Source organism: Tauraco erythrolophus, chromosome W (assembly GCF_009769465.1).
Source record: "Tauraco erythrolophus isolate bTauEry1 chromosome W, bTauEry1.pri, whole genome shotgun sequence".
Classification (NCBI taxonomy): Eukaryota; Metazoa; Chordata; class Aves; order Musophagiformes; family Musophagidae; genus Tauraco; species Tauraco erythrolophus.
In genome coordinates this window covers 28,861,594-29,005,772 of record NC_141497.1, presented here as the reverse complement: position 1 = coordinate 29,005,772, position 144,179 = coordinate 28,861,594, and the positions used below count along the sequence as shown (strand labels likewise).

Below are 144,179 nucleotides of genomic sequence, written 5' to 3'. Positions count from 1 at the left end.
GCACCCCACTCCCAGGGTGCCCACTGGGCTGAGTTCACCTGGAGAGGACTGAGATCTGAGAGAAACAGCTGCATCGACAGCAGGTCAGTGAGGATGGAGCGGGAGGAGGTGTGCTGGAGCCGAGTTTCCCCTGCGGCTGATGGTGAGATAGCAGGCTGCCCCCCTGCAACCAGGACGGCCTCGGTGGAGCAGCGACCCACTCGCAGCCCGTGGGGAGAAGATGCCTGAGCCCGAGGATGGTCGTGTTGGGGGCACGGCAAGGCAGAAAGGCATCTGGAGTCTTCGTGACGACCCACGCCGGAGCGAGTGGCTGCAGCTCCCTAAGTACCCGAGACTGTGGTATAGCCCACACCGGAGCAATCTGTGGGGAAGGATTGTTTCCAGTGGGCTGGACTCACGTTGGAGAAGTTTGTGGATTTTTCCTCGTGGGTAGGGGATCCATTGGAGCAGGGGAAAAGGGTGTAAGGACTCCTTCTCCTTTAAGAAAGAAGCAGCAGTAACAGCACGGAATGAACTGACCTGCACTCCCCCAGTCCCTGCCCCCTGTGCTGCTGGGGGGAGGAGGTAGAGCCGGGAGGAAAAGGAAGGTGGGGGGGGGAGAAGGTGTCGGTTTTAAGATCTGGTTTTGTTTCTTTCTGTCCTCTCAAGTAATCGGTTTTTATTTCCCTTTGTCCTTCTAAGTAATCATTAATAAACTGTTTTGCTTTGAGAAAAGCGCTGCCTGTTTTGCCCAGGACCATGGTTGGTGGGTGCTCCCTCTGTTCTTGCCTCAACCCTCAGTCCTTTTGGTTTTTTTTTTCCCTCTCCTCTCTACTTTATTGGAGAAGGAGAGACTGTGTGAGTTTTAGTTGCTGGATCAGCCTAAAACCACGACAGTCCTTTTGGCGCCCAACGTGGGGCTCGAGGAATTTGAGATAAGAATAGTGACTGGGAGAGGTAACGGGCAAAACATGGACTTCACAGTGCTGAAAAACAGAAGGACCTTGGGAAACTTTGATTGTTGTGACTGGTGAAGGGACAAGGGGTGGATTGTTTGTAAAATGTGTGTTGTTCTTCTTCTTCGATGTAGTTGTTGATACTGTGTTCTTTTTCTGTAACTCTGTGTTCTCTTTCTGTAACTAAGGTTGTGCCTAAATATGGAATTCGCAGAGGCGAGGGGTGGAATGTCATGGTTTGATGTGGAGGGGGGGGTGGTTCTGGTGGCAGGAGAGGGATTTTGCTCCCTGCGACCTCCCCGGTTTTGGATCCGGGTTAGGCTTAGTTCTGGCCACCGGATCAGACTGCCATCCCCCTCGGGGTTGAGCCAATAGGGCGCCTCTGCGAATTGCCCTATTTAAGTCGGGACAAAGGGACCGGAAAAGGTGCTTCGCCCAGGATCGACCAGAGAAGGGAGGAGGGCACTGCCCCCGCTCCCTGGCTCCCGGCCGGGCGGCTGCCTGCGTCGGGCCGGCGCTGCCCACGGAGGATGGCGGTGGCGGAGCCAGCTGGGGAACTCGGGGGCACCCCACTCCCAGGGTGCCCACTGGGCTGAGTTCACCTGGAGAGGACTGAGATCTGAGAGAAACAGCTGCATCGACAGCAGGTCAGTGAGGATGGAGCGGGAGGAGGTGTGCTGGAGCCGAGTTTCCCCTGCGGCTGATGGTGAGATAGCAGGCTGCCCCCCTGCAACCAGGACGGCCTCGGTGGAGCAGCGACCCACTCGCAGCCCGTGGGGAGAAGATGCCTGAGCCCGAGGATGGTCGTGTTGGGGGCACGGCAAGGCAGAAAGGCATCTGGAGTCTTCGTGACGACCCACGCCGGAGCGAGTGGCTGCAGCTCCCTAAGTACCCGAGACTGTGGTATAGCCCACACCGGAGCAATCTGTGGGGAAGGATTGTTTCCAGTGGGCTGGACTCACGTTGGAGAAGTTTGTGGATTTTTCCTCGTGGGTAGGGGATCCATTGGAGCAGGGGAAAAGGGTGTAAGGACTCCTTCTCCTTTAAGAAAGAAGCAGCAGTAACAGCACGGAATGAACTGACCTGCACTCCCCCAGTCCCTGCCCCCTGTGCTGCTGGGGGGAGGAGGTAGAGCCGGGAGGAAAAGGAAGGTGGGGGGGGGAGAAGGTGTCGGTTTTAAGATCTGGTTTTGTTTCTTTCTGTCCTCTCAAGTAATCGGTTTTTATTTCCCTTTGTCCTTCTAAGTAATCATTAATAAACTGTTTTGCTTTGAGAAAAGCGCTGCCTGTTTTGCCCAGGACCATGGTTGGTGGGTGCTCCCTCTGTTCTTGCCTCAACCCTCAGTCCTTTTGGTTTTTTTTTTCCCTCTCCTCTCTACTTTATTGGAGAAGGAGAGACTGTGTGAGTTTTAGTTGCTGGATCAGCCTAAAACCACGACAACTAAAAAAACTGCTCCCTGACTTTTTGAACTTTTAGCTCAAATTATTATGAAAACTAGAGCTCGCTGTGTAGAATTGTTGGCAAGAGATCCTGAGAACATTGTGATACCAGTAAAAAGCGAATATTTTGAATGGTGCCTTGCCAACAGTTCATCACTTCAAGCAGCAATGACAAATTATACAGGTCAAATTAGTTATCACCCGCCCTCACATCCATTAATAAAAATGGGTGGCCAGATTCGATTTGCACAAAAACAATTAAGTAAATCTGACCCTGTGCCTGGTCCCACGGTGTTCACTGACGGTTCAGGAAAAACAGGGAAGGCTGCTATTGCCTGGTATGATGGACATCAATGGCAGAACAGAGTGGAACACCAGGAAGGCTCTCCTCAGATTGTTGAATTGAGGGCCATGACTATGGTATTTCAGCCATCTTCTTGTCCTGTTAATGTTGTTACTGATTCGGCCTATGTGGCTGGGTTAGTGCAACGGTTAGACAAGGCTGTCCTTAGCCATGTTACTCAAGAAAAACTTTTTGGAACTTTAAAACTATTATGGACTGAAATTCAAAAGCGACATTCTCCTTATTATGTATTACATATTAAGAGTCATACGAACCCCCCTGTTTTTTTTTGGTGGAAGGAAATGCAAGAGCAGATGCACTAGTATCAGGCGTAGCAATGGGACCTACTCCAAACATTAAACAACAAGCTATTGTTTCTCATCAATTTTTTCATCAGGGTTATCGAGCCCTGAGACGACAATTTCGCTTGTCCGATGCTGAGGCTCGTGCTATTGTTGCTGCATGCCCTGACTGTCAAGGCCAACATGTCCCTCACTACTATGGGACCAACCCTAGAGGGTTACGGGCCCTCCAGATCTGGCAAACAGATTTTACTCATATTGTTGAATTTGGCAGATTAAAATTTGTCCATGTATCTATTGACACGTTTTCTTCGGTCATCATTGCTACTGCTCATGCGGGAGAAACTGCCAAAGATGTCATTCGCCATTGGCAACGGGCTTTTTCTATTGCTGGAGTCCCGCATCAGATAAAAACGGATAATGGTCCAGCTTATGTATCTCAAAAGGTTAATTCATTTTTACAGCTGTGGGGTGTGACTCATGTTACTGGTATCCCTCATTCTCCCACTGGACAAGGTATTGTCGAACGTGCTCATGGCACATTAAAACGGCTTCTGCAAAAACAAAAAGGGGGAATGGCAGGGGATCCTCCAGAGGCTCGATTGAACAAAGCTATGTATGTCCTGAATTTTTTACAGGTCTCTGATGATTCTCAGGAACCCCCGATAATACATCACTTTGGCTCACTAACCACCACCTGTGGGATGTCCCCAGGAGCCAAAGTTAGGGTTCGGGATCTACAGACAGGTCAGTGGTCTGATCCCTGTGATCTGATAACCTGGGGTCGAGGGTATGCTTGTGTCTCGACAGATGGTGGTCCCCGGTGGGTTCCTGCTTGATGTGTCCGGCCTGTGGTGGAAAGCTTATCTCATTGAAGGATGGACGTTGGCTGAATAAGCAAGCCAATGCTACGTCAATAGTATTGAGTGATTTATTAACTGATGCTGATAGTGTTAGACATGCTACACTGCAAAATAGAGCTGCAATTGTTTGTCTTTTATTGTTAGTGCAAGGAGATAGATGTGAAGATTTTGAGGGAATGTGGTTTTGTATGGGACTGGCTGAATAAATTGCTCAGAGGATGGGGATTGCCCAGCTGGTTGTTATCATTGCTAAAAACAAGGTTGCTGATTCTGATCGTTGTTGTAGTTGTGTTATTAATATTGCCCTGTCTGGACAGTTTGCTGCAAAGGGCCCTGCAGCAAGCTGTCAGAGCAATTTCTTTTAGCACAAATACAAAAAGGGGGAATTGTGGGAACTACGGCTGGTCCGTGGATCCCAGGACAGAAGATGAAGAAACTGGCCTTGGAGAAATTGCTGTGTACCCCTGCAGATCTGAAAACTCCCTGAACAGAAGAAGTGGAAAACAACTTGCAGGTGCCTGGGAGAGCCAGGGAACCGTAAGGTAAGGAGGAACTGTATGATAAGAGACTGGACTGTGTTTTTGCACTAATTGTGTGATGTAATGAATTTGGCTTAAGTTATGTAGAGCGCGTGATCACCAATCATGTATTAGGCTAAGGCGCGTGAACAGCTGTAGTTAACCAACCACCTAATTGCTTATGTCGTGTGCACTGTTAGAAGTAGTATAAAGGCGTGCTGGAACTTGCAAGGATGAGATTAATTAATTATATAATAAATCAATACTGCTTGAACCTGTGTATGTCGTGTCCGTCTCAACAGCGACATACAGCAACAGACTAACATAATACTTCTGCAGAAACTTGTCAGAGTTTCCAGGATAAAGACTTGTCTGGAAAATAATATGTTTAAATGCAAAGTGCTTGAGGCTATTAGGCAGTTCAGAGTGAACAACAGTTCAAAATTTTAATTTGTTTTTGCTGTCTCAAAAAGGGTGAAAAAAAGTTCTGAAACTTGGCATACCAGTTTAAAATGTCATGTAATGGTTTGATCCAATATAGCACTCACTACCCATAGAGGAAGCTATTCCACTCTCTTCTCCCACCAGTCCTAGCTGTTTGCAATCTTCTCCTTTCTGCTGGCTCATGTGGCATTTTCCTGACCCTGCACTGATCTGATTCAACACACTAAAGCAGCACTAATCTTATTCCCCTGCCAATTCTGCCAGATAAGAGTTGAATTGGACCACTGAAGGGTCAGATAAGTGCCAAACTGCAGGAGCAGCCAGGAGCGTGGGAAGGGTGAAGGAAACTTCTCCTTTCAACAGTGCAAGCTGTTACTTCAGTTCAGAAATAACATGCAGCCTTTACCCTTAAAAAAGAATGAAGACATCTATTAATAAACTGCTCGTTATCTTCTTGGTAATCCCCATTTCTCTTACCTCTGATTGGGGGGACGCACGAATGGACAGCTAGGAAATATTCTGAAGTAAAGATCAAAGAATTCAGCTGTCAGATTAGCATACATAAGTTTTTCAGTTTTATGGTCTACTGGTATGCTTTCAAAATAAAACCTCATTACTTTGCAGACAAATTTTATTCTCCTTCCTATGCAGCTTATGCAGTTTATTGGGGAAGATATGAAAGTATATCCCTGGGGAAGTATGGCTGACAGTCTCTGAGATTATCAATTTTCTTTGCCCAAGACACAACAAATAACTTCCCCAAAGCCATCTGAGATAGTCCACATTGAAGAATATAGTATAAACTATATTTGTATTCTGAAGCTAAGTCTTGCTTGAAATAATATTCCAGTCATGTCAGGAAATCCTGGCATCTCTGACAAAGAGTTTTGAGAATTATCTTTAAGCTTTCACAAGGGGAAATATTCTGATAGAGAATTGCACATGAAAAATATAAATAGTTTAGTCCCCTTTTCAAATCTGCAATATTTAATCAGAAGAGCTTTCACAGAAATTGAGCAATAATTTGACTATGGCACAATTATGTAACTTCCAGAGAAAAACTAAAATAAATGTACATTTAAAATGATGAACTAATTAGAATTTGTGGGGAGGTCAGGTTTCCAGTTTTCACAACAAGAGGACAAAGCTGTAAGTCAGTCTGAAATCAGCTTTATGAATATATTTTCAGTGTAAACTGATTTTCAAGTACAAGTTTGATATATACTGGAAACGGTAAGGACAACTAAAGGTCTACATACAAATCACAAAATTTCTACCAAAATCTAGAGAAATAAAGGCAGTGTATCTCAGAAGAACAGCAAAATAAGTCTTGGGTTCCTTAGATCCTTGCTTTTTCTCCTTTTGCCTTGACATAAATAATGTACTGTCACCTGCTTTGGTGACTTCATAAAAATAAAATCAAGGAAGAAGAGTAAATCTTTAGCAGCATAAACCAAAAATGGCTATCATTAATCTTAGGCATCATTAACAAAATCCAAGAACCAAATATATTACAGACATTTTCCATTTTTCTGGTTTTGTATTTCCACCATCCATTCTTATAGTTAAGCTTAGAACATAACTTTATATCCTAATCACTAACATAAATCAAACATCATGGATGTCCTTAAATATTCAAAAAGGCTCTTAATGGGTACTAAGCATTTTAGATATAGAATCAGAGAAATGTAGGTCTGGAAGGGATTTCAAAAGGTCACCTAAACCCTTCTCTCTGCATATAGGCAATATGAATTATACTAAAGTCCATCCCTGAGAGAAGTATAATAAACCTCTTCTTAAAACTTCTATAATGAAAATTTAACAACTCCTATGGGAAGCATATTGTAGTGTTTTGCTGCCCTTAATAGTTGGAAAGTTTATCTTACCTATCTTCACTACAAATATAGGCTAGTTATGAGTGATAGGGGGATAGGTATAGGAGTAGGTATAAGACTACATAAGACTATATTAGCTATTATTTCTATGGATTGGTATAAGAATAGGCATAAGGCTACATAAGACTCTGGGAAATACATAGCTCTGTGAAATGTTAGAAGTTATCAAATACTAATCCCTGCTTTGAAACACTAACTACCCGAAAAGAAGGCCAGTAAGAGAGACAAAATAAATGCTAGCAAGGTTGTAACTCGTGACCAGTAGGGAGAAAGAAAAGACAAAGAGGAGAGATAAGGACTAACAAGAACTAACATTTGTCTTTAAACAATAACAAGTAGGAGACAACCAGATGTCCACTCAAGGACAGGACAGGCCAGGCTGGGAACCGGTTTGGCTCTGCAAGCTCAGCCAAAACAGGAATTCTAGGGAAGAAGTGAAAAATACACAGTGAGGAAGACCTACGGCCTTCATCCTGAAGACCCCTGCCCATGACCACCAGGAGGCGTGTTGAGGAGGAGCCTGAGGTGGGGGCTATGGAGATGATCTCCTGGGAGAGACTGCCCTTTTGAGGAGGGGGTTATGAGTATGTCTGTAAAAATACAAGAAAAACTGCTACGGTGGGTGTGCACGTTTGTGGTGGAGCGATCCCCTGTGCACCCAGCGCTGCAATAAACACCTACTTTACAACTTTCCAAGTTGTGGAGTCTATTTCCACACATCATGAGGATATTAAGACAAACTACCCGATTACGATGATCATGAAGTACCTCCAAGACTACCTAGAGAAGCCATTATAATTTTCAAAGACATTCTGATGTTTGATAGACATACAATTATTTAGTTATAAAACTGAAATCAGAATTTCTTTATATGGATTCAATTTAACTTTTAACTCTTAAATCAACAGGTTGTAGATGTAAAGCTGATGTCAACTGACAATCTTGGATTATGTGGTATACCTTCAAATTAATGGTTAAAAACCCAGCACAAAAAAAATCACATCATTTATAAAAAATATTTTCTTGCATTTTAAACATGGGGATGCTGTTCTGTGTTCTACTCCAATGCAGTCTTGACTTTGAACAAATCGCATAATCTCTCTCTGTTTCTATTTCATCTTTAAAAGGACAATAACATTCATATCAAAGGTTTTGTGAGGACCACTATACAGAAAATATTTTAAATACTATTTGTTTACAGATTCACCAGATGACACAGAAGTGTGGCACGTCTATAAGCAAATTTGATGGGAGACAAAGAACAAAAGACCAAATAATATATTACTTCTTCCAAAAAGATATTTTGGTATTGGCTTTTAAACTAATCTAAATTGATTTTTGCCTGCCGATGGTATCTCATTTCTGTTCATAAACAGTGCATGGCATATGCTGAATTTAAGATAAAAATACATTAATTTCAATATCAGATGAAGTACAATAGCCACAGATGCGATAAAGTCTGCAACTGTTTTAAAGATACCATAAAGTTAAATCACTCTATTTCCGTGCTGTTGGAGAAGTTCTCTGGCTGCTGCGCAGGCTAAATGAAAAGCACCTGTGGCTCGTTCACAGGTGCTGTGAGTTACCCTGGGAAGCCAGAAGCCATGTAACCTGTGGCTGGTTAAAGGTGGGGCATTTCCCTCTGGGATATTGGAGAGGTTAGAGCAGTGGCTGAAGCTCTCTCGTAATATCAAAAAGCTTTCTGACTGAGGTATGTCGTGATAGCAATGACCCTTTGTTGCGATACAGTGCAATGAGATACCTTCAGTTCGTGACATCTGGTGGCCCTGACGTGATTTGTTGGGGCATGAACTGTCTGGACCGCAGGGTGAAGTGCGGTATAGAAGAAGCCCAGCATAGCTTGAGAGTGGTGAAGAAGCTCCGACTTCAACTAGTACCAGAAGGTGTGTGCGCTCACGTGGGGCTCAAGGGACAGAATTTGGATTGAAAAAAAAAATGGGACAGAGCTTTGTAAAGGAAAGCCAGACTTTTGCCACCCTTAAGTCTGTGATAATGGCTGCAGGAGCCAATATAAGTGATGAGGATCTCTATAAATTACTGGATTGGGCATCAGAGCAGGAAGGCCTAGCGAATCTTAGCATAGCCTTTAGCCTTGAGCTCTGGAAAAAGCTGGGGGACAAGTTACTCCTGGAGACTGTATTTGAACATAAGGGCCTAACCGATCTGCTGTGTACATGGGGGGTCCTGGATGACATAATACAAAAAGGGGTGGCAGAAGAAAATGAACTATCAAACTATGAATCTGCGGGTGAAGGTTTTGAAGGAGATAATGAGCTATCTGAAAGAGATAGCGTGGACAGTGTATCTGTCCTATCCTCGCTGTGCTCAGAAATTGAGAAAGTCGCGGGGACTGTGCAGGGACTCTGCCCCTCCCTGCAGGAAGCGTTGAAGCGTCCCCCACCCTTTGCCCCAACAGCTCCCCCTTCCTCCATCTTGCCTACGGCTCCGCCACTCGAGCAAACATTCCCGGCAACTTCGTATTCTGCAGTGTCCGGCTATCCAGCACAGGTGCAAACAGTGCAGTCAATAATGTTATGGCAGGTTATGACGATATTACAAGGAGTGTCCCAGCCACTGGAAGTAGTAATGTAAATATTGCAGCAGGCTATAACCCCTTCTGCAGTAAGAGAGGTTATGGGAGAGACCTCTAAAGTGAGTGATGGCTTAGCTGGGAAGTTACAGCCTGTGCCCAAGCCAAGAAAAAGGTTGCAGAAATCTGCCTGTTTAATAGAGCAGGACTCCCTGAGAGCGTATGTACCCCCCACAGCGCAGCTAAAAGCGGCAGAAAAATTTACTCCACCTACGGTTCAGCCGTGTAATCCAGTATGTTTTTGGGACGAGGTTAGGATGAAGGCAATGGAGGCCAGGGACTGGAACTTGGCTGAAGCTCTGGGGACACCGGTCAATAAAGATCCATCTATAACAGAAATGGGGGGAGGGCCGAGTGCATTTCCAGTGGTACTAGCCCTCCTGGGTTCCTTGCGTGTTAAGAAGTGGAAGTGTTATAGATGTGGAAACCTGGGACATATAAAATCAGAATGCCCAGGACGGAAAGGCCAAAGGTGGACAATAAATGCCGGAAAAGTTAATGGCCCAGTTACTCGCCATAAATGTGGAAAACAGAGATGTTACAAATGTGGAAAAATAGGTCACGTTGCTAAACAATGCAGGTCAAAGTTTATGCTAACGACCCTTTGTTGCGATACAGTGCGACGAGATACCTTCAGTTCATGACACAGTGCTTCCAGAAATCAGGGCACTTTTAATCTTGATTACCCATTATTTAGAATGCTAACTTTAGAATAATCAAGTTAAGATAAAGCAAAATTGAGATATAGAACCATAGAATCATAGAATGGTTAGAGTTGGAAGGGACCTCAAATATCATCTAGTTCCAACCTCCTCCCATGGGCAGGGACACCCTCCACTACACCAGGTTGCTCAAAGCCTCATCCAACTTCGCCTTGAACACTTCCAGGGATGGGGCATCTACAACTTCTCTGGGCAACCTGTTCCAGTGCCTCACCACCCTCAATGTAAAGAATTTCTTCCTTATATCTAATCTAAATCTCCCCTCTTTCAGTTTAAAGCCATTGCCCCTTATACTATCACTACACATCCTTGTAAAAAGTCCATCTTTCCTGTAGGCCCCCTTCAGATACTGGAAGACTGCAATAAGAGCACTTCAGAACCTTCCCTTCTCCAGACTGAACAACCTCAACTCTCTCAGCCTGTCTTTGTAGGAGACGTGCTACAGCCCTCAGATCATCTTTGTGGCCCTCCTCTGGACTTGCTCCAACAGCTCCATGTCCTTCTTGTGTTGGGGACCCCAGAGTTGAATGTAGTACTTCAGGTGAGGTCTCATGAGAGTAGAGTAGAGAGGCAGAATCACTTCCCTTGACCTGCTGGCCATGCTTCTTTTGATGCAGCCCAGGATACAGTTGGCTTTCTGGGCTGCAAGTGCACATTGCCAGCTCATGTTGAGCTTCTCATCCACCAGCACCCCCAAGTCCTTTTCCTCAGGCTGCTCTCAATCCATTCTCCGCCCAGCCTGTACTTGTGATTGCCCCGACCCACATGCAGGACCTTACAAATATATTACAGAAGACTTAGGACCTGATCCTGCAATGATTATACGCGTCCTACAATAGCCATTTGTCAGTGATAAAGAAGAGTGAATATTGGAGGTGCAAGATTCTGCTGGATCAGGCCTTAAGTGTAAGTGCATTATATAACATATTATAAGGTGACATCTCAAATAAAATAGTGTGGTTTTATGTAATGCAGAAGTAACATACAATTTACATAATAATTTATTCTGAAATGTTCGTTTTAGTCTCTGTTGAGACATCTCCTATGTCTCATTAATAGAAGAGCAGCCACCTCACCTCAAGTACCAGAATATATAACAAGTTACAGTATAGCAAAAAAATTCTACTTACTTTAAGATGAAAATCTAGTTCAGGTAAAATAATTTTGTTCAAGGTTTTACAGTTACACAGTTGTTCATTTTTTTTTGTGGAGCACAAAGAAAGTGCAAATTGTTACACCATAACTATCTGTGATGATTTGATGGGGGAGGGGTTCTGGTGGCAGGAGAGGGAATTTGCTCCACCAGATCGGATTCCCATCCCCCCTCAGGATTGAGCCAATCAGGCTGCCACCTGCTCAGGATGGCGACGGCAGAGCCGCTTGGGGAACTCGGGGAGCACCCCACTCCTGGGGTGCCCGCTGGGCCGAGTTCACCCAGAGAGGACTAAGATCTGAGAGAAACAGCCACACAGACACCAGGTCAGTGAAGATGGAGTGGGATGAGGTGTGCTGAAGCTGAGTTTCCCCTGCAACCGTGGTGAGACGGCAGGCGGCCCCCCTGCAGCCAGGATGGACTCGGCGGAGCAGAGGCCCACTCGCGGCCCGTGGAGAAGCCCACATCGGGGAAGAGATGCCTGAGCCTGAGAGAGATCGTGGAGCATGGGATGCATGACGAGTAACTGTTAATAATGGAGCATGGGATGCATGACAAGGTAGTGAGGCATCTAGAGTCCGTGGGACGGCCCACGCTGGAGCGAGTGGCAACAACTCCCTAAGAATCTGAGACTGTGGGAAAGCCCGCACTGGAGCAATCCGATGGGGAAGGATTGCGTCCTGCGGATAGGACTCACATTGGAGAAGCTTGTGGATTTTCCTCGTGAGTAGGGGATCCACTGGAGCAAGGGTAAATGGTGTAAGGACTCCTTCTCCTTTAAGAAAGGAGCGGCAGTAACAGCATGGATGAACTGACCTGCACTCCCCCATTCCCTGTCCCCCTGTGCCGCTGAGGGGAGGAGGTAGAGCCGGGAACAAAAGGAAAGGGAGGTGGGGAGGTGTTGTTTTTAAGATCTGGCCTTGTTTTCTCTTTATCCTCTCAAGTAACCGGTTTTGTTTTTCCTTTGTCCTTTTTAAGCAACTGTTAATAAATTCTTTTGTTTTAAGAAGGCCGAGTCTGTTTTACCCGGGACCATGGTTGGTGGGTGCTCCCTCTCTGTTCTTGTCTCGACCCTCAGTCCTTTTATTATATATTTCTCTTCTCCATTTCACTGGAGAAGGAGTGAGAGAGCGGTCGTGTGGAGTTTAGTTGCCAGATCGGCCTAAACCATGACACTATGCACATTATGTGACCACAGAAGTGTTAATCATTAATTCAGAAAATGAACCATCAGTTCTATTCATGCAGAAAAGCAGGCTGGGAAAGTTTTTTCAGCAGAAAACATAGTACTGTGAATTTCACAGACACATGATTAATTATTGTGTTAGGACTCACTAAAACTGAGTTACTTTTTTGCATAAATAATACCAATTCTTTACTGATGTAGTTTAGTCAGTCTGTAATCCATAAACAATTGATAAAGCAATATGACTATCATCTCTATCTGTAACGCTCATGATTTCAAGATAAGCAATGTTTAAAGGATTATGGGATGGGATGCTAATTAAATATGATAAACATATTGTAAAAATATAGTTGCATTAGCAATTTTATTCTGAGCTGTCGATTAGGCATTCCTCCAAAGTATTACCGGTGAAGGCAAAGTATGCTATCAAATATGACTTGTAGAACAAGGACCCTCGAACAAGAATCAAACCTATTTACAAAAGATAAAAACAACAAATAAACCCAACACCCAGTCTTTTAAAGTTTCATTTGAAACAAAATTTCTAAATAGGTGCTGTATATAGTACATCAATTGCATTTATTTTTTTATGTACTTAAACAGAAGTCACCAGGTAAGAGCCAGAATGGTGTTTAGGACTCTGAGTTCCACTGGAGTCTGTATTTTCAGTCTTTGAGCCACGTTTCTTTGTGCTGTTATTTATTGGCGTTGGTATTTGTGATGGCCGAGCAGAACTGTTGCCCACACTACTCTTCCTGGGACTTGGACTGTAGTTGAAAGGAGTCACTCTTGCTGCAACAGTACCACTGGAGGAGTTATGTTTGCTTGAGCTACTGGAACTGAATGGTGTATGCTCACTAACAGTACTTTCATTATTTTCTGGTGCAGGAACAGGATTATTCTGTATAGGTTTTGCTTTAATTTCTTTCTTGTCTGGACTGTCTATCTGAAAGAAAGAGTTTGGATAATTTTCTAAACAAATGGTACAAACAGGAATATTTCCATTCCCTGGATTTTGTTTTTCATTAATCTCTTTAGAGTCTTTATCATTCACACTCCCTTTCTCTGAAACACTGTCAATAACAGGGAGAGTATTTCCAGTTGGAGATCTTCCAGATCTAGGATTATTAATAGGGCAGTCTCTATTCTCACCCACACATCCTCTGTCTTAGAAACAGCTGGTGCCATCTGATAAATTAGAGTTTTGGAATCAGAGTCATTTGTTGCACCTGAGGAAGAATACTGAGGGTCATTCATTATTTGAGGAATTCCATTTTCTTTTACTTTTCTCCAAGTACCTTTAGCTGGTGCTTGACTTACTTTACTTTGTTTGTGTCTAGAAACAAAATTTCCGTGTTGTTTTTCATCTTCACTTTTTGCCTTTTCACTAGATTCTGAAGAAGCCGACAAAATTGACGAAGAACTTCCAGTTCTTCGCCAAATGCTTACACGAGGAAGTGATGAGGAATGCTTACTATGTTCACGCTTCCATGTTCCTGATCTATTGATTGGCAATCTAGATGGACTCTCAGAATGAGAACGAGCTATGTCATGATGTTTTGCTGGTCTCTCATCATATTCTACAGAAGGACTCATTAGGGGGTAAATTTTGCCAACCACTAGTCTGGGCAGTTAAATGAGTGGATAAAGACATATCAGGAAGAGATGGACTTAAAACTGGAGTCTGTATTTGGGATCTAGTGGGAGAGCCTGGCCTGTAAGGTGACAGAGATTCGAATGAAGCAGACTCTTCTAATTTCTGTCTTAGAGTTGGACTTGAAGCTTCTTTAATAAAAGTTGACTGACGAACCAGAACAGGTCTTAGATCTATCACATTCACTTCCACTAGATTTTGTGTATGACATTCTGGATAGTTCAGCCTTTTTGTTTGATCCACCACTATTGAGAATTTGGTTTAATCCTTTTGAACCAGACTCACTTCTGGGAATGCCACTGGTACTCTTAAGTGAGGCAGTTTGCTTTGTAAGGTTTTGCTGGCTCATCTGCCTGCCTGGTGCTGTATATAACATTCTTCCTGAACTTGAAGATTTAGTTGAAGCTTTACTAGGAGATGATGTCCTTGGCAACTGAGACAGTTTATTGGGAGGACTTATACCATTTCTTCCTGGGGAAATTGAGTTTCGACCTGGAGGTTGCAGAGGCCTGCTTAATGGCTGTTGTTGATGTCTAGAAGGAGTGGAGTTTCTAGATCCTGATCTAGAAGGTCCTTTACTTGATCCACTCTGTTGAGATGGTTGCCTAGTTACAGGAGCTGACTCAGGTTTCACTGATGACTTGACTCCTCTTGGAGAACTAACAGAACTGTGGCCTTCACTGAGACTCTTGGAGTTTGTATTTTTTAGTGGGGGACCTTTTTTGGAAACAGGACTAGTACTTGAGGAACTATTTTGAACTCCTGGAATATGAATCATTGTCCTACCACATGAAATTGAAGTCATACTTGTTTGCTGTGATTGCTTTAACTGGCTTGAAACTTCTGAATTGGAGTGAGCTTTTCCTGTAATTATACTTTTATATACTTTTTTTCCTCCTTTGATTCTCTTATTTTCAGATTCTACTTCTTTAGACTCCAATGTACTCTTCTCCCCTGGCTTAAGAATTCTTGGGCCTTTATTACTAGTAAAAGGCTTTTCTTCGTTGTCTGGGGTAAGATGAAATGGTGACCCTAGAGAAATATCAGATTTTAATGAAAGGATAGAGTCAGAGTCTGATGAAGCTTGTCTAGTCAGTGATGCAGCAGCTGCAGCTTGATGCAAGCTACTAACTATAGAATTTGCACCTTCTTGTATAGCTTTCCAATCAAAGTTCTCTGAATCAGGTGAGAAATCATGTTCTGAATCCAGCCTCTGAATCTCTCTCAAATCCAGTGTTAAATCTTCTGCCAATATATCATCCATATTTCTGGAATTATTTTTTTCACTTTCACTCTTTACTTCTGAGTTTTTTTTCTTTTTAGGCATAGCAGAACTAATGCATTCCTGCAACAGATCATCTTCTGAATCAATACTAAGAGAACTCAGAGAGCTGTTTCTAGAGAAACATACAGGAGTATCTTCAACATGAAATGATTTAGGTGCGTAACCAGAAGCCTGTGGTCTATTTGATTCTATCCGTGAATCAGGAGCCTCAGTTTGTTTTGCAGGTTCACTTTCTTTGTAGTTTTCTTGATCAATATCACTGAGGGAACTAAGAGATGAATTGCGAGAAAAACATACAGGTGTGTTTTCGATAGTAAAATTCTGCATTTTCTCATCTGTAGCTGCTCCTCTGTCTGGAATATCTTTAGTTGACTGAGAGAAAGTTTTAGGTTGGCTTCTGCCTGTTGGACATTTTTGACAGACTTGTGTCCTATTACTTGGTTGCTGATTTGAAGACTGTTCTGTATTAGTGCAGTCTTCAGTTTCTGTTTCCTTTGCTTTTTCTTTTTGCAATTCTGCCTTCTCCCTTGAAACGTCATCATCATCATCAAAATCTAAAGAACTTAGGGAATCATTCCGTGAAAAACAATAAGGAGTTCCCTCAATAGGTGAGTAATGATGAGTGGAATCAAATGCAAAGCTTCCTTTTCCACACTCTTCATTATTTGGAAGTTTGTCATTAAAATATCTTGAATTATTTTTAAGATTCTGTTTCTTTGTGTCTCTGTTCTCTGAATATCTTGTTTCATTATTAATATAGCTTTTAGGCTCTGTGGTTTTTCTTACACGTGCTCTATATTCATTATTTTGGGGAATGGGCTTTACTGGTGATATTGGCTTCTTTTTATCACATTCTGACTGATTTTTGTTACTTACAGATAAAGATACTTGTTGAATTTGATCCATTATCTTCTTCACTCTGAAAGGTTTGTTATTTTTTCCTTTTGGCATAGCTGAGTTAATACATTCGGCCAGAATATCACCCTCTTCTGTTTTGTCATCATCCAGTCCTGGGGCAGTCCTAGTTGAGCTTTTTGCCTTCTGAGAGTCATCTGTACTTATACCTTCTGTAGGAATAGTGTCTCTCTTTTCAAACTCCCCTGACTCTGCCCTTGTACCCACATTCTCTACATTGACCAACTCGTTCGGTAGTGATTCTATTGTGAGGTCACTCAAAGATGTAGCTGTTGAAAAAAATATTGGTGTATCCTCAACAAAATATACTCCTGATATATCATCTCCAGGTGTAAAACTCACACGCTTTTGGGATTGCAATCCAGTTTGTGAAGGCAAAAGTTTGTAATCTGGCAGTTGGCTTGGCTTTCTGGTTATAGGAGGAGGTATTTTTGAAGCAGATGCTTGAGAAGGCTTTTTGGCTTTACGTGAATATTTTGTTGGCATTGCAGAAATAATACATTCTTCCAATATTTCAATATCATCGTCATGGGAATAATCCATAATGTTTTTTTCTGCTTCAGTAGGCTTCTCCACTTTCTTCTCTTGGTTATCCTTTGTATCATCTGGCTGTTCAGGTTTTGCTTCATTTCCATGTTCATTTTCATGTACGGGAGGCATTATTCTTAACTCTACATCTTTTTGTATAAACGGTTCATCAAGACTCAGACCACTTAGGCTAGAAGAGCAAGAAAATCCATCTGGTGTACTTTCTGTGGCAAAATGTAATAACGTATCAGCATCTGACAATACTCTTTGAACAGCTTCATTTATAGCTACCTGTCTAGGACCAGACTCTCTCTTTTCTGCATTAGATACTTTGCCTTTAGCTACTTCCCTCTTTACTTGAGCTCCTTGAGCAGGAGGTGGAGTTTTACTTTTGCTTGGAGGCATTGTTTGTCCAGGGCTGTCTGGAAGATCACTGGGACTTATAATATCACTTACCATTCCACTGCAAGGCTCACTTTGAACTGAACTAGCAATTGAACGACTTTCAAAACTATCCAGGGAACTTATAGAAGTACATCTGCTAAACATGAGTGGAGTCTCCTGCACATAATGTTCTGGTGGACTTTTAGGAGTGTGTGCACCACTCTTTGAGGGAGATTTAGCACCTGAAGAAAATTCAACAGCTTTATGTCTAGAAGAGTCAGAAGGACATAAACTAGGAGTCTGAAATCTACTAGATTTTGTTCTGATGTGCTGAGATGCTGATGCAACTTCACTTACTGCACCTTCTGTAGTCAGAATCCCATTGTTTTCCTTTAGTTCTGCTATCTGTAATGTGTTATTAGCATCTGTCACGTGTGGATTGATCACGTCCTATTTCATCTTCGGCTGATGACAAAGATGACAAAGAGCTACACCTTGAAAAGCATATTGGTGTATCTTCCACGCAGTAAGTTTGTATAGTTTCCTGATTAATAGAGGAAGTCTTACAGGAGGCAGTCTTTTGAGCATGACTGCTTCTACTCTGTGCAGAACTTGGGTGAAGCTGATTCTGTCTCTCTGAACTACCTAAAGGGGTTATGTTCCCACAGCTTGAGGAAATATGGTCAGTTTTAGTACTTTGCACTGATAAACTGTTTGAAAAAGTAAAAGATGGCTTCTGAGATGAGGGAGGAACTTCTGTTGAATATTTTAGACTATAATCAATAGGCTGATCAACATGATGTTCCTCTTCACTGTACTTTATGCTATAATTGGTTGTTCTGTCTTCTTCCTCTTTGTGTTGTTCCTCCTCAGAGTAACATTCACTATAGTTGATTGGCTTATCATTGTCATAATCATCAACCTGGCACAAGGATTGGTTTACTTTCTGATTCATTCCAAGAGTTGAGCCTACTCTGTTCTGTTCTGAACCATTGGATCCTCTTGATCTAAAAGAAGAAACACACTCTTGCTGTCCAAAAGGTGACTGATATTTCATGCACTTATCTCCACTTTTGGTGTACATGGAATAAGTTGCATTTTGACTCCTTAACTGCCTTTGTTCATTTTGTTTTATTTCATCATCTATTATATGCTTAGGTCTTGCCCATTTTTCATTCTGAGAGGAACTTTGCCTTCCAGAATTTAATTGTTCATCCGAATATGTAAGACTATAATTAATCGAAGTGTCTAGCTCTTCATCATTGTCATCCATATGATTCGCACTATGTATCTTATGTGCCAAGTCAGGTGGGTATTGACCATAACTACGAAATTTACTTTCATCATCTTCTGAGTAAGATTCAATGGAAGGTTTAATTTGACCTCTTTTACCATAGCCATCACTGCTGCTGACACTATTTAAACTATCATTTGAAGCTCTCTTGTATTCCATTTTTGTATAAAGCATAGGACATGTCCTGTTCGAATTCTCAGATTTAGGAAAGTATGTATTTGAGTGAGTATGGGCAGCAGTTGTTTTTCTTGGGACATTTCTGTCTTCTGTCAAACAGTGCATTTCAGAAGTGGAACAAGAATTTCTGTCTTCTTGTGGAACATGCATGCTTGTTACTTCTTCCATAACTTTGGCAATCTGAGCTGCAGCAGTAATCTGCATTTCTATTCTCTTAGAGGGGTTCCCAGTATTCTCTGTAGCTGGATGATAGCTATTTAAACCTACTGCTCCATCTCTATCAAGACTTTTGTCTTTCTCAAATTGAGAGTTTTCTGTTTCCTCTACTAGAGGAAGAGGAGCCAGACAATACTGTAGCATTTAAATATGGTGAAAGTATAGTCATATGGCCAGTATTAAAACTCTCTGATTTGCAAATACCATCATCATGTCGAATGGAATCCAAAACATACTCATTGTATATATTTTGCTTATGTCTCTGCTTATTATGGTGAGATGCTTTTGGGCTTAAATTATCTATGTTGTCAAAAGTCTCTGATAAATGCTGAGCATCTAATTCTGCTTCCAGTGCCTTTTGTTTTCTAACATGAAGACATGGTAAGCTTGATCCTGGAGATATAATGTTGGCATCTTTATATTTTGCTGGCCTATTTGCCATCAGGTTTCTTAGAGCTGCAGCACTGCCCATTGCTATCATTTTGTGTTTTGAGTGAATTAGATTTTTGAGCATGCTCACTGCTCCCATGTCCCACAGTGCCTCCTGATCTTTTGCATTTCGTGCAGAAAGATTCCACAGGGTCCCACATGCATTACTGACTATTGTCAAACTGTGTGATTTCAAATGCTGTAACAAGGTTTTTAAGCAGCTATTCTCTCGCAAGATTTGCCTGGTGTTGAGTGATCGAAAACAAAAATCAGTAATTGGCATTTCAAAAGGATAAGATACAAAGCAAAACAAAAACCTATTATTCTATAGGCAAGTTTGACCCATAGTAAGGATAATTATTAATTCTTCAGTGCAAATTTATCTTATTTTTTCCTCAAATTTCCATCTGAATGTTAACCAAATCCTATACAAATATGAACAGTTTCCTTCCACACTATCCTCTCCATATAAACCATTCCAGGTGGTTTCCTATGGCTGGTAACAACATGAATTTCCTCTCTCTTTCTAGGAAAAGCTTTTAGTACAATTCATCATTTAACGAGCAGCAAATATGTCATTCCTTTTGTATATTTCTGTTATCTAAATTAAATACTTGCCTTATCAAATTCATTAAAAAATAAATGTTTAATTAATATACTTAAAACATGCATTCATATTAAGACTTGGTCATACAAACTTTTGGTACCACTACTGATTCTCAGAAAAATAAAAAGTATATTCACCTGTGGTCCTCATTAGTAGCAATTAAGCTAGAAATATTTCTTAATATTCCTCCTCCACTTTCTATGATGGCTAAAGTGTTTGTTTGGCTCCGGTATGTCAGTGTACCAACTAGAAATGCAAGAGCACCATCAACAGCACATATATCACCTTTGTTCTCAGTACAGTGTGCTGACAAATTCCATAAGGCGCTCAAATTGCTTTTTAGGGTGGATTCCTAGGAGAATAATAAAACGACAGAATTAGAGAGTTTTCAACTATTGGTCATAAGCCCTCAGAAGTATGTAAGTTAGCTTCAAGGAGATAGTGACAAACTTGTTTTCTAGCTCTTGTGGATGCAAAGATAGCTTTGAAAATGTGAACCAAGAATAACCTAAATAAATAATTCCTGCTGAACCTGCACACAGTCTAAAAATACAGCTCAGAGACACAAACTGCCTCACTTATAGGCAAGCAGCAGTACTTTTGTTTCTCTCTCCTTCCCTCAGCTACAGATTTGCTATTGCTTGCCAGAAAGTTTCAGAAGTATGCACCACAATACTTGTCAGCTGCCATAACAGTAAAAAGTTTGTAGATTAGCTGACAGGGGACACTGGGATGGAATATAATCCTGTTGGGATATCAAGTAGACATCTCTAGAATGACAAATTCACAAAATCAGAAGATGGTTTTATTAAAACTGCAAAATTATAAAAAAGGCTATTGGAACAGCACAGCTCATGAAACTGAAGAGTGAAAGTTATCAACCCTTGTAAAAACAATTACAGAAACATTAGTAGTTCTCAGATGTCATTGCTACATTGTGATCTGTTGCCCAGTTAACTCAAAACAATTATCTTCAAAGGAAAGTACCTGAAACACCGCGAATATTTGACTGCTTGTGTCAAAAAAGGATAATATTTGTATTTTGTTTAAAATTAATGCAATCTCTCAGAAATTTATCTCATAATCATTTATATATGATACCTTCTTAACTTCTAAAGCACATTCCATCAATGCTTTCACACTTCCAACTTCACGTAGAGTCTTTTTACTGTTTATATCTGCTCGCCAGGACAAGTTCCTCAAAACGCTTGCAATGACCTGCAAAACATGAGAGAAAAATAACATATCTCAAAATAGCTACTCCTTTAGTAGGTTATCAACGTTTCCTCCTGGATTTCTGGAACATTATAAATTTCATTAACAGTGGCAATGTTCAGCTGCTGAACTAGCTTTTTTGGTGAAATTCACTTTTTGTTCTATTGCCAGCTAGTCTGTCCTAAGATTTCAGTATGATTTTTGATCAAAGGTATTGGCTTTTGTGTATAAAATAAGTAAAAATTTGAAAGCAGGTTCCTTGCTTTCCACAGTGGCTGAAAAATTGGACCAAAACCTCAGATTTGTGCTCTACTCTGATGTCTGCTGTAGACTTATTATGCAGTCTCAGGAGAGAGATTTATATAATCTTTTTTTCTCAGCTTTTCCACTTGTAAAGTAGGACAATCATACTAACCTGTCCCTCAGAGGTATGGTATGATTACCTTTATTAATATTTATCAAACTCTTTGAATACACTGTGTCTTTTATAATCAGAATAGTTATCTGTCGAAGATGGGCAGCCATTCAGCCTAGGTTCTTCTGCTTGGCAGTAGCTAGACTGAGATGCTTCAAAGTAAAGTGCAACTGTCAAGACAGTGGACAGTCATTAAATATTTAACTCCATCCATTTATGGGTAGCTGTAAGCATGTATATCCCTCATAAAAATATATTTGATAGAATACTGATATCTACGAATGTTCTCATTGTCACAAAAGTGTATAACCTTGATGATAGGTTATGTGATAAAACTCATCTGCACACACACAAAGGAGCTCAGAGAAGCAATGGCAGGTGGAGAACCCAAAGAATGCCCTGCCCCAGCTCCTCCCAGGCCCACCACAGGAGTCAGCAGCCCAGTACAGGCCCATCTCCAGAAGCCCAGAGGAGCACAGGGATGCACAATGGCAGGCAGAAACTCAAATTAAGGACTCAAAGGAAGGGACTCCATGTCCAGGACACTCCCAAGGCTGTCCCAGGAGAGCCATCAGCCCTGTTATCCAAGTGTGAAACCCATCAAGCACTCTCTGAAACACCTTTCAGACTGAGAGGAGTTACTGCCCTGGGGTAAAGGACACATTATGGGATGCAAGGGAAGAGCATTTCAGGATTGCACAGGACTTATTATGGGATGTTTAGAGGAGGAACCAAAGGAGGAGAAAAGGAGACATCTAGGTGATCTGGGGAGAAACAAGTGTAGGAAAAGAGAGAAATTATCGGATAAGAGGGGCTAGTTGCATATAAATAGTTTGCTGGTTGTATGCTTGTCTGGCTACATCCTGCACTTGATCTGTCTTATACATCTTCTTCTTCCTGCATCTGTCCTATCTTATTAAATCCTTTCTAACTCTAACTTTCTAACTGCCTGGGTGAGGGTTATAGGGGCCCATGTGTCTGTGGTGACAGTAACAGGAGCAAGTGCAGGTGTGCAAATGAGTGTGTGAGCACTAACAAATATCAAGTTGGACTAGCTAGTGAATAGGTGAAGTGGCCTGGGAGCAAGGGGATGAGTGGATCTCTAAGGGCCAGCTCTGTGTGTGAGAGCACCTGTGTGTCTCTAAGGGCAAGAGCACAGGGAGGGTCAGCTATTTGGACTTGAAAAGTCCTGGACAGCTGTGTGTGCGTATGCGCACACGAGACACTGTCTGTACCAGCAACTGGAGTATGGCTGTGGTCTCTGGGGCTCCTATGTCCAGGTGTCAGCAACTGAGGAGACTGGGATCCAGAAGCCAGCTACTAGGCATGTTACTGATACTTAAAATTTTTGGTAATTAACGTTTGATCAATAGTTTTAATTACAAACTAGTTAGTAGTTGATTTTAATAATATAGAATTATAAGAAATCTTCTAATGAAAAGTGTGCTCGTATAGTAAACACATGCTGCTATGAAACTGCTGCTATGGAACTCTTGTATAGCCCTGTACCAGGACCAAAGGGATCGGTTAGAATCATCTAGTAAGAACATGTAGTAACATGTAGTACAAAGCACAAGTTGATTTGTAAATTGATTTATGATACCTATATAGAACTAGAGGAATGCATGTAGCTATCAAGGTCTAGATTAATGAAAATGGGGAAAGCCAACCATAACGGTTTCATAATGGTTTATGGGTACCTGCCAGGAACTGTGAACTTAAGCAAAAGGTAATTCCGGCAGGGGGAGATCGCGACCACCGAATCACAGACCACCTACCTATATTGCACCCCAGACTCATTCCTAGATGATTCTAACTTTGATGGCACAGAATCAGAAATGGGAGGAGAATATGCTAATGATTTTCGTGAATTTATATGTTTATGTATGATTTCCTAATGGATTTGCATATGTCAGCTCTATATAAGAAGTTTGACTTCGGTGCAAGCGGCGCACGCTAGGAGGAGATATCCCCCGTGCACCCGGCGCCGTAATAAAGAAGTGTCTGCTTATCTACATCCCATTGGTGTTGATAAGTTTCTTATTCCGGATTTTCGGTAACAGTTTTGGCGACCCAGATGGGACCTCGCTGAAGGAGACCGGAGGAGTCGGGGACCTGATCGGTTCCAGCCGGCACCGAGGATTTCTCGGGGACACCCATCGATCCCCGATCCATAAGGTTCTTCGCGACGTCCCCTGGATTTTGGGTAAGACACTTGTTTCTTTTGTTTCAAACGAGTGGGTTTGAGTCCCACCATTGTGAGTGGGTTTGAGTCCCACTACATAGAGGGGGTTCGAGTCCCGCCTCTGGAAAGTGGGTTCGAGTCCCCCTGCGAGTGGGTTCGAGTCCCCTCGCTGTAGCCTGCCTGTCAGTCGTGGCGAAAGCTGCGCAGGGTTGGGCAGAGGATCCTCGTGGAGTGGAAGCCTGGGCGTCTGCCCGTAAGCCATAAGCGAAAGCTATTGCAGGGTTGGACATAGCGGAGACTTGGAACCTATATGCTGGCTATAGTGTTCTATAAGTTGTGCCTCTAACGTAAGTTAGAAGTTTTCTTGTGTGCTATACTGTGGAACCGTTTATCTTGACCGAGTACTAAGGTGCTGAGTTTTGTGTTTATTGTGTTACATACTTGTGCTCAAGGTAATAAATTACAGAACTGTGTGAGTGTGACCGTGAGAGAGAGACATGCAGTTAAGCAAGAAGTGAGTGCGGGGTCCGGATTTGTGGCTCTGCTATCCCGTAAGGGGTGCAGTTGAAGAAAAACAGTGTGACAGATTTGAGTGATTATATATTGTATTAACAGTTATATCATGGCATCTAAGTTAACTCATTTGTTTAAAAGTAAAAGTATGAGTAATTTAGCTGCAAATGACAAAATTCCGAAAACTTCTCCGTTAGGATGCTTATTAGCACATTGGGGAGATATAGGAGATGATTTGTGAAAGAACAAAATGATTGAATATTGTAATCAGTGGTGGCCGTTGTATACGTTAGAAGATCAAGAAGTATGGCCTGTGAATGGTACTTTGAATTATAATACTATTTTTCAGTTAATGCTGTTTTGTAGAAGGGAAGAGAAATGGGATGAATTACCTTATGTAGATTTGTTTTTCTATTTGAGACAAAGAAAAGATTGGCAGAAAGAGTGTAAACTAGCGGATGGAAATGGTTTGATAATGGCTGTTGCTACAGGGAATAAAAAGGAGAAAAAGTGTTGTACAGTGTGTGAAATTGGGAAGGATTGTTTGAAAAAGAGGATAACTTCTGAAGTTGATGAGGGACCAGAATTAGACATATCTCCTCCTAGGAGAGAAAGAAATCGGGGTCGAGAATATCAGGAACAGATGCAAGAACCAGAAAGCAGTGGTATTGAGGATCCCGAGGAGGGTCCCTCTGAGATTGTAATTCATACTCCTGTTTCTCGGAGAACTCGACAGCAAACACACACAATAGCTCCCCTGCGGCAGGGAGTTGGCAGCAATGGGCCGGTGTATGTAAAGGTGCCTTTTTCAGTTACTGATTTGATGGCTTGGAAACAGGCAGCCGGACTTTATAGAGAGGATCCTGAAAGAGTAGGAAGAGTGGTGGATACTATAATTAGAACACAGGACCCAGACTGGAGTGATTTGCAGGTGGTCTTAGATAATTTATTGGATGATACAGAAAAGCAAATGGTATTGAAAGCAGGTAGAGCACAGGCTGAAGCGGCAGTTCTGAATGAAAATATGACTGGAACTTTAGAACAGAATTTTCCATCTGGGGATCCGCAGTGGGATCCAAATAATGTGGAGCACAGACAGAGATTGAGACGGTATCAAAAATGGATTTTGTATGGAATTAAACATGCCATGTCTAAGTCTTTGAATTGGTCTAAATTATATGAAGTAAGGCAGGACAAAAATGAATCTCCCTCAGTGTTTTTTCAGAAAGACTGAAGGAAGCTGCCAGAAAATATACTGATTTAAAGGTGGAAACTGAGGCAGCACAAATACAATTGGCTTTGATTTTTATGGGACTATCAGCACCAGACATAAGGAAGAAACTTCAGAAATTAGAGGGAGAAGACTCTAGGAGTTTGAATAAGATGATGGAAGTAGCCTGGAAGGTGTATAACAATAGAGAACAGGAGGAAAGAAAGTCTCGGGAAAGCAGGCTGCTAGCAGTCATGACAGGAACAGTGAATAGAGGACGAGGTAGAGGAAGAGGTTCAAGATTCGGTGGAAGAGGAGGATTTGTGAATGGTGGTGGCAAGAATTTTAACAATCCCCTAGGAATGAATCAGTGTGCTTTGTGCAAGGAAGAGGGACATTGGAAAAGAGACTGCCCTAGGAGGGGAAGTGCTCAGCAAGAAATAGCTAAAATCATGATGCTAGATGATTGAAGGGGACCGGAGGGGAACCCAGCTGAGCCTCTGGTTGTAATTAAGCTGGGAGAAAAAGAAGTTAAATTTTTAGTGGACACTGGAGCAACGTTTTTGGTATTAAACACCTGTAAAGGAAAAATTGGAACAAAAACGGCAAATATTATAGGGGCCACTGGGAGAGAGGAAAGCAGACCATTCCTAAAACCCCTGGATTTAAAATTTGGGAAAAAGGTAATCACTCATGAATTTTTGTATGTACCCGAATGTCCGGTACCCTTATTGGGAAGAGATTTATTGTCTAAATTAAATGCTCAGATCAGTTTTGAAGAAGGAGAGATTCTCTTAAAAATACCAGAATCAAAAACAAGTGAAATTCTGATGATCCAAGAAACAACTGAGGGACAAGAAATTCCTTCAGATGTAGATTTGGCCGTGATTCCCACAGTATGGGAAACGGATATCCCTGGCAAATCAAAACTGGCAGAGCCTGTTAAAGTAGAATTAAAAGAAGGAGCAAAACCAGTCAAATTGAAACAATATCCAATTAAACCAGAAATCAGACAGGAATTGAAGAAATTAATTGACAAATTCTTAAAGTATAAGATTTTAGAGGAATGTGAATCCGAATACAATACTCCTATCTTGCCAGTCAGAAAACCATCCGGAGAATACCGGCTGGTACAGGATTTAAGAGCAGTGAATCAAATAGTCAAAGATATTTACCCAGTAGTAGCAAACCCGTATACATTACTGACCTCGTTAAGAGAGACCTATCAGTGGTTTACAGTGCTTGATTTAAAAGATGCTTTCTTTTGTATACCCTTGGAAAAGGAAAGTAGAAAACTGTTTGCTTTTGAGTGGGAAAATCCACAGACTGGACGAAAAATGCAGTTAACGTGGACAAGACTACCCCAAGGATTCAAAAACAGTCCAACGATCTTCGGGAATCAGTTGGCGAGAGAACTCGAGATATGGAAACAAGAGAAACCAAGACCTGGACATCTACTGCTACAATATGTGGATGATATACTGATTGCTACAGAGGAAAAGTCGACCTGTATCCAGGTAACAATAGACCTTTTGAACTTTCTGGGACTAAATGGGTACAAAGTATCTAAGAAAAAGGCCCAAATAGCTTGCCAGACTGTAATAAATCTGGGCTTTGAAATTTCTAAAGGGCAGTGACCATTGGGAAAAGGTCGAAAAGAAGCTATTTGCAATATACCTGAACCAGAAAATATTCATGAACTCTGAGCATTTTTGGGAATGGCCGGGTGGTGTCGTCTTTGGATTATGAATTACGGGCTGATTGCTAAACCTTTGTACGAAGCCCAGAAGATTTCTCCTTTTGTGTGGGGACCAGATCAACGAAAAGCTTTTATTGAATTAAAACGTGCTTTGATGTCAGCACCTGCTTTAGGACTTCCAGACTTAACTAAGAACTTTCAGTTGTTTGTCCATGAGAGGCAACACCTTGCATTGGGAGTGTTGACCCAGAAGATGGGCAGCTGGAAGCGACCTGTCGGATACTTCTCCAAACAACTGGACACAGTGAGTAAAGGATGGCCAAGTTGCCTGCGAGCGGTGGCAGCAACAGTGCTGCTGATACAGGAAGCTCGCAAATTGACTTTGGGAAAGACAATAACGGTCTATGTCCCACACATGGTGATAACTGTTTTAGAACAAAAGGGGGGTCATTGGTTATCCCCAAGCCGGATGATAAAATACCAAGTGGTACTAACTGAACAGGATGATGTGATTCTAAAAACAACTAACCTGGTAAATCCTGCAGTGTTTTTAAGCTCCGCACAGGAAGAAGGACAACTGGAACATGATTGCTTGGCTACTATCGAGTATGTTTATTCCAGTCGTGAAGATTTGAAAGATGTACCACTGGAGCAACCAGACTGCGAATTGTATACAGATGGCAGCAGCTTTATGGAGCAAGGAGTCCGATACGCTGGATATGCGGTAACAACAGCCACCACAGTTGTAGAAGCCAGAGCATTGGCAAGCACCACATCTGCCCAAAAGGCAGAACTTATTGCCTTAATTCGAGCCCTAGAATTAAGTGAAAAGAAGAAAGTGAATATTTGGACTGATTCCAAGTATGCCTTTGGAGTAGTGCATGTCCATGGGGTTCTGTGGAAAGAAAGAGGATTATTGTCCTCTCAAGGATCAAACATTAAGCACCAAAATGAAATTTTACAATTGCTGCAAGCAGTTCAGAAACCAGAACAAGTAGCAATCATGCACTGTAAAGCACACCAAATTGGAAACACAAAAGAAATTGTTGGAAATAATTTAGCTGATAGAACAGCAAAGAAAGTAGAAAAGAACCAAGCGTTCCAAATGGCATTAATTCCCTCCAAAACAGTAACCCTCCCTAGGGAAAAGCCAAAGTATTCAGAAGAAGATGATAAATTAAGCCAGTTATTAAATGCTAAGAAAAACTTAGCTGGATGGTGGGTAACCCCTAGTGGACAAGTAGTGGTCCCACCCATTCTGATGAGAGAAATAATTCAAACAAAACATCAGGAATGTCACTGGGGAGTAGAAGCTTTGGTAACTTCCTTACAGAAACAAGTAGTATCAGTTAAAATGCTAGGATTAGCTAAAATGATAACTGCAAAATGTGAAATATGTTTGAAAAATAATCCAGTAATCAAGAAAAAAGTCCAAATGGGTAAATTAAAATCTGGCACAGAACCTGGAGATTATTGGCAAGTAGATTTCTCAGAATTACCTAGACAGAATGGGTACCGGTACATCCTGGTGGGGGTTGATACTTTTACAGGATGGCCTGAAGCTCTTCCCTGTCGCACCACACAAGCAAAAGAAGTAGTAAAATGGTTACTACAAGAAATAATTCCAAGATTTGGAGTTCCAATTGGAATTTCATCTGACAGAGGTCCACACTTTGTTGCTGAAGTAGTCCAAAGCATTAGCAAAGTATTAGGCATTGCCTGGGATTTACATGCATCTTGGAGGCCACAATCCAGTGGAAAAGTAGAATGAATGAATCAGACTCTAAAAAGACAAATAAGTAAAATTTGCCAAGAAACAAATTTAAAATGACCTCAAGCATTACCTTTGGCATTACTTTGAGTCAGAGTACAGCCAAAGAGTGGAACCTCTATCAGTCCTTATGAATTGTTGTATGGAAAACCTTATGAGTCCCCGGAACCAAATCCAAATATGCATGTAAAAGGAAAACAAGATGTATATAACTATTTGCTTTCTCTAGGGAAAACCTTAGCTGCAATTCGGAGTGCTGTGATTTGGAATCGACCTTTATCTTTAGACCCTCCAGTGCATGATTTCCAACCAGGAGATTATGTCTACGTAAAGACGTGGACTTCTGAACCTCTGCAAGAGCGCTGGAAGGGACCTTTCCAGATACTGTTGACAACTTTCACAGCAGTCAAGATTGCAGAATCTACAGCCTGGATACATTACACCCGAGTGAAGAAAGCACCAGCACCCTGGAAAATTGTGAATCGTGATCCAGAGACTTTGGAACTGACTCTGAGACATGTCTAATTTCTCATATCTGTTCTTAATTGTTCTTTGGATTTTATGCTGGAGGATGGTACTGGTAAAACCATGGACTGACTTGGTGAGTAGGAACAAAAGACAATTAGAAACAGAACAAGTGATTGAAATTCCCAAACAAACCTCTGAGGAAAATTTGATGTTAGGATTAATCAAAGGATTTGCCAATTTGCAGAATGTTACACAAATTACTGCTTGTTTACCAATACCAAGAGCAGTAGGTGAATCCATTCCATGGGGAATCTTAACTATGAATTTGACAAATCAGGAACATAAAAATGAGACCACTCATTGTAAACAACAGCCAGTGACACAATGGTATGAACAAGTGAAATATATTAGAAAGCAATGGAAGTCCCCGGGAAGTAAAGATGAATGTACAAAATTACTGAATTCAAACTTCGTAGACATCAGTGGAGGTTAGACAGGACTAGATACAGGATATGGTTATGGATGGTGTTCTTATGATGAACCAATAAAGAAAAATGTGAGCCGTATGATAATGGAATGGAAATGCAAAGAAAGCGTTCAAACTTCACAAAAAGAACAACTTACTTGGAAATCAATTTGGTCCATGAATATATTCTCCCAATTTCAATACATGGCAAAAACCTCTTGGTGTTTTGCGTGGGTAGGGTCAGTTTCTGGATATTGGCCAACAATAACAGATAGAGGAACTACGTCATTAGAAGAGGAAAGTTCAGTATCTTGGTGGAAATGTGACAAAGTTTACAATTGTAGTACAAGTAAAATAATACAAAAAATTCCCCCTTTAGCAGCTGCAGTGAGATATGGGTGTTTCTGTCGAGGACTCAAAAACGATCTTCAAGTAACTGGAGATTATCAAATTAAAAGGGGAACATTTATAAGCTGTAAGAAAAGTACAATCCAGAGTCCTGGACACCTGGTCTGGGCACTAAGTGATGGAACCTGGACAACACACTTACCATTAGATGGTAAAGTTAAACAAATTACCTTAGGCATGCCAACATTGTGTCCAATTTGGAAAAAGTCACCATTTAAAGGACCCCTAGAAAGTCTAAATTTAAAACTAACTAAAAAGTCTGAGACAGATGATATTTGGAACGAACCATCGACAGGACTGAAAATCAGCTGGGCTCTTGAGTCTCTTTTAAATCCTATAGCCTCATATAGAAACAGAGAATGGCTGTATCATTTAACAAGTCAAGTAGAAAAGTTAGCAAATGTTACAAAGAAAGGATTCAAAGAATTAAACATGCAATGGCAGGTAACATCTCGAATGGTACTTCAAAATAGAATGGCTTTAGACACGCTTTTACTCAAAGAACATGGAGTATGTGGATATCTCAAAGATAAACTAGACCACTGTTGTATACACATCCCAAACGTTACACAGGATGTGGAGCATGATTTGGATTTGCTAGAAAAGGTTGAGAAAGAAACAGAATCAATCCGAGAGGACATGTCAGAAGATTGGATAGGGAAAATTTTCAAAGGACTAGGCTGGAATCTAAGCTCTTGGATCCAATCTTTGATTAAAACTCTGTTTCTGTTGCTAATTGTCTTCCTCATGATCATGCTAATATACAATTGTTTAAAGAAACAGTTTGCTAATAAACTTGCGATTAATCGCAGAATCATGAGAGAGTTACCTACTATTCCACTAGACCACGGTTTATCGCCAAGGTATGCTGAAACGAATCTTAGCTTTGAACATGATGATAAGTGAGTATCAAACAATAAAAGTGGTGAAAGTATTGAAATAGCAATTTCAACATTTTCAAAGGGGGGAAATGTTACTGATACTTAGAATTTTTGGTAATTAAAGTTTAATCAATAGGTTTTTTTTAATTATAAACTAGTTAGTAGTTGATTTTAATAATATAGAATTATAAGAAATCGTTTAATGAAAAGTATGCTCGTATAGTAAACACATGCTGCTATGAAACTGCTGCTATGAAACTCCTATAGCCCTGTACCAGGACCAAAGGGATCGGTCAGAATCATCCAGTAAGAACATGTAGTACAAAGCACAAGTTGATTTGTAAACTGATTTATGATACCTACATAGAACTAGAAGAATGCATGTAGCTATCAAGGTCTAGATTAATGAAAATGAAGAAAGCCAACCGTAACGGTTTCGTAATGGTCTATGGGTACCTGCCAGAAACCGTGAACTTAAGCAAAAGGTAATTCCGGCAGGGGGAGATCGCGACCACCGATTCACAGACCACCTACCTATATTGCACCCCAGACTCATTTCTCGATGATTCTAACTTTGATGGCACAGAATCAGAAATGGGAGGAGAATATGCTAATGATTTTCGGGAATTTGTATGTTTATGTATGATTTCCTAATGGATTTGCATATGTCAGCTCTATATAAGAAGTTTGACTTTGGTGCAAGGGGCGCACGCTAGGAGGAGATATCCCCCGTGCACCCAGCGCCGTAATAAAGAAGTGTCTGCTTATCTACATCCCATTAGTGTTGATAAGTTTCTTATTCCGGATTTTCGGTAACACGGGGGCAACTGATAGCATTGTAGTCTGAGTAGCTATAGTGCTTGTCATGGGAGTCGAGATGGCAAGCACAATAACCCGAGAAATAAATTGATATACACCCCTAAATGGCCAATTGACTTTAAATATATAGATAATTAAACATATATTCAGGAGACCTTGCAGGACAATCAAACCCGTTAAATTATTCCAATGATGTTCGGCATTATCAAAATCAACGTAAGCTTTTGTAAATGAAAAGTCACTGGTATAATTGGCGATGACATCCACCAGGTGACGCTCAAAATTAATAAACAAGCTCCACATCACCATCCCCCTCTGCACTGCCGAATACAAAGACTGGGCCGGTCCCAGCACCGATGATCTTATCAGTGTTACACTGTACAGTATAGCAAAACCCTTAATTACCGATAACATACTTTTCATGCCGGTCCAACACCCAGAGCCAGAAAACCACATACACATTCCGCCTAACATCATATAAGGTAAATAAGGCAATAAATTATAAATGTCCGGTAACATGTACGCGAGCATAACAAACAGCATTCCAGCCAGCAACATCGTTATCTCAACCCCTTCGGGCCCCACGTTGGGCGCCAATTAAGACTGTTGTGGGTTAGGCCGCTCCGGCAACACAACCGCTCCCCCTCAAGTCGTTGACTCACCCTCCCCCAGCCCCAGGGATGAGGGAGAGAATTAAAGGAGAAACAGGAAACCCGTGGGTTGAGATAAGAGCAATTTAATACAGATGATTTAATACATAGTGTAGATGCTCACCACCCCCTCGTATGCGAAGCCCGTCTCGTCCCGAAGCTGCAAATCCCGGACGAACGTGAGGCCTCGAAATAGAGAGGGGTGGAGAGAGATAGTACTCCGAGAGTGGGAGTACTGGGAGAGAGAGAGACAAAAAAAAAAGCGCAATAGAGCAAAAGCGCAGCAAGAGCGAAAGAGCAGAAGCGGCAAAAGAGCCAAAGCGCAAAAGCCCTTCTTTCCGCCTGTCCCTCACTTTTATACTGGGCATGACGCTGTATGATATGGAATACTAATTGGCCAGTTTGGCCCTCAATCTTAAGTTCCACCACAAATCACAAGGCAAATCGTGTCCCCCTTGTCCCAACTATGCTCCCCCCCTTATCCCGCCGTGCTTCTGCACTCTGGCACACTGAAAAGTCCTTGGAGTCTCACGTCCAACCACAAACATCAACTTGCTATCAGCATTCTTCTCTGAGCAAGCCTCTGAGTAAAACCAAAACACGGAGCTCTTCTAGCTGCTAAAAAGAAGAGCTAACTGTCCCAGCTAAAACCAGGACAAAGAGGTAAGAAGCACATCCATCTTTTAATTCCACTCAGTCAAAAGAACATTTGACTGATGAACTCACACCAATTACATAAAAGGTACTACTACACCTGAGCTACTTCAACTGATCCACCTGTTGATTGTTTTGATGTTCCTCAGTGGCCCAACTGTTGGTTACATGAGCATCTACGTGATGTACTTTTACAGTTAGATTATCTATCCAGACAGCAATATCTTGCTACAAATGGGGCAGCCCAGATGGGTTTACCTCTGCATTGCCAGTTACTCTGCTTCCGTTGCTGTAACCATCCCCACAAGGCATTTGCCACCATCCATGAGGCAGTATAGAGACAGCACTGGCCACTTTTCCAATTCAGCAATATCTAAAGCCAGTTGGATGGCTTTCACATCTGCAAACTGACTTGATTCACTTTACCCTTCAGTAGCTTCTGCAACTATTCTGCAAAAATTTCTTCTCATTGTCTTATAGTTCATTATATGGTGGTGTCCTAGTTTTAGCTGGGACAGAGTTTTTTAACAGCCAGAAGAGCTCCGTGTTTTGGTTTTACTCAGAGGCTCACTCTGAGAAGAATGTTGATAGCAAGCTGATGTTTGTGGTTGGAAGTGAAACTCCAAGGACTTTTCAGTGTGCCGGAGTGCAGGAACACAGTGGGACAAGGGGGACACGATTCCCCTTGTGATTTGTGGTGGAACTTAAGATTGAGGGCCAAACTGGCCAATTAGTATTCCATATCATGCAGCGTCATGCCCAGTATAAAAGCAAGGGTCAGCCAGGAAGAAGGGCTTTTGCGCTTTGGCTCTTTTGCTCTTTTGCGCTTGCTGCGCTGTTGCTCTGCTGTTTTTCTTTCTCTCTCTCTCTCTCTCTCTCTGCCCCTCTCTACTTCGGGGCCTCGCGTTCGTCCGGGATTGCAGCTTCGGGACGAGACGGGCTTCGCATACGAGGGGGTGGTGAGCATCTACACTGTATTAAATCATCTGTATTAAATCATTCTTATCTCAACCCACAGGTTTCCCGTTTATCCTTTAATTCTCTCCCTCATTCCTGGGGCTGGGGGAGGGGGAGTGACCGCCTGTGTTGGGGGGGAAGTTCAACCTATCCCACGACATGTGGGTCCTCTTCAGCATGTGTCATCTCATCCTCTTCTGGTGACATTCCAAAATCTTTACCTTCAGGCCAGTTAGTGATCACTTTCAAAATTCCTGGGTGATTGGGGTTTCCTATCCGAGCTCTTTGTATGATCAATGCGATCCACTTACTCCATGTGGCATCAGTTGCATGGTGTGTAGACGGGACGCTCCCTTTGAACATCCAGCCGAGCACTGGCAATCGGGGTGCCAGGAGCAACTGTGCTTCAGTACCAGTCACTTCAGAAGCAGCTCGGACTCCTTCATATGTTGCTAACATCTCTTTTTCAGTTGGAATATAGCAGGCTTCGGATCCTTTGTATCCCCGACTCCAAAACCCAAGGGGTCAACCTCGAGTCTCCCCTGGTGCTTTCTGCCAGAGACTCCAGGTAGGACCATTCTCCCCAGCTGCAGTGTAGAGCACGTTTTTGACATCTCGTCCTGTCCGGACTGGTCCCAGGGCTACTGCAAGAACTATTTCTTGTTTAATTTGTTCAAAGGCTTGTTTTTGCTCTGGGCTGTTGCAGGATCCCTTCTGAGGACGGCCCAGAGTCATGAACATACACCAATATGGTTAGAAAATCATGCTCCGTTTATTACAAACAACACACAGGTTATATAGCGGAATGTGGCGTGACACGACTACATTCTACAATTGGCTTGCTTAGCGTAAACACACTCTCGTGGGCTATAGTGATAGGGCAGCGCTAGCAGACCACAGGTAATAAGCTCATCCCTTTAGTCTCCTCATTGCGGTCATCGGAGAGGCATCCAGGAGGCGTGCATCTTGGCAGGCTATCAGTCTACATTTCCTTTTAAGGCCATTGAGATAACTTGAAGGACAAAAGTAATCTAGTTGGTAACCTTGTGCTCTGGGGCCCAAACAGGGATTGTCCATACCCGAGAGAATATTATGGCCAGTCTCGGAAAGGAATTCCTCCACACTTCCCCCTTTCTGTTTTTGGACAATCCATAGTCCTGGCATTGCTTTAAGGAGGACCCGAGAGGCGCACTTCAGGACACACCCTGCTAAGAGAATCATAAACAGCAATGCAACTAATATCGTTATGCCTTGTATGATTAATCCTTTTATCCAACCTGGTATGTTCCAACTACCGAACCAGTTTGAGAACCGGTCATCTTGTGTCGTGATATGATGCATGTTACTTTGGAGGTTTGCAAGCTGCTTATGAATGCTTTGAGAGTGGTCAGATAGGTCCATACAGCACATGCCTTCAAAGTCAGTACAACCATGGCCTTGAGCTAACAATAAAAAATCAATAGCAGTGCAATTTTGCAATACAGCATGCTGGATATCATCTACATCAAGCAATAGAGAAGTGAGAATATTAGAGGTAAGATTAAATTGTTTCAATGCCCAACAAGCAAGCTTAGCCAACTGACTATTAGCATTGCCGTCAGAGGCTCCTAGAAGGAAGACAGATAGTGCTGCTATTTCAGCTGGATTCAGCAGCTGCACGTTGTCATTACAAGTGCCGTCAAATTCTTTTAGGCTCCTCTTACCCCGACTTGTTCGGGTTGTTCGTTCAGCTAGAAAATCATGAATGCTAGGGGCAAAGAGAGTTAGGCAACCCAAATAGCCAGGACCACCGATAGCTCCTTGTGGAATTCCGGTCCAGGCACGATCTTCACAGATCAGAAAAATTCAGGGGGGCAGGAGCGTATCGTGTGTAAATACTTTCCCAATGAGTGCTCCAGTTTTTACATCTCCCCACATCGATGTGCCGGACACATTGAAACGCGGTTTGTCTTGGAAGAAAAAGCTGCGTCCTAATTTAGCCTGATAGGCTTGCTTCAGCGTTTGGAACCAAACCACTCCAGAGCCAGTTACAAGTTGCATGGGAGGGCGAATGATTTTACATATGGCGTCATGACTCATTAACTGGTTCCATAAACCAGAAACATTTTTCCATGTTCCTGGTAACAGGCTACCTAAGAGATCAAGTTCTTGCAGTCCTGCGGGGAATGGTCACATTGAGTGATCTAATCAAGGCGGCTTGGACTTCCGATCCTACATCGAAAGGCCAATCCCACCCACTGCAGATCCGTCTCATGCCACTGGGTTGTTGGTATGAGAGGGCAGAGGTATTGACGAATCTTTGAAACTCTGTAATGTTAGTGCTATTATTTGGCCAAAGTATTGGCACACCAATAAGGCACGTGCGAAATGGGTCAGAGGCACTTTGCATAGATAAACAGAATTGTGAGACGTTGGTTTTGTTAGCCCAAGTGACCCAACTTATTCAGTGTAGTTAACGTCTGTGCCACTTCAACTCCTGGTGCAAATATTGAAGCTGCAATGATTTTAGCTGGTTTCCCAAATTCTGCTCTGGAATTGCACTAGCTATCATAAGCATGCGTGCTTTGCCTATTCCGGGTGTGTCTATGACTTAGGATCATGGTGGTATGAGGTAAATACATTCCTAAAAGTCCCTATAGTACATAGATCTCCCCTTATATACGAAGGAATACCTTACTAAGCTCTACTATAGCTCTGCAGAAGCAGTTACTGGCATATTGTTTTGGTACAGCCTTGCAGAAGCAGTTACTAGCATATTGTTTCCCTTTCTGGGAGCCTTACTATTTCGACTATGCCCAAGATTCCGCTGAGCAGGAGGGTAACAATCAGCAGGGTCATCGTGGAGAAGGGAGGCAGGCACAGCACCTTCAGGGCGTCCCCTGTTTATCCACACAGTGTGCTCTGCAGCCTCCTTCAGCTCCGCTCTGAGCCATCCCTTTTACACCCTCAACAGAGTCTATGACAAAGGTACTGACACGGCGTTGCCGCACGCGTGGCCAGTGCGTGCAACAAGGCTGCCCAGTATGTGCTCTGCTGGCTAACAGCGGTTTTTTGCGAATCGCAACATGTTGTTCAATAACAATCCTCCTAGCTTCCTTTTTCAAAGTTACGCGCTCACAACTAAGTCCAGTTAGTAATTCTTTGTCATTAATTTGGTACCAGTCAATTCTTTTCCTTCCAGTAGCTACGGGTGGAATCCATACACCTTCCGATCGGAGAAAACACACAAAGCATATATACAAGCAACTTTCACACACATAATATACCTAACAATGAGAAACATAAGAACAGTTGATAAATTAACATGAAATCTTCTATTACGAGTCTGTCCATTTGAACCATTCTCCTCATTCGGTGTTTCTGCGATCTCTGCTTGCTCTGCTAATTCTTGGATCTCCCTTTCTCTATTTGTAGTTTCAAAAGTCCTGGCTGGCTTTACGTTTCTTGCTGGTAACCAGTATGGACCTGTGGGAAAGAGAACACGAGCATACCCTCTTCCCCATGCAAGCAGAGACATAGGACCATCCCATGAGTTGAGTCCAGTTTCTTATAACATGCTGTTGATTTTTCTGCAAAAATGGCACTGGGTTTAAAATTGTGATCCACAGCCGTAGTATGTTGCCTAGAAGCAGACAAATTAAGAAAATTTAAAACATATGTGGCTTTGTCCAAGGATTCTTGCTGGGAAATATACGGAAGACTCCCCCTTTTTTGTTTATCAAGCATTTGTTTTAACATTAAATGAGTTCGTTCAATAACAGCTTGTCCCGTAGGCAAATGAGGGATACCGGTAGTGTGAGTCACTCCCCAGTCCTGTAAAAAGGCACCATACTGGATCACTGTCTGTCCCGATTTTCTTTGGTACTCCCATGGTTTTCTCCAGTGTGAGCAGTAGCAACAACAAAGGCAGAAAATATATCAACAGGTATATGTACATATTTAGATCGAAGAAACGATTGAATATAAGTAATATCAGTTTGCCATAATTCATTGACACATAAACCTTTTGGATTTATTTCTGCTGGAGTATTTGAAGGCACAATACGCTGACGGTCAGGGCAGGCGTGTACAATCTGCTGAGCTTGATCTGCTGTCTGACCTGATGGGAAGTATCATCAACCACCAATTGACAAACTGTAGGACTAATCATCATTCCTTGAGGCAGTACAATCCAATGATATTGTTGCGTGGGTCATTCATTGTTAAGCACTGGAACTGAAAAGGCAAATCTAGGACAATCGTTAGGGTGTAAATAAATAAAAAAGTAAGAAAGTAAAAAAAAAACAGTCTTTTAAATCAATCACCATCAAATGCTAACATTCTGGAATCATAGTAGGATTTGATACACCCGGTTGTAATGCACCCATTGGTGAAATGATTGCATTAATAACTCTTAAAACTTTTAACGTAAATCTCCATTTTCCTGATTTCTTTGGGTTAGCAAATATTGGAGTAATCCATAGGGTAGTGGAGGGAATTATATGTCCTAATTTGAGCTGTTCATCGCCTAATTTTTGAGCCCACATTCTGACACCCTTTATTAAATCTGCAATTGTTTTTGCCCGATTTCTGATAGGATCAAGAGCTCGCCTGTGCAAAAAGTATTCATTTGATTCATGTCAATATGGGACAATGGATGTGCAAATAGGTTGCGAGGAGTAGGGTGTGCTATTCAAGATAAGTGATTGTCTTAGCTTAAGATCTCTGTGAAATGCAAAAAACGTAAACCTGCGAAATGCCTCATGATGCTGCTAACCACCAGAGTGATACACAGAATGCTCTGTCACTACAGAGCAGAGAACTCTGGTGACAGTTCATCATGATGCAAAACGAAATAAAAGGAAATTGCAAAAAGTAGAAAAGGATGGAGAGCATAGATGCTGGGAAACACTCCTTAGATGGTCACCTTCTGCTTCAGGATTTTTCAGCCATTTAAAACATCCTGTTATAACACTGTCAACAGCTACAGCTGATTTAATATTGTTACTAACACTGCTGTACATATGGGTTTGGCACATGTTTAAGAGGATATCTTCAATGCACAAAATGTTATATCAATCAGGAAACTTATGCAAGTAAAGGAATTTACTTGATCCAATAAAAAGGGGGGACTGATGGAGGGAATATAGGAATAGACATCTGTGAAATGTTAGAAGTTTTGAAATACTTAACTACCCAAGGAGGAGGCTGGGGTGGATTCTGAGGCGGGGACCATGCAAATGATTTCCTGGGAGAGATTGACCTTCTGAGGGGGGTTATGAGTATGTCTATATAAATACAAGAAAAACTGCCACAGCGGGTGTGCGTCTTGGTGGAGCAGAGACTCCCGGCACACCTAGCACTGTTTGCTTGCTTTTATTCACCTAATAAATTGTAAACTTTAATTGGGGTTCTGTTTGGGACTCACTCATTTATCACACCGGCAGTCTGCATTAGCATCTTCAATTACTAACTGGAATAGCAAGACATCTGCAGCAGCTGGATTTTCTGTTTGTCTCTGAACTGCTGTTTGCAGCCGATCAAGGAAATGTTCATAAGGTTCCTGTGCTCCCTGCCGAATGGAAGCAAAGGAAGCCTCCCCTGTCCCAAAAATCAGGGACACGTCTTAATGCTCTCATAGCCAATTCAGTCAGTTGTTGGAAAGCCACTTGCTGTAACCCTGCCTGTGCCTGATTTTGACATGTGTGACATTTTATTCATCCCAAAATGTTTAGCTCTCGATTTAAGAAATTTAACACCTATAACACTTTAGCTATTGTTTCATTGGGAGATTTCCCTGTCATTCCCCCTTCTTGTTTTAAAAGCATATTCTCCAAAGTACCATGTGCGTGTTCTATGATCGGTTGCTCAGTAGGATTGTAAGGAATACCAGTAACATGCTCAATACCTCATGATGACAAAAATACATATGTCTGATAAGAAGTGTATGCCAAAGTTCCTGCAAGCGTAAACCACGAGGATTAACACCATTCATTGGTGGCATGATCATATTTTAACAGCTAGTACACAATTGTACAATTGAGCGGGCTTGTTGTCGTGTTAAACCAAATTGTCACCTAATAGCGTCAGCATTCTGATGGTAGAAGTCATGCAAGATTTTGCCTGTATTAACGAGTTTGGAACGAGAGCTGCACTCGTGAGAGGCTCAGCTCGCCTGTTCCCTTCTGCTATAGGCCTTGGAAGCGTGGTGTGCGCTCGCAGATGTACCATGGAATATGCATGTTTACGGTTTTGCAACACTGATATTAACTGTTGAAATTGCTGGAACAAAGGAGGATTAGTTATTTCCCGCGATGTCGATCGAGACGATCTAAGTTAAGATGTGCTGTCTCGTGGTAAAACCTGGGCCACGGGCAGCGGCGACGCGGCCGCTCTCCAGGCGCGGCCTGCGGGGGGGGAGGGGCTGGCAGCGGCGGCGGGGGGCCAGCCCTGCCTCGCCTCAGCCGGGCGGGGGGGCGGGGGGGCGGGGTGGGGACGACGACCCAGCCGCCCTGTGCCGGCCGCCCCGCTTGTTGTTGCTGTTGCTGTCGTTGTTGTCGTTGTCGCGGCTCCGGCCGCTCGCGCTCCGTAACTGCTGCCGACCCCTCCCGCCGAGGACCATCAGCTGCAAAAGAACTGGCACGCCAGAGGAGGGCAAAGCAGGGTTAAGTTTTGGGTGGCAGGACGCTCTTCCTTGGCCCGACGACAGCGATGACGAAGCCGTACAGTCACCACCCCCCGAGTTCCCTTGGGCTGGCACTTCCGCTTTGTGCCCAGTTGGCGCTGGAGGGGCGGCGGGCACTTCCTCTGTTGTCCCTGAGCAAGCTGGGGGCCCCGTAGGCTCTTTAGACTCAGTTTTTTGTTCTGACACAGTTTCTCCCAGCCCCTCGGCTTGTTTCCACACCTCAGTGATAGTAGAACAGGTGGGAGCTCGCATGCCTTTTGTTGGGTGTAAATGTCCGACCCCAAAGAACTGCGCAATACGGGAGGGTGGCGGCGGCGGCTCGTGCAGCTCGCCAGAGGTGTTATCCGGCTGCAGGGCTTCTATGGCCGCAGCAGCAACTTTTCGCTCAGCTTTCATCTCCCGCAAGGTGTTAATTACGACACGCCACGTCCGTCCCACTTCTTTTGCTGTTTTTTCCTCTTTTCCTCCCGCTAAGGTGGTCTCCCAGAGATGTTCCCCCACTTCACGCCATTCGTCAACATTAAAGAGTAGCGGACAGGTTTTACAATGTCCATTTGCTTTCGCCCACTTAATGAGGCTTTCTATCTCCTTAGGGTTAACCGTTTCTCCTCTCTTAGAGAGTATAATGGTTAACGACTTGATTGCCGCATCCGTATCCGTTTCCATCGCGGTCTTACCTTGCAGGGGTTCGCTCGGCCGCTGCGAAACTTCCAGGCTCCGGCGATTCTCTTCGTCCCGTGCCCTTCCCTGCTGCACGTCCACAGGCTCCCAATACCGTATTCACGATGCTATGGAGACTTCCGCATTTAAGCGAGTTTATCCGCATTTAAGCACTTTTTCCGCATTTAAGCGACTTTTTCCGCATTTAAGCGATTTCAGGGTCCCTGCTCATGCGCCACTTGTTGCAGGAGCCCTTCTGTGGACGGCCCAGAGTCATGACCATACACCAATATGGTTAGAAAATCATGCTCCGTTTATTACAAACAACACACAGGTTATATAGCGGAATGTGGCGTGACACGACTACATTCTACAATTGGCTTGCTTAGCGTAAACACACTCTCGTGGGCTATAGTGATAGGGCAGCGCTAGCAGACCACAGGTAATAAGCTCATCCCTTTAGTCTCCTCATTGCGGTCATCGGAGAGGCATCCAGGAGGCGTGCATCTTGGCAGGCTATCAGTCTACATTTCCTTTTAAGGCCATTGAGATAACTTGAAGGACAAAAGTAATCTAGTTGGTAACCTTGTGCTCTGGGGCCCAAACAGGGATTGTCCATACCCGAGAGAATATTATGGCCAGTCTCAGAAAGGAATTCCTCCACACTGGGCCCCATTCAAAATTATTCTTCTTTCGGGTCACTTGATTGAGAGGGCTTACAACCTGGCTGTAATCTGGGATATGCATTCTCCAGAAACCCACAATGCCTAAGAAAGCTTCTGTTTCTCTTTTTTTAGGTGGTACAGACATAGCCGTTCGTTTATTAATCACATCCATTGGGATCTGATGACACCCGTCTTGCCGTTTGATTCCTAAAAACTGAATCTCCCATGTAGGTCCCTTGACCTTACTTTGTTTTATGGAAAAGCCTGCTTTCAGAAGGATTTGGATTATCTTTTCACCTTTCTCAAAAACTTCTTCTGCTGTGTTGCCCCATACAATGATGTCATCAATGTATTGCATGTGTTCTGGGGCTTCACCCTGTTCCAGTGTAGTCTGGATCAGTCCATGGTAAATTATAGGGCTGTATTTCCTCCACTGGGGCAGTCGATGCCAGGTTTACTGGATGCCCCTCCAAGTGAAAGCAAACTGTGGTCTGCATTCTGCTGCCAAAGGAATTTAGAAAAATGTATTAGCAATATCAATTGCGGCATACCACTAGCTGCCTTTGACTCCAGTTCATACTGAAGTTCCAGCATATCTGGCACGGCAGCACTCAATGGTGGTGTAACTTCATTCAAGCCACGATAGTCTACTGTCAGCCTCCACTCTTCATTACACTTACGCACAGGCCATATGGGGCTGTTAAAAGGTGAGTGCATCTTGTTGATCACTCTTTGGCTCTACAGTTGACGAATCAACTTATGGATAGGAATCACAGAGTTTCAGTTGGTGTGTTATTGCCGTTGGTGCACTGTTGCAATAGCAATCAGCACTTATTGTTCTTCGACCCTCAGTAATCCCACAGCAGAAGGGTCCATTGAGAGACCAGGCAAAGTATACAACTGCTTGACCTCCTCTGTCTCTAATGCAGCTATGCCAAAAGCCCACCGATACCTATGCCAAGGATGCATGGCGCTTCTGGGCCAGTCACAATGGGGTGTTTTTGCCACTCCTTACCAGTTAGGCTCACTTCAGCCTCTAACACAGTCAGCTGTTGGGATCCCCCTGTCATTCCAGAAATGTAGATGGGTTCTGCCCCTCTGAATTTTGATGGCATCAGTGTGCATTGGGCACCAGTGTCCACTAAAGCCTTATACTTTTGGGGGTGTGATGTGCCAGGCCAACAAATCCACACAGTCCAGTAAACTCGATTGTCCCTTTCCTCCACCTGGCTGGAGGCAGGGACCCTCTAATATTTGTTATCATGTCTGTAATTCACTCCTTGTGCAGGAGGATCAGCAGGATTAGGATCAAGGAAATAATTGTTAGAAGGATTAGCCCTCCCACTCGGTCTAGGGAACTGCTCACTGTAGACTAGAGCTACAGCTTTCCTGGAGGAATTGGAAAAATTCCTGTTTCTGTCATCCTTCCAACTGGCGTACTATTGCCTCTAGGGCTGAGGTAGGTTTTCCATCCCACCTTCTTATGTCTTCTCCATGATCACGCAGGTAAAACCATAGCTCACCCCATGATCTATACCATCTCTCTTGAGAAGGGTAACACCTGGTCCTAACAGCTGAAATTCTGGAACGTACAGGTGGGGAGTAGGACATTTCCTCTTTAAATTGTCGGAACTCCTTGAACAGATTCTCCACAGCCGTGACGCAGGTCTGTTCAGAAGTATTATCTTCATATTGTCAGAGTTGAGTGACCACATCACCCACAGGTGGTGCGTCGTCTCTGAGATCCATTACTGCCTGTGAGGTAGAGTATGATGGTGGCACGCTGTGTAGAATCTTCTGCCCCATGGGTCATACGCACTGGACGTCATCTGGATCTTTGGATAACCGCATTTCTCAGGTCATAATAAATCACCTCTCGCACAGCTAGTTCCCTCAGGTGCTGAATACCTCTCTCTATGTTGACCCACTTGCCTTGATTACATGGAACCTCTTCCTTGAAGGGATACCTTTCCCTTACACCTGCCAGGAGCCATCTCCAGAGGCTGCGGACTTGTGTCTCTTTTCCAATCACTTGATCAATGTCTCCATCCATAGAAAGGGCTCCTAGCTGCCTGGCTTCTCTACCATCTAACTCCAGACTACCGACCCCCATGTCCCAGCATCTGAGCAGCCAGGTGACAATGGGCTCACCTTTATGACGGCCGTAATCTTTTTGAATGTCTCGCAGCTCACTCATGTTTAGAGATCAAGTGGTTATTGTCTCATCTATGAGATCATCATCTCTCCTCCGCCAAGTTCTTCCTTGGGGAGAAATAGAACGTTCCCTCTTTCTCTCTTGTTGTGATGACGATGCTTTAGAGTCGCCTACCCACTCTTCCTTTAGTTGTTGTAACAGCCATCCTTTAGAGTGACTTGCCTTCTTTCCCTCTTCTGAGTAAGCGGAAAGTTCTTCCTCTCTCTCTCATTGTCGTGATGGCCCTGGTTACTCTTCTTCCAATCGTCGTGATGGCCCTGGTTCCTCTTCTAGTTGTCATGATGGCCCTGGTTCCTCTTCATCATCATCCTTTACTCTACGTTCTGACTTTCATATACATTTCCTCTTAGTTACGGGGGAAACTGATAATTTTGTAGTTTGAGTAGATGCAGTGCTTGTTACAGCGGTTTGAGCACAGCATTTGCTTTTGCGCCGAGTACCAGAAGTCAGGGTTTCAGTAGCCACAGTGCTTGTCACAGGGGTTGAGATAGCAAGCACAATAACACGAGTAATCAATTGGTACAAATTCCTAAATGGTCGATTAACCCTAAATATGTATATAATTAGACATACATTCAGGAGACCTGGCAACAGGTTCATACTGTTTAGACTATTTCAATGATATTCAGTATTCTCAAAATTCACATAAGCTTTTGTAATGCAACCAGGACAGCTCCTCATCTACTAACACCCCCAAGTCCTTCTCCTCAGGGCTGCTCTCAATCCATTCTCCGCCCCGTCTGTACTTGTGCTTGGGATTGCCTTGACCCACGTGCAGGACCTTGCACTTGGCCTTGTTGAACTTCATGAGGTTTGCACAGGCCCACCTCTCAAGCCTGTCAAGGTCCCTCTGGATGGCATCTCTTCCCTCCAGCGTGTCAACCACACCACACAGCTTGGTGTCATCAGCAAACATGGATTTGCCCTTAGGGAAGCCATGTTGGCTGTCATCAATCACCCCCTTATTTTCCATATGGCTTAGCATAGTCGCCAGGAGGATCTGCTCCATGATCTTGTCAGACACAGAGGTGAGACTGACTGGCCTGTAGTTCCCCGGGTCTTCTTTTTTTCCCTTTTTAAAGATGAGGGCTATATTTCCCCTTTTCCAGTCAGTGGGAACTTCACCTGACTGCCATGACTTCTCAAATATAATGGATAGCGGCTTAGCAACTTCATCCACAAGTTCCCGCAGGACCCAAGGATGCACCTCATCAGGTCCCATGGACTTGTCCACCTTAAGGTTCTTTAGATGGTCTCGGACCTGATCTCCTGCAGTGGGTGGTTCTTCATTCTCCCAGTCCCTGTCTTTGCCTTCTGTGACTTGGGCAGTGCAGCTGGAGCTCTTGCCAGTGAAGATTGAGGCTAAGAAGTCATTGAGAACCTCAGCCTTCTCCATATCCCGGGTATAATATAATTTAATTCTCCAAAATGTTTAGTGATTTTTAAAAGCAGCAATCAAGGGCATGAATCAAACAAAAGTGCAGCTCGACTTGCTAACATGTAAAAAGACTAGATAACTTTAATTATACACATTACTGTCAGCTTAACTTATAATACCAGATTTTTCCCCAAAAACTGGAATTGTGAAATAATTTATTTTCTACAGTGGGAAAATCTTGTCCTGGTTTTGACTGGGACAGAGTGAATTTTTCTTTTTAGCAGCTAGAAGAGATCTGTCTCCTTCCCTTTTCCCCTTTAATTCTCTTCCCCATTCCCTGGGGGTAGGGGAGGGTGAGTGAGCGGCTGTGTGGCCTTTAGTTGCCCGCTGGGCTAAACCACAATATTCCTTTATGGCACCCAACGTGGGGCACCAAGGCTTGAGATAATGATGGATTTGACCAGACTGCGTTAAAACAAATTTGCTATAATTGTTCATTATATTTCCTTGGATGATGCTAGCTGGAATGTTGTTTTATGGGCTCTCAGAGTTGTTTTTTGAATTGTATTATTAAGCACCTTATCTGCTGTATATGCTGCTTGTCGATCTTTATACGTCGTTTACTATCTCCGAGTGTCAGATTGGGGTGAAAGGCATTATTTTGCTAATTAAGAGTATCGCTGTGCTGTGCTGTGTGGTGCTGATAAAATCATGGGTGTTGGGATCAGTTCTGTACCTGTATTCAGTGGTGCGGGGGGGTTGTCAATGTGGACTTCATTTATGAATTTTAAGCATCACCTGGCCAGTATTGTTGCCAATTACATGGATTGCTCTTTCCCTCTGGAAAGCTGATTCATGAGAGGGATGTTTCCCTTCATTTTCCCCTCCCCCTCCAGACCATTTACAAAAGCTTTTGAGAATTCTGAGAATATCATTAGAATGGTCAAACTAGCATAATTCTGTTGCAAGGTCTCCTGAATGTATGTCTAATCATGTATATGATTAGGATTAATTGACCATTTCAAAATTTCTACCAATTCATTACTGATGTTACTTTACTTGCTATCTCAACCCCCACAACAAGCATGGCAGCTACTCAGACCCTGACACCTGCTACATCTACTCAAACCTCAAGCATGAGTACTGCAGCTACTCAGACCACAATGGGAGACATCGCATGGTCTGTGCCATTATCAGTTGCCCCCATACAGAAAATAAAATGTACATGAAAGTCAGTATGTTTGCAAAAGGATGAAGAAGAGGAAAAAGAGAAAGCAGGGCCATCACGACAACTGGAAGAAGAAGAGAAAACAACAGGAGGAAAAGGAAGAACTTTCCGCTTCGTCTTGAGCAGGAACTCAATGGAAGAGAGCAGAGACAGAACTCAAGACAGAAGAAGAAGAGGAGGAAGGCTATTCTAAAGCAGGGCAGGCTACTCTAAAGCAGGGTTGTCAAGACAACAGGAGTGAGGGGGCGAACATCGCACTTCCCCCTGAGGAAGAACTCAGCAGAGGAGAGAGGAAGATCTCCTAGACGAGACGATAACCACATGATCACTATCCCTGAATGAGCTGCGAGACATTTGAAAATATTACAGTTGTCATCAAGGTGAGCACATTGTCACCTGGCTGCTCAGATGCTGGGACAACAGGGCCAGTAGCCTGGATTTAGACAGTAGAGAAGCCAGGCAGCTGGGAGCCCTCAATAGGGATGGAGGCATTGATAAAGCAATTGGAAAAGGGACACAAGTTCGCAGCCTCTGGAGATGGCTGCTGGCAGGTGTAAGGGAAAGATATCCTTTCAAGGAAGAGGTTCCATGTACTCCCGGCAAGTGGGTCAACATAGAGAGAGGTATCCAGTACCTGAGGGAACTAGCTGTGCGAGAGGTGATTTATTATGACCTGAGAATCACAGAGTTACTCAAAGATCTGGATGAAGTCCAGTGCACGCGACCCACTTGGTGGAAGGTTCTACACCCGTGGGTGATGTGGTTACTTGACACCGTCAATATGAAGAGAGTACTTCCCTATGGGCTTACATCTCGGCTGTGGTGAAACTGTCTGAGGAGTTCCGACAGTTTAAAGAACAAATGTCCCACTCCCCACCTGTATTGTTGGAGTGTAGATCTTTGAAGAGACTGCACGAAGAAAACCCTGTGTAAATAAAGACTGGAGCTTGAAAGTTAGGCCTCAAGGGCAGAATGCCCTTGAAGTAAAGAATAAGAAAACTATGCTGTATGATAAGGGAGTAGTGTTTGCTTAGAGCAGAGCTTCGCTAGGCGGGTGTTTGTTTGAAATAGGCTGTTAAACATGACAAGCATATGTATCATCCAATAATGGTGTAGAAAAGGTGTGGTCTCAGGATGACTGGCAAAAACTGTCTATATAAGCAATAAGAACTGTGCAATAAACGAGACTTCCTGCAGCTAACTCATATTGAGTCGTCTCAGGAACATCTCCAAATCCCTTCTCCGCAATTTGGCGCCCGAACAGGGACCCGAAGAATGAGCTGGACTCACGATCGGGACATGTATTACTTGTCTTGAACGAGTGTTATTTTCGCGGAGAAGGGACGGCGACCACAGGCGGCCCATAGGGGAAAGCCGGGCGGATCTACAGGCGGCCTATAGAGGAAAGCCGGATGATCCGCAGGATCTACAGGAGGCCTATAGAGGAAAGCCGGACGATCCACTGTCGTGGTAAGACGATGGAACGTGACGTTGCATTGTCGTTGTTAGAAAGCTTCTTAAAGGAGCATGGATTAAAACTTGGGAAAAAGATATTAGCCTCCCTAATTGCAGTGGGATATGCAAAAAGACATTATCGGGAAACACGAAGAATCAGGAACCAAAGTAAAGAAGAAGTAAGAATCTAAAGACAGAAAAAAAAATAAGCGACAACTGCCTCAACAGGAGGACGTAAGCGACTGGGAACGATGGGAAGCACGGCTTTAACAGAACATAAGTCTGTAGTTAAGGTGTTGACAAAGTGCTAGAGAAACAGAACAGCACTATTAACAGTACTGACTTGATAAAACTCCTGGTACTCCTGGTTTGGGTATCAGCCCATGTACCGGAGGCAAACTCTTCAAATATATACATGACAAGGACTTGGGACACTATAGACGTTAAACTTTGGCGTGCAGCCACCTGTGCGGAGCTGCCGGCCTGGAAAAGTCATCATCGAATCCTTCTGATCCAGGGCCCCGAACGAAAGACAGACTTATTTCTTTCCCCCTCTTCCAATGAAGTCGGTACACCGGCACCCCCGCGCCGCGCCGCCCACCGCGCCCGGCGGCGCCCCGGGAACGCCGCTGCTGCTGCCGGCCGGGGCCGCGGGCGCGGCGTTTGCCTCGGCGCTGCCGCTCGTGTGCGGGGCGAGCCGCGGCTGGAGGGGACGGAGACGCGCTGCGGGCCCCGCTGCGCCGGTTCGTTTGCAGCTGATGGTCCCCTCGGCGGGAGGGGTCGGCGGCGGTTACGGAGCACGAGCGGCCGGAGCCGCGGCGGCAACAACAACAACAGCAACAACAACAACAAGGGGGGCGGCCGGCACAGGGCTGCTGGGTCGTCGTCCCCACCCCGCCCCCCCGCCCGGCTGAGGCGAGGCAGGGCTGGCCCCCCGTCGCCGCCGCTGCCGCCCCTCCCCCCCCGCAGGCCGCGCCTGGAGAGCGGCCGCTTGGCCGCTGCCCGTGGCCCAGGTTTTACCAAGAGACAGCACATCTTAACTTAGATCATCTCGATCAACATTGCGGGAAATAACTAATCCTCTTCTGTTCCAGCAATTCCAACAGTTAATATCAGTGTTGCAAAACCGTAAACATGCATATTCCATGGTACATCTGTGAGCGCACACCACGCTTCCAGGGCCTATAGCAGAAGGCAACAGGCAAGCTGAGCCTCTCACGAGTGCAGCTCTTGTACCAAACTCGCTCATGCAGGCAAAATCTTGCATGACTGCTACCATCAGAATGCTGATGCTATTAGGTGACAATTTGGTTTAACATGAGAGCAAGCCCGCTCAATCGTACAATTGTGTACTAGCTGTTAAAATATGATCATGCCACCAATGAATGGTGTTAATCCCCGTGGTTTACGCTTGCAGGAACTTTGGCATATATGTATTTTTGTCATCATGAGGTATTGAGCATGTTACTGGTATTCTTTACAGTCCTACTGAGTACCGATCATAGAACATGCACATGGTACTTTGGAAAACATGCTTTTAAAACAAAAAGGGGGAATGCAGGATGAGCCCCCGCAAAACAGGCTTAACAAAGCTATATACACCTTGAATTACCTAAATTTGCATGATCGTGATGCAGATCCTCCTATTGTAAGACATTTTCATTCTCTCCCAAACAAAGGGAAAGAAGGTAAATGAGCAAAAGTATGGGTAAAATCATTATTAACACAGAGATGGGAGGGACCATTTGAGTTATTAACCTGGGGTCGAGGATATGCTTGTGTATATGCTCCACAGCTGGAGCTGTATGGGTCTCAGTTTCACAGAGAGGGAACGTATGGGTGACAATGGCTAATGCCATAGGTCAGGACACTATCTGTTTGTCAATATCCTCTGCAGGTAACCCTTTCCGCACTTGCCTGATCGGATTACCTACAGATAAGGTAAAGTCGTTATGTATCAACACCATGCCAGGCGGCTTAAGCGACAAGTTATGTTCTTCATGGCACAATAACTGGGATAAATGGGTTAAACACCTGCCCTTACATGGATCAGAGCCGCAAGAGCTAGAGCTTCTAGGATCGGTAAAAATGGATTATTGTCTGTACTTTGACTACTCAGGACCAGATCAAGCAGGAGTAGTTAGTGTAAATGCCACCACAGATGTGTATCGGAGTGCAGCTGCATGGTGCAATATTACCAGTCGCACTATCTCCAAATCTGCTAATGCACCATTACGCCTGCTACAAGGATTGTTCTTGATATGTGAGGATAGAGCTTGACAAGGTATTCCTTTGCATATAAGGGGAGGTCCATGTACTATGGGAACTTTAGGAATGTATTTGCCTAATACCACCATGATCCTAAATCATAGACACATCTGAAATAAGCGAGGTATACATGCTTTCAGTAGCCAGTGCAATTCTGAAGCTGAATTTTGGAATCCAGCAAAAATCATTGCAGCCTCAATACTTGCACCAGGAGTTGGAGTGGCACAGGTGTTGACTACACTGAATAAATTAGGTTGTTGGCTTGCGAAACAAACTAATGCTACAGCTTCTGCTTTAGACATGCTCTTAACTGATGTGAGTTCTATCAGACACGTTACACTGCAAAATAGAGCCGCCATAGATTTCTTATTGCTAATGCAGGGGCATGGTTGTGAAGAATTTGAAGGCATGTGTTGTTTTAATCTAAGTGACCATAGTGAGTCCATCCACAAACAATTGCAATGGCTTAAGGAACATTCAAGGAAAATTGTGGTAGAGGATAGTTGGTTCAACTCCTGGTTAAAAGGCTTGTTTGGCAACCTGTCACCATGGCTGTTAAGCCTAGTAAAAGAAGGCTTGCGATGGCTCATCATAATACTCTTATTATTACTTGGCTTAGGAATTCTATGGAAACTTATTCAGCGAGCTATTTCCAGTCTCGTGCATAGGGCTTTCTTCGTGCAAGAAAAGAAAAGGGGAATTGTTGGAGCTTGGCTTATAGCCAATGGACATAGATCATTGGAGAGACTGCACGAAGAAAGCCATGTGTAAATGTGCAAAATTCCAGCGAAGTGAGATAGAGAAAAATGTGTAAATGTGTAAATTGTGTAAATGTGTAAAACTCCAGCGAAGTGAGATAGAGAAAAAGGGATCCAAGATTTGACAGATCAAACAGATGACAGAGATGCAGAATGAGAAAAATAGTTCAAAAGAATTGTAATAGAAGATTGCATACTGATATGTAAACTGTCTTTATGTTTCTTATGATTTAGTATATTACGTGTGTGAAAGTTGCTTGTATATATTGCTTGTATATATGCTTTGTGTGTTTTTTCCAATCAGAAGGGAGCTACTGGAAGGAGAAGAATTAACTGGTACCAAATTAATGACAAAGAATTACTAACTGGACTTAGTTGTGAGCACGTAACTTTGAAAAAGGAAGCTAGGAGAAATGTTATTAAACAATATGTTACAACTTAAAAAATCCACTGTTAGCCAGCAGAGCACATACTGGGCAGCCTTGTTGCACGCACTGGCCACGCGTGCGGCAACGCCCAGTCAGTATCTTTTTCATAGACTCTGTTGAGGGTGTAAAAGGGATGGCTCAGAGTGGAGCGGAAGGAGGCTGCAGAACACACTTTGTGGATAAACAGGGGACGCCCTGAAGGTGCCGTGCCTGCCTCCCTTCTCCGCGACGACCCTGCTGATTGACACCCTCCTGCTCAGCGGAATCTTGGATATAGTGGAAATAGTAAAGCCCTCGGAAAGGGAAGTAGTATGCTAGAAACTGCTTTTGCAAGGCTGTACCAAAACAATATGCTAGTAACTGGGGTTGCCAGCCTCATGCGCAGGGTTTTCTTCATGCAAGAAAAGAAAGGGGGAATTGTTGGAGTGTAGATCTTTGAAGAGACTGCACGAAGAAAACCCTGCATAAATAAAGACTGGAGCTTGAAAGTTAGGCCTCAAGGACAGAATGCCCTTGAAGTTAAGGATAAGAAAACTATGCTGTATGATAAGGGAGTAGCGTTTGCTTAGAGCAGAGCTTCGCTAGGCGGGTGTGTGTTTGAAATAGGCTGTTAAATATGACAAGCATATGTATCATCCAATAATGGTGTAGAAAAGGTGTGGTCTCAGGATTACTGGCAAAAACTGTCTATATAAGCAATAAGAACTGCGCAATAAACGAGACTTCCTGCAGCTAACTCATATTGAGTCGTCTCAGAACTTCTCCAAATCCCTTCTCCGCACTGTATGTTCCAGAATTTCAGCTATTAGGACCAAGTGTTCCCCTACTCAAGAGAGACAGCATACACCATGGGGCAGGATGTGGTTTCACCTGTGTGATCATGGAGAAGACATGAGAAGGTGGGATGGAAAACCTACCTTGGTCCTAGAGGCACAGGTATGCCACTTGCAAGGAAAAATAACCAGAAATAGGGATTTTTCTGGTTCTTCTAGGAAAGCTCCAGTGAGCTTTCCAGTCTCCAGTGAGCAGTTTCCTAGACTGAGTGGAAGAGTTCATCCTACCCTTAATCCTTTCCTTACTCTAGTCTCCAGTGAGCAGTTCAGACCAAGTAGGAGAGCTAATCCTTCTCACAAACCTTTCCTTGATTCTAATCCTGTTGATCCTCCTGCATAAGAAGTGGGTGATGGATATGGTAATCAATATTAGAGGGGCCCTGCCTCCAGCCAGGTAGAGGAAAGGGACAATTGAGTTTACTGGACTGTGTGGATTTGCTGGCCTGGCACATCAGACCCCCACAAGTATAAGGCTTTAGTGGACACTGGTGCCCAATGCACCCTGATGCCAATGAACTTTAGAGGGGCAGAACCCAACTAAATTTCAGAAGTGACAGGGAGGTCCCAACAGCTGACTGTGTTGGAAGTAGAAGTCAGTCTAACAGGGAAGGAGTGAAAAAAGCAACCCATTGTGATTGTCCCAGAGGCTCCATACATCCTTGGCATAGATTATCTTGAGAGGGTATTTCAAGAACCCAAAAGGGTATCAGAAGACTTTTAGCATAGCTGCCTTGGAGACAGAGGAAATCAAGCATCTATTTACTTTGCCTGGTCTCTGAGAGGACCCTTCTGTTGTGGGATTGATGAGGGTCAAAGAACAACAGGTGCCGACTCTACTACAAGAGTGCACCAGTGAAAATATCACACCAACTAAGACTCTCTAATTCCTATCCATAAGTTGATTCTCCACCTGGAGAGCCAAGGAGTGATCAGCAAGACCCGCTCACCTTTTAACAGCCCCATGTGGCCTGTGCAAAAGTCCAATGGAGAGCGAAGACTGACAGTAGACCTGGAGATCGTAGATAGTAGATCAAGGCCTGAAGGAATTTACACCGCCCCACCACTGAGTGCTGTCGTGCCAGACATGCTAGAATTTCAATACAAACTGGAGACAAAGGCAGCTAAGTGGCATGCCACAACTGATATCAATAATGCATTTTTCTCAATTCCTTTGGCAGCAGAATGCAGGACACAGTTTGCTTTCACTCAGAGGGGCGTCCAGTATACCAGGGATTGACTGCCCCGGAGGAGGAAACGCAGCCCTGTCTTTTAACATGGACTGATCCAGACTGCACTGGAACAGGGTGAAGCTCCAGAACACCTGCAATACATTAATGACATAATTGTATGGGGCAATACAGCAGAAGAAGTTTTTGAGAAAGGTGAGAAAATAATCCAAATCCTTCTGAAATCCTGTTTTACCATAAAACAAAGTAAGGTCAAGGGATCTGCACCCGAGATTGAGTTTTTAGGCATAAAATGGCAAGTATTGCCAGATTCTGATGAATCTGCAAGTGAAGTTTCTGAAGGGGATGATGAATTATCTGAAAGGGGACTGACCATGGGTAGTGCACCAGTTGTGCCCCCGCTGTCCTCAGATATGGAGAAAGTTGTGGGGACTGCACAGAAGCTTTACCCCTCCCTGCGAGATTATGTCCAACCCAAGTGTCCTCCTCGTGATTTTTTGCAGGAATGCTCCTCCGGACAAGACAAAGCATCGAAGCATCCCCCACCCTTCGCCCCAACAGCCTCCCCTTCTTCTGCATCTCAACCGGCTACTTCAGCCATTACAGCAGAATGTGTTCTTCCTACTGCTCCGCCATTGGCCCCTCAACCAGACCAGGCACCACAAGGACAGTTCCCGGGCATGGCACCCTGGTTTACCGCAACTTCATGTCCTGCGGCATCACCCATAGCGCCCGGCTATCTGCCACGGGCACAAATGGAGCAACCCCGAACAAGGCATTTCATAATACACCAGGTTATGGCAGGTTTGCAAGGAATGTCGCAACAACTAACGGCATTGATGGAAATGTTGCGGCAGGTTACTGCTGCCGAATCTGTACCGGGACAACCTGGGCTGGCCGTGCCAACCGGCCCAGCAACAACCCCGGAAGTGGCGCCAAGCATGCCACTGACAACAGCAGTGGCACCTTCACAGACAGTGGTGCCGACACAAGTTTCCGCAACCCAGACTGCATCTCAGTGGACTGTTCCACAATCGGCCACATCCTCCGCCTTTACATGACCCGTTGGCCCAGCGTCTGCAGCCTGTCAGAAGCCATTGGACACACCCCTGCCTGATGATGTTTCATCACTGCAGGAAGCCGTGGCGACAGTCAGACAACAACAAACATGGCCAGCCCACAACCGTCCCTGGACACTTCCTGAATGCAAGGTGACTGTGCGTCCAAAAAATTCAAAACGGTTCTGGGAAGAAGTCAAGAGGCGGGCTCTGGAGGCTGGCGACTGGGATCTAATAGAAAAAGTTGGATTGCCTGAAAAGGGGTCTGAGCAGATTGTTCAGGGAAGTAATGAACGAACAGAGGATCTTATCCAAGCCTTCCCAGTACAAAAGGCGCTTCCTAACTCAGGCCAAATTGACAAACACGAAACCATCGCCTGGAAGGTAGTCCAAGACCTGCAAACCAAGGTAGCACAATACGGGTTAGACTCTCCTCAGGTCATGCAGATCATCAGGATATTAAATACTGACCTACTCTCCCCATTCGACACTAAACATCTAGGTCAGGTATTATTTCAACCAGTACAATATACGGTCTTTGAGGCCAATTGGAGAAGAATGGCTGAGAGAGCTGCAGCCGGAAATATGCAATTACCCCCAACTGACCCCAGATACGGAGCTCCAGCAGATGCTCTACTGGGAGCCAATGCTTTCGCTGACCCCGATTTTCAAGCTACATGGCACCCCCAAGTTCTTGAGCAAGTCCAAAAGATCGGCGTGGGAGCTCTCTTAAAGGGCATAGATATGGCTGCCCCAAAAACACGGTACGTGAAGATTTATCAGGGGCAGAAAGAACACTTTTTATCTTTCGTAGAGAAAGTTGCTGCAGCCCTTGAAAAACAGGTCGAAGATGAAAACCTGAGACAACTACTATGTAAGCAGCTGGCAAAAGACAATGCCAATGAAGAATGTAGAAAAATCATAAATTCCATGCCAGGGGAGCCTACACTAACAGAAATGATGGAAGCATGCTCTAAGCTAGAATCTGAAAGCTATAAGTCTGCTCTGGCAACAATTCTACAGCCTATTCAACCCAAAAATGCTGACCCGGAACTGAAAAGACAACCTAAGAGGGACAATAGACAAAGACAGACAAGACAAAGAAGAAACAAGGATAACAGGAGACCTGCTCGCCGCATAAGATGCGATAAGCCAGGCCATTCTGCGAGATATTGTGAATCCTTGTATCATGCCGATGGCCGACCCCTGACACGTTCGGGAAACTTCCCCAGGAGCGCAGTGGGGATGTGCGCTCAGACAGAAATGTTTCCCCAGGGCATGATACCAACCCAGGCTTACTCAGCCAGCTTTCAGCCAGCACAAAGGGATCAGCCGGGGTGGATGTATGCACCGCAACAACAGTCGTCTTAGAATCCTGTCGGGTCTATAAGGTTCCCTTGGATGCGTTTGGGCCTCTAGGACATGGGCTAAGTGCATTATTGGTGGGCACATCTAGTACCACCATTCAAGGGATCTTTGTTCATCCAGGAGTTATTGACACTGACTTCACAGGACAAATTTGTGCGATGATTTCCACGCCCACCCCCCCTGTCACAATACCGGAAAAGACTCGGATCGCTCAACTTGTACCCTTCAAATCAAGTGTCCCTAAGGCAAAATGACAGAGTCGTAAAAGTGGTGGCTTTGGTTCCACAGGACTTCTGCAAGTTTACTGGACTGCGGATATCTCCAGCCAAAAGCCACAGATGACTTGCACCTTAATATTGCCAGATGCCCAGCCGTCCAGGATTCAGCTCCGAGGTTTGATTGACACAGGGGCTGATGTGACAATTGTCTCCTTCTCCGCATGGCCTCCTACATGGCCTTTAGCCCCCGCAGGGTCAGCCATTGCAGGACTGGGAGGAACCGCACAGACTTATCGAAGTGAACGACCTGTGGTGGTAAAGAACGCAAAGGGTCAAACAGCTACAATTCGGCCCTATGTCACTACAGCTCCACTCAACCTCTGGGGACGGGATGTCTTGGCGGCCTGGGGAGTACGTATCGGGACAAATTTTTGATGGGGGCCACTGTACTGAAGGGCGCACAGTATCCTACGTTGCCTTTGTGATGGTTAGCAAACAAACCCATCTGGCAACCCCAGTGGCCCCTACCAAAAGAAAAATTAGTCGCCCTTCATCAACTAGTTAAGGAACAATTACAACAGGGACACCTTGAACCTTCTACCAGTCCCTGGAATACGCCTGTCTTCGTAATTAAGAAGAAATCAGGTAAATGGAGATTGCTACAAGATCTCCGAAAAATCAATGCAGTAATGGAAAGCATGGGGGCATTGCAGCCTGGTATGCCCTCACCCACCATGATTCCAGCAGGGTGGGAGATCTTGATCATTGATTTGAAGGACTGTTTTTTCACGATCCCCTTACATCCTAATGACAAACCAAAATGTGCCTTTACTGTACCTGCAGTTAACAACGCTGAACCTGCAAAGAGATATCAATGGAAGGTCCTACCTCAGGGCATGAAGAACAGCCTGACTATCTGTCAATGGTACGTTGCTCAAGCTTTGTCCGGAATCCGTAAGCAGTTCCCTGAAGCATACTGCTACCATTACATGGATGATATCCTGGTAGCAGCATCCACCCAGGACGAGCTGCTGAAGATACAGCCTCGGCTACTCACTGCTCTGCATTCCTATGGATTGCAAGTGGCTCCGGAGAAAGTTCAACAGCATCCTCCTTGGAGATATTTAGGAGTCAAAATTTTGGACCAAACTATACAACACCAAGAGGTGCAATTCTCGAGTTCTATTAAGACCTTGAATGACGCTCAGAAACTGTTGGGCGTCATCAATTGGTTACATCCCTATCTAGGGCTAACCACGGCACAACTTGCGCCGCTCTTTAATATTTTAAAGGGGGACCCTGAGTTGAATTCACCTCGAAAATTGACTCCTGAAGCGCGACGGGCACTAGAGGAGGTCCAACAGGCCATTTCTGCTCGTCAGGTTTACCGAATAGATCCCTCCATTGATATTACCGTTTTTATTACCACTCCAGATTCTCATCCTACAGGTATCATTGGCCAATGGAACAAACAGTGGTCTGACACCTTACATATTCTGGAATGGGTCTTTTTGCCACACCAACCAAAAAAGACAGCATCTATGTTATTTGAATTAATTGCTTGTCTGATAATCAAATGCCGTCAGCGCTGTCTACAATTGATGGCAGCAGATCCTGCAATAATTGTTCTGCCAGTACAGCAGGAATACTTTGAGTGGAGCCTTACTAACAGTGCTCCTCTCCAAAGTGCGCTGGAAAATTTCTCAGGACAAATTGCATACCATCTGCCTAGCCATAAATTGCTGCAATTGGCAAGATCGACAAGCTTTACCTTGCGGCCAAAAAATAGCCGAGTGCCAGTACAAGGACCCACCGTCTTCACTGATGGGTCTGGGAAAACTGGGAAAGCTATTGTTACCTGGAAGGAGGAATCTGAGTGGCAGGTGCTGGAAGGTCATGAGTCAGGCTCAGCCCAGTTGGTTGAACTAAGGGCTGTTGCCATGGCCTTTCAACGGTTCTCGCAGGTACCTTTGAATTTGGTCACAGATTCTGCTTATGTGGCAGATATAACGCAACGCTTAGATTGTTCACTTCTGAAAGAAGTGAATAATGCAGCTCTGTTTTCTCTGCTAAAAACCTTATGGTGTGCAATTCAAGATCGAGTTGACCCATATTACATCCTGCATATCCATAGTCATACTATTTTGCCAGGCTTTATAACGGAAGGCAAGGCCAGGGCTGACATGCTAGCTAACCCCGCATGGGTAGCACCTCAGCCCGATAAAATCGCACAAGCCAAGGCATCGCATAATTTCTTCCATCAAAGTGCACATACCCTGCAGAAACAGTTCCACTTAACACCCACTGAGGCTCGGGACATTGTCAGTGCTTGCGCTGACTGCCACGGACTTGCGGCACCTCTGCCATCGGGGGTAAACCCCAGAGGCCTAAAGGCCCTGCAGCTTTGGCAGACGGATGTAACGCATGTTCCTGAATTTGGCAGGTTTAAGTATGTGCACGTGTCTATTGACACTTTCTCCTCAGCTATGTGGGCAACTGCTCATACTGGGGAGAAAAGTCGCGATGCCATTGCCCATTGGAAACTCGCTTTTGCGGTCTTGGGCGTGCCTTTTTCTGTGAAAACCGATAATGGCCCAGCCTATGTCTCACAGAAGACGCGGCAGTTTTTACAACTATGGGGTGTAAATCATACTTTGGGTATTCCACATTCTCCTACTGGCCAAGCCATTGTTGAACGCACTCATGGCACCTTGAAGCGTGTTTTAGAAAAACAAAAAGGGGGAATGCATGGAGAAACCCCACAGAGTCGCCTAGAAAAAGCGTTATACACAATTAACCATCTTACGGTGCCATCAAATTCAAATAATCCCATTATTCTGAATCACTTTCTTTCATTGCAGTCTTCAGGTGAGATGCACCTGCCCCGAGCAAAAGTCTGGATACGGGACCTACTAAGACGTGGGAAGGCCCGTATGAGCTTATTGCTTGGGGTTGTGGGTATGCTTGTGTTTCCACAGATACTGGGATACGATGGCTACCCGCAAGATGCGTCTGCCCTGACCTGCAACATCAGAAACAGAACAGGCAACGTCCGAACGATGGCCAGAACGGAGATCATCCATCAAATGACCCTTCTAATGGAAATAATGACATCGGCCATGAACCTGTTCCTTCCACGAGTAGAGACTAAATTTCAAGTCTCTGTTGGAGTCAGAATGTTAGAATTAATAACTAAATGTATGACTAGTTTGCTAGATGTATCTCCCATGGTATTGCTGAAAAATCTCCCTGCTTGATTTAAACTAATCTTAAAACAAAAAGGGGGAATTGTGGAGAAATCTTTTGGCTGCTGCAGCATACTGTGAAAGTTCTTTCCCTATGCAGGCTAACTAAGAAACACCTGTAGCTTGATACACTGGGAAAGTTACCTTGAAACAGGTGCTGTAGCATTCAGCCAATCACTCTGGGAGATGGATGGTCAAGTGACCAATAGCCTTGACCCATCTAGCAAACCATGTGACTCCTGACTATTTAAGGCAGGGTGTTTACTCCTAAGGGTGAGGCATTTCCTCCTGAGCTTTGGAGGAGTGTGGGCCTTCCTTGGAGTAGAGCCTAAAGCCTTTGCATTAGAACATTGGTCTTCTTGGAGCCACCTGAAGCCTTCCAGCTGCGACATACTCCAACTGAAAAAGAGATATTGGCAGCATATGAAGGAGTCTAAGCTGCTTCAGAAGTGATTGGTACTGAAGCGTGTTGCAGCTGGAAGGCATACCAGGCTGCAATGCCCCCATGCTTTCCATTACTGCATTGATTTTTTGGAGACCTTGCAGCAATCTCCATTTTCCTGATTTCTTCTTAATTACAAAGACAGGCGTATTCCAGAAACTTCAGAAACGTCCCCTTCAGAAACTTCACTTGCAGATTCATCAGAATCTGGCAATACTTTGTCCTTCCTTTCTACCATCCATTTCTGCATTACATCATATACAGTTCCCCAAATACGTAGCAGACCGGTCAGGTTCTTTCGTCCAAATACTGTTTCATAGATTAGCTTATCCCCTAGCTGCTTCCACGCTTCTGAGCTAAAGGGGGTGTTGAGGTCGGTCAGGCATTCATGCTCTGCCGCCCAATCTAACAGCTCACAGAGAGCTTCATCACTTATTTTAGCACCTGCAATTGTCATTGCAGGTTTGAGAATGGAAAACATCATGCTTTCTTTTGTGGCGCTTTGTCCCATCATTCTAATTTGCAGTTCGTCCCTTGGAGCCCCGTGTACGGAAGCACATACCTTCAGATCTTAGTTGTAGCTGGATCATGTCGGGGTCACCAGTTGTCGCAGCTGGAAGGCTTCAGGTGGCTCCAGGTAGACCAATGCTCTAATGCAAAGGCTTTAGACTCTACTCTAAGGAAGGCCCACACTCCTCCAAGGCTCAGGAGGAAGTGCCTCACCCTTAGGAGTAAACGCCCTGCCTTAAATAGTCAGGAGTCACATGGTTTGCTAGATGGGTCAAGGCTATTGGTCACTTGACCATCCATCTCCCAGAGTGATTGGCTGAATGCTACAGCACCTGTTTCAAGGTAACTTTCCCAGTGTAACGAGCTACAGGTGTTTCTTAGTTAGCCTGCATAGGGAAAGAACTTTCACAGGATGCTGCAGCAGCCAAAAGGTTTCTCCACAGAAGCGCAGCTTGTCCTGGCACCCCAACTGCTGGTGCTGGGCTGGATGTTCAAAGGGAGTGTCCCCTCTACACATCATGCAACTGATGCTACATGGAGTAAGTGGATCGCACTGATCACACAAAGGGCTCAAATAGGAAATCCCAATTGCCCAGGAATTTTGAAAGTGATCACTAACTGGACTGAAGGTAAAGATTTTGAAATGTCATCAGAGGAGGAGGAGATGGTGATGTGTGCTGAAGAGGCCCCACTTTATAATAAACTACCCGATAATGAGAAGCAATATGCCGTGTTCACTGATGGATCCTGTCGCCTTGTAGGAAAACATTGAAGACAGAAAGCTGCAGTATGGAATTCCTACATGACAAATCGCAGAAGTTAATGAAGGGGAAGGTGAATTGAGTCAGTTTTCAGAATTGAGAGCCATCCAACTGGCTTTAGATATTGCTGAACGCCCTGATGAATCACAGAGGCAAACTCATCTGGGCTGCCCCATTGTGGCAAGATATTGCTGCCTGGGTTGAGAAGCTAGTTGTAAAAGTACGTCATGTAGATGCTCGTGTACCCAAGAGTCGGGCCACTGAGGAACATCAAAACAATCAATAGGTGGATCAGGCTGCTAAGATTAAAGCGGCTCAGGTAGATCTGGACTGGCAACATTAAGGCGAAAAATTTTTAGCTCATTCGGCCCATGACACCTCAGGCCATCAAGGAAGAGATGCCACATCCAGATGGACTCGTGATCGAGGGGTGGACTTTATGGATACCATGGCACAGGTTATCCATGAAGGTGAAACATGTGCTGCGATCAAGCAAGCCAAGCGTTTAAAATCTCTTTGCTATGAAGGACATTGGTTAAAATACAAATATGGAGAAGCCTGGCAGATTGATTATATCACACTTCCATAAACCTGCCAAGGCAAGAGCTACATGCTCACAATGGTGGGAGCAACCACCGGATGGTTGGAAACCCATGCCGTGCTTCATGCCACCACCTGAAACAGTATTTCGGGCCTTGAAAAGCAAGTCTTGTGGTGGCATGGCATCCCAGAAAGAACTGAGTCAGACAACGGAACTCCTTTCCGTAACAATCTTATCGATACTTGGGCCAAAGAGCATGGCATCGAGTGGGTCTATCACATCTCCTATCCTATGCACCAGCTTCTGGGAAGATCGAACAATATAATGGGCTGCCAAAAACCACAATGAAAGCAATGGGTGGTGGAACTTTCAAACATTGGGATACACATTTAGCAAAAGCCACCTGGTTAGTCAATACTAGAGGATCTGCCAATCGAGCTGGCCCTGCTCACTCAGAACTTTTACGTACTGTAGAAGGGGTTAAAGTCCCTGTAGTGCACGTTTTAGGAATCTGCTGGGGAAGACAGTCTGGATTAGTCCTGCCTCGGGTAAAGGTAAACCCATTCGTGAGATTCCTTTTGCCCAAGGACCTGGGTGTACTTGGTGGGTGATGCAGAAGCACAGGGAAGTTCAACGTTTACCTCAAGGTGATTTGATGTTGAGTGAAAATAGCCAATGATATGAATTATATGATGTTAACTGCTGAATAACCCTGTCACTGCATACCATCATTGCTATCATTGTCATATATTATACTAACAGCACTCTATTAACAATCATCCAGGTTAATGAAGAATGAACTTGGACAGAACTAGAACTGATTCCAACAACTGACACTCAGCAACTTCCTCGATGACATCTTTGACCTGCAGACCATGGACATGGACTTTGCCAGATACACCAACTACGAGCTATGGATGCCGTATGAAACATTCTACCGACTGAGCAAACTCCGCATCATCTCTCCTGCCCTGAAAGACTGCCATAACAGATGTTATGGACTAAATGAATTCAACAGACATTTTGGAGGGATGACCCACAGACTAAGGGAATGGTATCTATGAACATATGTGAGACTTGAGCATGACGTGCATGGTATGGAATAAGGGGTGGATATTGTCTTGGTTTCAGCTGGGACGGAGTTAGTTTCTCTTTTTAGCAGCTAGAAGAGCTTTGTGGTTTGGATTTAGTCTGGGATGTGTTATGAAAAGAATGTTGATAGCACACTGATGTTTATAGTTGGCACTGAGACATCAAGGACCTTTTAGCTTGCTGTATTTTTGCCAGTGTGCAGGAGCACAACAGGCTTGGGGGGGAATATAGCCAGGACAAAGGGCCCACAACTCCCCTTATGATTTGAACTTAGACTTAGGATTGAGGACTAAATTGGCCAATGAAGTATTCCATATCATTTAATGTCATGCCCAGTATATAGATGAGGGCTGAGCATGAAGAAGTGCTTTTGCACTTTCAGGAACTCTCTCCTGAGGGCTCTCTCAGAGTCCTCTCTGTCTCTCGTTCTCTTTTAGGGCCTCTCGCTCATCTGGAATTGCAGTGTTGGGACTTATATGTTTCAGAATCGTTTGGTGGGACGGGACAGGTATTGGTCACTGGATAGTGAGCAATTATACTGTGCATCACTTGTTTCTATATATTATCATAATTATACCTATATATATGTCATGGTTTTAGACCGATCCGGCAACTAAACTCCACACAGCCGCTCTCTCACTCCAGTAAAGTGGAGAAGAGAAAAATATAATAAAAGGACTGAGGGTCGAGACAAGAACAGAGAGGGAGCACTCACCAACCATGGTCCCGGGCAAAACAGACTCGGCTTTCTTAAAGCAAAACAATTAATTAACAGTTACTTAAAAGAATAAAGACAAGCAAAACCAGTTACTTGAGAGGATAAAAAGAAAACAAGGCCAGATCTTAAAAACAACACCTCTCCATCCCCCTTTCCTTTTCTTCCCAGCTCTACCTCCTCCCCCCAGTGGCGCAGGGGGACAGGGAATGGGGGAGTGCAGGTCAGTTCATCCCATGTTGTTACTGCCGCTCCTCTCTTAAAGGAGAAGGAGTCCTTACACCATTTTCCCTTGCTCCAGTGGATCCCCTACTCACGAGGAAAATCCACAAACTTCTCCAGCGTGATTCCTACCCTCAGGATGCAATCCTTCCCCATTGGATTGCTCCGGTGCAGGCTTTACCACAGTCTCGGATTCTTAGGGAGTTGTGGCCACTTGCTCCGGCGTGGATCGTCATATAGACTCTAAATGCGTCTCTATACAGACTCTAAATGTGTCTCTACCTGTGCCCATGCTTCACGACTGTCCTCAGGCTCAGGCATCTCCTCTAAACACCTCCCCACCAACGGGGGTCGTCCCACGGACTCTAGATGCGTACCATCCTCAGGCCCAGGCATCTCTTCTCTGACGTGGGTTCTCCACGGACTGCGAGTGGGTCTCTGCTCCACCAAAGACCGTCCTGGCTGCAGGGGGGCTGCCTGCCGTCTCACCAACGGTTGCAGGGGAAAACTCAGCTCCAGCACACCTCGTCCCGTTCCATCTTTACTGACCTGGTGTCTGTGTAGCCATTTCTCTCAGATCTCAGTCCTCTCTGGGTGAACTCGGCCCGGTGGGCACCCTGGGAGTGGGACTCTCCCCGAGTTCCCCAAGTGGCTCCACCACGGCCATCCTCAGTGGGTGGCACCGGCCCGGCACGGGCCGCTGCCCGGCTGGGAGCCAGGGAGCGGGGCAGCGCCCCCCTCCCCTCTCCTCGCTCCTGGGCAAAGGCACACCTTTCCGGTTCCTTTGTCCCAACTTAAATAGGGCAATTCGCAGAGGCGCTGATTGGCTCAAACCCTGAGGGGGATGGGAATCTGATCTGGTGGCCAGCTCCTGCCACCAGAACCTCCCCCCTCATCAAACCATCACAATATATTCATATATTGTTATTATTAAATTGTTCTTATCTCAACCCACAAGTCTTCTTCCCTTTTCCCCTTTATTTGTCTTCCCCATTCTCCGAGGGTGTGGGAGAGTGAGCGAGTGGCTCTGTGGTGTTTAGTTGCCCGCTGGGCTAAACCACAACAATCTTTATCCCTTAAGAATTCAAAATTTGCCCTGAACTTTCACAGTAGTTATTTTGGGCAAAGACAAACAATAAAATATTCAGTTCCAACATACGATTTATAGTTAATTTACACATATGAGAAAGAGTTGAGTTTATAAATTAATTTCCACTATGAGTGCAGTTTTTGTTAATGACTGTGGGAAAATGACTGAAATTGGAGGGGAATTGTTCCCTAGAATTCAGCTAATATTAGAGCAGCTCCGACATAAAGCACAGCTGCTGCTCCCAGGAACAAACAAGGCCTCAATATCCTTGAAATGGGGAGTAGAGTGATACGAAGGTATCATGGCTCATCCCTGTTATCGGGGACAAGAAATAACGAACAAGGCCTACGCAATACCCTTGAAATGGGGAGTAGAGTGATACGGAGGTATTACAGCTCATCCCTGTTATCAGGGATGAGAGGCGCCTGGTAAAGATAACCATAAAAATGCCATCAAGGGAAGTGAATCACAACCGCTGCCTCAGCAGTGATGGCGAAATTGTGTCCTTCAGCTACTAAATCATACCTCCACCCGCCTCTGAGCTGCGACCACCCCTCAAACGAGCAATTTACACCAATTCTAATTTGTGAACACCCCTCACGAGAGAAATTTACACCAATCCTAATAAAAGTTATGTATGACTAGAGTCACTCGAGCTCCACCTAAAAGATATGAAAAAAGTATAAAATGGCAGCAAACAAAGGGGATGTTAGGGAGAAGTCCCCCCATCGGAATGTCTGGGATCAGTAGACGGGCTGAACCTCTCTTCTCCCCCCCATAGGGACGCCTATTGGGTAAGAGCTCTGTGTTATGTGCACTTAATTACTTACTAACATCTTGCTAGCTATTTAATATTATCACTGATCAGTAATAGTCTTATATTATCACTGCAGTATTTCAATTAAAGTTGTTTTTGTAGTCAGTCACTATCACCGGCTATCCTCGAACCTGTATTCTGTCACAAATAAAATATATATGTATGTTTCCGGAAACTTTTGAATTATTATAAGGAGTTGGCCCATAGTACTACTAGTGACGATCCCTAATAAGTGGGTGAATCACCCTCTGATTCACTGAGCTGCCAAGGGAAGGCAGGGGGAATCGGACCCAAGGGTCTCGCCTGACTTGGGAGCTGGTATACTGGCCAAATTGCCTCCTGTTCGTCTATTAGTGACGGATCCCATGATAAGCCAGACGAACAACCCTCCGATTCACTGGGCTGCCAAGGGAAGGCAGGGGGAGTCAGACACAAGGGTCTCGCCTGACTTGGGACACTGATAGACTGGTCTTTTGACCTCAAAACATGACAATGACAATTACTATTATGGACTTTGCCATTTACAGGAAACATTATCTTGTACTTCTTAATATAGAACCCATTACTTAAACACTAAAAACATGCAAGGCTTCTCTAATGAAGTCTGACAGAAACTGTATTCGCCCTTTTTTTCTTGTCTCAAAAGATAAGCAGACCATGAAACTGTTTATCAGATTCATATTGAGAAAGACATGCAAAACTGTTATAATTATTTGCTAAAACCAGCGCTCAGCCTTTATAATGCATTGCACTTTGACCTTTTTATTGAAATTGCTAGTTATAATTTTAACTGATATGTATTTATTGATTAAAATTCAACAGTAGCATAAAGAATATTCCAAGTTTTCCACTCTCAGTTCATTCCTAACAGAGCAAGTAACACGCTACCAAATTTTATTCCCAAGGCAGCTACAGCCTATGAATGTTAACTAATTTATGACCCATTACATCACTTGCTGATACAAATAATGCTGCCTACCAATATATTTGTTTAAGTAGATTTGCTTTTTAAAAAAGATACACATTCTAATCAAAAAAGGCAAGAAATTGCTTACCAACCTCTGCTTCAGCTGCTTGTGATTGCAGTTGTCATATACAAAGAATGTCCTTCTCTATTTGTTGAATCCTCATCACCCTCACCTGAAATGCGTGTATTTTCATGTTTGAGTTTTTTAAAAAATTCCTTATACTTACTGTATAAAATGACAATGAGAAGAGTTCATTGCAAATATAGATGACTGCAAAACAGTTTATGTGGAAAATCCACAAATGTTCTTGACAATAAAAAAACAGGCATGATTGCAAAAATTCAAAATATAATAGAATTTTTTTTTGCATGATGAATAGCTTAAAAATGAATGCATAGTTTAAAAAAAAATCCTGATCATTTTACCTGAATAACATTTACAGTGCTATACTAAAAGAGGAAAGGCTTTGTGAATCTAGCAGATACTGCAAGGATCAGCATTATAACCAGCCTTAATTTAACATTTTTATAATCTGAAAATGGAAATAAGATAAACTTTAAAAAAAGCTGCAAATGCCAAAGAATTCACTTGTAAACTGTAACAGAAACACAATATAACCTAGAAATTTTAGAAACACAGAAAAAATATAATTGCAAAGAACAGAATGAATTTTTAAAACATGCAGGATAATAAGTCGAGTCTGTTTTGCCCTTGACGGTAATTGCTGAGTGATCTTGTTTTCCTACACGTTATTGTCTGTGATTTCTGAAAGTAACATCTATTTTACTGTGTTAGATCTAAAGGACGCCTTCTTTTGCATACCTGTGAAGACAGAAAGTCAACAGTTGTTTGCTTTTGAATGGGAAAGCCCATCCACCAAGTGGAAAACGCAGCCTTGTTGGACAGTGCTATCGCAAGGATTCCAGAATAGTCCTACCTTGTTCGGTAATGTATTGGCTAAAGAACTAGAACATTGGCAAGGTAAGAATTCTGCTATTACTCTTTTACAATATGTGGATGATATACTTCTGGGAACAGATACAGAACCACAGTGTAAAGAAGCAACTACCAGTTTACTAAATTTTCTGAGATTGGCAGGGTACCAGCTGTCTAAGAAAAAGGCACAGGTGATACAAAAGACTGTTACATATCTAGGATTTGAAATTTCCCAAGGAGAAAAGCAGACAACTGAACTAAAGGAGGCGATATGTCATACTGCCATCCCCCCTAGTCGAAGAGAGAATTAAGGAGATTTTGGGGAATGGCAGGATGGTGCAGACTGTGGATACCAATTTTGGACTGATGGCCAAATCTTTGTATGAGGCCATAAAAGGGCCAGGAGAAGCCCTGGAGTGGACGCCAGAGTGCCAGAAAGGCTCTGATGATATCAAAAGACTTTAATGAAAGCTCCTGCCTTAAGACTGCCAAATTTGACCAAATCTTTTACATTATATTTACGTGAAAGATTACAAGTGGCTTTGGAAATTTTGACCCAGACATTGGGGGATTGAAAAAGACCTGTAGCATATTTCTCAAAACAATTGGATGAAGCAAGCAAGGCATGGCCTGCGTGCCTTCGAGCAGTTGCTGCCACAGTATTATTGATCCAAGAAGCTTGAAAATTAACTATGGGACAAAAGATCACTGTATTTGTTCCACATGCAGTACTGGCAGTCCTGGAACAAAAAGGACATCATTGGCTATCCTCAAGTAGAATGGTTCAGTATCAGGCTGTGTTAGTTGAACAAGATGACGTAACACTAAAAATATCTTCTACTTTCAATCCAGCAACCTTGTTACCTACCAGATTTGAAAGATGTTCCCTTGAAGGATCCAGATTGGACTCTGTTTATGGACAGTAGTAGCTTTGTTTCAGGAGGAGAACAAAAAGATGGATATGCAGTAGTAACTTTGGGAGAAGAGATGGCGGTACACCCTCTTCCGATAAATACTTCTGCGCAGAAAGCAAAATTGATTGTTCTCACAAGAGCTCTGGAATTGTCACAAGGAAAACTGATAAATATCTACACTGATTCTAAGTATGCCTTTGGAGTTATACATGCTCACAGAGCCATATGGAAGGAACAAGGACTGCTATCCTCTTAAGGAACTCCTGTAAAACATGGAGTGGAAATTTTGAAACTATTCACAGCAGGTTCTTTACCCAAGGAAGTGGCTGTGATATATTGCAAAGCTCATCAGTCTGGACAGACCGACGTGATTAAAGAAAACTGAAGCGCCGATGAAGCGGCAAAAAGAGTATCCTTTAGTAAAATAGTTGGTGATCTAATTCCAGAGGTAAAAATAGAATCAAAAGCTCCTAGATACAATAAAAAAGAAAATGAACTAGCTAAACTTTTGAATTGTGATAAGAAAAATTAATGGTGGGTCACACCCAATGGACAATGTATAGTTACAGCTCCAATTATGAGGGAATTGTTGCATCGAACTCATAAAGATACACATATGGAAGCAGATGTGTTAGTTTTGGCTGTTTGAGAGATGTGCGATTGGACCCAGAATGCAGTAGTATGCAGAAGGAATTGTTAGACAATGTCAAATTTGTTGTAAAAATAATACAAAAAATACAAAAATCTCCTCCACCTGGAGAGGTAAAATGGGGATATCTCCCCAGGGAATATTGGCAGGTTGATTTTTCTGAATTACCTGGAAGTAATAGATATAAGTACCTTTTGGTAATAGTAGATAACTTTTCACTGTGTCCTGAAGCTTTTCCTGTGTCAAACCAACAAAACTAGAGAAGTAATAAAACGATGTTAAGAGAAATAATTCCTAGATTTGGGATTCCAGAGGGAGTATCATCGAATAAGAGTCCTCATTTTGTGGCAGAAAAAGTACAAGCGTGTCGTGGTTTTGGCCGATCCGGCAACTAAACTCCACACGACCGCTCTCTCACTCCTTCTCCAGTGAAATGGAGAGGAGAAATATATAATAAAAGGACTGAGGGTCGAGACAAGAACAGAGAGGGAGCACCCACCAACCATGGTCCCGGGCAAAACAGACTCGGCTTTCTTAAAACAAAACAATTTATTAACAGTTCCTTAAAAAGGACAAAGGAAACAAAACCGGTTACTTGAGAGGATAAAGAGAAAACAAGGCCAGATCTTAAAAACAACACCTCCCCATCCCCCTTTCCTTTTCTTCCCGGCTCTACCTCCCCCCCAGCGGTGCAGGGGGACAGGGAATGGGGGAGTGCAGGTCAGTTCATCCATGTTGTTACTGCCGCTCCTTTCTTAAAGGAGAAGGAGTCCTTACACCATTTACCCTTGCTCCAGTGGATCCCCTACTCACGAGGAAAATCCACAAACTTCTCCAGCGTGAATCCTACCTGCAGGATGCAATCCTTTCCCATCGGATTGCTCCAGTACGGGCTTTCCCACAGTCTCGGATTCTTAGGAAGTTGTGGCCACTTGCTTCGACGTGGGTCGTCCCACGGACTCTAGATGCCTCACTACCTTGTCATGCATCCCATGCTCCATTATTAACAGTTACTCGTCGTGCATCCCATGCTCCACGACCTCTCTCAGGCTCAGGTATCTCTTCCTCGACGTGGGCTTCTCCATGGGCCGCAAGTGGGTCTCTGCTCCACCGAGACTATCTCTGGCTGCAGGGAGGCTGCCTGCCATCTCGCCACCGGTTGCAGGGGAAACTCAGCTCCGGCACACCTTGTCCCGTTCCATCCTCACTGACCTGGTGTCTGTGTGGCTGTTTCTCTCAGATCTTAGTTCTCTCTGGGTGAACTCGGCCTGGTGGGCACCCCGGGAGCGGGGCTCTCCCTGAATTCCCCAAGCAGCTCCATTGACACCATCTTGAGCGCATGGCGCCAGCCCGACACGGGCAGCCACCCGGCCGGGGGCCAGGGAGCGAAAGCAGCACCCTCCTCCCCTCTCCTCGTTCCTGGGCAAAGCACCTTTTCCGGTTCCTTTGTCCCAACTTAAATAGGGCAATTCGCAGAGGCGCCGATTGGCTCAAACCCCGAGGGGGATGGGAGTCCGATCTAGTGGCCAGCTCCTGCCACCAGAACCCCCCCCACACATCAAATCATCACAAAGAGGTTTAAAATTTTTTTTAAATAAGATAAGATTTACATACTCCATGGAGACCTCAATTTAGTGGAAAGGTTGTAAGAATGAATCAGTCTAAAAAGACAAATGAGTAAGATATGTCAGGAGACTCAGTTAAGATGGCCTGATGCATTGCTGTTAGCTTCATTGAGAATCAGAATCAGACCAAGTTCCAATGAGAAGTTAAGTCCTTATGAAATTTTATACAGGAGGCCCTGTCAAATTGTAACTGGAATTGGGGAGACACATGTTATTGGGGAAAAAATCATTAAAAGATTTTGTCATATCCTTGGGAAAAGTTCTCTCCTCTTTACACAGGTACATCACGTTGACCACACCCGTCGCCTTGGATGTCCAGGTGCATAATTTCCAGCCATGAGACTGGATCTCCATTCAAACCTGGAATGATGAACCTTTGAAGGAAAAGTGGAAGGGACCATACCAAGTCCTGCTCACAACGCATACAGCAGTGAAAGTCTCCAGGATTGAAACTTGGAGCCATTACAGTAGGATAAAGCCAGCTGCAGCCCCAGAATGGGAAGCTGAACAAGTAGGACCAATACATCTAAAATTTACTCTAAAATCTTAATAATGACATTAATAATCTGTCTTGATACCTGAAAAGTCCATTGTTGGGTAACAGTCTGAACCAGTTAGGAGTACTATGCACAGAGGAGGGTGAGGAGAGTTTAATTTTGGCTTTGATCCAGGGATTTGGAAAAATGCGCAATCTTACTAGTGTAACGGCCTGCATACCCATCCTTCAAGCAGCTGGTCAGCCTATGCCATGGGGAATAATTTCTGTAAATCTACTTTTGTCAATTTGTGAGAAATGAATAAGATTCACTTTTTATTAGTTTATAATAGTTGCTTTGCTTATTATAGGTTAATAATGATAAGTTGTGTGAAAACGTGCAAAAGCCACAAAATGTGAGACTCATCTAAAATTGATATTAGATAAGTCTCAAAGGGGAGAATTGTTATCCAACAATGAAAGGGTTAAGACTTTTGTGTAAGAATTTCATTAAGGGTTTAGTAGGCTGTTTGCACATACCTAAGGAACATAACAAGATGACCATCCTTGAAGCTGCCAGAAGTGATTAAAAAGGAGACTCTTTATCAAGAACTGTCTGCCCTTGAAGGGAACATCCCAGAGAACGTATAAACTTTGTTCTCATGTTTTTCTGAACTGTGAACATGCGCAGCAGTGACTTGGGGAAAAGGTAATTCCGGCAGGGGGAGATCGTGACTACCGACTCATGGACCACCTGCCCTAAATACACCCCAGACCCAAAAGAAAGGGGCAGAGGAAGAGAACTGAGCACGCCAAGTAATTTACGTGCAAGGTGAGAGAAAATGAACCAGTCGTTCAAGAGAACAACAATGAATATGTAACCATGTTATGAATATGCATGATTGCAGTGTATAACTAATTTTCTGTCCAGCGGCAAGGTGTGCATGCCAGGAGGAGATATCCCCCATGCACCTGGCACTGCAATAAAGTAATGCCGCTTTCTAACACTGCAAACTGTGTTAGAGAGTTTCTGTCTGTATTTTCGGTGACAATTTCCCTGTCCTTATCTCAACCCACGAGCCTTTTGTTATATTTTTTCTCTCTCCTGTCCAATTGAGGAGGGAGAGTGATATAGCGGCTTTGGTAGGCACCTGGTGTCCAGTCAGGGTCAACTCACCACAGTAGGGAACTGGTTTGGAAAGTCAATGTGGGTAATTCCTTCCTCGGGAAAAGGCAAATCCATTCATAGGGTTGCTTTCACACAAGGACCTGGGTGTACTTGGCAGGTAATACATCGAGATGGGGAAATCTGGTGTGTCCCTTCAAAGAGATTTAACCGTGGGGAAAATAAGCCATGATGTGAGTTGCATGATATGACATTCCTGTATGACGCTCTAGCAGGAGCCACCCAAACCAATGGAGAATGATCCTCATCAGGAACCAGGCAAGTGTAGCAGTGATCCAACTTGAACTGTACCGTCTGGCTGGGATGGAGTTACTTTTTTTCCTAGCAGTCCATACGGTGCTGTGTTTTAGATTTGTGACCAAAACAGTGTTGATAACACATCAGTGTTTTAGCTATTCCTATGACCAATGGTATATTCTGTGCCATATAACATCATGCGCAGCAATAAAACTTGGGTGCGAGTGGAGGGTAGTCTTTCCACAGTAGCTGTTCCTGGGAGACTGATTGGGCATCAGTCTGCTTGTGGGAGGTGGTGAGTGATTGCCTTTGCATCATTTTCTTTTTTTCCTTTTTTTTTTTTCCCCTTCATTTAAACTGTCTTTATCTTGACCCACAAGTTTTTCTCGCTTCTGCTCTTCCTATTCTCTTCTCCATCCTGCTGCGCGGGAGGAGTCAGCAAGTGATTGGTAGGTGCTTAGTTGCTGGCCAGCATCAACTCACACCACAATGCAAGTTTTCTGAAACCTTTAGTGGTCTGCTGTTTTAGCCAATTTTTAAAGCTCGTGGAATAAATTCCTACAAGAGTGATCATTTTTTTGAGAGATTTTAAGAAACTTTAAACCTAATGATATCATTTTTTGTTCTGGCATGTAGGAAAAATACATACCATGCAAACATGATTTCAAGTCTTGGAATTAGAATTTATTTTTTATTTTTTAAGATTTTATTGTACTGGATCTGGTTGGGATGAAGTTAACTTTCTTCATAGCAGCCCCTATGGTACTGTGCTTGGTATTTGTGGCTAAAGCATTGTTGATAACACACCAATGTTTTAACTACTACTGAACAGTGCTTGCACAGCATCAAGGATTTTCTTCTCTTCTCTCCCCCAACAGCGAGTAGGCTGAGGGTGGACAAGAGACTGAGAGGGAACACAGGAAGGACAGCTGACTTCAAATGACCACAGGGATATTCCATACCATGAGTTGTGCTCAGCAGTAAAAGTTCAGGGAAAAGAGAAGAAAGGAGGAAACATTCTTGCTTATGGCATTTGTCTTCCCAAGCAACCATTACGTGTGCTAAGGCCCTGCTTTTCAGGAAGTGTCTGGACATCTGCCTACTGATGGGAAGTAGTGAATGAATTATTCTTTTTGCTTTGCTTGCACATGTAGCTTTTGCTTTCCCTATTAAACTGTCATTATTTTGATCTTTTTAACTTCCTTCTGTTTTGTTCCCATCCCATGGGAGAGGGGAGTGAACAAGAGGCTGTGTGGGCATTTGGCTGCTGCTGAGGCCAACTCACCACATTTACAGAAATGAAATTTTATTTCTGCTTATAAGTATTGGACTACAATATTTCAATAGTCAAAATAAAATGTGATTAACTATGTCTTTTTGTGGAGGAGTTCCTCTCCGAGACTGGCCATAATATTCTCTCGGGTATGGACAATCCCTGCTTGGGCCCCAGAGTGCAAGGTTACCAACTAGATTACTTTTGTCCTTCAAGTTAACTCAATGGCCTTAAAAGGAAATGTAGATTGATTGCCTGCCAAGATGCACGCCTCCTGGATGCCTCTCCGATGACCGCAATGAGGAGACTAAAGGGATGAGCTTATTACCTGTGGTCTGCTAGCGCTGCCCTATCACTATAGCCCACGAGAGTGTGTTTACGCTAAGCAAGCCAATTGTAGAATGTAGTCATGTCACGCCATGTTCTGCTATATAACCTGTGTGTTGTTTGTAATAAACGAGCATGATTTCTAACCATATTGGTGTATGGTCATGACTCGGGTCCGTCCACAGAAGGGATCCTGCTACATCTTTTTTATTTTTTCAAACAAGAACTACCATGTGAAGTTTAAATGGATAAGCTAAAATAAATTGCTAACACTAGTAATGCATCTTTTTTAATAACTGTTGGACATGCGGTTGTATACAAACTTCATAAAGGATAATGCATAAATAATAAGTTGCTGTGAGCTAACTAATGTACACAGTGTTTCAGAAGGAGGTTAAAGGAAGCAAGTCTCAATGATGACAGATCAGAGGGGGAGAAGGCTATTATTTTACTATTAATTTAAGGTCCAGGAGAAAGGGCAGCTAGTACATGAATTTCTTGGCCAGCACCAGGTTGTCAGCTCTCTCACAGAATAAGTATTTGAGGACTATTAATATAGAGTTGTGTGAAATGCCAGTCTTTACATAGCTCAACTTTTCTCTTCCTCTAACTTACATTTGGCATTGTATTCTGTATCACAATCATAGAGGAACAAAAATATAGAGCAAAATGAAATTGAAAAACTAACAAGCTCACTATACCTGCCAAATATGAAAAGTGCAGTTTTCACATTTGATCATAACAGTGGAATAATCTGGAATTTGCTTTTATGTATTTATACAATTTACTTCTACACAGTTTTGGCACCTGTCCTTAGTATAATAAAACCAATGCAGATTAGTGTCACGGACTGCCTGTATCTTCTTCTTCAGGAATCACAACCCAGAAGGTTGTTGTGATTCCCCTCGTATATCAGAAGGTCTTGTTTCACTCCAAAGGTCTATACCACAATCAAAGGCTTCTAACAGAGAGCTTCAGGACACCGCTCTCCAGGGGCTCCTACCACTCCAATCTCCAGGAGGGAAATGCCCCACTCCCTCTTGGGAGTGCCCCGCCTTTAAGCCTCCATGAGTCACGTGGTCTCCGGCTGATCAACATGACTCACAGCACCTGTCCTGACGAGGCACAGGTGCTTTTTTCTATTGTAGTAGCCCATGTAGCAGCCAGAAAACTTCCGCAACAATTCCCCCTCTTTTTTTGAAAAAACATCTAACGACCTTTAGGGGTTCTTAACGTTCCAATCCCATGTACAGCCACCGTGTCGGATACCTTTAAGACTAGGATCATGAGGAAGCGATTCTTATATTTTTTTATCATACCAAGTCGGCGGTGGATATATCCATTGTTCTGATGATGTTGGATACATCCACCCTGGCTGTTCTGGCTGCTTTTCCTGATGGTTAACCTGCGGTTGCCGTACCATTCCTTCAAAGGGTTGTCGTAACATTCCCTCAGGGCTCTTTTCTGGACTGGTCTGCGGCTCCCGTATTGCTCCCGCAAAGAGCTTGCTAGGGCTGTATGTCACGTATTTCTTAGTTCTTCTTTTGTCATTTTTTGACCGGCCGTTGGTGTAAATCCTTGATCTACAGTTTTTTGCAAAATGGCCCATCTTTCCACATTTATAACACTTCAGTTTCTTATTATATGAGGCCATCAAGGTGGTGGCTAGTACAGTCATTTCATGCTCTACAGACCCGACCTTAGCACACGCAATGACCATTTCCTCTAGAGAGGGGTCCCCTGGCAGTACTTCAATAACTCTTCGGCAATCAGCGTTGGCGTTATCCCTTGCCAGTTGTTTTGTCAACAGGGCCCGTAGATTGCTGTCATATACTTGTTTTTCTATTGCCCCTTGTAATCTCTCTACAAATTGTAGGAAAGGCTCCTTGACCCCTTGTTTGATCGTGGAGTACCTCGCTTGGGGTTTCGCCATTTCTGTGGTGCGCATGAGGGCCTGCATCCCTATTTGTTTGACCTGCTCAAGAATTTGGGGATGCCATTGGGCTTGTACTGCCGGATTGCTAAATACTTGACCCGTTCCCATCAGGACATCTGTACCAACGGCATAACATGGGTCACCTTGAGGTAATTGTATATTGTGCTACTGCCTTTTGTATGTCCTGTATGACTTTCCATGACCAGCCCAAGTGTTGATTGGGCTGGTTAGAACCCGGGAGGGCCAGTTCCACAGGGAATGCACTCGGCCCTCCCCCCATTTCCATCATAGATAATTTTTTATTACTGACTGGTAACCCTAAGACTTGAACCAAGTCCCAGTCCCCAGCCTCTATTGCTTTCATTTTTACCTCGTTCCAGAAACGGACTGGGTCACGAGGTTGAACTGTCGCTGTAGGGGTTCCCAAGGGGTCTGGTTCCAATAAACAGACAGATTCTAGCAACTTTTCCCTTGGTGGAGAAACCGGTGGTAACTCCCCAGCTGAGCTGTCACTTGCTTTGGAGGTTTCTCCTAAAATCTCTTTTGCTGCAGGGGGGGTCATGGCCTGCTGCAATATCTCCACCACAGCTGCTAACTGCTGGGATACTCCTTGCAGCATTGTCACGGCCTGGTGCACTAGTGCTGGCTGCATGGCTCGTACCTGTGTCATATATGTTGCTGGATATGAAGTTGCCAGGGGTGGGGCCATTAGATCAAGCGGCGGAGCCGTAGGTGTGACACATCCTGAGGAGGAAGGGGGGGCTGCTGGAGCAAAGGGTGGGGGGCGTTCCAGTATCTCCTGCAGGGTGGGGCAGAGTCCCTGCATAGTCCCCGCAACTTTATTGATCTCTGTGAACAGCGAGGATACATCTAATCCGCTGTCCACACTGTCTGGGGCCAGTCCTCCTTCAGACAGTTCGTTGTTTCCTTCATACCCTTCACTTGCTGATACATAGTCTGTTAATTCATCTTCCTCCTTTTCTGCCACCCCCTTTTGAATTATATTATCCAAGGTCCTCCACATACACAGCAGGTCAGTATCAGTTAAGTCCTTTTTTCCAAGGACTACTTCACAAAGTAGCTTATATCCCAACTTTTTCCAAAGTTCTAGGTTAAAGGTGAAAGTAAGGCTGACTAGGTCTTCGTGTCCCGCTGCCCAATTAAGTAAATTATATAAATCTTCATTACTTATATTGGCCCCCACAGCCATTCCCGCAGATTTAAGGAAAGTGAAGGTCTGATTCTCCTTGACAAAATTCTGGCCCATTTTAGCTCCCAACAGTTCACCTTGTTCCAGGTGTCTAGGTTGAAACAGCAGTTCTCCCACTGGTCTTAAACTTTGCTGGTCTTTAACACCACCACAATTCACCTTGAGGTCCAGACGGTTCACGTTTCACCGAATCACGTCGGGGTCACCAATTGTCGCAGACTGCCTGTATCTTCTTCTTCAGGAATCACAACCCAGAAAGTTGTTGTGATTCCCCTCATATATCAGAAGGTCTTGTTTCACTCCAAAGGTCTATACCACAATCAAAGGCTTCTAACAGAGAGCTTCAGGACACCGCTCTCCAGGGGCTCCTACCACTCCAATCTCCAGGAGGGAAATGCCCCACTCCCTCTTGGGAGTGCCCCGCCTTTAAGCCTCCATGAGTCACGTGGTCTCCGGCTGATCAACGTGACTCACAGCACCTGTCCTGACGAGGCACAGGTGCTTTCTATTGTAGTAGCCCATGTAGCAGCCAGAAAACTTCCGCAACAGATTAGTTATTTCCTATTTTATAATCTTTATATAATCCTAATAGACACTAATTTTGATAACTATATAGGTGTTGTACATATGTATAGGGAATAAAATAGTTGTGATGAACCCATGTGCAAACATTAATTTGGAAAACCATAAAAAAATTCAACATCCTCTTGGTAGTGCCCCCCCTAAAATTAAAACTGAATGTGTAGGGAAGTACATATTTAGGGACAACTTAATTACTTTCATAGTGATATAACTACAGTCAAATCTTAAGAAATACTTGATCTATTCTCTGAGCACACTTAAAGTTTGGTCAGCTTGTTAGTAAGAAGATATCTTGCTCAGAAGTTCTAGTGTCAATTCAGTATTGCTTTCTTTTACAACAGGGCTAACCAGACATATACAGGCAATTCTGAGTCTGTTCTGCCTTCATTTGGAGCTGGTTGCACATAAGTAGCACAGCTGTATTAGTGCAGGGCAGCACCATAGCTGATAAATGTCTACAACACAGCCATATAGCTTCCAGATCAGAGCCAGTTATCCAAGCAGCTTAAACCAAGAGAGAGTGAACTTGGGTCTGTCTGAGTATGTCAATACAGGTCCTTACATGGCCCTAATGTACATACCTCATAGTGAGCTCTATGATTAGAGGATGCATATTTTGCTAAAAAACTATAATCATAAGAATTTTCTGAAAAGTTCTAGTAAATTACTTGCTTTAGAAAAAGTTGTTTTAGATTTTAGTTAAAAATCCATGAAGATGATCCGAGGGCTGGAGCACCTCTCCTATGAAGACAGGCTGAGAGAGTTGGGGCTGTTCAGCCTGGTGAAGAGAAGGCTCCAAGGTGATCTTATTGCAGCCTTCCAGTACTTAAAGGGGGCCTACAAGAAAGCTGGAGAGGGACTTTTTACAAGGGCATGTAGTGATAAGACAAGGGGCAATGGATTTAAACTGAAAGAGGGCAGATTTAGATTAGATAAAAGGAAGAAATTTTTCACTAAGAGAGTGGTGAGGCACTGGAACAGGTTGCCCAGAGAAGTTGTGGATGCCCCATCCCTGGAAGTGTTCAAGGCCAGGTTAGATGAGGCTTTGGGCAACCTGGTGTAGTCGAGGGTGTCCCTGCCCATGGCAGGGGGGTTGGAACTAGATGATCTTTGAGGTCCCTTCCAACCCAAACCATTCTATGATTCTATGATCTAATTCATTAGAAATATTTCATATCTACAATTTTGCGTTGAGGTAAATTTAGTGAAGAAAATTAAGTCTAAAGAGACTATTTTTATTAAAAGTTGGCTATTAGTAACAAATTTGGCTATTTAACATCTATGGAAATAGATGACAATATATAATTCAAATTGTCACTCTACTACTGTGGGGGGAATATTTTTTAAAGCCAGCATGCATTTGATAGTTTCATTTACACGCAGTTACATTCTGAATTATACTTCCAAATGTGTGTAACATGATTTACATACGGAATTATACATATACTTTATACATAAAGAATTTACAGGTAAGGATGCAAATTACATTTTGCCAATGTATGTCATTTTCAAAGATTATTCCTTGATACATTCTTTCTGTTCAAGGAAACTTAACAAGAGTAACTGGAATTTACTCTAAACTTAAAAGCACAAACTTCAACAACAACATGACAAACAAAATAAAGCATTTGCAATTACACGTTTGTTCAAAGCTAAAATTGAAATAAATTACAACCAAATGATAAAAAATTACTTTATTTTCAAGGCATTGTCTACTACTCCCATCCACTCACAGGCTTTCTTTTAAACCGGCAGAGAAAAGTCCTTTTTGTTGAGTGGGTGGATATTTTCTGTGTTTCAATTCTTATTTTTGTATTTAAAAGGCTAGATAAACGTTCTAAGGTATTCACCGGTCTTATACACATTTTAAAGATAATAAACACCAATAACTTAATGAAAACACAGAAAAACCTTTTCCCGTTCCTCCTACTAATGAAAAAAAAATATACCTGTGCTCGCTTCTCCATGTCCTGACAAGTACCTAGTTGTTCTTCCATCACAGCTCTGATTTGCCAAGCCTCATACTCTTAACTGCCTTCTGGTCATATCTGTTTGCAAGGAGAACTGAAACTGAAGTACAAAAAAGACATTTTAAATAAGGTTGATGTAAACTATGTATTTCTCTGAACAAAAGCAAAATAATTACATTTCCACATCAAGCATGAATATAGACCCTTCAAATATTACTATGTTGTTAAAAACGAGAACGCATAATATTGGTAAAAGAATGGGCTACCTGCAAGTCTTGTCAAATAACTAAAAGCAATATATAAACATTGAGACAATACAATTAATTAACATTTTTTAACTAACCTGTTTTTGTTAACATAGCTGTTGAATTCATAACCTACAAGATCGCTTAGGGAAAGGTACTCCAACCAATATATTTTTCAAGGCATCAGCAAAGCTAGTTTATAATTTGAATGTTTATTTTAAAAAACAGGTCTTTGCAACTGTCCTGGTTTTAGCTGGGACCGGGTTAGGTCTTCTTTTTAGCAGCTAGAAGAGCTCCGTGTTTTGGTTTTACTCAGAGGCTCACTCTGAGAAGAATGCTGATAGCAAGTTGATGTTTGTGGTTGGACGTGAGTCTCCAAGGACTTTTCAGTGTGCCGGAGTGCAGAAGCACGGCGGGATAAGAGGGGAGCATAGTTGGGACAAGGGGGACACGACTCCCCTTGTGATTTGCGATGGAACTTAAGATTGAGGGCCAAACCGGCCAATTAGTATTCCATATCATGCAGCGTCATGCCCAGTATAAAAGTGAGGGTCAGCCGGACAGAAGGGCTTTTGCTCTTTTGCGCTTGCTGCGCTTTTGCTCCATTGTTTTTCTTTCTTTTTCTCTCTCTTCCAGTACTCCCACTCTCGGAGTACTATCTCTCTCTCTGCCCCTCTCTATTTCGGGGCCTCGCGTTCGTTCGGGATTGCAGCTTCGGGACAAGACGGGCTTCGCATACGAGGGGATGGTGAGCATCTACACTGTGTATTAAATCATCTGTATTAAATTGTTCTTATCTCAATCCACAGGTTTCCCGTTTCTCCTTTAATTCTCTCCCTCATCCCTGGGGCTGCGGGAGGGGGAGTGACCGGCTGTGTAGGAGGGTCAGCCTAACCCACGACAGTCTTAATTGGCTCCCAACGTGGGGCACGAAGGGGTTGAGATAACGATGTTGCTGGCTGGAATGCTGTTTGTTATGCTCGCATACATGTTACCGGACATTTATAATTTACTGCCTTATTTACCCTATATGATGTTAGGCGGAATGCTTATGCGGTTTTCTAGCTCGGGGTGTTGGACCGGCATGAAAAGTATGTTATTGGTAATTAAGGGTTTTGCTATACTGTACGGTGTAACTCTGATAAGATCATCGGTGCTGGGACCGGCTCAGTCTCTGTATTCGGCGGTGCAGAGGGGGATGGTGATGTGGAGCTCGTTTATTAATTTTGAGCGCCACCTGGCGGATATCATCGCCAATTATACTGGTGACTTTTCATTTACAAAAGCCTACGTTGATTTTGATAATGCCGAACATCATTGGAATAATTTAACGGGTTTGATTGTCCTGCAAGGTCTCCTGAATATATGCTTAATTATTTATATATTCAAAGTCAATCGGCCATTTAGGGGTGTATATCAATTTATTTCTCGGGTTATTGTGCTTGCCATCTCGACTCCCATGACAAGCACTATAGCTACTCAGACTACAACGGTATCAGTTGCCCCCGTAAGGAAAAGAAAATGTATACAAAAGTTAGAAGATGAAGAAGAGCAACCAGGGCATAGCAAAGAAGAAGAGCAACCAGGGCCATCACAACGATTGGAGGAAGAGCAACCGAGGAAATGTGTGCGAAAGTCAGAACGCAGAGGAGAGGATGATGATGATGAAGAGCAACCAGGGCCATCATGAGAAATGAAGCGGGAGCGTTCTGTTTCGCCCCAGAGAAAATCTCAATGGAGGAGAAGTGACATCATAGATGAGACGATAACCACCAGATCTCTAAAAATGAGCGAGCTTTTAGATATTCGAAAAGATTATGGCCGTCTTAGAGGTGAGCCCATTGTCTCTTGGTTGCTCAGATGCTGGGACATGGGAGCCAATAGTCTGGAGTTAGATGGTAATGAAGCCAGGCAGCTGGGAGCCCTTGCCATGGATGGAGGCATTGATAAAGCAATTCGAAGACAGACACAAGTCTGCAGCCTCTGGAGACGACTCCTGGCAGCTATAAAGGAAAGGTATCCCTCCAAGGACGAGGTGCCATGTAACGTAAGCAAGTGGACCAACATAGAAAAAGCTATTCAGTATCTGAGAGAACTGGCTGTACGAGAGTTGATTTATCTTGACTCGAGAAGCGGACCAAGACTCGAAGATCCAGATGACGTCCGGTGCACACGACCAATGTGGCAGAAGATTATACGGAGTGCGCCAGCAGCATATTCCACCTCATTGGCAATAATGGACTTCGGAGACGATGAGACACCACTATCCATAGGTAATCTGGTCACCTACCTCCGACGATATGATGATAATACTTCTATACGAACCTGTGTTGCAGCTGTGGAAAAGCTGTCTGAGGAGGTCCGAGAATTAAGAGAAAAAGTAGATTTCCCACCACCTGAACATTCTAGAATTTCAGCTGTCAGAACCAGGCGTTACCCTCCTCGAGAGAGACAAGAGAGACAGTACAGATCACGGGGTGAGCTGTGGTTCTACCTCCGTGATCATGGAGAAGACATGAGAAGGTGGGATGGAAAACCCACCTCCGCTTTAGAGGCAAGGGTACGCCAGTTGGGAGGAAGAACCAACAGAAATAGAACTTTCTCCAATTCCTCCAGGACAGCTGTTGCCCCAGTCTACAGTGAGCAGTCCACTAGTCAAAATGGGAGGGCTGATCCTCCTAGCCACCCTGACTCCAATCCTGCTGATTCCTCTGATGAATATGATAACAGGCATTAGAGGGGCCCTGCCTCCAGCCAGGTGGAGGAGAGGGATAATCGAGTTTACTGGACTGTGTGGATTCGGTGGCCTGGCACATCATACCCCAGAAAGTATAAGGCTCTAGTGGATACTGGTGCCCAATGCACCTTGATACCATCGAACTTTAGAGGGGCAGAATCCATCTATATTTCTGGAGTGACAGGGGGGTCTCAACAACTGACTGTGTTAGAGGCTGAAGTGAGCCTAACTGGACAGCAGTGGCAAAAACACCCTATTGTAACTGGCCCAGAAGCGCCGTGCATCCTTGGCATAGATTATCTTAAGAGAGGGTATTTCAAAGACCCAAAAGGGTATCGGTGGGCTTTTGCAACAGCTGCAGTAGAGACAGAAGAAGGCAGGCAGTTGTCTACTTTGCCTGGTCTCTCAACGGACCCTTCTGCTGTGGGGTTACTGAGGGTCGAAGAACAACAGGTGCCAATTGCTAATACAACAGTGCACCGATGGCAATATCGTACCAACTGAGACTCTCTAATTCCTATCCATAAGTTGATTCGTCAACTGGAGAGTCAAGGAGTCATCACGAAGACCCACTCACCTTTTAACAGCCCTATATGGCCTGTACATAAGTCCAATGGCGAGTGGAGGCTGACGGCAGACTATCGTGGCTTGAATGAAGTTACACCACCATTGAGTGCTGCCGTGCCAGATATGCTGGAACTTCAGTATGAACTGGAGTCAAAGGCAGCCAGGTGGTACGCTACAATTGATATCGCTAATGCGTTTTTCTCAATTCCTTTGGCACCGGAATGCAGGCCACAGTTTGCTTTCACTTGGAGGGGCATCCAGTATACCTGGAATCGACTGCCCCAGGGGTGGAAACACAGCCCCACTATTTGCCATGGACTGATCCAGACCACACTGGAACAGGGTGATGCCCCAGAACATTTGCAATACATTGATGACATCATTGTATGGGGCAACACAGCAGAAGAAGTTTTTGAGAAAGGTGAAAAGATAATCCAAATCCTTCTGAAAGCAGGCTTTGCCATAAAACAGAGTAAGGTCAAGGGACCTGCACAGGAGATTCAGTTTTTGGGAATAAAATGGCAAGATGGGCATCGTCAGATTCCAATGGACGTGATTAATAAAATAACAGCTATGTCCCCACCAACCAACAAAAAGGAAGCACAAGCTTTCTTAGGCATTGTGGGTTTCTGGCGAATGCATATTCCCGACTACAGCCAGATTGTAAAACCCCTCTATCAAATAACCCGAAAGAAGAACAATTTTGAATGGGGCCCAGAGCAAAAACAAGCCTTTGAACAAATTAAACAAGAAATAGTCCATGCGGTAGCCCTGGGACCAGTCCGGACAGGACAAGATGTCAAAAACGTGCTCTACACTGCAGCCGGGGAGAATGGTCCTACCTGGAGTCTCTGGCAAAAAGCACCAGGGGAGACGCGAGGTCGACCTCTTGGGTTTTGGAGTCGAGGATACAAAGGATCCGAAGCCAACTATACTCCAACTGAAAAAGAGATGCTGGCAGCATATGAAGGAGTCCGAGCTGCTTCTGAAGTGATTGGTACGGAAGCACAGTTGCTCCTGGCACCCCGATTGCCAGTGCTCGGCTGGATGTTCAAAGGGAGCGTCCCGTCTACACACCACGCAACTGATGCTACATGGAGCAAGTGGATTGCACTGATCACACAAAGAGCTCGGATAGGAAACCTCAATCGCCCAGGAATTTTGGAAGTGATTACTAACTGGACTGAAGGTAAAGACTTTGGAATGTCACCAGAGGAGGAGGAGGTGACACGTGCTGAGGAGGCTCCACCTTATAATGAACTATCAGACAATGAGAAGAAATATGCTCTGTTTACTGACGGATCCTGTCGCCTTGTAGGAAAACATCGAAAATGGAAAGCTGCTGTATGGAGTCCTACTCGACGGGTCGCAGAAGCTACCGAAGGAGAAGGCGAATCAAGTCAGTTTGCAGAGGTGAAAGCCATCCAACTGGCTTTAGACATTGCTGAACGAGAAAAGTGGCCACTGCTCTATCTCTATATCGACTCTTGGATGGTAGCAAATGCCCTGTGGGGATGGCTACGGCAATGGAAGCAGAGCAACTGGCAACGCAGAGGTAAACCCATCTGGGCTGCCCCATTGTGGAAAGACATTGCTGCTCGAGTAGAGAAGCTGGTTGTAAAAGTACGACATGTAGATGCCCATGTACCCAAGAGTCGGGCCACAGAAGAACATGAAAACAATCAACAGGTGGATCAGGCCGCCAAGATTAAAGTGGCTCAGGTGGATCTGGACTGGCAACATAAAGGTGAAAAATTTCTAGCTCGTTGGGCCCATGATGCCTCAGGCCATCAAGGAAGGGACACCACATACAAATGGGCTCGTGATCGAGGGGTGGACCTAACTATGGACACTATTGCAGAGGTGATCCGTGAATGTGAAACATGTGCTGCAATCAAGTAAGCCAAGAGGTTAAAACCTCTTTAGTATGGAGGGCGTTGGTTGAAATATCAATATGGAGAGGCTTGGCAAATTGATTATGTCACACTTCCACAAACTCACAGTGGCAAGCGTTACGTGCTCACAATGGTGGAAGCGACCACTGGATGGCTGGAAACCTATGCTGTGCCCCATGCCACCACCCGAAACACTATCTTGGGCCTTGAAAAGCAAGTCTTGTGGCAGCATGGCACCCCAGAAAGAATTGAGTCAGACAACGGGACTCAATTCCGTAACAATCTTATAGACACTTGGGCCAAAGAGCATGGCATCGAGTGGGTATATCACATCCCCTATCATGCACCAGCTTCTGGGAAGACTGAACTATATAATGGATTGCTAAAAACCACACTGAAAGCAATGGGTGGTGGAACCTTCAAACATTGGGATACGCATTTAGCAAAAGCCACCTGGTTAGTCAACACTAGAGGATCTGCCAATTGAGCTGGTCCTGCCCAATCAGAACTTCTACGTACTGTAGAAGGGGATAAAGTCCCTGTAGTGCACATGAGGAATATACTCGGGACGATAGTTTGGGTTATTCCTGCCTCGGGTAAAGGTAAACCCATTTGTGGGATTGCTTTTGCTCAAGGACCTGGGTGCACTTGGTGGGTGATGCAGAAGGACGGGGAAGTCCAATGTGTACCTCAAGGGGATTTGATGTTGGGTGAAAACAGATGATAAAATGAATTGAATTGTGTGATATTAATTGCTGAATAACCCTGTCCCTGCATACCATCATTGCTATGGTTGTCACATTGTACTAATGCCATTATATTAAGAATCATCCAGGTTAATGAAGAATGAACTTAGTCATAATCAGAACTGATTCCAAACACCCAGCAACTTCTTCGAGATCAACATCTTCAACCTGCGGACGGCGGCTGGATACACCAACTACGAGCTCCAGACACCACACGCAACAAAGACTACATGTCATCCGTTCTACCAACTGAGCGAATACCACGTCATCTTTCCTGCCCTGAGAGAACAGATGAAGACACATTTTGGAGGGATGACCCGTGGCTAAGAGAAGGGTATATATGTAAGGTTTGAGCATGACGTGCATGGTATGGAATAAGGGGTGGATACTGTCCTGGTTTTAGCTGGGACCGGGTTAGCTCTTCTTTTTAGCAGCTAGAAGAGCTCCGTGTTTTGCTTTTACTCAGAGGCTCGCTCTGAGAAGAATGCTGATAGCCAGCTGATGTTTGTGGTTGGAAGTGAAACTCCAAGGACTTTTCAGTGTGCCGGAGTGCAGAAGCACGGCGGGATAAGGGGGGAACATAGTTGGGACAAGGGGGACACGATTCCCCTTGTGATTTGTGGTGGAACTTAAGATTGAGGGCCAAACTGGCCAATTAGTATTCCATATCATGCAGCGTCATGCCCAGTACAAAAGTGAGGGACAGCTGGACAGAAGGGCTTTTGCGCTTTGGCTCTTTTGCGCTTTCTGCGCTTTTGCTCTATTGTTTTTCTTTCTTTTTCTCTCTCTTCCAGTACTCCCACTCTCGGAGTACTATCTCTGTCTCTCTGCCCCTCTCTATTTCGGGGCCTCGCATTTGTCCGGGATTGCAGCTTCGGGACAAGACAGGCTTCGCCTAAGAGGGGGTGGTGAGCATCTACACTGTGTATTAAATCATCTGTATTAAATTGCTCTTATCTCAACCCACACGTTTCCCATTTCTCCTTTAATTCTCTCCCTCATTCCTGGGGGTGGGGGAGGGGGAGTGACTGGCTGTGTGGGAGGGTCAGTCTAACCCACGTCAATGATCTTTGAGGTCCCTTCCAACCCTAACCTTTCTATGATTCTACGATAAGGCCCTGGAGGGAAGAGAGGGCCCAAGAAAGCTGGTTAATATTGAAGGATCACCTCCTCCAAGCTCAGGAGCGGTCCATCCCAATGAATATCAAGTTAGGCAAAAACGCCAAGAGGCCTGCACGGATGAACAAGGAGCTTCTTTCAAAACTCAAACATGAAAAGGAAGTATACAGAAGGTGGAAGCATGGACAGGTAACATGGGAGGATGTAGTGGGTTGACCTTGGCTGGCTGCCATACCCCCACCCAGCTGCAGTCTCATTCCCCCTCAACAGGGTGAGAGGAGAAAATAAGATGGAAGAGCTTGTGAGTCAAGATAAAGACAGGGAGATCACTTACCAATTACCATCATAGGCAAAACAGACTTGACTTAAGGAAAACTGTTTTTAATTGGCAATAAATTACATTTGAGTAGGATAGTGGGAAACAAAGACAAAAATTAAAAACACCTTCCTCCCACCTACCTCCTCCTTCCCAGGCTCAACTTCATTCTTGCAGAGAGTGGTGGTCAGCAGCACAAAGTCTAGTTGGAGGCCAGTAATTAGTGGTGTACTCCAGGTGTCTATATCAGGTCCAGTGGAATGAGACCCAGATCATCCAAGGAACCCTTTCATGGTAAAGAAATAAGCTTAAGAAAGCAAGAACACTTCTAAAACAAAAGTTAATCCAAAAATCTGACATTAATAATTACATTTAATGTTTAATACATCTGTTAGCAGGAAAACTGCATGCTGACTACACATCTGTGAAAATTCTAGAGAACAAGTCCTATGAGGAGCAGCTGAGGAAACTGGGAGTGTATAGCCTGGAGAAAAGGAGGCTCAGGGGAGACCTTATTGCTCTCTACAACTACCTTAAAGAAGGTTGTAGAGAGGTGGGTGTTGGTCTCTTTTCCCAAGCAGTAAGTGATAGAACAAGAGAAAACGGCCTCAAGTTGTGCCAGGGGAGGTTCAGATTGGATATTAGGAAACATTTCTTCACTGAAAAGGTTTGTCAAGCATTGGAACAGGCTGCCCAGGGAAGTGGTTGAGTCACCATCCCTAGAGGTATTTAAAAGGTGTAGACATGGTGCTTAGGGACATGGTTTAGTGGTGGACTTGGTAGTGTTAGGTTAACAGTTGGACTCGATGATCTTAAAGGTCTTTTCCAACCTAAATGATTCTATGAAATTTTACTGAATAGTTTATAACTGCTAGTGATTCAAATTTGTGACTTCCACTACCTTTGCAGCCATCAACACCAAGGCAAGGACCAAAAAATTGCAAAAACAAAAATATATTAATTTTCAAAATGCATCTGATATTGACATGGGGTTTTGAAAACTACAGAAGATATATTTATTCTGATTAGCATAAACCAAGACAAATAAACATCAACAGTATTATATTGATATGATAGGAACTTGAGGCAAAGGGGAAATTCTGTGCAAGACTCATATCAGAATTTAAATCTAAAAAAGATTTAAATCTTTTTTTAAAAAGAGAGCCCTGCTATGACCAGTCTCCAAGAAGGAGCCACTGATTAACTCTGTGTTTTTATTCAGATACTGTACACACTAAAAAGAAGATTTTGAACTTGTTTGATCAAACTATTTTGCTCCATTTTCAGAAGGCGTCTTGTTTCACAGTTGAATAAATCTCACCCTCTTCCAAGGGATGCTATACATACACAAAGCAATGAAGGTAACTGTTCCCGATAGAAACGCCAATTAACACTGCTACAGTTAAAAAAATTATGCTTTCTAGTTGTCGTGGTTTTAGGCTGATCCAGCAACTAAAACTCACACAGTCTCTCCTTCTCCAATAAAGTAGAGAGGAGAGGAAAAAAAAACAAAAGGACTGAGGGTTGAGGCAAGAACAGAGGGAGCACCCACCAACCATGGTCCTGGGCAAAACAGGCAGCGCTTTTTTCTCAAAGCAAAACAGTTTATTAATGATTACTTAGAAGGACAAAGGGAAATAAAAACCGATTACTTGAGAGGACAGAAAGAAACAAAACCAGATCTTAAAACCGACACCTTCCCCCCCCCACCTTCCTTTTCCTCCCGGCTCTACCTCCTCCCCCCAGCAGCACAGGGGGCAGAGACTGGGGGAGTGCAGGTCAGTTCATTCCGTGCTGTTACTGCTGCTTCTTTCTTAAAGGAGAAGGAGTCCTTACACCCTTTTCCCCTGCTCCAATGGATCCCCTACCCACGAGGAAAAATCCACAAATTTCTCCAACGTGAGTCCAGCCCACTGGAAACAATCCTTCCCCACAGATTGCTCCGGTGTGGGCTTTACCACAGTCTCGGGTACTTAGGGAGCTGTAGCCACTCGCTCCGGCGTGGGTCGTCACGAAGACTCCAGATGCCTTTCTGCCTTGCCGTGCCCCCAACACGACCATCCTCGGGCTCAGGCATCTTCTCCCCACGGGCTGCAAGTGGGTCGCTGCTCCACCGAGGCCGTCCTGGTTGCAGGGGGGCAGCCTGCCATCTCACCATCAGCCGCAGGGGAAACTCGGCTCCGGCACACCTCCTCCCGCTCCATCCTCACTGACCTGCTGTCGATGCAGCTGTTTCTCTCAGATCTCAGTCCTCTCCAGGTGAACTCAGCCCAGTGGGCACCCTGGGAGTGGGGTGCCCCCGAGTTCCCCAGCTGGCTCCGCCGCCGCCATTCTCCGTGGGCGGCGCCGGCCCGACGCAGGCAGCCGCCCGGCCGGGAGCCAGGGAGCGGGGGCAGTGCCCTCCTCCCTTCTCTGGTCGATCCTGGGCGAAGCACCTTTTCCGGTTCCCTTGTCCTGACTTAAATAGGGCAATTCGCAGAGGCGCCCTATTGGCTCAACCCCGAGGGGGATGGCAGTCTGATCCGGTGGCCAGAACTAAGCCTAACCCGGATCCAAAACCGGGGAGGTCGCAGGGAGCAAAATCCCTCTCCTGCCACCAGAACCACCCCCCCCTCCACATCAAACCATTACACTAGTATTCTCTTTTCAGATGGTTCAAGTCAGCAAGGAATGGATTGCATTATTAAATAAATCAGAAATATGGCTTTTTTTTTATTCCAGAAGGGTGCTTTTTAAAAAAAGCAAAAAAACGTTTCTCTATTTCAAGCAGTCTAACAGCAGTTATCATTCAAATAAAAGTTGTTATTGCACACTATTGGAAGAAACCTTGATCATTGAAGTATCTTTTAAGATAAGTCACATTCACATGACTGATTCTTGTACAATGTGAACATAACCTGTTCAAATTCTTATACCGTAGCCCTCAGAAAAGCTTCATTCCTAGAGTAAGTTATCACAGTCCAGGACAGTACTGTTATTATGTTCAAATAAAATTTCTTTTAACAGTTAATAACTATGAGTCTTGTCTCTGAACTACTGAATTCCAAGGCAACTAAGTGGGGATCAACACAGTAAATTTATTTCCCAAGACATTGTTCATATGCTCTCACACATGTCCAAACAAAGAAAGTTACATTAGTGTTAACTACACAATAAGGACTTCCTAGGTTTTGCATTTAATATGCAAGTATTATATATATATATATATATAAAAGAAAGTACAGAATATCCATGGAAAAATATTATCTAATTCTGCAACACAGAACTCATATATGTGAATAGAGTCATTTCAATATATAGTCCTCTTATAATAGTATATACTCATACAGTTTGTAAAGGAGCAGCAGTAAGTTTGGCCTTTGGGTCTACCTTGAAGAAGGAATAACTAAAACCCTCAAAACCAAGAAACTACTGATATAAATACAGATATTCACTCCCCTCAACTTTTCAATATAGCTTGTCCTGCAGCACACTCCTCTGTTTCTGTTAAATTACAGCATATAACTACTCCTTTAACCATCAACATCTTTCCTTATGTTCTCCTCCAAATCCAAGCACAACTGGCATGAAAGGTAACATTATTCATATCAAACAGCACAAGGTTGGCAAATCAATCTGTTCTCTGAGAGCAGATAACAGCTACAAGATAAGACATTGTGAGCAAGAACTTTACACCCACAGCACAGTAACAGCTACTTTTAACAGACAGGAGAACCATAGCTATAATTGTTATATTATAGAGAAGAAAACTATTAATACCCTATAGTTGTGTGGAAATAATTACAATAGAAAGCCATTTTACATAAAGCTACTAAGATAGACAGACTCCTAGTAATAGTTCTCATGTAGTAACAATTTGTTCCTATGATTCAAGATTACTATTTCTCCAAGAAGAACAGAAGTAGCAATATGGATTGAGATTTGTTCAGGTATATACACCAGAATACGAAGTCTGTGACCAAACAGGTTTCTACTAAAGCTATAGGGATATGTTTAATATTACTATACTTTTGATTTTCACCACCATGCTTGAACCTCAGTTCTTGTTTACATAACCAGAGAGCCTCAGTCCACAACATATTTATTTCCTCTAATACTTATCTTCCCATATTCCTAAAAATCAGTTGAGAAACACACTCCTGTATAGCAAAAAAAAGAAACTCATAAATGAGGAGACAAACCAAAGCAAGGAAGAGGAATCCATTTCAATCCAATAGCTGTAAGTCCCATCCTGACACACTTACTCAGGCATTCAAATAATTTTATTTGATAAAAGTCATCCCACTACCTAAACAGTAAGTTTGCAATACAAATGCAAACTCCAGTAGAGCCTGTAACAAAACAAACCGGGGGGGGGGGGGGGGGGGGGGGGGGGGTCTTGAGGGAAATGCTTGTTATTGATCAATTTAATTCAATTTACAGTATAACCAAAAAAGCTGAAAAAAATCTTACTCCAAGAAACAGTAGCCAAACATGATGAAGTCATAAAACTCTTTATATGACCAACTTAGTTTAAAGGGAGGGAGGTGATGAAAACATGTGCAAGGTAACTAAATTTCTATATAAAGTTTAAACACACCGAGCTCTCATGCATATTTTTATTTATATAAATGACCAAGAAAAACATTGCTTAGTTTAAACAGACTCTGAATTACTGTTCTTCCACTTAAAGGGCATCAGCTATGTGGGATCACCACAGGAGGGATTTCGGAGAGGAAAAAAAAGCTCGTGCGACCCTGAGAACCTTTTCCATTAATAAAGGGAGAGGTCAACTCACAATTTATGCTTTCATGATTTCTTTGCATTCCTGTCATACAATGAGAAATTTTAGTTTCCTTCCAGTTTGCCTCACACATCAGTTACTACAAAAAGGCCAATCTACTAACAGCCAAATTCATTTTTGTGAAACTCAGCACCTTTAAGAATCTATTTGAAGGAAGCAACACTCATAGCATTAACTGCACAAATAAAGATTTTTATTGATCTCTGCTTTCCAGAAAGTGTACAACTTTCACACAAACAATTTAATCTTGTGAACTAAGCCTTGAGTGATGTTTTATTGTGCCACTGGCATACTACCACAGGATAAGAATAAAGAGTTCATATCTTAATAAAAAAAACCCACCAAAACCTCACAGCATTAACAGAAGCATTGTTGTCTTATTTCACATAAACCTAAATCCTTTAAGCTGAATTATCAAGTCCACTTAAGTAAGGTCTATTCTTCTATTAGAGATTAATAGTTCTATCAGTTTGAGATTAAAATGCATCCCTAAAAAATATCATTACACTTATGAACAATACTTCAAAATGCTATTTAGCCTCAAACTTTAGCGTTTTAGCTTATTGTTTCAATAGGAGCCAAACTATTCATGTTCTAATACAACTATATTAACTAGTTCAAAAAGATGTTATTGTATACTGAATTTTACTCCTCACCTTCTGAAAATCCACAACAGGCAAAAATAAATTATCTCTAGTCTCAAAGCATTCATACTTTTGAAATTTCTTACTTCTACTAGCAATAACTAATGTTAAAACAATCATCCTCTAATGAAGACATACTCATGGAACCCTATTAACCTTTAACTGTTGAGTCAAATTAGCATAGACTAGCCTTGTGACTACGTCCAGCAAATAGTATCAGAGGTACTATTATAGTGGCACATGCAGATAAGATAAAGCAAGTATTGTTCTTTAAATTTTCCAGCTGTCTACCTCTCTCATAAGAAAATAGCACCCCCACTCAATATAGGCCTCTGACATTGAGCGAATGAATGCTTACTGCCTAGTGGCTTCATCCTCCAGCTACATCTGATGCAAGCTTTCAGCTAAAACTGAATTATTACCATCCAGCAACTAAAATAGAATTCTACAACAGCACAACATCAGTTGCTATTGAAGTAATTGTCACAGGTTTTTAACGCTATTTTAGCAAACTGATATTTATAGTCATAATCCAAATTAATTAGGACAAAAAAAAAAACGAAACAGCAGCATGGGGTATTAAACAACAGAACACTAGAAGTTGAATATGTAAATCGGGGTCAAAGCTAAGTTTATACAGTGCTTTTACTCTCCTATTATCGGAAATAAATTAAGGCAATATTAATTCAAACAGCAAACTACTAGAAGATTAATTTAAAGATCAGTTACAACTACTGGATTGCCACTTCTAAGTTGAGTTCTCTTACATTCATTTAGTGAGGTCAGGTTGCCTTTTTTTTTTTTTAAATCTAAAACAGACTTCATTAAAAGCTAAATTCAGGTGCTTCACAGGATTTTATTTTACCATTCAAAATACTGATATCCTCATTAAAATGAGATTAGTAATGTATTTAACTATCTAATTTCAGTCCATCCATTCATTACTCATTCAGTCATTGTCATACAATCTACGAGAAATACACTGTGAAAACATGGTAGCTTGAAACAAAAAAGAGACATTGTTTTCTACTGTCCAAATTAAATTGGAACAACTCAAAGGAGAATGGTGAGACCTCGGTTTCAGATGGGGTGAGAGAGTTTCCTGAAATTAATGAATTTCTACCATATAATGCTACGAAAAATTCTGTAGCATAGTGGTGAAAAACAGTAAATTGCACACTATACTAAACCAATTGTATGCTCTTGCATGCCAGTCAGTCATGATACTTCAATACAACTTGCTACCATAAAGTATTTCAAAAAGCATATATAACACCTGCATGAATCATTCTATTGTTACTGAGCTGACTGAAATAAACAGGACAAGTTAACTAATATAAAACAATCTAAACTATTTTGGTCTTAAAGTAAGAATTTTCAGAGTCTAGCCAAAATAAAGTTAGCCAGTTCTAGTTTTTCCCCACTTGATCATTATAAGATTAAAAAAAGTATTGAAATTTAGTATTGATATGATAATGGAAGGACACAATCCTCTCACTCAAAAGATTAAGTAGATATAAGAAGGCTCTAGAAGTAATCTAGAAGTCTTTACAAAAGTAAAAAAGGATATACACATGCATATGTGTGCGTATATATATAAAAATATCTTTTGAAAGCATCCACAAGGTACTGTAAGTGCAAGATACAGGTGTTCACTTGGACTAACAGCTATCAGTTTAGTACTAGTACTGACCAAAACAGTATCTAAAGTTTTGTGCACATAATAGCACAGCACATCCTTGAGGGTGTCAGTTTGATATCCCAAGGAAACTTTATCTTAGTTGCTTGAAAAGCATTGTGTAACAGATATCTAGGTATCAAAACTTGACATACACGAGCACGTATTTCATTACGTTTGCTGAGACATTCTTATGCTCCATACTGTTTGCTACTGTGCTGTTTAGAAATAAATAAAAAAAAAATCATAATCTACACCACTGTTTGGATTTCCTGAGTTTAGTTCATCCCCCCCGCCCCCCATTATACCACTAAGTATAAATACTTTTTATCAAGTAACTCATTTATATTTTGGAACTTAAAACATCCAAGGAAAGTACTTGTAATTGCAAAGTCCTTTCCATTGAGAAGAAATATTCTTGTCCTGGTTTTGACTGGGACAGAGTTAGTTTTTCTTCTTAGCAGCTAGAAGAGCTGTGTTTTGGTTTTAGTCTGGGATTCATTATGAGAAGAATGTTGATAGCGCACTGATGTTTATAGTTGGCACTGAGACAGCAAGGACCTTTCAGCTTCTCATATTTTGCCAGTGTGCAGGAGCACAACAGGTTGGGGGGAACGACACACACGACATAACCAGGACAAAGTGTCCACAACTCCCCATATGATTTGAATTTAGAATTAGGATTGAGGGCTAAATTGGCCAATGAAGTATTCCATATCATGCAATGTCATGCTCAGTATATAGATGAGGGCTGACTGGAAAGAAGTGTTCTTGCTCTTCCAGGGGCTGGCTCTCTCAGACTCTCAAGAGTGCTCTCTCTCTTGCTCTTTTCAGGCCTCTCACTTGTCCAGGATTGCAGTGTCAGGATTTATCTGTTTCAGGATCATTTGCCAGGACGAGACAGGCATTGGTCACCAGGTGGTGAGCACTTACACTGTGCATCACTTGGTTGTATATATTATCGTCATTATACACATATATACTTCATATATTATTATAATTACTTTTAATTTTATATTATTATTAAATTATTCTCGTCTCAATCCATAGGTCTCGTTCCCTTTTCCCCTTTAATTCTCTTCCCCATTCTCCAGGGGTGGAGGAGGATGAGTGAGCAGCTGTGTGGTATTTAGTTGCCAGCTGGGCTAAACCATGACAATTCTATAAATAGCCTTCATCATAACAAGGAAGTTGAAGCATTACAACAATCTCATAATGTTCACTTTAACAAGACTAATATTTCTTGAGTGCTTAGGATTGGATGAAACCATTCGGTACACAATTTTTGTCACAGTTTATAAAAAAGATTACAGTATCTGAAGACAATAAAAGTTCTGTTTCTTTGTCATTTCAATTAATGAAAGTCTTAATCAACCCTTGCAATAGTCCTAACTTACCAGTGTTATTTCTAGTAGCAATATCAATTCAGACATAACCTCCTAAAGCAAAACTTTCAAACATGTACTTCTCCACTGGTACACAGAAGTCTTCTTTTGTTGATTAGTAGTTGGTAGAACCAACATATAAAAATCAAAATTTCTGCAGAAATTTTATTTTTAGAAAAGTTAAAATGTTTTGTTACAGTTTTACCAATAGACCTGTCTTCCCAGTTTTACAAGCCACTACTATCATAGAGGTCATAATTATTATTGGGGGCAGGAAGACAACAAACAAGTCAGTTATGTAGTATAGTACACTTGCATCTTCGCTCCTCCCTTCCCCTGTAGCTCCACAATAAAACTGACTATAACCGGTTTGAAGGATTCCTATGCACAAAGCTTACCCAACACTCAATTTTTATGGAAAAACACAACAGTATTTATTGTTCTGTCATAGTCCTGCAAAAAGAAGGTACTAGCAAAAGCACAACAGTATTTAGTGCTCTGGTATAGCCCTGCAGAAGCAGTTACTAGCATATTGTTTCCCTTTCTGAGAGTCTTACCATCCTGACTACATCTGAGACTCCACTGAGCAGGAGGGTGTCAGTTAGCAGGGTCATCAGGGAAAAGGGAGGTAGGCACAGCACCTTCAGAGCATCCCCTATCTGTTCATAGAGCGTGCTCTGTAGCTTCCCCCCTCTCCATTCTGAGCCACCTCTTTTATACTCTCAACAGAGCCTATGGAAAGGTACTGACTAGGTGTTGCTGCACATGTGGCCAGTGCATGCAACAAGGCCTGCCAAGTACATGCTCTGCCAGCTAACAGCATTTTTCTCAGATCACAACATGTTGTTCAGTAACAACCCTCCCAGCTCCTTTTTTCAGGGTTACATTCTCACAGCTGAATCCAGGTTGGAAATATATCTGTTAAATAACAATCCTCCCAATTCCCTTTTTCACAGCTGAGTTCAGTTAGTAATTTTCCATCATGGTCCATGTGATACCAGAGACGTTTATTACAATTTACAAGCAGCTTTCATAGATCATTTTTCCAGCCACGATGTGTCCACACGCCCTTTGCTTGGTTATCATTGGTTACAACTAGTAGTGCACTCGCCTGTTTTAGCTTTGCTATTGGCTATGCCTAAAAAAGCATTATTTTCTATCTGCTAAGCTGAATGTCAGCTTCTCACACTCCCCATGCCAGCTGCTCACACTCCCTTTTACTTTTTATCAGCATTCTTCCTCTTTATTGGTGTTTTCCAACTTCAGAAAGAACACAGGCTTAAATCATCAAGGTCAAACCCCAACTGTAACTGTGGGTATGATTCCACAATTCCCCTTTTTTGTTTTTTTATGACCGTTACCTGATGAACTGTACTTTGTATCATCCGCTGAAAGCACGATAATAGGCAGGGGACAAACTAGTAACATAAGCCCTGCCTTTACTAAGGATACCAACCATCCTGTAATTCATTCACCTGGCCCTTCAATTTCTGTATCGTTTCATGAATTGATTCTGAATGATGAGACAAGTTCATGCAGCACATTCCTTCTAGTATCTCACAACCATGCCCATGCATTAGCAATAAAAAAATCTATGGTGGCTCAATTTTGCAGTGCAGCATGTCTAAAGAGGAAGCTGTAGCATTAGTTTGTTTTGCAAGACAACAACCCAATTTATTCATTGTAGTTAATGCCTGTGTCACTCCAACTCCTGGTTCAAATATTGAAGCTGCAATGATTTTAGCTGGTTCACAAAATTCTGCTCTGGAATCACACTAGCTATCATAAGCATGCGTGCTTCGCCTATTCCGGGTGCGTCTATGACTTAGGATCATGGTGGTATTAGGTAATTACATTACTAAAGTCCCTATAGTACATAGATCTCCCCTTATATGCAAAGGAATACCCTGCCAAGCTCTACTATAGCCCTGTAGAAGCAGTTACTGGCATATTGTTCCCCTTTCTGGGAGTCTTACCATCTCGACTATGCCCAAGATTCCGCTGAGCGGGAGAGTGTCAATCAGCAGGATCATCGCAGTGAAAGGAGTCAGGACAGTACCTTCAGGGCATCCCCTGTTTATTCACAAAGAGTGCTCTATAGCCTCCTTCTGCTCTGAGCCATCTCTTTTATACCCTCAACAGAGTCTATGAAAAAAAGTACTGACTAGGCATTGCTGCACATGCAGCCAGTACATGCAATAAGGCTGCCAGGTATGTGCTCTGCTGGCTAACAGCAGTTTTTGCAGATTGCAACATGTTGTTCAATAACAATCCTCCCAGCTTCCTTTTTCAAAGTTACGTACTCACTGTGGAGAGGTTTTCAAGCTGCTGCAGCATACTGTAAAAGTTCTTTCCCCATGCAGGCTGGCTGAGAAACACCTGCAGCTTGTTGCACTGGGAAAGTTGTTTTGAAACAGGTGCTGTAGCATTCAGCCAGTCACTCTGGGAGGTGGATGGTCAAGCGACCAATAGCCTTGACCCATCTGGCAAACCATGTGACTTGTAATTATTTAAGGTAGGGCATTTCCTCCTACAAGGTGGAGTGCTTTCTCCTTGAAGTAGGGGTGTTTCTTTCCTGAGTCTTGGAGGTGTATTGGCCTGTGTTGGAGCTACAGCCTGAAGCTTTCTCATTGTGACAATTGGTGACCCTGATGCGATCTGGCTGTAACTGAAATCAGAAGGTATGTGTATTCTATCGCAGGGCTCTAGGGGCAGAACTTAGTCTAAAAAGATGGGGCAAAACTCTGTGAAAGTGTGATGTTTTCTGCTTTCAAATCTGTAATAATGGATATAGGAGCTGATATAACTGATAAAACTCTGTGAATTGCTAAATTGGGTGGTGGAACATGAATGTCTAGCTGATCTTAACACTGTCTTTAGCCTAGAAGCCTGGAAATGTCTAGGGGATAAGTTAATACATAAAACTGTGTTTGGAGATAAGAGTGTAGTTGACCTGTTATGTGTATGGGGGATCCTGCATGGCATAATGCAAAAATGGACAGCAGGAAGAAAAGAAAAAGAATTATTGGGCTCTGATGAATCTGAGAGTGAAGGTTCTGAAGGGGATGATGAGTTATCTGATGGGATACTGACCCCGGACAACATGGACAGTGTACCCACTGTGTCTCTATTGCCCTCAGAGACTGAGAGAGTTGCAGAGACTGCACGGGGATCCTACCCCAATAGCCTTGACCTATTCATTGGCACATAAATCTCTTGGGTTTACTCCTGCTGGAGTATTTGAAGGCACAATATGTTGACAGGGCAGGTGTGTACAATCTGCTGAGCTTGATCTGCTGTCTGACCTAACAGAGAGCATCATCCACCACCAATTGACAAATTGTAGGACTATTCATCATACCTTGAGGCAGTACAATCCAATGATATTGTTGCGTGGGTCGTTCATTGTTAAGCACTGGAACTGAAAAGGCAAATCTAGGATAATTGTTGGGGTGTAAATAAAAGTAAAACCCCAATCTTTTAAATCAGTCTCCATCAAATGCCAACATTCTGGAACTATAGTAGGATTTGGTACACCCGGTTGTAATGTACCCATTAGTGACATGACTGCATTAATAGCTCTTAGATCTTGTCATAATCTCCGTTTTCTTGATTTCTTTGGAATAACAAATACTGGAGTATTCCATGGGCTAGTGGAGGGAACTCTATGTCCTAATTTGAGCTGTTCATGGACTAATTTTTGCAGCCGCTCACCTTTTAATGGCCACTGGTTGACCCAGACTGGTCTGTCAGTCAACCAGGCCAGCTTGAGTCGGGGCTGGACATCAGTGACCTGTGCTAAAAATTTGTGGTTAGCCTCACATTCCACTGATTCAACAAATCCTGACCTCATAATGTACATGGGACATCAAAACATATGGTTTCAAAGTAAATTGTTTGTTATCTGGGCCAACTACTAACAAGGACTGTGCACTCTGCTGTGGGATCTGTGTTCCACCTACTCTGATCACAGCTGCCAGGGCTTGTATCAGAGGCCAAGAGGGCGGCCAGTCAGATTTTCACTATAGATACATCAGCCCTTGTGTCAACTAGGCCAGAAAAAGCCTTCCCATTAGTTAAAAAAGGTTGTGCAGCTGTGACTTTGTGTCCAAAATTTTTTTGGTTGGCCTGTACTACCAAATGCTCCTATACCGCTATATTACATAATGGAGGTGATGTTGTGCTTCGAGGCATCAAAAGCAATTGTGCTGTTTTCTTTCCAGCTGGAATAGTGCATGGTGGTGAGAGAGTCTATGCCATGATTTTTTTTTCTTTTTTTTTTTCTCAGAATCAATTACCCTTGGGAGTACAAACAATCCTGATTTCGTGGTGAATGATCGTCCCAGCAATAGTGCACATAATCCTTGTGGTATATGACCAAAGACACCAGTAGGAATTAAATGCACTGATGTGTCAGTGATTACTGTTGATTGAAACATTTAGCTGCCAATATCTCTGCTTCATAGTGTTCCGAGCACACATTCTGACATGCCTTTATTAAATCTGCAATTGTTTTTGTCTGATTTCTAATAGGATCAAGAGCTCACCGGCAATCTGCGTTAGCATTTTTCAATCACTAACTGGAATAGCAACACATCTGCAGCAGCCAGATTTTGTCTCTGAACTGCCGTTTGTAGCCAGTCGAGGAAATGTTCATAAGGTTCCTGTGCTCCCTGCCAAATGGAAGCAAAGGAAGCCTCCCCTGTCCCAAAATCTGGGATGTGTCTTAATGCTCTCATAGCCAATTCAGTCAGTTGTTGGAAAGCCACTTGCTGTAACCCTGCCTGTGCCTGATTTTGACTGATACGTGATATTTTATCCATCCCAAAATGTTTGGCCATCAAGTTAAGGAATTTAACAACTGTAATGCTTTAGCTGTTGTTTCATTGGGAGATTTCCCTATCAGTCCCCCTTCTTGTTTTAAAAACATATTTTTCAAGTACCATGTGGACATTCTATGATTGCTTGTCCAGTAGGATTGTAAGGAATACCAGTAACATGCTCCATACCTCATAATGACAAAAATACGTGTGTCTGAGAGGTGTATGCCAAAGCTCCTGCAAGCGTAAACCACGAGGATTAACACCATCCATAGGTGGCATGATCATATTTTGACAGCTACTACATGACTGTACAATTGAGTGGGCTTGCTCTCATGTTAAACCAAATTGTTGCCTAATGGCATTAGTGTTCTGATGGTAGCAGTCATGCGAGATTTTGCCTGCATTAACGAGTTTGGTACCAGAGCTGCACTCGTGAGAGGCTCAGCTCGCCTGTTCCCTTCTGCTATAGGCCCTGGCAGCGTGGTGTGCGCTCACAGATGTACAATGGAATATGCATGTTTATGGTTTTGCAACACTGATATTAACTGTTGAAATTGCTGGAACAGAAGAGGATTAGTCCTTTCCCGCAATACCGATCGAGATGATCCAAGTTAAGTGTTAGATGTGCTGTCTCTTGGTGAAACCTGGGCCACGGGCGGCGGCGGCCTGCGACGGCGGGGGGAGGGGGGCGCGGAGGAGGCAGCAGCGGCGAGGAGTCAGCCCTCCTTCGCCTCAGCCGGTCCCGGTGCAGCGGGATGGGGCTATCCAGCTGCCCTGTGACTGCTGCCGCAGCTCAGACCACTCGCGCTCCGTGACCGCCGCCGACCCCTCCCACCGAGGAGGACCATCAGCTGCAAGTGAACCGGCACAGCGGGGCCCGCAGCGTGTCCCCGTCCCCTCCAGCCGCGGTTCGCTCCCGCACACGAGCGGCAGCGCCGAGACAGAGGCCGCGCCCGCAGCCCCGGCTGGCGGCGGCAGCGGCGTTGGCGCGGCTGGCGGGAGTGCCAATATATCAACATCGTTGGAAGGGGGGGAGGAAAATAAGTCTGTCTCTCGTTCGGGGCCCTGGATCAAAAGGATTCGATGATGACTTTTCCAGGCCGGCAGCTCCACACAGTTCCTCTGACGGTGGGGCCGCGGGGGAGGCGGGGTAGGGGCTGCGGGGGGAGGCCGACGCCGATGTCCCCTCGCCCCCACTCTCTCCCGCTGCGCCCTTGAACGCCTCGAACACAGCGCGCCAGGCTGTCAGCTGTCGCTGCGCGGCAGCATCCCCACGGGTGGCTGCGTCCCAAAGTTTAACGCCTATAGTGTCCCGAGTCCCTGTCAGATATATATTTGAAGAGTTTGCCTCCGGTACATGGGCTGATACCCAAACCAGGAGTTATATCAAGTCGGTATTGTTGACAGTGCCATTCTGTTTCTCTAGCACTTTTGTCAACACCTTAAATACAGACTTATGTTCTGTTGAAGCCGTGCTTCCCATCGTTCCCAGTTGCTTACCTCCTTCTATTGAGGTAATTGTCACTTTTTCTCTTTCGGTTTCTATTTCTTTTCTCTTTCGGTTCTTCGCATCTCCCAATATGGAAGACCCTATCGTCCCTGGCCGCTCACCTGCATCCTGCAGGGCTTCTTGGTCCGGACTCCCCAGCTCTTGTATCCTGCTGGTAAATTTGTGGCCAGTGCAGTCATTTTACGCTCTACAGACCAGACTTTAGCACACGCAGTAACCATTTCCTCTAAGGAGGGGTCCCCCAGCAATGTCTCAATAACTCCCTGACAATCAGGGTTGGCGTTATCTCTCGTCAACTGCTTTGTTATCAGGGCTCGCAAACTGTTGTCAAATACTTGTTTTTCTATAGCCCCCTTGCAATTTTTCCACAAATTGTAAGAAAGGTTCCCTGACCCCTTGTTTAATTGTTGAATACCTTGCCTTAGGCTCCGCCATTTCTGCCGTGCGCATCAAAGCTTGCATCCCTATTTGCTTAATTTGCACAAGAATTTGGGGATGCCACTGTGCTTGAATTGCCGGATTACTAAATATCTGACCCGTTCCCATCAACACATCAGTACCTACAGCGTGACAAGGGTCGCCTTGGGGCAATTGCATATTTTGCAATGCCTGATGATCAGCCAGTTGTTTCCAAACATTCATAAAAACCGAGTGCTGTACTGGCTGAAACATAATTTGAGCCAAATGTTGAAAATCATACAGCACCAATACCTCTAAACTCAATAATCGCAACAATTGTGTCACTGCTGGGGAATTCGGTCCATACTGAGCTACCACCTTCTGCATATCCTGTATAACTTTCCATGACCACCCCACATGTTGATTGGGCTGATTAGAGCCCGGGAGGGCTAGCTCCACAGGGAATGCACTAGGCCCTCCCCCCACTTCCATCACAGATGGATCTTTATTGACCGGTGTCCCCAGTGTTTCAGTCAAGTCCCAGTCCCCGACCTCCATTGCCTTTTTCCTAACCGCATCCCAAAAATGTACTGCATTACGCGGCTGAACCGTCACTGTAGCAGGTGGCAACACCCACGACTGCGGTAAGGGAGGTCGATATGGTAGACCCCCGTTTTCCCACCCCCTTTGCAGAAACAGAGGGCGTCTCAGCAAAATCTGTTACGGACTCCTCCTCCTCACTCTCCGGTAAAGGGGGATATACCTGATCCTGTATTTGTTCGTCCTCTGTCGCCTTAATATCAGAGGAATTCAGTGGAGAAGAAGGGAGAGAGCATGTTTCGATATTAGGTTTTGCGTACTTTTCTTTTGCCTCTTGCAACTGCTGCCAAGGCAACTTATAGGGAGTAAATTTTTCCGCCGCTTTTAGCTGTGCTGCAGGGGATACATACGTTCCTGAGGATTTTTCCGCCGCTTTTAGCTGTTCTGCGGGGGATACGTACGCTCCCAGGGAGTCCGGCTCCACTAAACGAGCGGATTTCAGCAACCTTTTTCTCAGCTTAGGCACAGGCGGTAACCTCCCATTCTGAGCTGTCAGAAGTCTCTCCCACAACCTCACTTACTGCAGAAGAGGTTATCGGAACAGAGTCCGTCTTATCCTCTGCTTTATCGTGCTCAGACTTTAAGTCTTTCAAGGCCTCTAAAAACGATCGCCACATTGTCAGTAAGTCCACAGCTTCTTTTTCCCCACTGGTAGCAGCATCAAATAGTTTCTTCCCCAGGGCTTGCCAAACAGACACGCTGAATGCTGTGGCAGAGTTCACTTCAAGCCCTTGTCGCTGCGCCCACAATAACATTTTTTGGAGGTCATTATTAGATACTTTCAGTCCTTTTCTTTTCAATATTAACGTCCACAAAGAATGGACGGCTTCCTCCTCCTTTGTGAGGCTATTTCCCATTATCCCGTTCCCAGCGGCTCACCTGTCCCAGGTGTCAAAGTCTAAGTCGATCCGGATCAATTCGCAGCTTCCCCGCCGCTCTCAAGCTACGCTGGGCTCTGTCTCCACCGCACTTCGCCCTGCGGTCCAAAAGTTCGTGTCCTGATGAATGACGTCGGGGTCACCAGATGTCGCTGTTGAGACGGACACGACATACACAGGTTCAAGCAGTATTGATTTATTATATAATTAATTAATCTAATCCTTGCAAGTTCCAGCACACCTTTATACTAATTCTAGCAGTGCACGCGACATAAGCAATTAGGTGGTTGGTTAGCTACAGCTGTTCACGCGCCTTAGCCTAATACATGATTGGTGATCACGCGCTCTACATAACTTAAGCCAAATTCATTACATCACACAATTAGTGCAAAAACACAGTCCAGTCTCTTATCATACAGTTCCTCCTTATCTTACGGTTCTCTGGCTCTCCCAGGCACCTGCGAGTTGTTTTCCACTTCTTCTGTTCAGGGAGTTTTCAGATCTGCAGGGGTACACAGCAATTTCTCCAAGGCCAGTTTCTTCATCTTCTGTCCTGGGATCCGCGGACCAGCCGTAGTTCCCACAGTCATCTTAGTATTTTCTTGTAATTCCTTGTTAATCAGTTGGAATCCTTTCTCTGTGGCCTTTGACAGGGTTTCTACTTGCCAGGTTAGATTTTCTATGAGCATTCTGTTTTCTAATGCCATCAAACCTGGCATCAGAAAACTCTGAATTCCCCACCCAAACTCTACAGCTGCTGTTGGACCTGTCCATGTATCTTCATCCTGACTAATATCTCTTTTCACTCTTCCCCAATATTTTGTTTCAATTGGACTTTCATGTTGGGCAAAGGGTTAACAACCCCAGTATCACTTGTCTAGTAATTGGGCTTAGTTTTAACCGTGTGGTCCAAAACCCATCTGACGTTGCCCACACAGTGTATCCTAGAAAGGGTCTAACATCTTTGCAATCTTTACACGACTCAATAGTTATGGTACAATTTAAAAAGGCTATCTGACTTTTAGTCAGGAGATTGTTACATTTCCAATTAGCCTTACTAATGTTAAGTACAGAGCTAGTTCCCCAAGTTATACACCAACTTAAGTTTCCCATGTATCTCCAGGACCCTTCTAAGGACCTAGTCCATGTTTTAGGTTTCTTTCTCATTGTTGCACATTCTGGGGTCGTGGATATATTTTTAGTATGATTCTGAGTGACACATAATTTCAACAGCCCCACTGCCGGTCCTTCTGAAGCTGTTAGGGCAAATTTTAGAAAGTCCTGATCTAAAGGTTTAGATCCTTCTGGGCATTGATCACGTGTCCCTTTCCCAAACACAATTCTATTATCACCTGGCCTCCAGGGTACTGGATCCTGGAGGTCATCATTGTCTCATTGTTTGCATTTGGCGTCCTGTTGCGGCCGAAGACGGGGAAGCAAGACGCATCAATATGATGAGTAAAAAGGCTTCCGCTTTATTCTGTGACACTGCTCTTTTTATAGCATAGCTCGGTTCTGTGCACGCTTTCACGCGCTGTACTTAGCAAGCTAATTGGTCTAGCACTACTGTTCACGCGACAAGCACGAGTATGATACACACTGTGATTGGATACAGATTTCTACGTTTGTTACAATATTTTAATATTTTTGCAGTTAGTATGTTTTGCTCAGAATCTTGTTTTTCATAGTTTCATCCTTCTTGTTTTTCCCAGGGACAGTGTGTTTTTCATAGCTTCAACCTACCTTCTTATCTCAAGGACAGTGCTCTTTTTATATTCGCTGATACACATTCCTTACTGTTAACACTTTAGCTGCAACATCTCCCCCTCTTTTTTCAAAAACGGCGTGCGCTATAGCTGACAAGCGTTGGGTCACACATTGCATTAAGCATGGTCCAAAAAGCAAGAGAAAGCCTAACAACAAAAGAGGCCCCAAGCATGTTTTGATGAGATCTCTCAACCAACCATCTATTCCCCAGGAAGTCAACCATCCATCGATGCCATCTACCTCCTTCAAGGCATGTAGTTTGTCCTTTAGTTGTTTAAGTTTTTTATGCACTGACTTTCCTGGACCTGTTAAATTCATACAACACATTCCTTCGATCTCTTCGCAACCATGCCCATGGGCTAAAAGCAAATAGTCAATCGCTGCTCTGTTTTGCAATACTGCATGATTTACACTTTCTACATCTTTTGTTAATTCATCTAGAATGCTGGATGTTAAGTTTATCTCGTCACGAGCCCAGCAACCTAGTTGTTTTGCTAAGGTGAGCGCTTTTGCTGCTGCTAACCCTGGGAAAAGTGTGGAGGCAGCTACTCGTCCAAATTCACTCCAAAATGTGGGATTGCCTACACTGCTACAGTTTAGATCATGTAGGCTTCTTTTTCCCCTGGTGTGATTTTCACTTCATTCTCTTAATAGGGATATATTGGGATGGAATAAGGCTAGTTGGCCTAAATAACAAGGACTTCCTTGTGGTTGTTTTGGAATGCCATTCCATGCCCTGTCTCTACAAATTAAGAAAATTCCTTCGGTCAACCTTCGAGGTTCAGTAATGTTGCTGCCATTGCAGCTCGAGTATAGAAAGCGAAATACCGATGCGCTGTCAAGATTAGAATCTAAGGTTGCCCATAGTTTCCTGTTTTTATTCAAGTTGTTTGGGTCTAATGGCAAAAATGAAAACCATCCTCCTATTTTCCCAGCGGTAGTGTTTGCATGCATGCTACCAAGCAAGTCTAGTTCTTCTGGATCAGACTGGAGGGAAGCATTAAGTGCATGAATAAGCCGGCATTGTACTGCTCCGTCATACTGTTGAGGGGTCGCTCTATAGATCGTTGTGGTATTGAAGTTGCTATATGTTAGGTTAGTGGTGTTTACTAGCCCTCTAAAGGCTGCCACTTTCCATGTTGGTACTCCTATGAGACAAGTACGGAATGGGTTTCCAATACCACCCAGGGCTAGGCAAATTGATGACTGGTTTGTTTTGTTAGCAATGGTTACCCAAATGTTGTCTCTCGGGCTGATGGAGTTGATTCCATAGGTCATTTGGCACCAAACTAAGATTCCTACTACTATAGGTATTGTCTTACCAATAAATTCCTCCATCCTTGTCATGACATCTACACTGCTTCTGATATCTGGTACCCAACACTTGTGTCTTTTGTGCTACTTCTACAACAGTCAGTAGTTTTTGTAACCTAAAGGCTGCGTATGCTAATATAGCTTCTTCTGCACTTTCAAACAACGCAGTTAACCTTTGTCGTGAAGCGTTCTCTATTTTAAGCCAAGCAGCGAGCGCCTGGTATGGGTTAATATCTAAAGCGTGTCTACAATCTGTACAGCCTTGCACTGCATCACGTTGCGATTCATGACATATGCGACTACAACCTCCGCACTCTATAGTTATAATTTCTAAATTCCTACATCTACACCTGCAGTGTGTTAGCGGGTATAATTTTGCAGCTTTGCGTGTGCGTATCAAACTACGGATAAAGGCAAAATCTATCTCGTCTGGATCAGAGTCGTCTAATACGTTCTTTGGAAGATTTAGCACTTCTTCTATTCTTCTGCAGAGAGGTCCGAGTCTTTGGGAACTCCTGGATTGCCTCCGCCTTCGCCTTTCAGTTCGCGCGTTGGGGGACATCTCCCCCTCTTTTTTCAAAATGGCAGCGAGTCGCTTTACATCTTGATGGCACCGTTCAACAATAGCCTGACCCGTACTGTTGTACGGAACACCTTTTCTATATTCAATTCCCCAATCTGCTACAAATGCAGCACATGCTGCTCCTGCGTATGCAGGAGCATTGTCTGTTTTGATGACTTGTGGTAAGCCAAGGGCAGCAAATGCTGAAAGCCAATGTTGTTTTACACATCGGAAGGCGGTAGAAGGCGCTGGTGTCGCCCATACAGCTCTGCTGCAAGTGTCCACGGTGACGTGGATATGGCGCAGTGGACCAAAGGTGGGAAACTCAGTTACATCAGTTTGCCACACTCCTCTTGGTTGCAATCCTCGAGGGTTGGTGCCTTGCAGCGACGATGGCACGGGCTTGTGCTCGCGACAGTGCAAACTCTTTCTGAAGAGGTCGAGCAGATTGGTGAAAAAATTTGTGTGATCGATCAGTGACAACGTTGCCCCTTTTTTTTTTTCTTGCACGAATAAAACTCTGTGTAGGAGACTGGCAATTTCAGTTACTAGCATATTGTTTTGGTACAGCCTTGCAAAAGCAGTTTCTAGCATACTACTTCCCTTTCCGAGGGCCTTACTATTTCCACTATACCCAAGATTTCGCTGAGCAGGAGGGTGTCAATCGGCAGGGTCGTTGTGGAGAAGGGAGGCAGGCACGGCACCTTCAGGGCGTCCCCTGTTTATCCATACAGTGTGCTCTGCAGCCTCCCTCAGCTCCGCTCTGAGCCATCTCTTTTTACCCTCAGCAGAGTCTACGACAAAGGTACTGACACGGCGTTGCCGCACGCGTGGCCAGTGCGTGCAACAAGGCTGCCCAGTATGTGCTCTGCCGGCTAACAGCGGTTTTTGCGAATCGCAACATGTTGTTCAATAACAATCCTCTTAGCTTCTCTTTTCAAAGTTACGTGCTTACAACTAAGTCCAGTTAGTAATTCTTTGTCATTAATTTGGTACCAGTTAATTCTTTTCCTTCCAGTAGCTACGGGTGGAATCCATACACTTTCCGATCGGAGAAAAGACACAAAGCATATATACAAGCAACTTTCACACACATAATATACCTAACAATGAGAAACATAAGAACAGTTGATATATTAACATGAAATCTTCTATTACAAGTCTGTCCATTTGAACCATTCTCTTCATTCGGTGTTTCTGTGATCTCTGCTTGCTCTGCTAATTCTTGGATCTCCCCTTCTCTATTTGTAGTTTCAAAAGTCCTGGTTGGCTTTACGTTTCTTGCTGGTAACCAGTATGGACCTGTGGGAAGAACACAAACATACCCTCTTCCCCATGTAAGCAGAGGCGCAGGGCCATCCCATGAGTTGAGTCCAGCTTCTTATAACATGCTGTTGATTTTTCTGCAAAAATGGCACTGGGTTTAAAATTGTGATCCACAGCCATAGTATGTTGCCTAGAAGCAGACAAATTAAGAAAATTTAAAACATATGTGGCTTTGTCCAAGGATTCTTGCGGGGAAATATACGGAAGACTGCCCCTTTTTGTTTATCAAACATTTGTTTTAACGTTAAATGAGTTTGTTCAATAACAGCTTGTCCCATAGGTGAATGAGGGATGCTGGTAGTGTGAGTCACTCTCCAATCCTGTAAAAAGGCACCATACTGGATCACTGTCTGTCCCAATTTTCTTTGGTACTCCCATGGTTTTCTTCAGTGTGAGCAGTAGCAACAACAAGGGCAGAAAACATATCAACAGTTACATGCACATATTTAGATCGATTAGACAATTGAATATAAGTAATATCAGTTTGCCATAATTCATTGGCACATAAACCTGTTGGATTTACTCCTGCTGGAGTATTTGAAGGCACAATATGTTGACGGTCAGGGTAGGCACGTACAATTTGCTAAGCTTGATTTACTGTCTGACCTGACAGAGAGCATCATCTACTACCAATTGACAAACTGTAGGACTATTCATCATTTCTTGAGGCAGTACAATCCAATGATATTGTTGCGTGGGTCGTTCATTGTTAAGCACTGGAACTGAAAAGGCAAATCTAGGACAATCGTTAGGGTGTAAATAAATAAAAAAGTAAAAAGGTGAAATAACCCAATCTTTTAAATCAATCACCATCAAATGCTAACATTCTGGAATCATAGTAGGATTTGGTACACCCGGTTGTAATGCACCCATTGGTGAAATGATTGCATTAATAGCTAACATAAATCTCCATTTTCTTGATTTCTTTGGGATAACAAATATTGGAGGGAATTATATATCCTAATTTGAGCTGTTCATTGACTAATTTTTGAGCTCAGTCCAGTCGCTCACCTTTTAGTGGCCACTGATCAACTCAGACCGGCTTGCCAGCTTGAGTCAGGGCTGGACATAAGTGATGTGTGCTAAAAATTTGAGGTTAGCCTCACATTCTACTGATTCAACAAATCCCGACCTCATAATGTACATGGGACATCAAAAACATATGGTTTCAAAACAGCTTGTTTGTTACCTGGGCCTACTACTAACAAGGACTGTGCACTCTGCTGTGGGATCTGTGTTCCACCTACTCCGATCACAGCTGCCAGGGCTTGTATCAGAGGCCGAGAGGGCGGCCAGTCAGGATTTTTTATTATAGATACATCAGCCCCTGTGTCAACTAGGCCAGAAAAGCCTTCCCATTAATGATTACTGTTAAAGGAGGCTGTGCAGCTGTGATTGTCTGTGTCCAAAATTCTTTTGTGATAGCAGAGTGACCTTTATTGTTGTTATACACGCAGCTTTTATAGATTATTACTCTGGCCACGATGTGTCCATGCGGCTCTCACCCAACTGTGATTGATTACAAACAATAGTGCACGCACCTATTTTAATTTTACTATTGGCTATGCCTAAAAAGGAGCTATTTTTTACTTGCTAAACTAAACATCATTTTCTCACACACTCTATATCAACTTCCCAAACTCCTCATGTCAACTTCTCACACTCCCTGCACCAGCTGTTCACACTCCCTTTTCTTTCTCATCCTCTTTATCGGTGTTTCCCAACTTCAGAAAAGAGCACAGGCTTAAATCATCAAGGTCAAACCTCAACTGTAGCTGTGTGTATGATGCCACAACTCCCCCTTTTTTGTTTTTCTGTGACCATTACTTGATGAACCGTACTCTGTACCGTCTGCTGGGAGCGTGACAATAGGCAGGGGGTGATTATTACTATGCATAAAAGAACTACTAGCAATATAATGTCTGCTTTATTAAAGATTTTAACCATCCTGTCAATTAAGAGCATTGATAAAGCAGAAGCTGTAGCATTAATTTGTTTTGCAAGCCAACAACCCAACTTATTCAGTGTAGTTAACACCTGTGCCACTCCAACTTCTGGTGCAAATATTGAAGCTGCAATGATTTTAGCTGGTTCCCAAAATTCTGCTTTATAGTGTTCCGAGCCTACATTGTGACACGCCTTTACTAAATCTGCAATCGTTTTTGCCCGATTTCTGATAAGATCAAGAGCTTATTGACAGTCTGTGTTAGCATTTTGAATGGCTAACTGGAATACCAACACATCTGCAGTAGCCGGATTTTCTGTTTATCTCTGAACTGCCATTTGTAGCTGATCAAAGAAATGCTCATAAGGTTCCTGTGCCCCCTGCCGAATGGAAGCAAAGGAAGCCTCCCCTGTCCCCAAAATCAGGGATACGTCTTAATGCTCTCGTAGCCAATGCAGTCAGCTGTTGGAAAGCCACTTGCTGTAACCCTGCCTGTGCCTAATTTTGACATGAGTGACATTTATTCATCTTAAAATATTTAGCTCTCGATTTAAGAGATTTAACACCTATAACACTTTAGCTATTGTTTCATTGGGAGATTTCCCCATCATTCCCCTTTCTTGTTTTAAAAGCATATTCTCCAAAGTACCATGTGTATATTCTATGATCGGTTGCCCAGTAGGATTGTAAGAAATACCAGCAACATGCTTAATACTTTATGATGACAAAAATACATATGTCTGATAAGAAGTGTATGCCAAAGTTCCTGCGAGCGTAAACCACGAAGATTAACACCATTCACTGGTGGCATGATCATATTTTAACAGCTAGTACAGAATTGTACGATTGAGCGGGCTTATTGTTGTGTTAAACCAAATTGTCACTTAATAGCATCAGTATCCTGATGGTAGAAGTCCTGCAAGATTTTGCCTGTATTAACGAGTTTGGTACCAGAGCTGCACTCGTGAGAGGCTCAGCTCGCCTGCTCCCTTCTGCTATAGGCCCTGGAAGCGTGGTGTGCGCTCGCAGATGTACAATGGAATGTGCATGTTTACGGTTTTGCAACACTGATATTAACTGTTGAAATTGCTGGAACAAAAGAGGATTAGTTATTTCCCGCGATGCCGATCGAGACGATCCAAGTTACGATGTGCTCTCTCTCGGGGGGGTTCAGCAGCGGCGGGGGGGGGGGGGGGGGGTCAGCCCTGCCTCGCCTCAGCCGGGCGGGGGGGCAGGGTGGCGATGACGACCCAGCAGCCCTGTGCCGCCCCCCCCCTTGTTGTTGTTGCTCTTGTTGTTGTTGCCGCAGCTCCGGCCGCTCGCGCTCCGTAACCGCCGCCGCCCCCTCCCGCCGAGGGACCATCAGCCGCGAACGAACCGGCGCAGCGGGGCCCGCCGCGCGTCTCCGTCCTTTCCAGCCGCGGTTCGTTCCCGCACACGAGCGGCAGCGCCGAGGCAAATGCCGCGCCCGCGGCCCCGGCCGGCAGCGGCAGCGGCGTTCCCGGGGCGCCGCCGGGCGCGGTGGGCGGCGCGGCGCGGGGGTGCCGGTGTACCGACTTCGTTGGAAGAGGGGGAAAGAAATAAGTCTGTCTTTCGTTCGGGGCCCTGGATTAAAAGATTCGATGATGACTTTTCCAGGCCGGCAGCATCCTCACAGGTGGCTGCACGCCAAAGTTTAACGTCTATAGTGTCCCAAGTCCTTGTCAGGCCTCCGGTACATGGGCTGATACCCAAACCAGGAGTACCGGGAGTTTTATCAAGTTAGAACTGTTAGTAGTGCTGGTTTCTCTAGCACTTTGTCCCAATCGCTTACCTCCTCCTGTTGAGGCAGTTGTTGCTTATTTGTGTGTGGGGTTTTTTTTTTCTTTTTTTTTTTTTTTTATTTTTTTTTTTTTTTTTTTTCAGTCGCTTACTTCTTCTTTCCTTTGGTTCCTAATTCTTCGTGTTTCTGATAATATCTTTTGCATACCCCCCTGCAATCAGGGGCCAATATCTTTTTCCAAGTTTTAATCCACGCTCCTCTAAGAAGCTTCCAAACAACGACAATGCAACATCCCGTTCCATCATCTCGTTCCCAGGCTGTCATTGCAGCATTCCCCATCCCGAACCAGACCTCGGTCTGCCTGACTCACCGGTCAGCCGTAGCGCTACGATTCCGCCTCTCTCGGGCGATCCGCCTCTCACGGGCTATCCGCCTCTCTCGGGCCGTCCGCCTCTCTCGGGCGCCAGGATGGCCGTCCTCTCTCTCGTCCGCGTTGTGGTCGTTGAAAACCCTCTTGATCACGTCGGGGTCACCAGATGTTGCGGCCGAAGACAGGGAAGCAAGACGCATCAATATGATGAGTAAAAAGGCTTCAGCTTTATTCTGTGATACTGCTCTTTTTATAGCATAGCTCGGTTCTGTGCACGCTTTCACGCGCTGTACTTAGCAAGCTAATTGGTCTAGCACTACTGTTCACGCGACAAGCACGAGTATGATACACACTGTGATTGGATACAGATTTCTACGTTTGTTACAATATTTTAATATTTTTGCAGTTAGTATGTTTTGCTCAGAATCTTGTTTTTCATAGTTTCATCCTTCTTGTTTTTCCCAGGGACAGTGTGTTTTTCATAGCTTCAACCTACCTTCTTATCTCAAGGACAGTGCTCTTTTTATATTCGCTGATACACATTCCTTACTGTTAACACTTTAGCTGCAACAGCGTCCTCGTCAAGATAATAAGATACATTAGCTGCAATGAAAGCCTTAGAAATGTTATCATATCCCTCTATAATTGGTAGATTGACAGGAATTATTCCCCATGGCAAGGGCTGGCCAGCTGCTTGGAGGGTGGGTATGCAGGCCGTTACACTAGTAAGATTGTGCATTTTTCCAAATCCTTGGATCAAAGTCAAAATTAAATTCTCCTCACCCTCCTCTGTGCATAGTACTCCTAATCGGTTCAAACAGATTATTAATGTCATTATTGAGATTTTCGAGTAAATTTTAGATATGTTGGTCCTACTTGTTCGGCTTCCCATTCTTGGGCTGCAGCTGGTTTTATCCTACTGTAGTGGATCCAGGTTTCGATCCCAGAGACTTTCACTGCTGTATGCGTTGTGAGCAGGACTTGGTATGGTCCCTTCCACTTTTCCTTCAAAGGTTCATCATTCCAAGTTCAAACATAGATCCAGTCTCATGGCTGAAAATTATGCACCTGGACATCCAAGGCGACAGGTGCAGTCAATGTGATGTACCTGTGTAAAGAGGAGAGAACTTTTCCCAAGGATATGACATAATGTTTTAATGATTTTTTCCCCAATAACATGTGCCTTCCCAATTCCGGTTACAATTTGATAAGGCCTCCCGTATAAAATTTCATAAGGACTCAACTTCTCTTTGGAACTTGATCTGATTCTAATTCTTAATAAAGCTAGTGGCAATGCCTCAGGCCATCTCAGCTGAGTCTCCTGACATATCTTACTAATTTGTCTTTTTAGACTCTGATTCATTCTTTCAACTTTTCCAGTCGTAAATCCTATCTTATTTAAAAATATTGTAAACCTCTTGTACTATTTCCACTACAAAATAAGGACCCATATCCGATGATATTCCCTCTGGAATCCCAAATCTAGGAATTATTTCTCTTAACATAATTTTCTTACTTCTCTAGTTTTGTTGGTTCGACACGGGAAAGTTTCAGGCCATCCTGAAAGAGGTATCTACTGTTACCAAAAGGTACTTCTATCCATTACTTCTAGGTAATTCAGAAAAATCAATCTGCCAGTATTCCCCGGGGAGATATCCCCATTTTACCTCTCCAGGTGGAAGGGTTTTTGTATTGTTGGGTTATTTTTACAACAAATTTGACATTGTCTAACAATTCCTTCTGCGTGCTGCTGCATTCTGGGTCCAATCGCACATCTCAACAGCCAAAACTAACACATCTTCTCCCATATGTGTATCTTCATGAGTTCGATGCAACAATTCCCTTATAATTGGAGCTGTAACTATACATTGTCCATTGGGTGTGACTCACCATTCATTTTTCTTATCACAATTCAAAAGTTTAGCTAATTCATTTTCTTTTGTATTGTATCTCAAAGCTTTTGATTCTATTTTTACCTCTGGAATTAGAGCACCAACTATTTTACTAAAGGATACGCTTTTGCTACTTCATCAGCTCTTTGGTTTCCTTTAATCATGTTGGTCTGTTACAGCCATTTCCTTGGGTAAAGAACCTGCTGTGAATAGTTTCATAATTTCCACTCTATGTTTTACAGGAGTTCCTTGAGAGGATAGCAGTCCTTGTTCCTTCCATATGGCTCTGTGAGCATGTATAACTCCAAAGGCATACTTAGGTTACATCATCTTGTTCAATTAACACAGCGTGATACTGAACCATTCTACTTGGGGATAGTTGATGATGTCCTTTTTGTTCCAGGACTGTCAGTACTGCATGTGAAATGAATACAGTGATCTTCTGTCCCATACTTAATTTTTGAGCTTCTACAGGTCTTTTTCAATCCCCCAATATCTGGGTCAAAATTTCCAAAGCCATTTGTAGTGTTTCACGTACATATAACATAAAAAAATTGGTCAAATTTGGCAGTCTTAAGGCAGGAGCTTTCATTAAAGTCTTTTGATATCATCAGAGCCTTTCCGGCACTCTGGTGTCCACTCCAGGGCTTCTCCTGGCCCTTTTATGGCTTCATACAAAGATTTGGCCATCAGTCCAAAATTGATATCCACAGTCTGCACCATCCTGTCATTCCCCAAAATCTCCTTAATTCTCTCTTTGACTCGGGGAGGCAGAAGTACGACATATTGCCTCCTTTCATTCAGTTCCCAGCTTTTCTCCTTGGGAAACAGTCTTTTGTATCACCTGTGCCTTTTTCTTAGACACCTGGTACTCTGCCAGTCCCAGAAAATTTAGTAAACTGGTGGTTTACACTGTTCCTTAGGTATATGCAAACTGCCTACTAAACCCTTCATGAAATTCTTACAAAAGTTTTAACCCCTTCATTGTTGGATAATACCAGGGCATCCTCCCCCCGGGCAGCTGGGTGTGCAGTACTCAGCACTGAGCATCTTTAGCTCCCCCAAGCACTGAGCTTGCTGCTTCCTTTGGGTCCCCACTGCCCATGTGTCACATCTACAGGTTGTTGGGGTGGGGGGGCATCCCAGCAGGCAGCCGCGTTGCAGGCAGGCAGGACTTCATGGCAGCATACAGAGCTCTCACGTGCTCTTGGTATCTCCAGCTGCCAAATGGATGGCAGGTTGCCACGTGCCGGTCATAGACCAGAGCGTGGTTTTTGTTCATATTCTCGGGAACAGAATTAAGACTCAAAATGGAGTCAAGCACCAAGCAAATTTATTAGAGAGAGAGAGAGGAAAACGCTAAGAGAGAGAGAGAGAGAGAGAGAGGAAAGGAAAGGAAGAGTTAGAAGAGAGATACCATCACGGAGTTGCAGCATCGTCTGGTGGGGGGGTGGTGTTCTGTCTGCCACTGTGATGTTCCGATGATGTTGTGGGTGCCGCCTTCTTCCTCTTCTTCCCCCCCCAGTTGATGTTGGTCAATCCTGTTCCTTTATTGGGGTTCCTCATTACATATTCATTATTCTTTTGAGAATCATTTAGCATATTCCAAGAACAGTTTTGCTTAACCCCACCCACCACCCGGCAGTGGTGCGCATGCCCAATACTGTCACTCAGGGGTCTCCAGGCCCCTCTGTTCTTTGGACCCCGGGTCTGGGCACATGTGTGGGAGTTAAGTTTTTTATAAGCTGTTCAGGAAGTCTGTAGCTCAGTTGGTGTTTTTTCTTTCCGTAATGTTCAGACAGATATCGCAATTGGTGCTTTTTTTGTTACAGCAATGTTGAGAAAAAAATTTAACATGGTCCTTTACCCAGGTCCTATCTCTAAAGCTTCTATCAGAGAGGAAAGGGGCCACTCTACAGGGCCAAGGGCAGTGGGACACAGTGATGAGGACCCAAATGTGTGTCTCCTGCCCGCAAGCTGTCCTGATCACACCCCAGTCACCAGAACTGGGTGTCCCCAACACCTGGCCAGCCCAGCCCTGGCTAAGGAAGGGGACAGAGAGCTTGGCACATGGGGACAGTACAGCTCTGGGTCCTCTCTGCCCAGCCTTTCTCATCTACCTACCTGAGCTTGCCTGCACAGCACAAACATATGTTGCCTTGTGGATGTGCAAGGCTCTGTGTCCTGGTTTCAGCTGGGACAGAGTTAGCTCTTCTTTTTAAAAGCTAGAAGAGCTCTGTGTTTTGGTTTTAGTCTGAGACTTGCTCTGAGAAGAACGCTGACAGCGCACTGATGTTTATAGTTGGCACTGAGACCTCAAGGACTTTTCAGCTTGGCATGTTCTTGCCAGTGTGCAGGAGCACAACAGGATAGGGGGGAGCACTGACTGGGTGGGATGCTGGAGTCCAGCAGAAGGTGATGGCAGTGTGACACAGCTGGACCTGGCAAAGTCTGGAATGCACCTGGGAGAGAGGATGTGGCTGTTGGGCCCAAAAACCCAGGTAGGATCTGGCCCCTTATACTTCCCCAGCTTGGTGACCTGCCTTACTTGGTCCATGGAGAGTTCTGCTCCCATCCAAGGATGGTGCCGTCCCAGTAGCACACTGGAGATGGAGGGCTGAATCCTATCTCCCCTATCCAGAGTGAATGCACTCACTAGGAGCAGTGAGAGGCCAGGACCCTGCAGAACAAAACACCAGCATGAGCAGCCCCCATGCACCCACACCTGGGATGGGAGTGTAGGGGCACCCAGTGAGGGCAGAGCCTCAGGCAGGTTATCGCACAGGGGGCTGTTGGACACACGCCTGGCAGTGCCACAAGCCATTGCAAAGGGCACAGCCCTGCCCCATCCTCTCCAACCCAGTCCTTACAAGCACGCACACATACACACACCCCCCACCCACCCCTTCGGCTCCCTCTGCACCCTGGGTTCAAGGGCAGCCCCAGGGCCCAGCCAGGAGTGATACATGTCCCCCCGGAGGGGCAGGAACAGGGATTCACCCTTCGCTGGCTCTGCTCCCTGCACTCCCTGTGCCGCCACTGCCTGACTTTACACCCAACCCCATCTGGATCTCATCGGGCTGCTGGCACTGTGCACCGGGGCCGGGAGGTACCAACACATGGAAGCGATTAGAAGGGCTGGGTCAAGGAGCCAGGAGGGAGCCACATGCCAAGTGAGGGCAGCTGTCCCTGCCACCGGCTTGGCGAGGGCATGGGAGATGCCCCAGGCAGCTGCCTGCATCCTCTTCTAGCACTCAGCAAGGGCTGGCCCGAGTGAGGGTCTCTCTCAGCCTCCCCCAGGCTCCTGGGGAGGGGTTGCCCTGTCTGGGGACCAGCCCTGCTGTGCATGCACCTCCTGCAAGGACTGTCCCCAAGCTGGCATCTCTCCTCCTGCCCAGCGCCACTCACCTCTCCCCTGGCCCAGCACCATGTGCAAGAGAGGGTCTTGCCTGGGCAATGCCAATGCTACCCCCTTTATTGGCATCACTGCTACGTCTGGCCATGGCACAGGGGTGAGGGGCAGAGGGATGAGGGTCCCTTCTGCCTGCTGGTGGCTGGTGCAGGGTGATGGGCAGGACTCAGTACCCACGGGAGCCTGCACTCATGGTATCCCTCAACACCGGGCAGTGAAGTTTGGGGCTGGCTCAGTGCCCCATCCCATGTGTTCAGCAGCACCCGGCAGTGGGGACTGGCCTGTCAGGGTGAGTCCAAGGTGCCTCCAGCTGGGTCCTGGCAGGCACAGGCAGCCCAAAGCTCCTGGGAGCAAAGCCTCTCTCCTTAGGGTCCATCCTGCACCCTCAGGGTGCTGGGAGTTCTGGCAATGTCTACAGCCTGGGAGGCATGGGCCCTGAGAGGGCCAGCAGTGGCATCAAGTCCCACACATGAGTGAGTGGGTGCAGGGAGCAGGATTCAGCCAGGACTCACTACAGGATCTGAGCCTCTGCCAAGAAAGAGGGCAGGAGGCGAGAGGGGGCACAGCCCCACCTGCCCCCTTCCCCAGAGCAGCAGTGGATGAAGCCCCCCTGCTCTGTGCCCCCCTGCACCCTGACTCACTTAGCAGCACCTTCAAGTGGGCGGCAGCAACCAAGAAGTTGTGGGGTTTTGTATTGTCCTTGCTATGTTTCCTCACCTGGAGCCTGGGGACAGAACAGCAGTGACTGAGGACTCCAAGAAGCCCCCTAGGCACTGGGACAGCTTGTGGCCTTGAGGATCCAGCTCTGCATCCCCACCCAGCTGTGCCCGGCTGCTCCAGTGAGTCAGCTCCAGGGCTACAGCAGGAGCCAGTCATGAGATCAGGCAGGGCTGGGATGAGGACAGGGACTGACAGCAGAGCCACAGTGTCCTAGTTTTAGCTGGGACAGAGTTTTTTTTTTTAACAGCTAGAAAAGCTCCATGTTTTGGTTTTACTCAGAGGCTCACTCTGAGAAGAACGCTGATAACAAGCTGCCAAGGACTTTTTAGTGTGCCGGAGTGCAGAAGCACGGCGGGATAAGGGGGGAGCACAGATGGGACAAGGGGGACACGATTCCCCTTGTGATTTGTGTGGAACTTAAGACTGAGGGCCAAACTGGCCAATTAGTATTCCATATCATGCAGCGTCATGCCCAGTATAAAAGCGAGGGTCAGACGGGAAGAAGGGCTTTTGCGCTTTGGCTTTTGCCGCTTTTGCTCTTTTGCGCTTGCTGTGTTTTTCGCTCTATTGCTTTTCTTTTTTTTTTTTCCTTTCCTCTCTCTCTCCCAGTACTCCCACTCTCGGAGTACTATCTCTCCCTCTCTGCCCCTCTCTATTTCGGGGCCTCGCGTTCGTCCGGGATTTGCAGTTTTCGGGACGAGACGGGCTTCGCATATGAGGGGGTGGTGAGCACCTACATTGTATTAAATCATCTGTATTAAATCACTCTTATCTCAACCCACGGGTTTCACGTTTATCCTTTAATTCTCTCCCTCATTCCTGGGGGTGGGGGAGGGGGAGTGACCAGCTGTGTGGGGGGGGGACGGTTTAACCTAACCCACGACACACAGCATGGCAGGGAGAGCCCAGCAGTGGCAAGACGAGAGGGGACCCAGGGATAGGGTCAGCCAGGCAGTGCCTGGGGACAGGACTCCCAGGGGCAAAGGCATATGGAGGGATCTCTGTGCTGACCCTGGAGCAGGAGAATCCCCAGGAAGGCAGGAGGCTTTGGGGAGACATTAGTAGCAGCAGCGTCTTTGGGGGATATAGAGAAAAGTCCCATGGATGTGGGCTCCTCAGGAAGACCTCAGGCAGGCTGGGCAGTGCTGTGGTTGGTGGGGTGTGCTGGGAAGAGGTGTTGATGTGGGGAGGGAACAGCCCTGCCAAGGGGGCAAGGGGAGCATGAACCACCTTATGGGGCTGGTGTCAAGTCTGTTTGGGCAGGGACTCCAGAGCAGGGTTGGGGGGATATGGGACACCCTATGCTAGGGACTCAGGGACCAGAGTGGGATGGGGACAGGCAGTCACGCAGACCCCCTCCAAACCCAACCTACCAGATGAAGATGGCGATGATGAGAACAGCAGCCAGGATGAAGATAGTGAAGATCCCAAGGGACATCAGGATGGCCATCTTCTCCAGGGGGTCGCTGTGGTCTGGGATAGAGAGACCATCATGGCTAAGGGATGCCACAGTGCCACAGCCCCCAGCACCTGGTAGGAACCCTGCAGCCAGGGCAGGTCAGTGCAGGGATGGACCCTGTCCTCCTTTGGGGTCTGCTCCCACCCTGGAGAGTTGCTGGATCCCAGTACCTCCATGGTGCCCTGCAGCCCTGGATGCCTCAGAGAGAGGAAAAGCAGGGATTCTCTGGCTCCACCCAGAGATGGCTCTGGCCAAGCTCCCTACAGACCCAGAAGGGTTCAGGACCCTATTGCAGGCTCCTGGACACCCCAGCACCCCAGACACACACAGGCATGGGGCAAGAAACCCTTTCCATTACTCAGCCACACGTGCACCCAGGCAGGCAGCTGCTTGCGGGCAGACCCCCTCCTGCCCACCACCCCCAGCTCTACTCACTGATGAGCTCAGGGTTGGGAGCCTGCGAGGGCTCCTCAGCCAGGCTCTCCAGTCTGGTGTCTGTAGTGGTTTCTTCACTTGCAGTGGTGGCTGGGTCTGGAAGAACAGAGAGGTTGAGAATCACCCAAACCCATGGAGTGCATCCCAAGAACCCACAGAGAGGAGCAAGGAAGGGTGCCCCTGTGCCCCAGGGATCCTGCAGTCTAAGGATGCCCCCAGGGTGCTAATGGTGCTCTGGGGAGCCCTGCTCTGCCCTGAAGCTGTGGGGGGCCATCCCCAAATGACAGCAGCACAGGTGCAAGCCTGCCATGGGACTGGGAGCCACTTAGACCCCTTGCAGCTCTGCCTTCCACCATGGGACCAGTTTTTGGACAGTCCATAGGACGAGCTTTTTGGGTCAACTTTAAGAGACCCCAGGAGCTGGGGCTTGATCCGAGTGATATTTGGAAGGGGGACTGTGTGTGTGCCATGGAGAAGGGGCTGGAGAGGGGTAGCCCAGGGTGCTGGAGGGGCTTTGGGGAGAGATGGTGCAACCCAGTAGGGTCGCTGGAGGCTGCAGCCTGAGTCCCTCTTCCTGGAACCTCAGTGCTCCACTCACTCCGGTTCCCCACATCAGGAAATCATAGAATGGTTTGAGTTGGAAGGGACCTCAAAGATCATCTAGTTCCAACTCCCCTGCCATGGGCAGGGACACCCTCCACTACACCAGGTTGCTTAAAGCCTCATCCAACCTGGCCTTGAACACTTCCAGGGATGGGACATTCACAACTTCTCTGGGCAACCTGTTCCAGTGCCTCACCACCCTCAATGTAAAGAATTTCTTCCTTATATCTAATCTAAATCTGCCCTCTTTCAGTTTAAAGCCATTGCCCAGTGTCTTATCACTACATGCCCTTGTAAAAAGTCCCTCTCCAGCTTTCCTGTAGGCCCCCTTTAGGTACTGGAAAGCTGCTATAAGATCACCCCAGAGCCTTCTCTTCTCCAGGCTGAACAGCCCCAACTCTCTCAGCCTGTCTTCACAGGAGAGGTGCTCCAGCCCTCGGATCATCTTTGTGGCCCTCCTCTAGACCCGCTCCAGTAGCTCCATGTCCTTCTTGTGTTGGGGACTCCAGAGCTGAACACAGTATTCCAGGTGGGGTCTCACGAGAGCAAAGGGGCAGAATCACCTCCCTTGACCTGCTGGCCCCACTTTGGATGCAGCACAGGATATGGTTGGCTTTCTGGGCTGCAAGCGCACATTACTGGCTCATGTTGAGCTTCTCATCCACCAGCACTCCCAAGTCCTTTTCCTCAGGGCTGCTCTCAATCCATTCTCCGCCCAGCCTGTATTTGTACTTGGGATTGCCCCGACCCACATGCGGGACCTTGCACTTGGCCTTGTTGAACTTCATGAGGTTCTCACAGGTCCACCTCTCCAGCCTGTCAAGGTCCCTCTGGACGGCATCCCTTCCCTCCAGCGTGTCCACAACATCACACAGTTTGGTGACATCTGCAAACTTGCTGAGGCTGCACTCGATCTCACTCTCCATGTCGCCAACAAAGATGTTAAATAGCACTGGTCCCAGTACCGACCCCTGAGGAACACCACTTGTCACAGGCCTCCACTTGGACATTGAACCGTTGACCACAACTCTTTGAGTGCTACCATCCAGCCAATTCCTTATCCACCGAGTGGTCCATCCATCAAAACCATGTCTTTACAGTTTAGAGACAAGGATGTCATGTGAGACAGTATCAAATGCTTTGGATAAGTCCAGGTAGATGATGTCAGTTGCTCTTCCCTTATCCATCAATGCTGTAACCTCATCATAGAAGGCCACCAAATTAGTTAGGCAGGATTTGCCCTTAGTGAAGCCATTTTTCATGTGCCTTAACATAGTTGCCAGGAGGATCTGCTCCATGATCTTGCCAGGCACAGAGGTGAGACTGACTGACCTGTAGTTCCCTGGGTCTTCTTTTTTCCCCTTTTTAAAGATGGGGGCTATGTTTCCCCTTTTCCAGTCAGTGGGAACTTCACCAGACTGCCACGACTTCTGAAATATGATGGATAGTGGCTTAGCAACTTCATCTGTCAGTTCCCTCAGGACCCAAGGATGCACCTCATCAGGTCCCATGGACTTGTCCACCTTTAGATTCTTTAGATGGTCTCAAACTCGATCTTCTCCTACAGTGGGCGTTTCTTCATTCTCCCAGTCCCTGCCTTTGCCTTCTGGGACTTGGGCTGTGCAGCTGGAGCTCTGGCCCGTGAAGACTGAGGCAAAGAAGTCATTGAGTACCTTGGTGCTGACTTGGATCATGTGCTCCAGCCCAGTGAAGGCATCTGTGATCACCTCAGACAGGTTCACTGTCTCCACCTGTGCAGGGCAGAGGGGAGCTATGAGGCAGGAGGGTGCACCCCTTGCTGCCCTCCTCCGGCCCTGTGCCTGCCCTGCTCCTGTGCCAGCTTTGCCTCCCCTTGCCCACCACCTACCACGGACCAAGAGCGGTGGATGACAGGACGGTACTGGAGCCGAAACCTGAGCTAGAAGTGGGACTCCTTGGGCCAGGAGGAGGGGGAATTCCAGCTCACATAAAGCCATCGCAGGGCCAGGGGGATGGGCTCCACCACCAAGCCCTCTGGAGTATCTGGCTTAACTGCATGGGAGAGGACAAGGAGCCCTTGTCACACCGAACCACCGCACAGAGGGGTGCTGGGCTCCCTTCCACCACTCGGGGCTGGATGCCCAGGGAATGAATGGACAGGGGAACAAATGGATGGAGACTCACTGATGGCCTGCATGGTGACGTCAAGGAGGCAGAAGCTGGCGCCCAGCAGGTTCACCTTAGTGATGTTTGGGCAGTAGGAGCTCCAGAATCTCTGACCCATGGACAGTGCAGGTGCCAGGGTGGGCCAGATCCTGCAGGCATGGCCCCACGTGCCCGTTCTTGTTCCTGCAGATGGGGAGGCGAGGTGGTGACATGTCCCCCCCACCAGCTGTGCATAGTTTCCTGGTACTGCTAAGGAGGTGCCATGTGGGGAGCCCCCTGTGCCAAGAGCTTGGTGGAAGAGGCAACCCCTGTTACAGCTTGGGCAGGGTCCAGGCAGTTGCCCTCATCCCCCCAGAGCCCAGCACATCCCTCCAAGAATGACTGATGGGACTCCCATCCCAGCCCCACAGTCCCTGCTGCAAAGGTACCTCCCTGGGGCAAACCCTTCTCTCAGGCCCCCAGGCTTGGGGAGCCAGTTCCCCCATGGGGACACCCAGTCCTTGCCTCAGGGACCCCACTGAGAACAGTAGCAGAGCCTTTGGGATGAGAGCCAGTCCCCAGGGCACAGGACCAGAGTGGGAGCCAGTCCTACCTCTGTTTCTCTTCATCTGTCAGCGATTTCTTCCTGCTGTGGAGAGAGATGGAAAAGCAGACAGTTAGGACAGGGATGGCATGAAGCCAACCCCACCATGACCCAGAGGAGGGACAGAGGTCTCTACCCAGGTCCTGGGGGGCTGCTCCGCTGCACTCCACTCCCACATTGATGCACATGGGCAACACAGCACGAGGGCTGGAGCTAAAACCATTCCCAGACCCTCCAGTGAGCAGTAGGAGCCAGGGGCTGGGGGTTCCAGAGGAATGAGACAGGGTGCCCAGAAGGGTCCTCCATGGAGGACACCCCTCACCCGCCTAGAGATTCATTGCACAGCAGCAACAAAGGCACAGGGATATTGATAAAAGCAGCTCCCCAGCAGCTGGCTTCACTTTCACCCTACAGGCCCCAAACATCCCTGCTTCCCACTGCCAGCCCCTGCTGAGCCCCCTGCTATTGCAATTTTCAGCAGGGCTATGCTTTACAGACTCCAGCTGACTTCCAAGCAGCCTGCTAATTTGGCCTGCTGGGATAATTAGAAGCAGCTGGGCTCCTTTCTTCCTGAAGCATGCAAAGTGCTTGGCAGCTTGCAAGGAAACATCACCTGTAGGTGGTGATATATCTGGTCAGGAGGAAGGTCTCCAGACTGGAGGTCCAAGAGCAGAAGTTCTCATAGTTGGACACTCTGCAGGGCACAAAGGGGACCCCCGGAAGGTCTGGAGTTCAGGAGAAGCAAGTCAGCAAGGGGTCCCCAGTCCTGCAGCTCAGCTAGCACACAGAGATCCGTGCATCACTGCAAAGTCCCCTCTTAGCAAGCCAACCCCCCTGCTAGGGGTATGGGCAGTGCCAACCCCTCCTTCTCGGCTGCCATTGCTGGTGCATCCTGCACCCCAGTCCGTGGACACACTACTCATCCCCCAGCCACAGGGACACAGCGTGCAAGAGGCCACCATCCTCACTGTGGCAGCTGTAGGTCTCTGCAGCGGCCAAGCTGGTGCATGGCAGCACCAGCCCTCCCTGCTGAATGGCTGAGCCCTCTAGCAGTGCCACGGCACTTGCCCATCTCCATTGCACCGGTGATCTGGGGAGTGCAGGGGGGGGAGGCACACAGCACCCTGCATCAGCCCCATTCTGAACACACCAGGCAGCCTCAAACGTAAATAATTTAATGAGACTGTCATAAGCTTTTCCTACCAAACCACCTGTAGAAACACGCCCAAGAAGCATCAGTTAAAAGGTCTCTGTCAAAACCATGCTGGTAACTAACTGGGAACATTCTGCCTGAAAGTAAAATATTTTGATGATGGAAAAAAAAATCCCAGACTTAAAATACACTTAAAAGCAGCAACCAAAAATTACTCCAAACACCACATGGGCCAGAGTTTAAGGGGATAGTGCTGAGGGGGAAGGACTGGGGGTGGTCAGAGAGAAGGGAGAGTGTGTTAGTGTGGACAGAGAGAAATAGTTTAAAAAAAAAGTTTCTTCTCCTGACTGCCCTGGGTTTTCATGGAAATGCTGTGGAAGGTGAAGGCAGAGCTGCTGCACCCATCACCCACTGTGCCTCTCTGTGGCAGGGGGATACGCTCTGGGTGCTGGCTCACTGGTGACACAAGCTTGCCAGGTCTCAGGGCCACTGACTGGTTCAAGACCAGCCTGGAAAAATGACCCTGCAGCTGCAATGCTCAAAGGCATCTTTCCCTGCATGGACAAGGGAAGAGCTGAGGACACTGTATGATTTGCAGCCAGCTGCTGCTAACATCCCCGGGGGACAGTGCAAGCCCTGCCCGGCCAGCCTGGCTGCAGGTGGCAATGCCCAGAAACCCAGGGGCACCCCAGACCTCTACATGGTGGCAGAGGGCATCTCTGTAGACCCCAGCCACATCCCAACCCCTGATCTCCATGGTGATCCCTTAGTGGTCCTCCACCACTCACCCTGAGGGCCACCCTGCATCCTCCCACCCTTCAGCACCCTCTGTCCCAGGGCCCCTCCAGCACTCCCCATCCTCATCTCAGCACCCCATGAGCTCCCCTGCCTCAGATAGGCTCTTTTGGGCAGCTGCCCACCCCTGCCAGCACGGCATGGGGGAAGGCAGCACCAAGCCCCCCCCGACATACACGTTGGCTTAATAAATGGCCTGACTGAGCACTGCTGAAACCTAACCACAGCTGAACACCACCACAGAAAGAAGAAACAGGGCAAGCCCTTCCTCACTTGCCTGAAGACCACAAACAAAAGAGGAAGGAACTGCAGAGCGGGGGAAGACTCGGAACCTTTGCCCACCCTGGGTGCGGCAGCGTGGCAGAGGGCCAGGTGCCCTGGGCCAGGCAGAGCTTCAAAACCATCTGCCCAGAAAGGATCCCCTTACTTTCTGCAACCAAACTCCCTGGCCAAGGGGAAAACAGGCATGCAATATGAGCTCACGCACACATGCGTTTCCAGGCCACCTTCCTTAGCGGCTCTGCACCCCAATGGATGGGCACACACAGGTGGAGAAAGCATCCTTCTGTGCTTGCACCAGTGGTGACATCCCAGGGACAGGGAGTCCTGGCACAGTGGCCCTGGAGCCGAGCCAGGGCAGAAGGAACAATCAGAGCTTTTCTTCCTCCCTGCATACTGATCCCAGGCCAAGAGGCGTTTGCCACCTGCCAGAGGCTAGGTGACCTCCCATGGCTGTGGCCAGGGCAGTGGGACCAAGTCCAGCCTGGGGCTGTGGCTTGGCCCCAGCAGGGAAGGCAGTGGTGCTGGATCCTGCACCCCTGGCACAGGATGCTCTTGTCACTAGCATGGCCAGGGTGATCGGGCTGTGCATGGCACCCACAGGTGCAGGCCAGAAACGCAAGGTGCCACCCTCCATCCCGTACTGATCTCTGTCCTGCTGGGCATCATTTTAGCCCATCCAAAGGTTTTTGGGGAGATGCAGGGAAAAATCCTGCTGTGAGCCCCTTCCTGCATTCAAACCAAAATGTCATGAGCCAAAACATCCCCCCATTCCCCCAAATCACAGCCATGTGCACCAGCACTGATGCCAACGCAGGGTGTGACAGTCCTCCTAGCACAGCCGCTCTGTGCCATGCCCTGCCATGGTCTGGCAAAGCCCGGTGCAGATTGCTTTAGGAGGCAAACTTTTCATTGCACTCAGTGCTCTGAAAGACAGTGGGTTTGTTTTTTTTTTTTTTTTGCTTTGCTTTATTTGAAGTCGCTCTTCAAAGAGAACAAGCCACACGCAGAGCCAGGGGTGGCAGGAGGACACACACGCAGATGATGCTGTGCCAGGGGGCTGAAGATGGCAGGGGAGAGACATGGGATGGTCCTCACTGAGCACAGAAAGCTGGAGCGCCTTCTAACCTCTCCCCAGGGTGGTCCGGGGCAACATCACTGCAATGGAGATGTAGCAAATAAAACAACCCAAGAGCACTTGGTAGCTTTGCCCACCACGTGCTGGACCCTGCCAGAGTCACTCACCTGCAAAAAGCCACTCTGCGATGGGCAACATCTGATGCCAGCTGGCTCTAACGCCCTGGACATGGCATCATGCTGCATTCCTGCCCCTGAGCTGATGGAGCGCTCCAGATCCTCCTCTTTGCTAGTGCCCACTGTGGGAAACCCATCCTGTAGTCAAAGGCGATGGCATTTCGAAGCAGCAGAAATTTCCCTCTTCTTGCTTTCCTGCAGGGTTGGAAGCGCAGCGCCCTGCTAACCCCCTCTCCTCCTGGCAGCCCTGCAGAAGTGCTGTGTCTCGCTCTGAGGAGCTGCAGGTGGCCTAAGCCCATCCCTATGGCCACTGCTCTGCCCAGAAACCTGGCAGCATCTCACCCCTGCAGCATTGGTGGCCTCCATCCCCACCAACACTGCACACCTCGGCACCATCCTCTCTTCAGATGCGAGTGAAAGGCCGGAGAGTTTCGTACCCAACAGCACGGCTAGACCCAGAGGTGGCACAAATCCATGGCACCAGCTGAGAATTGCATCAACATGCACCTTTGGGGTGGGAGGAGCATCAACTCTGCTGCTGGATCGGTTCCCTGCAACCAGACACCCCTGTCCCTTAAATGCCACTGGGTGCCCAGAGAAAGCCCAGCAATAGGTGCCGGTGGGGAGGGAGGCATGTCCCCCACCGCCTCCAGGTGACAAGCCCCCAGGACCACTGGCAGTGCCCAGGGGCACCTCCTCGCCCACCCTGGGCACTGCTGGGGTGATGCTCCCCAAGGCCAAGAGGAGAGCTCCACTCACCATCCCCAGCACTTTCGATGGAGTGCTGAGCACCCATGGACCCCTATGCCTGCTAGGCTGAGCTGAGCCAGCATACACACATGCACACTTGCACCCACTGTGACCCCAGCACCCGCTGCGACCCCAGCACCGGCTGCTGGAATTACCCCAACTAAACCAGTAAAACCAGTCACAGCTTTTCCCTGTGAGGCCAGTGCAGTCCAATAACCCCCTTGCAGCCTGAATGCGGGGCTAAACCCCAAGCAGCCCATGTGCAGGGCTACATCCATTACAGTCCCAGTGTGGGGCTTAAACCAGTGCAGCTCAAACATGGGATTAAGCTCCACACATCCCAGGAGTGAGATTAAACCAAACTCAGCCCATGAGTGGGATTAAATCCAGTGCAGTCCAAATGCAGGGTTAAACCCAGCTCAACCCAGGAGTGGGGTTAAATCCAGCAGAGTCCAAATGTGGGGCTAGACCCACTTTTCCTAGTTTTAGCTGGGACAGTTAGCTCTTCTTTTTAGCAGCAAGAAGAGCTCCGTGTTTTGGTTTTACTCAGAGGCTCGCTCTGAGAAGAATGTTGATAGCAAGTTGATGTTTGTGGTTGGAAGTGAAACTCCAAGGACTTTTCAGTGTGCCGAAGTGCAGAAGCACGGCGGGATAAGGGGGGAGCATAGCCGGGACAAGGGGGCCACGATTCCCCTTGTGATTTGTGGTGGAACTTAAGATTGAGGGCCAAACTGGCCAATTAGTATTCCATATCATGCAGCGTCATGCCCAGTATAAAAGCGAGGGACAGCCGGACAGAAGGGCTTTTGCGCTTTGGCTCTTTCGCCGCTTTTGCTCTTTTGCGCTTCTGCACTTTTGCTCTATTGCCTTTTTTTTTTCCCTCTCTCCCAGTACTCCCACTCTCGGAGTACTCTCTCTCTCTGCCTCTCTCTATTTCGGGGCCTCACATTCGTCCGGGATTGCAGCTTCGGGACGAGACGGGCTGCGGATAAGAGGGGGTGGTGAGCATCTACACTGTGTATTAAATCATCTGTATTAAATTGTTCTTATCTCAACCCACGGGTTTCCCGTTTCTCCTTTAATTCTCTCCCTCATTCCTGGGGGCGGGGGAGGGTGTGACCGGCTGTGTGGGGTTCGGTTGCTGGAGCGGCCTAACCCACAACACCACTGCAGACCAAATGTGGGGCTGTGCAATTCAAATGTGGTGCTAGTGCTAAACCCAATGTAGTCCACGAGTGGGGTTAATCCCAGCTCAGACCAAGCACAGAGTTAACCCCAGCACCGCCCAGGAACTGGTTCATTTCCACAGCCAAACTAAAAGGCAAATCCCCATCCACCTCAGACAAACCCTATCTCCTGGAAATGCTCTGCCAACCACAGCCCTGCCCATGTCCAAACCCGAGCACAAACACCCCCCCATACCCTGAGGGTCACCTCTCTCCTCCACAGGGCTGTCGACCACTAGTGTGGCCCAGTGCTGAGGGGCCAGGGGGCCACCCCATGCCTCGGCATAGTGGCAGGGCAGGCTTTTCTTACCCTGGCTGAGAAACTCCCACCCCAACATCCCAATTTCCAATTTCCACCAGACGCTGCCCCAGCCTACAGGAAGAAGCAGCCTCTGGCTCCTGGTTGTCCCTCCTCTCCCCGTCACCTTGAAGTGGGGATTAGAGTGGTACGGAGGTACCATGGCTCATCCCTGTTATCAGGGGCAAAGAACATCTGGTGAAGATAACCGTCTCATTGCCATCAAGGAAGATGGATCGCAACTGTTGCCTCAAGAAATCTTGTCCTTTAGTTGAACTTTGCTCATTATAGAATCATAGAATGGTTAGGGTTGGAAGGGACCTCAAAGATCATCTAGTTCCAACCCCCCTGCCATGGGCAGGGAAATCCTCCACTACACCAGGTTGCCCAAAGCCTCATCCAACCTGGCCTTGAACACTGCCAGGGATGGGGCATCCACAACTTCTCTGGGCAACCTGTTCCAGTACCTCACCACTCTCAATGTAAAGAATTTCTTTCTTATATTTAACCTAAATCTGCCCTCTTTCAGTTTAAATCCGTTGCCCCTTGTCCTATCACTACACACCCTTGTAAAAAGTCCCTCTCCAGCTTTCCTGTAGGCCCCCTTTAGGTACTGGAAAGCTGCTATAAGATCACTGCGGAGCCTTCCCTTCTCCAGGCTGAACAGTCCCAACTCTCTCAGCTTGTCTTCATAGCAGATGGCATCCCTTCCCTCCAGCGTGTCCACAATACCACACAACTTGGTGTCATCTGCAAACTTGCTGAGGGTGCACTCGATCCCACTGTCCATGTCTCCAACAAAGATGTTAAACAGCACTGGTCCCAGTACCGACCCCTGAGGAACACCACTCGTCACTGGCCTCCACGTGGACATTGAACCGTTGACCACAACTCTTTGAGAGCGACCATCCAGCCAATTCCTTATCCACCGAGTGGTCCATCCATCAAAACCATGTCTTTCCAGTTTAGAGATAAGGATGTCGTGTGGGACAGTGTCAAATGCTTTGGACAAGTCCAGGTAGATGATGTCAGTTGCTCTTCCCCTATCCATCAATGCTGTAACCTCATCACAGAAGGCCACCAAATTAGTCAGGCAGGATTTGCCCTTAGTGAAGCCATGTTGGCTGTCACCAATCACCTCCTCATTTTCTATGTGCCTTAGCATAGTCGCCAGGAGGATCTTCTCCATGATCTTGCCGGGCACAGAGGTGAGATTGACTGGCCTGTAGTTCCCTGGGTCTTCTTTTTTCCCCTTTTTAAAGATGGGAGCTATGTTTCCCCTTTTCCAGTCAGTGGGAACTTCACCAGATTGCCACGACTTCTGAAATATGATGGATAGTGGCTTAGTAAATGTCATTATAATGTCATTATAATTATAATGTCATTCAGCACGCCTCGGTGGCACGAACGGTAAGTTCTGCGGCCGGGGGGTGGATTGAGGTGGAAAAAGCGAGTGTTGAGTGAGCTAAAAGCCAGGCATCGCCAGGCGGGAGCCAGGATCTCCTGTGTCCCGGTTCCGGCAGTGCCTACGGGACTGCTGACGCAGGGGGGCGGCCCCGGAAACAGGTGCGGGAGATTTAAATGGCCCTGGGGAGCGCTGCGACCCGGAGCGGGCAAACAGAGGTGTGGCGCGGCAGAGTGAGGGGCGTGGCAGTTTGCGCAGGCAGAGCGTCGAGCCCAGTCGGAAGTCCATGACTGTCATGGTGGTCACTAGGCATAAAACGAAGGCTGCCCCCAGCCCGGTGCCAGCCATGACCGACGCAGCCTCCCAGACGGTCCCCCACTGGGTGCACGCTGCCACCCAGGGAAGCTGTAGGACTTGTCCCCCAAATGTATTGGCTCAGGTCACCGCCGGGGAAGTCACTTGTGGGAGCTGTGCCAGGGTGGAGGAATTCCTCCACCTGGTGATGGAGCTCAGAGAGGAGGTGAACAGGTTGAGGGCCATCAGGGAGCGTGAGAGGGAGATTGACCAATGGACCAGCACCCTGCGCTTCCTCCCTCAGACCCAACAGGCTATCACAGCTACTCAGACTGAGGAGCCCTCACCCTCTCCCTGCCTGGCCGGGAAGAGGAATTCAGGTGGGAATGAGGAATGGCAGCAGGTCCCTGCCCGGCGCAGCAAGCCTGCCCCCTCTGCTCCCACATCTATCTCCCAGGTTCCTCTGCATAACAGATATGAAGTGCTGTAAGTGGAACCAACCCCCAGGGAAGACAACAACACACACATGATAGTATCCTTCCTGAGGTCCATACATACCATGAAGACATCCTCAGTTAAGAAGAAAAGGTGGGTGATTGTTTAAGGAGACTCCCTTTTGAGGGGTGTGGAAGGCCAGATTTGTAGACCTGACCCTTTACATAGGGAGGTCTGCTCCCTTCCTGGGGCAACAATTAGGGATGTGATAAAAAAACTCCCGTCTATAGTCAGGCCCACAGATTACTATCCCCTTCTTATTTTCCAAGTTGGAAATGATGACTCTAGGAAAAGAAACATTTGGGCAATTAAGAGGAACCTCAGGGTTTTGGGAAGAATGGTGAAGGGATCGGGGGCCCAAGTGATATTCTCCTCTATCATACCGACTTCAGGACATGACATGAGAGGGAAAACGAAGAGCGAGGATTTAACTATTTGGCTACAAAAGTGGTGTGAGGAACAAAACCTAGGTTCTTTAATCATGGGCTGACCTTCTCAAGGCTAGGCCTTCTATCCAGGGATGGGGCGGGTTTGTCTCCATGGGGGAAAAGGCTACTTGCTGCAGAACTAGCTGGGATCATCAATAGGGCTTTAAACTAGATGTGAAGGGGGGGGGGGGCATTGCCAGACTTGGAGGAATAACAGCTGAGGACGGCCCTCCAGTGTCTGATGAAAGAAGGAGTGTAGGCAGGTGCCTTCGGCCTGCCACCTCAGTGATAGTAGGGGATGATATGTGTAGTAAGGGGCAACACACAAGTTGCATTGAGGTAAAAGAAAATCCCATAAATAATGACTTAGGAATTAAAGCTACTCCCCCTAGGGGTGCAATGGGGTCAAGAGCCCAACTTAAGTGCTTCTATACGAACGCACGCAGTATGGGCAATAAACAAGAGGAACTGGAAGCCCTCGTTAACCGGGGAAGCTATGACATAGTTGCCATCACAGAAACATGGTGGGATGACTCGTATGATTGGAGCGCTACCATGGATGGCTACAAGCTCTTCAGGAGGGATAGGAGAGGTAGGAGGGGTGGCGGGGTTGCCCTGTATGTAAGGGAAGGTCTAGAATGCTTAGAGTTTAATGTTGGGGATGACTTGGTGGAGTGTCTGTGGGTAAAAATCAAAGGGGAGCCTATGAAGGCGGATATTGTAGTGGGAATCTGCTACAGGCCACCCTATCAGGAGGGTGAGGCTGACGAACTATTCTTTAAACAACTGGGGGAAGTCTCGCGCTCACTAGCCCTTGTCCTTGTGGGTGACTTTAACCTACCTGATGTCTGCTGGAAGTATAACACGGCAGTTAGAAAACAGTCTAGGCGATTCCTGTAGTGTGTGGAGGACAACTTCCTATCACAACTGGTCAGTGAATCGACTAGAGAAGGTGCTCCCCTAGACCTGCTGTTTGTGAACAGAGAAGGTCTCGTGGGAGATGTGATGGTTGGAGGACGCCTGGGGCATAGTGACCATGAGATAATAGAATTCTCAATTCTAGGGAAGGTTGGGAGGGGGAGCACTAAAACGGCCAAGCTGGACTTTGGGAGAGCTGACTTTGGGCTGTTTAGAAGTCTGGTTGATAGAGTACAGGGGGAGACAGCTCTCAAGGGTAAAGGAGCGCAGGAGGGCTGGTTACTCCTCAAAAAGGAAATTCTGGAGGCACAGGAGCGAGCTGTCCCTGTGTGCCAGAAATCGAGTCGCCAGGGTAGAAAACCGGCTTGGATGACCAAGGAGATTTGGGAACACCTCAAAAGAAAAAGGGATGTCTATAAGTTTTGGAAGAATGGGCAGGTGTCCAGGGAGGATTACAGGGAGGAAGTTAGGGCATGCAGGGAGATAATCGGGGGGCAAAAGCCCAACTGGAACTTAGACTAGCCCGCTCCGTAAAGGACTGCAGAGAAGGGATTTGGAGAAGTACTGAGAAGACTCAATATGAGTTAGCTGCAGGAAGTCTCGTTTATTGCGCAGTTCTTATTGCTTATATAGACAGTATTTGCCAATAATCCTGAGACCACACCTTTTCTACACCATTATTGGATGATACATATGCTTGTCATATTTAACAGCTTATTTCAAACAGACACCTGCCTAGCAAAGCTCTGCTCTAAGCAAACACTACTCCCTTATCATACAGCATAGTTTTCTTATCCTTAACTTCAAGGGCATTCTGCCCTTGAGGCCTAACTTTTGAGCTACAGTCTTTATTTACACAGGGTTTTCTTCGTGCAGTCTCTTCAAGGATCTGCACTCCAACAAAGGACAACAAAAAGTCCTTCTATAAATACATTAATAACAAAAGGAGGGCTAAAGATTACCTCCAGCCCCTACTGGACACAGGGGGTACGTTAGTCACTAGGGATGAGGACAAGGCTGAGGTCCTTAATGCCTTCTTTGCCTCAGTCTTTAATAATAAGGTTAGAAGTTTCCAGGTGAGCCAGCCTATGGTGTCTGAGGGCAGGGAGGGAGAGCAAATCGAAGCTCCTGTGATCCAAGAGGAACGGGTCAAGGATCTGCTTCGCCAGCTGGATGCCCACAAGTCTATGGGGCCTGATGGTATCCACCCGAGGGTCCTGAGAGAGCTGGCGGATGTCACTGCCAAACCCCTGTCCATTATCTTTGGGCAGTCTTGGCTCACTGGGGAAGTTCCGCTGGACTGGAGGCTGGCGGATGTTACCCCCATTTACAAAAAAAGGGCAGTCTGACCTCGGTGATGGGCAAAGTCATGGAACAGGTTATCTTGAGTGCTATTAATGAGCACATACAGGTTAACTGGGTGATCAGGCCCAGTCAACATGGGTTTATGAAAGGCAGGTCTTGCCAATCAAACCTGATCACCTTCTATGATGGGGTGACCCGCCTGGTTGACGAGGGAAGGGCTGTGGATGTAGTTTTTCTTGACCTCAGAAAAGCCTTTGATATAGTCTCTCAGTGTTCTGGTTTCGAAACTGGTAACTGCTGGCCTGGATAGGCACACCCTCCTTTGGGTCAAAAACTGGCTGGATGGCCGGGCCCAAAGAGTGGTAGTAAATGGGGCTAAATCCGGCTGGAGGCTGGTCACCAGTGGGGTTCCCCAGGGCTCAGTGCTGGGTCCAGTTCTGTTTAACATCTTTATCAATGACCTGGATGAGGGGATTGAATGTACCCTCAGTAAATTTGCGGACGACACCAAGCTGGGAGGCTGTGTCGATCTGCTCGAGGGTAGGGAGGCCCTTCAGAGGGATTTGAACAGACTGGATCGTTGGGCTGAGGCCAATGGCATGAGCTTTAATAAGGCCAAGTGCAGAGTCCTTCACTTGGGGTATAAAAACCCCAAGCATCGCTATAGGCTCGGGGAAGAGTGGCTGGAGAGCTGCCTGGCGGAGAAGGACCTGGGGGTGTTGGTTGACTACCGGCTTGATATGAGCCAGCAGTGTGCCCAGGTGGCCAAAAAGGCCAATGGGATACTGGCATGTATCAAGAATAGTGTGACCAGCAGGAAAAGGGAAGTGATCCTGCCCCTGTACTCGGCACTGGTGAGGCCGCACCTGGAATATTGTGTCCAGTTTTGGGCCCCTGGCTTTAAGAGAGATATTGAGCTCCTGGAGCGAGTCCAAAGAAGGGCGACTAAACTGGTCAAGGGGCTGGAAAATAAAACTTATGAGAAATGGCTGAGGGAGTTGGGGCTGTTTAGCCTGGAGAAGAGGAGGCTGAGGGGAGACCTGATTACAGCCTACAAATACTTGAGAAGGGATGGTGGGGAAGTGGGGGAAGGGCTCTTTACATTAGTGATGGGTGATAGGACAAGAGGAAATGGGTATAAGTTTAGTCAGGGGAGATTCAGGTTGGATGTTAGGAAGTATTTCTTCTCTGAAAGGGTTGTCAGCCACTGGAATAGGCTGCCCAGGGAGGTGGTTGAGTCCCTATCCCTGGATGTGTTTAAGAAAAGGGTGGATGAACTGCTTAGGGATATGGTTTAATGGGGATTAGGGACGGTTGGACTGGATGATCTCTAAGGTCTTTTCCAACCTAGAAATTCTAATACCAAAACACACCTCCACCTCAAAAGCTACCCGCCTCCAGGCTGCGACCACCCCTCACTGAGCAGGCGCCCTGAATTTCTTCTTGCCTGTACCTTTAAATCCAAGCGAGAAAAATTTACACCAATCCTAATAAAGTTATGTATGACTAGAGTCACTCAGGCTCCACCTGAAAGTAAAGAAATAGCATAAAATGGTGAAAGACAAAGGGGATGTTAGGGAGAAGCCCCCCATTGAAATGTCTGGGATCAGTCAACGGGCTGGACCTCTTCTCCCTCCCATAGGGACGCCTATTGGGTAAGAGCTCTGTGTTATGCGCATTTACTTACTAACATCTTGCTAGCTATTTAGTATTATCACTGATCAGTTTTAGTTTTATATTATTCCAAATCAAATCTGTTTTCGTAGTCAGTCACTATCACCGGCTATCTTCGAATCTGTATTCTGTCACGAGTATATGTAATAAAACTTGTCATATATAAATTAAGTTTCCGGAAACTTCAATAATTGACATAGAGGATATAAGGGATTTGTGCCGGTGCCGCTGCCTGTGCTTCCTTGGGAAAGGGGCAGACTGATCAAATTGATAAAGGCTCGAGGTAGCCCCCGTTCTGTCCTCTGTCGACACAATATCATGTCTTAATGTGACAGTAAAATTGGTGTAGTCAGCAGGATAGCCATGGATAAACTGCTACAAAAACATAAATGTGCCCCTTCTCAAGCTGGGAAGGAGTGGGCTCGGAAGTATTGGAAGGATGAGGAGAAAGTGGTGGAATGCATTGAGAAATGTCAGGCTGAGCAGCGATTTGAAATAGGTAAAGGTAAAAGTAAAGGAGTTATTTGTGCTGTGCTTGGAGCCTGTTTGTCTTGTGCACAGAAAGAGGCTAAAGATCTCTGTCTCCTCTGAACCAATTGCAAATGTAGAGCATATTGCTTTAAAATCAGAAAATGAGACACTGAAATCATCATTAGCTTTTGAGAGGGAGACAAAAGATAAACTCAAAACTGAAAATCCTCAGCTTAAAACTGAATTGGACCACACAAACTCTGATGAAAGTTCAAAATGATCACTTTAGATCTGAAGTGGACCACTTTAAATCAGAATTGAACAACCTTAAATCAGAAGTGAACCACCTTAAAACTCTGCTCGCTGCAGCACAGTGCAGAGAGTTGCTGGAAAAACAATCCTCTGTTTCGGTCGGACAAGTCCGTAAGTCGGTTCAGTACATGGACGCTGAGACTTGGGACGGGGACATTTGGAGTGACAATGATGATAATGAAATCATGGGTGTTGCTCACCAGCCTGGGCTGCGGCACCAGGGACGCTGTTGCATCTTCCGCAGCCAGGAGGAAAGGGCCTGCCTCTTGTGGGCAGGATAGGTACCTTGAGTTGAGTAGTTAATTAGTAGTTCATTAGCTCAACTCAGTCCAGCTGGATAAGAATGATTAGTGCCATAATTCCCCCTTTTTGTTTTAGTATTTTTTGTTTTCACAAAGGCTTTAAGGGTGAGCAGAGACCCGGCCCATTCATCCAACTCCAGCACGCTTCCCTTCCGCGAATACCACGTCGGGGCTTGCGGCTTTACCTTCTTCTCCGAAGGACTCTCGCTCGAGCTCCCGGCTCCGGCTCTTTTGGCTCGGGCTCTCGGCTTGGCGAGGGAGTCGGGGCTTTCCAGGGTCTCATCGATGTATCACGTCGGGGTCACCAGTTGTTGCTCACCAGCCTGGGCTGCGGCACCAGGAACGCTGTTGCATCTTTCGCAGCCAGGAGGAAATGGCCTGCCTCTTGTGGGCAGGATAGGTACCTTGAGTTGAGTAGTTAATTAGTAGTTCATTAGCTCAACTCAGTCCAGCTGGATAAGAATGATTAGTGCCATACATGGGGACCCCCGATCCCAACTCTCAGCCACTTCCTTTAAGACCATTAATTAAGACCGAAACTGCTGTTGATAACAAGAAATTCACACCACTGTGCTAACAGTCCCCTGGTCTCCCGCTGAATTGGCCAAACTAAACCAAAAATACTCCAGACGCCCAGAGGAGTCAGAAACCGTATACGTGTGGCCAGTCTCCCTTACAGGGGGAGATTGGATTTTACTAAGTGAGGAGGAGGCAGGAGGTTCTTGGGGTCCTGGCGTGTTTTTAACTACTATACCTGGAAACCATTATTGTTCCTTAACTACACGAGTGGCATAATGGACAGGTGGTATAGATCCTCAGAGAGGCGATCTGCTGAGAATTACCACTATGGGGTTCTCCGATTTGGCTTCCTCAGTGCCAAAGGTGGCATGCACACAAGCAATGCATGAGAGAGACCCGACAAGAAAATCCTCAGTGTTGGCTCCCATTGATAGAGCACAACTAACACCTCTAATTCGTGGTCTCCCTGATAGTTTAAAAATGTCTATAATAACTGAAAAAACTGCTGAGGATCTAAGTATAAAGCCCAGTCGCCACAAAGTGAAGGTTGTTGAAATTAAAGGAGTTGTAAAAGAATGTCCAACAGCAAAACCAGCTCTGTGGCTTCCAGGAGAGAAAAAACTAAACTGTGCTGAAGTGCCAGTCGGTGCTGCCTGCACTGACATATTAAGCTTTGATTTGCTATATGGCAGGTCATGGAAATTGCCTGATGGTTCCTTAAAGAGTTTTGCAGGGCAGGGTAATGAAGGTCGGCTGTGGGTTGATTCTGATTTTGTAAAACTAAAACTGTTAGAAGTGTCTATTCCCCTGCCCCCATCCCGAGTCACAAACACAAAACAAAATCCTCTGCCAGCTGCAGCGCAGGCAGGAATTGATGGGGTGGTAAAAGAGGAGTGAGATATTATTACTCACACTCACTCCCCCTACAATTCTCCTGTCTGGCTGGTTAAAAAGCCAAATGGGCAATGGAGGCTCACCATCGATTACAGGCAATTAAATGCCAACGCTGCACCTTTAACAGCAGCCGTACCAAACATTGCAGAATCAGTGACCCAAATTCAAGGAGCATCACACTCATGGATGGCAGCTTTAGATGTAAAAGATATGTTTTTCATGATCCCTCTTGAAGAGGGAAACAAGGCACAATGCACTTCACTTTGCAGGGAACACAATATACTTTTAACAGACTGCCTCAAGGGTATAAACATTCTCCCACTATTGCTCATAATGCATTGGCAAAAGTTCTAGTGAAAATTCCTATTCCACCAAACATTACTGTATATCAATATATTGATGATATACTAATTGGAGGTGAGGACACAGAAACAGTTAAACAGACTATGGACATCATACAAGGAAAATTGACAGCCTTGGGTTTGGAAACTCCTCTGTCTAAATGTCAGAGGCTAAATTTCTAGGAGTCTGGTGGATTAAAGGAGCTGCTTCTGTCCCTCCGGACACTCTGGAAAAAATAGAGCATGGACAAAATCCTTCCAACAAAAAAGAACTGCAGCAAACCCTGGGAACTTTAAGTTACTGATGTAAACATATCTCCGTTTTTTCCATTGTTGCTCGTCCCTTGTATGATTTTCTCAAAAAAGGCAAATCATGGGACTGGACCAACCAGCATGGAGATGCATTAGAGGTCCTGATAAAAGGACTGAGATTATTTCAACAACTCGGTCTCATCTACCCGACGGACCCTATCTGTGTAGAATGGGGGTTCAGTGAACATGGTTCCCATTGTCACAAAGGCCTGTTGTCCCTGGAGCAAGCAGTGAAGCAGGTAGCCACAAAGTCACAACACCACCTGCTGGCATTGCTCAGAAACCCACTGTTTGTAAATGGTCAGGGAAAATACACCGAATCAATATTTGGTGGATAATACCCTAATTTCAATTAACATTTGTCGGTTGTATTAGCAACCGAGCATGGGGTTTTTTTCCGTGTTGGTTTTTGTTTTTTTTCTCCTTCAGGAATCTTGGATGAACTGCACGTGGACGAGTGGCAGTATGGGGCTGTTGGAGTGTGGATCTTTGAAGAGACTGCACGAAGAAAACCCTGTGTGAATAAAGACGGGAGCTGGGAAGTTAGGCCTCAGGGGCGGAATGCCCTTGAAGTAAAGGATAAGAAAACTATGCTGTATGATAAGGGAGTAGTGTTTGCTTAGAGCAGAGCTTCGCTAGGCGGGTGTTTTTTGAAATAGCCTGTTAAACACGACAAGCATATGTATCATCCAATAATGGTGTAGAAAAGGTGTGGTCTCAAGATGACTGACAAAAGTTGTCTATATAAGCAATAAGAACTGCGCAATAAACGAGATTCCTGCAGCTAACTCATATTGAGTCATCTCTGGGGTCTTCAAATCCCGCTTCCGCAAGTGGCGCCCAACGTGGGGCAAGCCACGGCCCCGGAGAATGAGCTGGACTCACGTTCGGGACCCGGAGAATGAGCTAAACTCACGTTCAGGATATACCTGAAGAATGAGCTAAACTCACGTTCGGGACATTCCAGAGAATGAGCTAAACTCACGTTCGGGAGATTCCCGAAGAATGAGCTAAACTCACGTTCGGAATATTTATTACTTGTCGTGAACGAGTGTTTCGCGGAAGGAAGGACGAGCGACTACAGGCGGCCTATAGAGGAAAGCCGGAGTGGATCCACTGTCGCGCCGGAGAATGAGCAGGGCTCACATTCGGCACATACCTGAAGAATGAGCTAACCTCATGTTCAGGATATTCTCGGAGAATGAGCTAACCTCACGTTCGGGACCCTATACTTGTTGTGAACGAGTGTGCTAATTTCGCAGAAAGAAAGACGAGTGACTACAGGCGGCCTATAGAGGAAAGCCGGAGCAGATCTACTGTCACGAATTAGGAACCAAAAGAAAGAAGTAATATCAGCGTCCGCCTCCCCCGGTAGCCCCAGCAGCGCCGCTGGCACCGGCAGAGCCAGCAGCCCCATCCCTGCCTCCCCCGCGGCCCCCCCGGCAGAGGAGCTGTGCGGAGCTGCCGGCCTGGAAAAGTCATCATCGAATCCTTTTGATCCAGGGCCCCGAACGAAAGACAGACTTATTGCTTTCCCCCTCTTCCAACGAAGTCGGTACATCGGACCCCCGCGCCGCGCCGCCCACCGCGCCCCGGGAACGCCGCTGCTGCTGCCGGCCGGGGCCGCGGGCGCGGCGTTTGCCTCGGCGCTGCCGCTCGTGCACGGAGTGAACCGCGGCTGGAGGGGACGGAGACGCGGCAACAACAACAGCAACAACAAGGTGGGGCGGCCGGCACAGGGCTGCTGAGTCGTCGTCCCCGTCCGTCCCCCCCTCTCCCCCCCCCCCCAATCCGGCGGAGGTGAGGGAGGGCTGACCCTCCGCCGCCGCCGCCCCCCCACCCCCCCCCGCCGGCCGCGCCTGGCGAGCGGCCGCTTGGCCCCGCCCCCCCGCCCGGCTGAGGCCCGTGGCCCAGGTTTTATCAGGAGACAGCACATCGTAACTTGGATCGTCTCGATCGGCATCGCGGGAAATAACTAATCCCCCTTTGTTCCAGCAATTTCAACAGTTAAAATCAGTGTTGCAAAACCGTAAACATGCATATTCCATCGCACATCTGCGAGCGCACACCGCGCTTCCAGGGCCTATAGCAGAAGGGAACAGGCGAGCTGAGCCTCTCACGAGTGCAGCTCTGGTACCAAACTCGCTCGTGCAGGCAAACATCTTGCATGACTTCTACCATCAGAATGCTGATGCCATTAGGTGACAATTTGGTATAACAAGAGAGCAAGCCCGCTCAATTGTACAATTGTGTAGTAGCTGTTAAAATATGATCGTGCCACCAATGAATGGTGTTAGTTCTCGTGGTTTATGCTCGCAGGAACTTTGGCATACACTTCTTATCAGACATATGTATTTTTGTCATCATAAGGTATTGAGCATGTTACTGGTATTCCGTACAATCCTATTGGGCAATCGATCATAGAACACACACATGGTACTTTGGAAAATATGCTTTTAAAACAAAAAGGGGGAATGACAGGGAAATCTCCCAATGAAACAATAGCTAAAGTGTTATAGGTGTTAAATTTCTTAAATCGAGAGATAAATATTTTGGGATGAATAAAATGTCACACATGTCAAAATCAGGCACAGGCAGGGTTACAGCAAGTGGCTTTCCAACAACTGACTGAATTGGCTACGAGAGCATTAAGACGTGTCCCTGACTTTTGGGACAGGGGAGACTTCCTCTGCTTCCATTCGGCAGGGAGCACAGGAACCTTATGAGCATTTCTTTGATCAGCTACAAATGGCAGTTCAGAAATAAACAGAAAATCCGGCTACTGCAGATGTGTTGATATTCCAGTTAGCCATTGAAAATGCTAACACAGACTGCCAACGAGCTCTTGATCTTATCAGAAATCGGGCAAAAACGATTGCAGATTTAGTAAAGGTGTGTCAGAATGTGGGCTGGGAACACTATAAAGCAGAGATATTGGCAGCTAAATGTTTTGGTCAACAGTAATCACTGACACGTTGGTGCATTTAATTCCTACTGGTGTCCTTGGTTTTATATCACGAGGATTATGTGCACTAGCTGGGATGATCATCCACCACAAATTAGGATTGTTTGTACTCCCAAAGGTAATTGATTCTGATAAAAAAAAAAAAAAAAAAAAAAAGAAAAAAAATATATATAAAAAGGAAAAACAAAAAAGGGGGAGCCTTCCATATATTTCCCCACAAGAATCCTCAGACAAAGCTACATATGTTTTAAATTTTCTTAATTCGTCTGCTTCTAGGCAACATACTACGGCTGTGGATCATCATTTTAAGCCCAGTGCCATTTTTGTACGAAAAAACAACAGTATATTATAAGAAACTGGGCTCAACTCATGGGAAGGCCCTGTGCCTCTGCTTACATGGGGAAGAGGGTATGCTTGTGTTCTCTTTCCCACAGGTCCATACTGGTTACCAGCAAGAAACGTAAAGCGATGACAGAGACGCAGAATGAGGAAAATGGCTCAAAAGAATTGTAATAGAAGATTGCATGTTGATATGTAAACTGTTTTTATGTTTTCTTATTGTTTGGTATATTACGTGTGTGAAAGTTGCTTGTATATATGCTTTGTGTGTTTTCTCCGATCGGAAGGTGTATGGATTCCACCCGTAGCTACTGGAAGGAAAAGAATTAACTGGTACCAAATTAATGACAAAGAATTACAAACTAGACTTAGTTGTGAGCACGTAACTTTGAAAAAGGAAGTTAGGAGGATTGTTATTGAACAACATGTTGCGATTCGCAAAAACTGCTGTTAGCCGGCAGAGCACATACTGGGCAGCCTTGTTGCACGCACTGGCCACGCGTGCGGCAACGC

At 45.3% G+C, this 144,179-nt stretch overlaps 2 protein-coding genes and 1 pseudogene across 2 annotated transcripts; all 3 read right to left on the bottom strand.

Moving 5' to 3' along the window:
• Nucleotides 1-13,006: 13,006 nt before the first annotated feature.
• Nucleotides 13,007-23,977, bottom strand: LOC147526294 (adenomatous polyposis coli protein-like). The gene is given in 9 exon segments (XM_086630130.1): nucleotides 13,007-13,554; nucleotides 13,557-14,005; nucleotides 14,007-14,234; nucleotides 14,236-17,604; nucleotides 17,606-18,964; nucleotides 18,966-19,535; nucleotides 20,038-20,252; nucleotides 21,002-21,118; nucleotides 23,615-23,977. Coding segments are annotated over 9 exon segments (7,218 nt in total).
• Nucleotides 23,978-75,314: 51,337 nt separating this feature from the next.
• LOC147526293 (endogenous retrovirus group K member 10 Gag polyprotein-like) lies at nucleotides 75,315-104,621 on the bottom strand. Its single transcript, XM_086630128.1, has 5 exons — nucleotides 104,282-104,621; nucleotides 104,025-104,187; nucleotides 103,181-103,849; nucleotides 76,040-76,532; nucleotides 75,315-75,320 (listed from the first exon to the last, which is right to left on the bottom strand). Exons 1-5 carry the CDS (start codon nucleotides 104,619-104,621, stop codon nucleotides 75,315-75,317), a joined length of 1,671 nt encoding a protein of 556 aa, XP_086486254.1.
• A 14,882-nt stretch (nucleotides 104,622-119,503) lies between these two features.
• Nucleotides 119,504-132,394, bottom strand: LOC147526292 (interleukin-11 receptor subunit alpha-like; annotated as a pseudogene).
• Between the last annotated feature and the right edge of the window lie 11,785 nt (nucleotides 132,395-144,179).

Bases quoted from the DNA above. Each gene is read 5' to 3' on its own strand.
- LOC147526293 (XM_086630128.1), bottom strand. From the start codon at position 104,621: ATGGGAAATAGCCTCACAAAGGAGGAGGAAGCCGTCCATTCTTTGTGG. The intron at 103,850-104,024 runs GTACGCAAAACC...GTTTCTGCAAAG, and splicing joins TTGCAAGAGGCAAAAGAAAA to GGGGTGGGAAAACGGGGGTC. The intron at 76,533-103,180 runs GTATTCAACAAT...ACCCCAAGCGAG, and splicing joins ATGGCGGAGCCTAAGGCAAG to GTACTCCACGATCAAACAAG.